The sequence below is a fragment of the Microcaecilia unicolor genome, chromosome 2, assembly GCF_901765095.1.
Source record: "Microcaecilia unicolor chromosome 2, aMicUni1.1, whole genome shotgun sequence".
Taxonomy (NCBI): Eukaryota; Metazoa; Chordata; class Amphibia; order Gymnophiona; family Siphonopidae; genus Microcaecilia; species Microcaecilia unicolor.
Window position 1 is genome coordinate 130,029,373 of NC_044032.1, and position 131,149 is coordinate 130,160,521.

At 43.2% G+C, this 131,149-nt stretch overlaps 2 protein-coding genes across 2 annotated transcripts in view; both read right to left on the reverse strand.

The window, feature by feature from the left end:
- LOC115463100 (baculoviral IAP repeat-containing protein 1-like) overlaps positions 1-11,124 on the reverse strand; it is a 141,990-nt gene extending 130,866 nt beyond the window's left edge. Inside the window, 1 exon segment of the mRNA XM_030193312.1 lies at positions 11,056-11,124. The gene's annotated coding sequence lies outside the window, so the exon portion shown is untranslated.
- A 15,954-nt stretch (positions 11,125-27,078) lies between these two features.
- LOC115463101 (baculoviral IAP repeat-containing protein 1-like) lies at positions 27,079-120,443 on the reverse strand. Its single transcript, XM_030193313.1, has 15 exons — positions 120,367-120,443; positions 109,610-110,193; positions 106,559-106,658; positions 94,793-94,874; positions 88,632-88,683; positions 83,138-83,257; positions 61,364-61,463; positions 60,319-60,400; positions 51,123-51,171; positions 46,427-48,580; positions 38,211-38,390; positions 35,523-35,684; positions 33,387-33,473; positions 28,115-28,279; positions 27,079-27,749 (listed from the first exon to the last, which is right to left on the reverse strand). Exons 2-15 carry the CDS (start codon positions 110,157-110,159, stop codon positions 27,385-27,387), a joined length of 4,248 nt encoding a protein of 1,415 aa, XP_030049173.1. The 5' UTR covers positions 110,160-110,193; positions 120,367-120,443; the 3' UTR covers positions 27,079-27,384.
- Between the last annotated feature and the right edge of the window lie 10,706 nt (positions 120,444-131,149).

Below are 131,149 nucleotides of genomic sequence, written 5' to 3' on the forward strand. Positions count from 1 at the left end.
TCAATTTCTAGAAGTTTTAGAGTATCAACTGTGCCATAATTACCATACCGTCTCGTTGTGTGCGGCCTCCTTAGTTGCTTAGCTTATCAGTATACAGCGTCTCATGAAGAGAGGGTACTTGTTGACTTGAATCATGCTGTCCAAGGAGAACACCAGCTACAGATAAGTCTTTTTTTTTTTTTTTAGGGCAAACAGGACTGCAAGTCCTCACAAGTGGAAGGCATCATCTATTTGTGAGGACTTCCACTGCTTATTCTTAGTGAACAATTCCTTTATTCATGTTTCCCTGTACTTTAGCTAAATTGCAATATAAAGGAGAAGCACAAAGCAGCATGTGGCAAATTGAGGAACACTAGAGTCTGATTTACAGCAAGGTTCTTCCTATATAGGCATACAACAATGAATAACATTGTATTATCTAGACTACTTGAATGTAGTTATGGCATTTTAGAACTTGGGCTACAAGGTATGATCCTAGAAACTGTGAACATCTATGGGGCTGTATTTAAACTTCACAGTTGGCATTTCTTTTAAATGATGGCCTCCATGTTTAAACTTATACCCAGTGCCAACTGATATCTGGATGTTGTATTAATCTCATTACAGGATCACCGCTTGCTGCAGTAATAGAGATCCAACTAGTCTTCAATGCAGATTCATGTCTTCCCATCACTCCATCTGTATAGGTGTACTTCGCATACCACGAAGATCAACAAATGTGAACTCCTACACACATATCCAGAATTGTCTTACAATATTTGCTTGTTACACTACTACCATGTTTTATCATTATCATGTTACCCAAGATCCTTTTGCAATACCAAATGTCAATCTTCAGGGTGCATGCAAGAAAATAAAATAAGTTTTGCCTTGTCACCCATTTCTTCTTCAGGTCATACTCAAATAGGAGTGACAATAGACAATGCAAAATCATTGTCACTATGAGCCAAATTGATGGTACAGTTGCCTGAAATGTCCATGAAAATGTCCTTAACACTGGAAACAGAACCAGTTAAGATTACAGACACTGTGGCTTTGGACTGAACTGATGGTACAATATATGTTGTAGAAAAAGTTAAGGTGGTCAGTTTGGGCTTTTCTGCTTAAAAGCCTCTTTTACATGCAGAAAAGGTTTTTTTTTCTAAAATTATAGATAGATAGATAGATAGACAGACACACACACACATACACATATAAGTACATTAATGCACAGACATACTTTTGCATTAGAGAAAAGAGTGTAATCCGCAAACCACAACCTGGAGAAGCGAAGTACACCTATACAGTAAAACATAACAAAATGCCCCACCCAAACTATGGGGCCCTTTTACTAAGCCGCGTAGGCACCTATGCACGTCAATTTTGAACTACTGCCTGGCTACTGTGTGGCCCGGGTGGTAATTTCATTTTTTATGCATACCCACTAAGCACGCCGGAAAAAATATTTTGTTTTCCAGCGTGTGGCGCTAACTGGGCGGTAATCGGTACTGTACGCACGTAGACCATTACCACCCTGTTAACGCATGAGAACTTACCACTAGGTCAATGGGCGGCAGTAAGGTCTCAGGCTCAAAAATGGACGCGACAATTTAAATTTTGCTGCATGTCCATTTTCGGTGAAAAAAAGGCCTTTTTTGCAGGTGTGCTGAAAAATGGACCTGCTTGCGTCCAATACATACGTCTACACCAGCACAGGCCACTTTTCGGCACACCTTAGTAAAAGGACCCTTATGTATCAGTGAAGTAATTAAATTATAAATGTAATGGAGGCACAAAAGACTTTAAAATGTAAATCGCTCAGGTGAAATATCAGCTCATGCTGAATCTTCTCACTGGTCAATAATATTTGCCCCTGTAATTGATTTTTTTTTGTTATTGTTGTTGGAAGGGCAATTTTATTTGCAAGTGTTGGGCACAGCTATGGGAGGTACCATGGCTTCCTTCCGCAGATAATTTATATTTCTCTTTCTTTGAAGCTTATATTTCTCTTTCTTTGAAGTTGAGTAGGTATATCAATCTCCTTTTTATGGGCTAATTAATTTATGGATTAGATTTATCAATAATGGTTTTTCTGTTATGGAAGGGTACAAAATACTAACTACATCAATTCTGATTTGGCTGAATTTTTGCCCTGAGTTTCAAGTTTCAGGTTTATATGATATAGCACCAATCAATCATAATCATCTAAGTGGTTACAATTCATAATGAATCAGTCATGGATTTCTTTTGTGGATGGTCATATCACTAAAGTGGATAACCATTTTGGGGGTAAAGTTCATTACATATTGACTGATAGAAATTATTTTTTGCATTATTCAAGTATCCACCCTTATAAATTAAAGGACAATTAACAATATCCTTAACTTTTGAGACATCAGTGAATCAGTTCTAAAACCAATAAATTTAAAGTTCAGTCCAAATTACCAAGGGCCCTGTTTACTAAGGTGCGTTACTGTTTTTAGCTCGCCTACACTTAGCGCGCTAACCATGAAAGTGCCTCTAGGGATATTGTAGGCATGTACATGGTTAATGCACGTTAAAAATGTTAACGCACCTATAACACTGCTTAGTAAACATGGCCCCATGTGAGAAGTTGGGGTCCAATATTTAGCTGGCAGTGGGCAGTACTTTTGCTGTCCACCTCCAGCATTAAACCCATATCTGGCCTCCAGCATTGCATATCCAGGGATTTTTTGGGCCACTGAAAAGTTAACCAATTAAGCACTGACTGGTTAAGTTGTTACCAGTTAAAGATAGGATTGCTATTTATGCGGCCAGATTTAAGCACTAAACTTATCCAGTTAGGGCTGAATATCCGCCCTTAACTGGATAAGTTGTGCAGCATAGCCAGTTTAGCAGTAGGTGCTAACTGCAAATATTCAGCGGGAGATAATCTCCCGCTGAATATTTGGGAACTGCAAAAACACTATTTAATCGGTCAGCGGTCATTTCTGATCTATTAAATAGCGCTGAATAAAGGGTGGTTAGTTCACAGAGGAAATCCCAGGGGAGCCATTAAGAGATCTTACAAGTGGGTACTTCATGCTAATTGAGATCTATTGTTAACAAATATTGACCTGCGGATGGATGAGTGATTGATCATTTTTACATGTGTTATGCTGCTTCTATTGAATCGATGAACTGAGCTCGGTACTTTTTCTGTAACTGGCACTTTCATTTTCCTCTATGGAGGTGGTGAACTCTGTCCCATGAGAGTGAATACCATTCTGCTATTTTTTAACTGAAAGTTTTAATACGTGCTGATTAGCATGCATTAAATAATAAGAAGCCCATTATATTCCTATGGGCATCTTATCATTTAGCACTCGCTAATTGTTAGTGCATGTTTAATCTGTTAGCACGACTTAGTAAAAAGACTCCTAAACTTTCTCCTTTTCTAACAAAAAGGTTTCCAGGTGCATGGGGTCAAGAAAAACAAAAGAGTTATTCTCGTTTGTTACCAGGCACTTGCATGGGAATTTTTAAAAAAGAAAGATGCCCTTACCACTAAAACCCTAGGCTTTAGTTGAAGAGGAGTGGCCTAGTGGTTAGAGTGGTGGACTTTGGTTCGATTCCCTCTGCAGGCACAGGCAGCTCCTTGTGACTCTGGGCAAGTCACTTAACCCTCCATTGCCCCAGGTACAAATAAGTACCTGTATATAATAAGTAAGCCGCATTGAACCTGCTATGAGTGGGAAAGCGCGGGGTACAAATGTAACAAACAAGAAAAGCTTTTTGCCTCAACCGCATGAGCCTGGCAACATCTGGGAATATCATAATAGTCTGCCCAAAGAAAGGAACATACTTTTTTGAAAAATAAGCGTTCATCATTGAATATTTATGTCCCTCTTTCTGAATAGATGACAGGGCTCTTTCAGTAATAGGTTCCTGAGAAGACTCAAGAAATCTAGACAAATCTAAACTCTCTGCAGATTGGATAGTGTCTGGAACTCCATCTTTATTTGACACCTTAGAGCTTCTAAGCAAATAATTCAGGTAACAAAATGAAACCATTTCAATTGGCAACTGTAAAACCTCCTTCAGATAAATTTTAAGAAGTTCTAAGGGAACCAAAAAACATGTAACAGGGAAATTTTAAAACCTCAATTTTTGGGTCCTAGAGATAGTCTCCAAAGACTCCATTTGTAAATGAATAGCCAGACAAATCCTTGGTAATTGCAGAAACAGCTGATTGAGTAGAAGTCGTCTGAGATTGTTTTGTCTTATCGCTGTTCAAATATTTTCAGTCTAGACTCTTGATCATTATATTTTGCAAGTTTCCTCTGTAAACTCTGCAAAGGAAAACAAGACAGCAGTCCAATCATGTGTCTCTAGATGATCAGACACACGATTGGACTTTCTGGATGTGCTGGTTTTTCTTTTATGAACATTGCAATTGTTCCTATCGGAAGCTTTCTATTTTAGCCCCTGATGCAGCCCTTTTTAGGCGAAGCAAGGCCTGTGTTGGGCACTTCTCTGGTATATAGTATCATTAATAAAATCTTTGGATGTTATATTGATCTGCTGTCTTGTTTTCCACGTTGGAATTTGCAGATCGTTTGCCTTGTTGTTTTTTGGAACTCTACAAAGGAAGAGACGTTTTCCCGCAGGGATTTCTCCATTCTATTAATCACCATCAGCAAATCTTTTAATGAAACTTCCTGCTGATTGGTCTCAACAGAAGAAATAGGAGTTGACGCTGAAAAAGAAACTGATGAAGGTACCTTAACCTGGGCAGATTGTCCAGTCCCCTTACCAGGAATTTAGAGAGAGGGGACTCCTTGCAGGGTCAAACCTGTAATTTCTGTAGTGTTGTGTCCTCTAAGAATGCCATCTGACTCTCGCAAACAGCAGATTGTGGGGCAGGGTTCAGCCCCCAGAAGAAAGGGAGACGTTGGAGGAGGAGGAAGGCAAACTCGCAGGCAAAGCCAGCATTGCAACTCAAGCATGCTGGTCCATAGGTCCCTTCGTAGCAGCAAGTTTGCCTTTCTCTCTTTTCCATTTCCCCATGGCGGGAAGCAGAGTGATACACTCCTCGCAGACTCTGAAGGGGATCCAAAGGGGCAGGACCCTTCAGGCACGTATTTGCTGAAATATACCCAAGATGCAGGACCCCACACTGGGTCAAGCTGGAGCAGGCATCCACCTCAGTGCCTGATGTCAGAAGGCAGTAGATAATGTGGTCTCACAGGTTCTCATCATTGTGCTATTTTAAAGCCACAATATGGGGATAAAAAAGACAATGCTGAAGGTGAAGATAGTGACTAACATGAGGAAAAAACCTCAGCAGTCCCAGACTTGTGAAATACTCACTGACATCTGGACTCATTTTTCTTTCATTTGTTTGAGATAATATGTTTTCATTGACTGTGTTGTGCAATATGGGAATACACGCCTGTTTCTTCCTGCTGCTATTAGTACTTTCATTTTTCCTCTCTGGGGCAAAATTAGTTTGAGAAATGAAACAGACCTGTAACATGAAGGTATAATCTTGCCCTACCGTGTTAGGTACCTGCCAAGAGTCCAACAGTCCTATTCAGGCTTATTTTCGAAAGAGATGGGCGCCCACCTTCCGACACAAATTGGGAGATGGGCGTCCTTCTCTAAGGGTCGCCCAAATTGGCATAATCGAAAGCCAATTTCGGGCACCCTCAACTGCTTTCCGTCGCGAGGATGACCAAAGTTCACGGGGGGGGGGGGGGGTGTCGGCAGCGTAGCGAAGGCGGGACTGGGGCGTGCTTAAAAGATGGGCATCCTTGGCCTATACTGGAAAAAAGAAGGACATCCCTGATGAGCATTTGGCCGACTTTACTTGGTCCATTTTTTCTTGCAACCAAGCCTCAAAAAGGTGCCCGAACTGACCAGATGACCACCGGCGGGAATCGGGGATGGCCTCCCCTTACTGACCCAGTGGTCACCAACCCCCTTCCCGCCCTAAAAAAAAAACTTTAACAATTTTTTTTGCCAGCCTCTATGCCAGCTTCAAATGTCATGCCCAGAACCATGACAGCAGTATGCAGGTCCCTGGAGCAGTTTTAGTGGGTGCAGTGCACTTCAGGCAGGCGAACTCAGGCCCACCCCCCCTACCTATTGAATGTATTTAAGATAATGTAATGACTGCATCATAACAACACTCTGTAAGCTACATTGAGCCTGCAAAAAGGTGGGATAATGTGGGGTACAAATGCAATAAATAATAATAATAATACCTGTTACACTTGTGGTAGTAAATGTGAGCCCTTCAAAACCCACCAGAAACCCACTGTACCGACATGTAGGTGCCCCCCTTCACCCCTTAGGGCTATGGTAGTGGTGTACAGGTGTGGGGAGTGGGGGTTTTTGGGGGGGTTGGGGGACTCAGCACACAAGGTAAGGGAGCTATGCACCTGGGAGCAATTTCTGAAGTCCACTGCAGTGCCCCCTAGGGTGCCCGGTTGGTGTCCTGGCATGTCAGAGGGACCAATGAACTACGAATGCTAGCTCCTTCCATGACCAAAGGGCTTGGAGTTGGTCGTTTCCGAGATGGGCGTCCTCGGTTTCCATTATCGCCGTAAGTAGAGGAGTGTGATAGCCGTGTTAGTCCACTCTTAAAGTTATCAATAGAAATCAAACAAAATAAAACATGGAAAAGAAAATAAGATGATACCTTTTTTATTGGACATAACTTAATACATTTCTTGATTAGCTTTCGAAGGTTGCCCTTCTTCCTCAGATCGGAAATAAGCAAATGTGCTAGCTGACAGTGTATATAAGTGAAAACATTCAAGCATTACTATGACAGTCTGACAGGGTGGGATGAGGGGGGTGGGTAGGAAGTATGCATGGGGACATCAAAGCATATCATTGATATTCTAACAGGATGGGTGTGGATAGGTGAAGGGAGGGTGGTCAACAGAGACATACAGCTTTATGGTTTATAATGGGCTAGGAACCCCAGATCCTTGTTAAGTCCTTTCTGTTGGGTGTTAAAATATTCAATCATTCTGACTTCAAAGGTCTTACGTTCTTGTATGGTTTTAAAGTTACCTTTCAGGATTCTCACTGTAAAGTCACTGGTACAGTGTCCTGGTCCTGTAAAATGTTGACCAACAGGCGTGGGAACCCTGCTGGCACCAGTATTGTTCATATAATGTCTATGTAAATTGAATCTTGTCTTAAGCATCTGGCCTGTTTCTCCAATATAGCATCCTTCGTTACATTTTTTACACTGAATGATATATACCACATTGGAAGATGAGCAAGTGAAAGATCCCTTTATTTTGAATATCTTTCCTTTGTGGATGACTTTGGGGTCCTATGAAATATTTTGGCATAGTTTGCAACTGGATAAATTACAGGGAAGTGTGCCCTTCTGTTCCTTTTCAGTCTGTGATGGAAGTTTACTTCTGATTAGCTTGTGTTTTAAATTGGGTGGCTGTCGGAAGGCCAGTACTGGTGGGGATGGGAATATCTCTTTCAGTAATTCATCCTCCTGGAGTATAGGTTGTAGATCTCTTATGATTTTCCTCAGTTTTTCCAGCTCTGGATTGTATGTCACTACAAGCGGGATTCTATCGCCGAAAACTGGGGACGACCATCTCTAAGGACCTAAGGACAACCATCTCTAAGGTTGACCTAAATGTTATTTGGGCGTCCCCAACCGTATTATCAAAATGAAAGATGGACGCCCATCTTGTTTCGATAATACAGGTTTCCCCACCCCTTCACGGAGCCGTCCTGCGAGGACGGCCCCAGGAATATTTGGGCGCCCCGTTCGATTATGCCCCTCAATGTCTTTCTATAAATGTCCAATTGAAATCAGTAGAGGTGGTCTCTATAACAGGGGCTCCTTAATAATATCAAGAAACTTCAAACAACCCAGAATACCACAGCCAGACTCATATTTGGCAAAGCAAAATATGAAAGCGCAAAACCCCTAAGAGAAAGACTTCACTGGCTCCCACTCAAAGAGCGTATCGCGTTCAAGATCTGCACGATTGTTCACAAAACCATCCACGGAGATATTCCGAGCTCCATGCTAGACCTCGTGGACCTGCCTCCCAGAAATGCTAAAAAATCAGCCCGCAAATTCCTTGATTTGCACTTTCCCCAACTGCAAAGGACTAAAGTACAAGCTAACTCATGCAACTAGCTTCTCCTACATGAGCACGCAGCTATGGAATGCACTACCAACCGACTTGAAAACGATTAATGAAATAACTAACTTTCGTAAATCACTGAAAACCTCTCTCTTCAACAAGGCCTACAATGAGAATCCATAGCTTATTATAACACCTTACCACTTCACCCTATTCTGATAGTCATCTTTCTATAACTTTGTTCAGCTCTTTTCTCCTCATCCATGATCTTGTTGTAACACCAATTGCACCTGTCACCTGGAATGGCGTTGCCATAACAGGTTTTTGTAAGCCACATTGATCCTGCAAATAGGTGGGGAAATGTGGGATACAAATGCAATAAATAAATAAATAAATATTCAGAAAAAAAGGCCCAGCGCTAGTATAAACATTTCTTCTTAAATATAAGAAGAAATGTTTCTATAAATTTCTGCATTATTAACTATAAGTCTTACTAAAGAGTAGTGTAGCTAATTTTCTCAAATTGATTTTGCCCCAAAGAGCAATCCCCAGCTACCAATCCCCAGCTATCACTATCTCTATTTGTGCTAAGTTAGCCACCATTGTTGTGAGATCTTGATAAAATTTCTATTCACTCTAGTAGGGCCGTACATATTAATCAAGGCCAATTCTTTCTTTCCCATCCTAAACTTCACAAGTTTCCATTTCCCAGATGGATCTGCCTTATGATCTACAATTTATAGGTTAGTTGTTTTAGCTTCAAGGATAGACACACTGCATTTCTTGCCTATTGATGGTGCATAATAGCATTCCTCAACTCATCCCCCTTGCAACGTTTTAGACTCTGACACTGAGAGATGAGTTACTTGTTGGAAACAGATCTCCACTTTTTTTTTTTTTTAATACATTAAGATTATTTTTCTTTTTATGGGGTGGTTTACTTCATTCACATTAAAACATTTTAAGGCTGCCTTATTAAGAACATAAATTAGAAATCAGTCCATAAGCATAACATTATCAAAATAAAAACTAGTAAACTATTACCACACTCAGTAAGCATGCTGTCATGCATGTTCTTTGTCACTACGGGATCTCCATTCATCCCACTCTTCTTCCCCTCCCCACCATCCATACACTGCATTCAAATATACTCACCCAGATCCACACATTTCACATACGCTCTCCCCCAAGAACCCTCACAATTATATATCCAGACATATTGACTACCACTCCTGAGACATGTCAACATATTAACTACACAATACCATAAACACAAACTGTTAATATTAGCATCAAAACAGAGATATATAAACCATTTGCTCAAGAGTAGAATTTGAGAATTCTACTCAGTGAGACATTTCAGCTCCAGAGGAAAGCGGACTTGTCTCTAAGGGGCCCTTTTACTAAGCCACGTAGGCACCCACGTGCACCCAACGCGCGTCAGTTTGGAATTACTGCCCAGCTACCATGTGGCCCGGCCGGTAATTTCATTTTTTATGCACACTGGAAAATAATTTGTATTTTCCGGTGCACGATGCTAACCGGGAAGTAAAAGGCGTTCTATGCGTGTAGACCATTACCGCCCAGTTAATGCGTGAGACCTTAACGCTAAGTCAATGGGTGGCGGTAAGGTCTCAGACCCAAAATGGACGTGCACCAATTTTCATTTTGCCACATGTCCATTTTCAGCCAAAATTTTAAAAAGGGATTTTTTTACAGGTGCACTGAAAAATGGATCTGCACACATCCAAAACATGCGCTTACACCAATGCAGGCCATTTTTCAGCGCACCTTAGTAAAATGACCCCTAAGTCTTATGTTTGGCCTTTGCTGACCTCCAATATGAATTTTTAGTGCTTTTGGATTTTCAAAATTGTGAGTTTAATTGTACGGTGTACCCTGGATAAAACATACCATATTGAGTCCTGAGCTGCCTACACTCCAGAAGCTGTTTTTTTTCTGTTACATAAGTACATAAGTAGTGCCATACTGGGAAAGACCAAAGGTCCATCTAGCCCAGCATCCTGTCACCGACAGTGGCCAATCCAGGTCAAGGGCACCTGGCACGCTCCCCAAACGTAAAAACATTCCAGACAAGTTATACCTAAAAATGCGGAATTTTTCCAAGTCCATTTAATAGCGGTCTATGGACTTGTCCTTTAGGAATCTATCTAACCCCTTTTTAAACTCCGTCAAGCTAACCGCCCGTACCACGTTCTCCGGCAACGAATTCCAGAGTCTAATTACACGTTGGGTGAAGAAAAATTTTCTCCGATTCGTTTTAAATTTACCACACTGTAGCTTCAACTCATGCCCTCTAGTCCTAGTATTTTTGGATAGCGTGAACAGTCGCTTCACATCCACCCGATCCATTCCACTCATTATTTTATACACTTCTATCATATCTCCAGCAGAATGGTGAGCTGGGCCCTCTTCCTGGTTAGATTTGGCAACTTTATAGCCTTCGAAATGATTTCCATTACCTGTGGGAGTTTGACCTGGGAGTTTGTTCCAACTCCTTTGCACTTGCATGTCAGCCAGAACTACCATATTGTATTTTGCATTTTGATCTCCTTATCTGTACACCTTGTCAAACCCAATAGAGGAAAAAGCAGTTAACAAGAAATATATTGATATTGAACCCTTAGCTGCTGCTATCCAGGAATTTTCCCTGATTTATTATTCTTAACTCTCTCATCAATCCCAGTTACTGTTGTGACAGTCCTCAGTAAGGAGCCACAGACAGTCTAGCCTCTGTGTTACCTTCCCCTCTGTGTTGCTTGTGAGTGTTGCCTTCCCCTGTAGGACCACCAGCTCTGTCTGGCTCAAGGAACAGAAACTGGGCTCAGAAATCAAACTCATATCTCCTGCATGGTAATGAACAACAGAGTACAGCACTTGTCTGGTCCAGAGTAATATATTATTAAATGGCAAAATAACATAATTTGGATAATAAGTAAATAACAAACCATCATACCTGGAACAGAAAATTTCTTCAGAAGTAAACTTTCCATGCACGCCGTCTCGTTCTCTTGCCTTCTCACAGTCTCTCTTGTTCACTCACTGTCTTTCTCTTTTGTTTGTAGCACTTCCTGCTTAGTATTTTCTCTCCAGTGAACTTACAACATGAATGTTGCAATAGATATGCAGAAACTCAGTTCACAGGGAAGAGTGAGGAATAAGCTCTGTATAATCTAACACCATGAAGGGCTGATGGGGGGAAAACTCCTCAGATGACTGTGGTACCCTTGCAGATGCCAAATACTGTAATGTCACGGCATCCAAACCACAGTTCACAGTTTCTATCATCAGTCATAAAACCCCCCAACCAAACCAATAAACAATTTTTAATGAAATAAGTTACTAATGATACAAAACAAATTTCATCAACAAAAATATATGGTGACAATTGTATAACCCAATTAAAAGGGAACTGAAAGTTGAACTTAGCTTGTGTGGCAGTCTAAGGCTGTCAAATCCTGATCCCAACGGGGTCCCGTTTCACTGTGAAGCTTCCTAAGTGGACTGAATACTGCAATGTGGTCTTTTATACAACTGCCTGCTCAACTACTCAACCGTGGCAGCGATTAATCCTGGCTGTCAATAGATATGTAGGCAAATAGAAACGTCAGATGTTTTTGTTAACTGTTACAGACTATAAGGATTTTAGGTGTCAGGAGAAAGGTGGGACTAATAATTACATATGCGTTCCCCATTTCAGAAGACGAATGCAGGTATATGTCTTCTGAGATCAATGTTGGAATTTACAGCTTGTTACAGAGATGTCTTAGGGGTCCTTTTACAAAGGCACACTAGAGTTTTTACTGTGCACTACAAATAAGTGTGTGCTAAATGTTAGAGCCGTCCATATATTTCTATGGACATCTCTAGTGCGTGCTAATTTTTATTACATTTGTACCCTGCGCTTTCCCACTCATGGCAGGCTCAATGCGGCAGGCAATGGAGGGTTAAGTGACTTGCCCATAGTCACAAGGAGCTGCCTGTACCAGGAATTGAACTCAGTTCCTCAGGACCAAAGTCCACCACCCTAACCACTAGGCCACTCCTCCACCAACTTGCGTACAGTTAGATGCGAGATTCATGCCTGAAATTTACATGCATTCCAAAAAAGAGGATGCGGAAATGGGAGGGTCATGGGTGTTTTGGTGCAGAACGGGAGTATGGCTTCAAGTTATGCACATAAATTACATGACCACACCTAAATTTATGCACAACTTTCTGCTTACAATCGCACCAAACTTTAGGCATGGCTTATAGAATACCGCTTAGGCATTTTTTGCGACAAATTTTTAGGCACCATTTATAGAATTTACCCCCATGTAAATAGCGCCCCCCCCCCCCCCCCCCCAGTACTCATCCAATCATATTTCTTAAACCACTAAAGTAAAGCATTCTCTGGGTCATACCAGACTTATTTGTACCTCTCAGTCTGTTCTGCCCCACAAAAATTACATTCGGTGCTCAAATGACACAGCATGATTCCCTTTTATTGCAGCTCAAACGTATTAAAATATTTGCCTTATATATTGAGTGGAAGAGTTTCCTAAGTACATGTAGATTTCTGAACAAAGACAAAATGACAGAAAGCTTCAGCACCATTTTGTATATTTTTAGTTCAAATAACTTTATTAAGAAAATTTTTAACTATAGTACAGATACAAATAATAGCAAGAAATACATATTACACATCATTTGAAATTTCTGAAACGAAGGCGGAAATTATTGAGGAGTATCATTAAGACATGTTATTTTACTGTTGACCCAGGTTATTATTAACTAGGCCTCACTGTATAACATGGGATCTGTGCTAAATAGTACAAGTTAGTGGTAAAATAACCCATTTTAATGGTTCCCATGTTGATAACTCTCCCCCCCCTCCAAGGTGAGTGTCCTGTGGTTGTATCTCTGTTGGGGGTTCTCTGCTTTCTACTTCTCTTCTTGGGTTCTGGGTTTAGGCAGCAAAATCTTGGTAGCCACAAGCACTAGAGGGCTTAACTTATAGACACACAGAAAAATGTAGGCAGATAAAAACCATATGGCCTATCTAGTCTGCCCATCCATGCCATCTACTTTTCCTATCATTCTACTACTACTACTATTTAGCATTTATATAATGCTACAAAGCATACGCAGCACTGCACAAACATAGAAGAAAGACAGTCCCTGCTCAAAGAGCTTACAATCTAATAGACAAAAAAATAAGCAAGCAAATCAATTAATGTGTAGAGGAAGAGGAGAGAAGGGTAGGTAGAAGCGAGAGGTTACAAGTGGTTACAAGTCAAAAGCAATGTTAAAGAGGTGGGCTTTCAATCTAGATTTAAAGATGGTTATGGATGGGGCAAGACGTAGGGGCTCAGGAAGTTTATTCCAGGCGTAGGGTGCAGCGAGACAGAAGGAGCAAAGTCTGGAGTTGGCAGTAGTGGAGAAGGGAACAGATAAGAAGGATTTATCCATGGATCGGAGTGCACGGGAAGGGGAGTAGGGAAGGACTAGTGTGGAGAGATACTGGGGAGCAGCAGAGTGAATACATTTATAGGTTAGTAGAAGTTTAAACAGGATGCGAAAATGGATAGGGAGCCAGTGAAGCGACCTGAGAGGGGTAGTATGAGTAAAGCGACCCTGGCGGAAGATGAGACGGGCAGCAGAGTTTTGAACCGACTGGAGAGGTGACTAAGTGGGAGGCCAGCAAGAAGCAGATTGCAGTAGTCTAAACGAGAGGTGACAAGGGTGTGGATGAGGGTTCTGGTAGAGTGTTCAGAAAGAAAGGGGCGGATTTTACGGATGTTGTAAAGAAAGAAACGACAGGTCTTAGCGATCTGCTGGATACGAGTAGAGAAGGAGAGAGAGGAGTCAAAGATGACCCCAAGGTTACGAGCTGAAGAGACAGGGAGAATGAGAGAGCCATCAACAGAAATAGAAAACGAGGGGAGCGGGGAGGTGGGTTTGGGGGGAAAAATGAGAAGCTCGGTTTTGGTCATGTTTAATTTCAGGTGGCGTTGAGACATCCAGACAGCAATGTCAGACAAGCATTCGCTTAGAGATCCTATGTACTTGTCCCAAGCTCTCTTAAATTCACATACTGTTTTTGTCTCCACCACTGCCACTGGGAGGCCATTCCATAAATTCATCACCCTTTCCATGAAGAAGTATTTTCTCAGGTTACTTCTGAGTCTATCCCCTTCCACCTTCATCCTATACCCCTTGTTCCAGAGCTTCTTTCAACTGAAAGAGACTTGTGTCCTGTACACTTATGCCGCCTAGATATTTAAATGTCTCTATCATATCACCCCTCTCCCGCCTTTCTTCCAAAATATATATATTGAGATCTTAAGTCTGTCCCCGGGCTACATGACCAGCCTAATAGACCTACCAATTCTTTCAATTGCTTCCTAAAAGTGATAGTATCCATCATTAGTCTAAGATGGAGTGGAATCTGATTCCAAGCTCTTGGACCAGAAATTGAAAATACACATCTGGTCTCTTCATAATAAATAATTCTAAGTGATGGAATGGATAGATACTGGGCAGACTCTGACTGTAATGATCTAGTTGACTTATACAATTCAAAATAGTAGAGAAATAATAATAAGAATTGTGATTCAATGCATTATGTATCAACACAAGAGTTTGTTACAACATCTCTATCAGGATACACTAGCTTCTCTGTATTGATTGTATCCTTCAAGGATACCTCACTCTGAACCATGCACTCCTGAGCGACTGTCAGCGTCCCCCCATTCTAATTTTAAAAACTGTTTTATCTCCTTTTTAAATGTTAGCATCAATAGCCTGGTTCCATCTCAGATAAGGTGGAGTTCACCCTTTTGGAATAGGCTTTCCCTTCCCCAGAATGTTGCCCTGTTCCAAACAAATCTAAATCACTCATCCCTTCACCATTGTCTCAACCAAGCATTGAAACTCCGGAGCTCTGCCTGCCTCTTGGTTCCCTGTGTGTGGAATGGGGAGCATTTCTGAAAATGCTACCCTGGCAGATCTAGATTTCAACTTTCTAAAAGCCTAAAGTTGGTTTCCAGAACTTCCCTCCCATATTTTCATACGTTATTGGTACCCACATGTACAAAGACAGCCAGATTCTCCCCAGCACTGTCTAAAATCGTAGGTGATGCATGAGATTGCCACCTTTTGCACCAGGCAAGCAAGTGACCAAGTGATCCTCATGTCCCATCAGCCGCCCAGCTATCTACATGCCTAATGATTGAATCACTAACTAAAATGGCTATTTTACCCCCTCCCCTCCCGGGGCAGAAGCCCCTGGAGACACATCATTGGTGCGAGAGGATATTGCATTCCCTGGAGGGTGGATCCTGGTTACCTCCTTCTTCAGGGTGATGCTCTCCTTTTTAGTGACCTTCCTCCTCCAAGGCAGCACAGAGGTTGCCAGAGTAAAGGTTGGATTTCTCTACTATGTTCCTGTAGGTTTCCTCTATATACCGCTCTGTCTGCTCAGCTCCTCCAAGTCTGCTATTCTAGCCTCAAGAGACTGGATTTGTTCTCTGAGAGCTAAGAGCACACATTTAACCTTTCGCTAACTGGAAGATAATCATACAAGTGACACTCAATGCAAAAGACTAGATAGTACCCCTCTCACTGCTGCTGTCTGCATCTTAGTATTGGTGAGTTGTTTATTTAAAACTTAAGACAGTAGGGATAATCGATTAATATAAAGGGTCTTAAGATTATATAGTTTAAACTTTTGCTTCTTAGCAAAGTGCAAATAAATCATTTGGTGATGAAAATACTCAGTAATGACAAACCTCCCTCTTGTTCTTTTAATAGGGATAATTAATTATAAAGAGATGTGCTGGGGCTGGTGGGTGAAACAGACGACTGAACTAGGCCCTGTTCATAAGTGATAGGAGGAAGTGTCAAAATGGCATTGTGAGGTTCAAAGGTTAAGGGAAGTAAAATGTAGAAGCTACTGCTCGTGTTCAAAACTTTACAATCTGGACAACCCCTCTATCTTTTCCATCACCTCATCCCTTATTGCCCATCAAGGACACTTAGATCTGCACAACTCAATCAATTAGTAATTCCCAGCTACTGTGATATTATCCATGAGCATACCAGACACGCTATTAATAGCATACAGGGGCCTCAACTTTGGAATAGTCTCCCTACTTCTCTCCATTTACAGACATCACTAAGTAAATTTAAAACTGACTGAATGACCCACCTTTTCATTGAGGCATTCCAATAATATACAAAGAGGCATATTTTCAAAGCACTTTGGGAGGCTAAGTTCCATAGGTTTCTATGGAACTTTGGGAGGCTAAGTGCTTTGAAAATGAGCCTGATAGTAACATAGTAGATGACGGCAGAAAAAGACCTACACAGTCCATCCAGTCTGCCCAACAAGATAAACTCATATGTGTATCCTTACTTTGATTTGTACCTGCCTTTTTCAGGGCATAGACCGTACAAGTCTGCCCAGCAGTATTTCCCGCCTCCCAACCACCAGTCCCGCCTCCCATCACCGGTTCTGGCACAGACTGTATAAGTCTGCCCTCCACTAACCTCACCTCCCAACCACCAACCCCTCTTCCCCCACCTGCTCCACCATATAATGGTTATATGCAGTTTGGACAGCCTCCTTGGGAGAACCTCAAAGACACTTGTAGCATCTCCTTTTGTTTTTCCCCCTCTTCTGTTCTATCAACCATTGTAGTTCTACCCCTTATCCTGGAAGTCATGTCCAAATTTAAATTTTTTTTCTTTCTCTCCCTCCTCCTCCCTTTTTTGTTTTTTAGATTGTAAGCCACCCAGAAGGCCTCCTATTGCACGGAATAGTAAATAACAATAAACTTGATAAAGATAAAGCTGAACTGCTTAACAATGATTTCTGTTCTGTGTTCACGGATCAAGGGCTGGGGCTAGGACCACAAAAAACAAATGCTAGTGGGAATGGAGGTGTGGTAGACCAGGACAGATTCTTAGAAAACTGTGTTCATGAGGAGCTAGCTAAACTAAAAATAGGCAAAATGATGGGGCCTGATGGGATACATCCGAGGGTACTCAAGGAAAATTCTGGCAGCTCCATAGTCTAACTTTTTCAATGCTTCCTTAGAGTGGTCCCAGAGGAATGGAGAAGGGCAGATGTGGTCCTTGTGCACAAGAGTGGAAGTAAGGAGGAGGTTGGGAATTACAAGGTGGTTAGTCTGACTTCAGTGGGGAGTAAGCTAATGAAAACACTTCTAAAGCAGAGGATTGTGAGGTTTCTAGAATGCAGGACCTGAGGCTGTAGGCACCAGTGCTGTGAGTGCCTGAGCACCCCCAATATTTTTTCCTTTTAAGTCTGTACTCCAAATATTTTTTCCTTTTAAGTCTGTAGATCAGGGGCAGCAAGCTCCATACTGCAGAGCTACAGGAAGGAAGTGCTTCTATATCCTAGCTACTGCTCCCACCTCTCCCTGCAGACTATTGGCAGTTTTTCTATGCAGTTCATCTAAATCTCAAGGGGGCGTGTTGGTTGTTCCATCCGTTCATGAAATTAGACATGAACAAACACGGAAAACAATCTTCTCCGTACAAGGTCCAGAACACTGGAATAAATTACCTCGATCACTCCGCCACCAAGCTTCCATCCAACAATTCTACAAATGCATTCAGTCTGCTGCCCCTCACTACCTCTCCTCCCTCATCTCCTCCTATGTTCCCGCCCGTAACCTCCGTTCACAGGACAAATCCCTCCTCTCTGTACCCTTCTCCAACACCGCAAACTCCAGGCTCCGCTCATTCTGCCTCGCCTCACCCTATGCTTGTAACAACCTTCCTGAGCCCTTACGCCAAGCCCCCTCCCTGCCTATCTTCAAGTCTTTGCTTAAAACCCACCTCTTCGATACTGCATTTGGCACCTAACTCTTACCGTTCACTAAATCCAGACTGCCCCATTTGACCGCCCCTATCGGACTATCCGTTCACTTGTCTCTTAGATTGTAAGCTCCTTGAGCAGGGACCGTCCCTCTATATTAAATTGTACAGCGCTGCGTAACCCTAGTAGCGCTTTAGAAATGTTAAATAGTAGTAGTAGTAGTAGTAATTCAATGCCAAACTTAAAACCTTTCTATTTTGGACACATTCTCCTAACTTTTAATGAGCTCCGAAGCCTTAATACATTAGCTTTGGAGAGACACCATCCACGACTACATGATATGTATTTTCCCACTCCCTTTTGCCCCCGCTCTTTCCTATATACTTTGTAGTTCTGTCCCCTTTTCTTTTATTTCGTGTACTGTCAGAGATTTGTTTGTTGAACCTTGAATGTAAACTATAGTATATAAACCGCCTAGACAACACTCCTGATAGGCAGGTTAACAAATTCCTAATAAAACTTGAACTTGAAAACTTGGAGGCATGCTTTGGGGGGGGGGGGGGAAATAGGATGGGCTTATGATTTGGACATCTTTCTACAATAATGGAACATTGTAAAAATATCCAGAGCAAAAAATAAGACAATTTTGGCTGGACCTGTTTCAATAGGTGAAAGTTATAGTACATCCCAGACTAAGGGGGTCTATTACAAAGGCACGTTAGCATTTTTAGTGCATGCTAAATGCTAGTGATGCCCATAGGAATATATGGGTGTCACTAGAGTTCAGCACACGCATATTTAACACATGCGCTAAAAATGCTAGTGCACCTTTTTAAAAGGGGCCCAAAATGACAGCCGTAGATATAATGACCATTCCTCTTACAGCAGCAAACAGGTTCCTGGAGCAGCCTAGTGGTCGGTGCAGTGGACTGTACAGAAGGGGACACAGGCCCATATCCCACTAACTGGTACATTTGACAGAAAGTAGGAGCACCCCAAAAATCACAAAAGGTGACCCCTGCAGGAATAAGGGCTATTCTAGTGGTGTACAGTTGGGCACAGTACATATTTTGCTATTCCTAGAGGGCTCATCATCCAATAGAATGGGGTTATGATGCCTACCTGGGATCTTTTATGTGAAGTTCACTGCGATGCCCCCTAGGCTGCCCTACTGCTCTGCTGGAATGTCTGTGTGACCAGTCTAGTAAGACTGCTGGCAACCAGACATCCCAAAGGCTTGCTTTTGTGTGTTTTTCCCTTGGACATTTTTTGAAAATAGCCCATAAAGAATCAATCTCAAAAAAGACATAGTGGAATTAGAAAAGGTACAGAGAATGGTAAAGGGGATGGGGCAACTTCCCTATGAGGAAAGGCTAAAGTGGCTAGGGCTCTTCAGATTGGAGAAAATATGGCTGAGGAGAGATATGATAGAAGTCTATAAAATAATGAGTGGAGTGGAACGGGTAGATGTGACTCGCTTGTTTACTGTTTCCCAAAAAACTAGGACTAGGGGGCACGCAATCAAGCTAGAAAGTAGTAAATTTAAAATGAATCTGAGAAAATATTTCTTCACTCACCGTGTAATTAAACTCTGGAATTCATTGCCAGAGAATGTAGTAAAAAGCAGTTAGCTTAGTGGGGTTTAAAAAAAGGTTTGGATGGCTTCCTAAAGGAAAAGTCTATAGACCATTATTAAAATGGACTTGGGGAAAATCCAGTGCTTATTTCTAGAATAAGCAGCATAAAATGTATTGTATTGTTTTGGGATCTTGCCAGGTACTTGTGACCTGGATTGGCCACTATTGGAAACAGGATGCTAGGCTTGATGGACCTTCAGTCTGTCCCAGTATGGCAATACTTATGTAAAGAAGCACTGGGCACAAAAATGTCTAAAATAGGATGATTTTGAACCAAAAAAATAGACATTTTTCTGGTTCAAAAATGGCCATGTTTGGCATTGGATTTTTTGGATATTTCTTGCAAAACATCCAAAATCAGATTTGGATATCATATCTATTTAGATTTTTACTCACACCTTTTTCAGTGGTAGCAGTCATTTATACCAACTAAAACCTGGTGTAAACGCCCACATCTTATTTAGGGGCGGATCAGGCATATTTCTGTAACAGTGCACGTAATTTTTAGGAACACCCACGACCCGCCCATGCCACTCCCATGGCCACACCCCCTTTTGTGATCCGCACATTAGAATTTACATGCACCACTTTACAGAATATGCTTAGAAAGTTGTGCGCGTAAATCATAACAAGTGCCAATTAGTGCTGATAATTACTTGCTAGCGGCTGTGAGGGGGTACACAGAACATTGCTCCTTACCCTTAAGGTTCCCTCAGATACTGCGAGCCACCTTAAAGCCCTTAACCCCACCCAGGGAGGAAGTGAGACAGGAGGGGTGGAGTCAGAACTAGGAAGTATAAAAGGCAGGGCCAGAGTGGAGTTAAGAAGGCCCAGGAAAAGAGGAAGTGGATTCCCAGCATATGCATTCACCTCCTCCTATGTCTAGCTACTAGGACCTAGCTGAGGTAAGCCAAACTTTCATTTGGATAATTTGTAAAACCTTGTTCAGGTCTGGCTGGGGCCAGACCAGGGTTGACAACCCTGAGAGAGAGAAAGAGGGGAAATATACAGACTGTGGTTTGGGCCCTGTCAGCCACAGGCCCATGTTACGACTTTTTCATTTGAACCTAAGAGACTTTCACCTTTGTTTTCCTGACCCTGTGAAGTAACAGACCTCAATTTTGGATTAATAAAGTGCTTATCTTAATTTTACAACCTTGTCCAGCTGTGTCATTTAAAGGCCCACCTTCAACCCTCGCTTAGTGTCACAGCGGCCAATTATCAGCACTGATTAGCTTGTTAAACAATTAAATTGCACACACAAATTGGCTATGTGTGCAGATTGCCATTTATAGACCCCGGGGGATTAGTGCGCACTAATGTGGGTGCGCTGTTTAGCACAGGCACGCCTACTCTACACCCCCTGATGCCCCCTCCAAAAGATAAATGCAAAGGGCACCATAATTCTCAATTCTAGTGCTTAAAACCTTAGTAAAAATGTTATAATACGCATTCAGTAAAGAGACTGGTCCATAATTAGCACAGTAAGTTGGATTTTTTCATTCCTTAGGAATAATTGAGATGGAGGCTTCATAAAAGGTAGCTGCAATATGCTGTACTACTGCAATCTTAATAAAAAGTTCAACTAATTTAGGGGCAACATATTCTTTGAGTTGTTTACATAATTTGGCTGAAAGAGAATTGGGTCCTTCTGCCTACTGAACAAACTTTTGGGGTATCTTATCAATACCACATAGCTATGAAGTGGTAAAACTGCCTGCCACCTCCCTCATGTTACACTAAATCAAAGACAAACCACAATTAATTTAGTTTCTTAAATCTACATTTATACAAGGTGGCTGAAGTCACAATAAACTAAAAAATGAAACAGAAGTAAACAGTTGGATAAACACATGTTTAAGTTCAACAGGGTGGCAGAATTTCTTTTGGGGGGGGCAGTGATGCTGCTCCCATATGGCAGGAGAAGAGCACCTTAAAGCTATTCTTAGCACTTCACTGTGGGCCTTTACTAAAGGCCCCACCCTGTGCTGAGTTTCAGCAGTCTCGGCCTGGGAAGAGTTTAGATTGTGGCAGTGGAAGCAGGCAAGGCAGGACTCTGGGAAGGGAAGAGGTAGATACTGGCAATCTAGTGGGAGCAAGGGAAGATCTTTGCCACTGGGGGTAGGGAGGGGAAGCAGAGATGCAGGATTAAGGAGTAAGGTTGAGGGGCAAGAGGGTTTTGAGTCACCCTGGGGAGAGGGGAGGGCCTTGAGCTGCTTGGGGTGGGGAGTAGGGTCTTCGGCCACTCTGGCAGGAGAGCACACAGCTGAAGGTTCACCATGGGCATCAGAGACCCTTGGGCCAGCCATACTACAGGCACATTTTGTAATGATCACTACTGAAACTGATTATCCTCCAATGAGAAAGTTCATCAAAATACCCATTGTAAATATTCCACTAGAGGAATAGCCTAGAAGTTAGTGCAGTGTGTTGAGAACCTGGGGAACTGAGTTTGATTCCCACTGCACCTCTTTGTGACTCTGGGCAAGTCATTTAACCCTCCATTGCCCCAGGTACAATACTTAGATTGTGAGCACACTAGAGACAGAAAATACCTGCATTATCATAAAATTGTAAACTGCTTTGATTGTACCACAGAAAGGCAGTACATCAAATCCCCTTACCCTTAAATGAATCACAGAAATTGCCTAATCTTTATTATTAACATCAATTCAATATAATCAAAATAAAACAACATTAAAGAAGACTGATCAAAGCTACTGTATTAATGCTTGTCTATTTCTTGTTGCATCCAGCAGCATTTGAGAGTTGGCTTTTTAAGATCATACATTGTGCAGGAGCAAACCTTAACAATAGGCAGTTCAGTAGGTTCTTCATGGTCTACTTTTGCCACAGGTCTCATTGAGGATCACTATTTTGTGTGTCAGCTTGGGTACAGGAGGCCCATTCCTCCTCTGCTCCTACAGGAAGCAGCTTAGTCACTCCAATAATCTTGCTAACCTTAGTGCCAAGATCTCCAAATTGTGCTTGCTCATTTCACAGACTACCACTTGCGGTTTGTTTTATTTATTTAGATTTTGCTCACACCTTTTTCAGGAGTAGCTCAAGGTGAATTACATTCAGGTACTCTGGATATTTCTCTGTCCCAGGAGGGCTCACAGTCAAAGTTTGTATCTGAGGCAATGGAGGGTTAAGTGAGTAGCCCAAGATCACAAGGAGCAGCAGTGGGATTTGAACTGGCCACCTCTGGAGTGCTCTAACCACTAGGCCACTCCTCCACTGTTGTGGTGTTAATTGTTCTGTTGCCATGAGGAAGTTCCCGTGTGACTTCAGACCTGATTTTCCCATTGTGTAATTCTATAGAATATGTCTTCAGTCTTTTGTTTGTGGTTTGCTCTCTGGTTAAGCACAACTTCTTGCTACTATAGCAAGAGATTAGCTGGTTTGCAGCAGCCTGTGATGACTTGGCAGCTGTAATTATTCCTATATTAGAAAACAGGATTTAGCACTAAAGCAACATCAGACAGAGGTTTTAACTCTGTTCTCAATTACTCCATAGCCAGTTAGATTTTCAGGATACCCATAACAAACATTGTTATGTCACACAGGGAAATGGTGCAGTCTGGGTCACCTGGTCTAGTTGCTCTTGCACTCCACATTGAAGAAACCCCCCCCCCACAAATCCAGATCCTACTCTCCAGTTTGGTACTCGCAAAGCTACCAAGTCCCAAAACATGAAGGCTTTTAATGAAAAAAAAAATCAAGTTTCAATAATCCAAGTGCACAGAGTTCTTGGGAAATCATCAAGCCCCATCTCCATGGCACCTTCCCTTGCCCAAGAACCAAGTGCAGTTTTGCAGCACTTACTCATGAGTCCCAAAACACAGCTCAACTCCTTACATCAGGTTGGCTCGGGGGTCAAAAGAACCCCCCCCCCCCAAAGTTCATAACAACAAGTTCAATATTAAGCACAGCACTCACTGCTTTCACTAGGCTTTGCCACCAAAAAGATTCACTCAAACACAAGGGTTTAAAATTCCTTCCAGCAATAAACTTTCAGTTCAAGGTCAGAACAGTGCATACATTTTCTCTAGTTTGAGAATGACTGTTTTAAATACACAGATGAGAGCTGTGTCTTTAGCCCTCCTCCTACTAACCAGGTATTCTAACTAACCTGACCCCACCTTCCGGGCTATGAGTGTCAGGAACAGTCTCTGCAAATCCACATGGCTGAAATAAAGTTTTGGGTTATTCAACAGAAATTCCCATATTTTCCTCCTTTAGAAACCGTTCTCCATCCTCAACAAACTCTATTTGTTCAGGCAGTTGCTCCTCTAACCCCCTTCAAGCAAGATACTCTCTTTCTCGTGACAGTCTTTTTCCGGTGAGGACTGGGCCACAGTTCCCCCTTTCCAGCCTCGCTTTACTTATTTATTTAGTACCTTTATAACCCGCCTATCCAACCATCTAGGCGAGATACAATAAAACACTCATAAAATGAACAAACAGTACAAAAAACACATATGCAGCAAAGACCCAGAAAAACTCAAAACCCACCCATCGCCAAATGCCTTACAAAACAACCAAGTTTTTAACTACTTCTTGAACTGGGATATAGATACGAGCTGGTACATGGCCAAAGGTAAAGAATTCCATCAACAAGGGCCAGCAACGAGAAAAACCCAGCTACAAATTTCTTCCAAACGCACCTGATGAAATGAAGAAACAACCAGCAAATTCAGGTCTTGAGACCGCAACACCCTAGGAGGACAGTAGGACTGCAAACAGTGCACTAGAGCCAAGGGAACAATACCCTGACACCAATAACAGAAGTTTAAACTCAATACTCTGCATGCATTTAATGGGCACATGATCAGTTACCAGGGTAAACTCTTTCCCTGTCAAATAGTATTTGAGGTTTCATAGTGGCAATCAGGTATGGAAAAGACAACAGGGACACCAGGAGGGTGTCCTATACACCACAATATACATGGGATGTAAATCTGCATAAAGTGGAGTTAGTGCATGCAAATCTATCTCATGCATATTCATTATGGATATCCTGAAAATTATATTGATTAGGGCATACTGGGTAAAGTTTCTACTTTGAATCTGCAAGTTTATGGATAATGTTACAGGATTTGCCCTTATTTTTACAGTTACAGTTTTCTTATAGTCCGCTAATACCATTTATATAGTTTTTCTATGTGGATCTAGAAGGAAACTGTTCAGTCTAGAATCACTCCAGTATGCAATGGATTTATGCAATGATATAGGTTTACACCATTTCAGTTGATGCTTTGTTCTTTATTTGAATGATGACTGTGCAGACAGAAAAGGCTTATCTGTGTCTTATTATATTTGGTTCAAGTAGATTAATGCACCTAATCCATCTACAAAGTACATTCAATTTGGATGGTCTCCTACTTTGATCACCATTGTTAGGTTGTTAATGGAAGCTACATGTGCCTGGATGGTTGGCTGGTTGTCATTTATTGAGATATTACAGAGGAATGATGCCGCTAGACTTCCTTCGGGTATGCCATTCCATTGTGAGTTCCAGTGGCTGCGTTGGAATGAAGGGTCATAGGATGAAAGTGAAAGGGGACAGACTCAGAAGTAACCTGAGGAAATACTTCTTGACGGAAAGGGTGGTGAATTCGTGGAACAGCCTCCCAGTGGAGGTGCTGGAGATGAAAACTTTATCTGAATTTAAGACAGCTAGGGACAAGTACACAGGATCTCTAAGGGAGTAAAAGAGAGCAGGGCCGTGCTAACCCGGTAAGCGAGGTAAGCATGGCAGGGGGGCGCTTCCCTCTGAGGGGCGCCGCCGCACCATGCTCATCTCGCTCGCCCTCCCCCAACATCCCTTTTCTTTTTTTTTCTTTTTAAATTTACCTCCGTGGCGGCGGTTCCGGCAGCGCAGCGTCAGGGAAGGAGGCGGCGCTCCCGACGTCTCTAGCCTTCCCTTCGCTGTGTTCTGCCTTCTTCTGACGTCAATGATGACGTCAGAAGAAGGCGGAACACAGCGAAGGGAAGGCTAGACGTCGGGAGCGCCGCCTCCTTCCCTGACGCTGCGCTGCCGGAACCACCGCCACGGAGGTAAATTTAAAAAGAAAAGGAATGTTGGGGGAAGAGAAGAGGGTGGGCAGTTGAACAATGGGAGCGGGAGGGCAGGGGAGAAACGACAGCAAGGATGCGAAGGGGGGGGGCATGGATGCGAAGTGGGGGGGGGGGAGAAGAGGGCGGGCCAGGCTGGGACATGGGAGAGAGAGGAGCATGGATGCGAGGGGGGTCATGGAAGGGAGAGAGGGGAATTGCTGGAAAAGGATGAATGGAGGGGGCAGGGGACAGAGGAGCATGGATGGGCATGGACTGGGAGGGCAGGGAGAGGGGAATTGCTGGATAGGGATGAATGGAGGGGACAGATGGGCATGGATGGATATGGATTGCAGGGCAGGGCTCAGGGAGAGAGGGGAATTGCTGGATAAGGATGAATGGAGGGGGCAGGTGACAGAGGAGCATGGATGGGCATGGATTGGGAGGGCAGGGCTCAGGGAAAGAGGGGAATTGCTGGAAAGGGATGAATGGAGGGGGCAGGGGACAGAGGAGCATGGATGGGCATGGATTGGGATGGCAGGGCTCAGGGAGAGAGGGGAATTGCTGGAAATGGAAGAATGGAGGGGGCAGGGGACAAAGGAGCATGGATTGGGAGGGCAGGGCTCAGGGAGAGAGGGGAATTGCTGGAAAAGGATGTATGGAGGGGGCAGGGGACAGAGGAGCATGGATGGGCATGGATTGGGAGGGCAGGGCTCAGGGAGAGAGGGGAATTGCTGGATAGGGATGAATGGAGGGGGCAGGGGACAGAGGAGCATGGATGGGCATGGATTGGGAGGGCAGGGCTCAGGGACAGAGGGGAATTGCTGGAAAAGGATGAATGGAGGGGGCAGGGGACAGAGGAGCATGGATGGGCATGGATTGGGAGGGCAGGGCTCAGGGAGAGAGGAGAAATTGCTGGACATAGAGGGGAGGGAAGAGAGATGAAGGAGATGAAATGAGGGAAAAGGAAGAGAGGAGAAAAACTGCACATGGATGAAGAAAATAGGCAGAAGCTGAGGACCAGAAATGAAGAAGAAAGGAGGAAAGGAAAGAAATAAATGGAAAGGAAGCCCTGGAAACAGAGTTAAGAGGACAGATAGCAGCAGAATCAGATACTGGGCCAGCATGATCAGAAAAAGAAAGTCACCAGACAACAAAGGTAGAAAAAAAATCATTTTATTTTCATTTTAGTGTTTGGAATATGTCCACTTTGAGAATTTACATCTGCTATCTTATTTTGCAATGTATAGCAATTTCTAAGAATATTGCTGACAATTCCTGTCAGTGTGGCAAGTGGTGAGTGATCATTTTCACGGGGGGGGGGGGGGGGAGCGCTGCCGCCGCCGCCAACTGATAGTCTGCAGGGGGGGGCGCCAACTGATAGGCTGCAGGGGGGCGCCAGAGACCCTAGGCACGGCCCTGAAAGGGAGAGTAGATGGCATGGATGGGCAAACTGGATAGGTCATACGATCTTTTTCTGCCTTCATTTTTCTCTGATTCTATGTTTTCCAAGTTTGACATGACTTGAAAATGGGGGTTTCTGCTAAGTATTTGGATTGTAGAGATTAATTAGTAATCTTACGTTATATCACAGATCTTCTCAAACAGCATTAGATGATGCAGTGTTACAAGGCAGTGTTAAAGGTATCTACGGTAACAGTGATTGGGATGGACAGTTCTCATTAGGTCTAGAGAACTAGAAATTGCAAAAGCAAAGGAAAAATAGTTCATTTTCCTTGGGAATGTTTTGCTACTCCATCTATTGAAGTAATATAGGTGCAAATGGCAAACGCCACTGCCAGAAAATTGTTAAGCGCTTTGACTGTGGATGCTGTTCTTTCATGGCATTAAACATTTTGATATCATCTTCATCAAACAGCCAACCATGCATGCCAACACTCACAAGGCTGGGCAGCCTGGAAATGCACCGGACAAAGGTTGCCACCGTTGTTGCATGGCATTTGATTTGATGAGTGTAGATTTTACCGATTTCCAGCTCTGCCAGGTTTGGCAAGTTGTCCAGAGAGTCAAAGAAGTTTATCCACCCAGGTTCCGTGACATCATTATTTAACGTGAGACTCAGGCTTTGAAGATTTTGAAAATACCCTTTTTTGGCTGTTCTGGCTTGAATAGAAAAAATAGTATCTCTCATTAATTTTCCACAGACTAATTGAACAATTTATATCATCATCTTCATCTGTTGCTGGTTAGAAAACAGTGTGTTCTGGCTTCATTAAAAATTACAGTCAGGCCCCAAATTGGGTGTTGTTCTAATGGATGGTAAACTAGTCATATGATAATGTTTAAACTGCGCACAAGCTTAAGGCATGTGGCTATTTGCCCACAGCCTTTAGGTCAATGTAACATTTATATCTTTTTAATTAACCAAAGTCTGTAAGTATTTATACACAGAATGAATGATGAATTCTCTTATGTGGGTGAGATGTACTTATTATTAATTTCATAACTGTTACTGTTGAGTAACTCACCTAACTCCAGTACAGTGTCATCATTTAAAGATTTGGAGAATGTCAATATTTTGAGGCATGAAAGATACTGGAATTGCTCTATAATCTGATGTGCTGCGTGGCATATTCCTTTCCCTAGCGGAAGTCTCAGTTCTTCCAGATGGACAAGAGAGCCCAAAGCAAGTGCTGAATAAATAGAAAAATACAAAAGTGTTTGGTCAGGTGACTACAAGGTATAGCCAGAGCCGAAATCCAATTTCATGGAAATGAACTTTGTTAAAATACAAAAACAATGACTTAGGAGGAACACAAAGACATAAGACAAACCATGCTGAGCCAGTCCTAGGTCCATTGAGCTCAGCTTCTCGTCCCTATAATGGCCAGTCTGAGTCATAAGTACCTGGCAGAGCCCAAAATGCAGATGTTTAGCATAGCTGATTTCCAGGGATACGCAACAGTTTTCCAAAGGAAACTAAACTGTTTGTTGAAAGTTTATTTAATGTTGGTAAGTCTAAGAGCTGAAGATTTAGGGTGTCTCTTACTAAGATGCACTTGCGCTAAAAATTAGTGTGAGCTAAACGCTAAGATGCTCATAGGAATATAGGGGGATTTTATATACAGCGTCTAAAAAATCTGCATGGAAAACATTTCCACCTAAGCGTATTCTATAATACAGAATATGCTTAATTGATACCCCGGTGCATCCAATTACACCAACGAAAACATGGTGTAAATCCCTGTGCATAGATTTAGGTGCAGACAGCCATATTCTATAACTATGCGTGCAAATTTCAGAACACCCATGAAATGCCCATTTCCCAGCCCATAACCATGCCCCTTTTTGTCTGCGCGTGTTAGAAGTTAGACACGGTGCATTACAGAATATGCCCAGCGAATTGTGTGCGTCAATTCTAATTATTGCCAATTAGTGCCTATTATTGCTTGTTAAGTGCTGTTATCAATGCTAAATATCTTGTTAAGCCAATTAAGTTACACGCGTTGCTATAGAATCCGCCTGGATTTTGGCGCGGATCTTTATGCATGCTATATAGAATCTAGGGATAATGAGCATCTTAGAGTTTAGAACATGTGAATTTTTACTAGGAGCTAAAAACGCTAGTAAAAGTCCCCTTAAATAGAGAGAATTAAATATAGAAGAAAAACTTTTCTTGTGGAAGGTTTTTATGCCGATGAGGTTACCCCATGTGAAGTCTGTGAGGATATTCTGGGTCCTGGACTTGGGTTTGAGGCTTTTCCTTCCACTTTTCAAGTTTTGTAAGTATTTATTAAAAAGAACATAATTTAATATTATATTTATGTTGTTACGTGGTTCATGTACAGTGGTTGTTTTGTTTTTTTTGTATTTCTATATGGAATGGCTTTCCCAAGTCTACCTAAACCAGTGGTTCCCAAACTTGGTCCTGGAGGCACCCCAGCCAGTCAGGTTTTCAGGATATCCAAAATGAATATTCATGAGAGATATTTGCATGCACTGCCTCCACCGCATACAAACCTCTCTCATGAATATTCATTGCGGATATCCTGAAATCCTGACTGGCATGGGTGCCTCTAGGACGAGGTTTAGGAACCACTGCCCTAAACAACATTTTTTATGGACTTTCTCCAATAACTTGTCCAAACCTCTTTTGAACCCCGCTATGTTAATCTCCTTGACCACTTCCTCTAGTAACAGATTCTACAGCTTAACTATGTGTTGCCATAAAACAAAAACTTTATATGATACGTTTTCAATCTGTGGGTTATTGGTTTCATGGAGCGTTATCTTGTTTTGGTTGTTTGAAAGATTAAATAGCATCCCATATTTATCTGTTCTACCCCTTTCATGATTTTATAAACTTCAGGTGCAATATTCAGCCTGCCTATGTCTGTAAGTGCTCATTGCCAAAGGCTAAATTAAACCCAGATATTCAGTGCTGGCACCTGATCATCAGCACTAACCCCCGATATTTAAAACCATTTAACTGGCCAGGAATGGTTTTCAAATACCTCACTCCATTATACTAGTTTTCATCCTCATAGTTTGAAGGCAGGTTTACTTATAAGTCAGTTCCTCAGGATTAAACGCAATTGTTCTCTTTCAACTGATTTTCAAAGTCATACTGAACAACTATGGAAACGTCTGTTTCAAAGAGGGTACCCTAAAAAAAGTAATTAAGAAAACTGAGCTGAGAGGCCCTTTAACTAAGCTGTGGTAAAAAGTGGCCTGCAGAAGTCTGGATGTGTGAATTCGGCACACACAGGGCCATTTTATTTACTGTGGTTGGGGAAAAGGGCTCTTTTTAGTGGGGCGGTAAATGGCCGTGCGCTAAAATTAAAAGTAGCACACAGCTATTCACTGCCTGAGCACTTACCGCCATCCATTGACCAAGTGGTAAGGGCTCACGCGCTACTTGTGTGGTAATCGGGTAGCACACACTAATGTGGCCGCTCTGCCGATTACTGCTGGGAACGCCCCCTACAGTAGAAAATAGAAAAATATTTTCTACCATGGCAAACAGTGCATGCACCAACTTCGAAATTACTGCCAGTCATGCAGTAGTGTCAATTTGGCATGTGCTACCCACGCGTTAGTAAAAGGGCCCCTAAATTTGCAAATCGAGATCTTTTACTTCAATATAAAGTAAAAAAATCAAGAAGATGGATTAGTAGCAGTTCTTTCTTACTGCATAGGCAGTGCCATAGTAGATGACGGCAGAGAAAGACCTGTACGGTCCATCCAGCCTGCCCAACAAGATAAACTCATATGTGCTACTTTATGTGTATACCTCACCTTGATTTGTATCTGCCATTTTCAGGACACAGACCGTAGAAGTCTGCCCAGCACTAGCCCCGCCTCCCACCACCGGCTCTGCCACCCAGTCTCATCCCACTGTAGCATATAGACGAGGTAGGACGTTAGCAGAAGCACTTTCTTATAAGAAATTGGATTATAACAAACCTATGGGGGAGATTATTAGACACCTAGCGTATAGCCATTGCCAATGGTGCACTCTTACTATTGAAGGGCTTCACTGGAGAGTACCTAAATCAGGACAGCTTATAAGTGGCAGAGCAGATACAACCTGTGACAGTGCAAATGTGGTGTACGCGATTAGTTGTCCTTGTGACATGATATACATTGGCAGGTCATCCAGTCTTATTAAGTTCAGACTGAATGAAAATCTAGTGTTCTTACAGCACTGCTGGTACTTCATTGGGTAGAACAGAAACATGCTTTGACTGACTTGCATTGGAGAGTAATTGATAAAATAGAGTTGGGGTGGGAGGGAGGTAAAGGTGGAACTTTTTAACTATAAGGAACAGCGATGGATTTACACTTTGAAAACTTTGTCCCCGATGGGTTTAAATCAAGAATTAAATTGGCCATCTCTAATGTAAATTGCTGCTGTTTAGTTTAATAAAGAATTTAGATCTATTTATTGGGCTTTAATTGGCCTCTGAATTTGGAGTCAGCTGGTGATTGGCTGCAGGGTGATGTGATGTTTCTGGTATAAAAGCGTCCCAGCCATCGCCACCATTTTGAATACAAGGAAGACTAGTTATGGATGTAGGACTTTGGCATTATGTAAGCATATTAAAATGTAGGAACGGTATTTTGTTTAAGATTGTATTACAGATTTTTGTTCTAAAGTTCTGGGTGTTTTTATTTTAGTGGACCGTACCCTGACGCAGCACTTCGGTGAAAGATGCTGCATGATGGTGATTGGTCCTACAACCAGCCTTAAGCTAAGTAGCACTTTATGCACGATTTTAAGAAATTTTGAAAAATATTTTCCAAAAAAGAATTATGTTATTCTTGCATTAAAATCTGTAAAGTTACTTGACCGATGAAGAGGCAGGCAAGGTCTTTGATATAACTGAGTTTGTTGCTTGCTTAAAATTTCAAAAGAGATACTAGTCCTGGGTATTTATATTATGACTTGACATTGTAAATCCCACCCATTATAAATCATTGACCTAATGATTGGATTTACTTCAGTGGTGGCTTCCTTCTTGCCACCACACCATTCAGGCCATGCTTATAGAGTAATGTTAAAATTGCTGAACAGTCAATGTTTTCCCCAGTCTGAACCAGAGACATCTGTAGTTGTTTTGAAATAATCTTGTGTATCTTGCTGGTGCCAAATTGTTTCCATATTATTATGATGGACCTCATAGCACCCCACGGGATATTCAAACATATTACAATTTTCCTATAGCCTTCCCCAAATCTGTGCTTTTGAATAATTATCTTGAAGTGAAGCAGCTCTTTGTATGCTATATATTATTTAAGACCTTTGCTTCAAATTCACTTCATACCACAGACACAGATTGATTCTTCATCCAAAAGTATTGAAAACCGATCAATTACTGTAACTGGACATAAGTTGGCTCTATTTAACATATTTGTTATCGCAAATTTTGAAAATAGAAAAGTTGGGCTTGCAATGACAAAGGGTGTGAAGACTTTTGCAAGCAAGACGTTTTGGTTTATTGTTAATTACTATGACTGTTTCTATAATTGGCTTTTTCACATTGAAAGTGTAGAGTACTTGTGTAATTAGTGAAAAATATTCCTTTAATTAATTTTGAATTGCATTTTTTATACAGTAGAATGTGAATACTTTTACTATGTGATAGAAATCCTCAAAATTGGGAGATTCAATAAGTAAAATAAGGGAACAGAATTACGTAATTCATAATTGAAATAGTAACTAATATATTAGTCCTCCCACATGTGATATTGAGCAGAACCAGACTTCAACATGTCAGCAAATGTTTCTTATACAGAGGACATAGGAGTAATCTTACAGGATTTAACACAGCTGCTTTTAAGTTAATTTCTTTACTGATAGCATAAAAATGGCCTACATCAGAACATAAGAATAGCCATACTGGGTCAGACCAATGGTCCATCTAGCCCAGTATCCTGTTTTCGAAACAGTGGCCAAGACAGGTCATAAGTACCTGACAGAAACCCAAATTGTGGCAACACTCCATAATACAAATCCCAGGGCAAGTAGTTGCTCCCATGTCTGTCTCAATAGCAGACTATGGACTTTTCCTCCAGGAATTTTTCCAAACCTTTTTTAAACCCAGATACACTAACCACTGTTATCACCTCCTCCGGCAAAGAGTTCCAGAGCTTAACTGTCTAACCCAAGGCAACCAGAAGAAAGTTAACTAATTCGACTGCGCATCGAACATATAAATTCATTTGTTTTTTTATGCAAGAAAAATCTGGCATATTAAACTGTTTAAGTAGAAATAAAAGTTAACAGTCAAACCATACCAAAAGCTTCTGAACATTCAATTTCATCAACATGCTGTTTTTCAAGATCCAAAACTTTGAGAGATGGAAAATGTGCAAATGCTGAAACTAGAAAGAAAATTGTGAGAATTTTACTGAACACTTCACAGTACAGTATAGAAAGGAAGTACAGTTCTGGTAGATGTATTAATAAATATTAGTACTGGGGCAGTTGTAATACCTTTTAAAATACCAACCAAAATCATGTTGTAGTAATTGATTTTGAAAGACAACACACAGTAGCTATGCTATTTCTGATGTGAAAATGGTCTTGCTACATGTTTATTAAAATCAACAGATACAACTATATAAAGAGTTTGTAGAAAGAACACTTGTGTTCAAATCTATTGAATTAAAATGAGGGCCACAGAAGTGAATAATATTTCCATTGCATTCTTTGATTCGGTGAAAATATGCTTGCAACTAGCTTTCCTAATCAAATTGCATGCATACATCTCCTCTTAAGAACATAAGTCATTTTATATTACATCTGAATTAAGTATGGGTGAATCTACTATGAACCCGCTCTTGATCCAGCTAAAGACGTAACAAATCTTTGCACCATCCAATATTCTGTCCTCTCTGTACATAAGATTCTGCAAAAAGTAAACTCTTGTTCAACTTCATACACAAAGAAAAGTTTATTCATACTCCAAAAACATTTATTGAAGAATACAACATGGGCAAAAAAATTTTCTAAGGGATAAACTGGAGATATGGATAAACTGGAACAAAGTATCAGAACTGTGTCACAAGTGGATTAAGTCCTTCTTTGAACACTCAACTGAACCAACTGAATGCTTTGTGTGACTGTAAGAGGACCAGGAACCAGGAGATACTGACTTAACTGAAAGCTGTTTTCTAAAATGCAAGGTGCGTATACTGTAAAAATAGATATCTCAAAATGCAGTAAATTTAATTATGCAAGGAATACAAAATTGTGTGCTAACAGATATGCAAATTAAACTTTTAAATGCTGAAATCATGGAAATATATTTTTGAGTTGTATTCAAGTTTTGTTTTTTACACTGTATGTTATTTGGGATTTTTTTGTAAACTTTAAGATTTGTTGCGATCATATACAGTATATCAAGTATAGTAACGATAATACTAGAGATGCCTGCCTCTACAGTAGTAGCTCTTATCATCAGTACTGAGAATATATCTCAAAGGAGGTATTTTCCACCACTGGAGCCAGAAACATCAGACAGCCTTAGCAGTGGCGTAGCTAGGGGGGCTGCCACCCGGGGCAGGGTGGTTCACCGTTGCACCCCCCCCCCCCCCCCGGGTGCAGCCCAATGACATACCCCCCCTCGGCGCATCGACACCCCCCCCGACCCAGTGCCCACCGTCTTCCATCCAACCAGCTCCCTACCTTTAAAAAAATATCGGAATCCGAAGCGAGGCGCAACGCCTCGCACCTGCATGTAAAAGAAATGTGCACCGTCTCATCGGGCCTTCTCTCGCTCTGTCTGTCCCGCCCTTGCGGAAATAGGACGTTGCATCAGCGGAGGGCGGGACAGACAGAGCGAGAGAAGGCCCGATGAGATGGTGCACATTTCTTTTACGTGCAGGCGCGAGGTGCTGCTCCTCGCTTCGGATTCCGATATTTTTTTAAAGGTAGGGAGCTGGTTGGACGGAGGAGGGTGGGCACTGGGGAGGGGGGGTGTCGATGCACCGAGGGGGGGGGAGCTGGCAGGGAGCAGCCCTCCCCCGAGCTGACACCCGGGGCGGACCGCCCCTCCCACTCCCCCCTTGCTATGCCAAAGATTGTAAAGAGCATAATAAACATTTTTTGATTATGATGCAAAGTTGCAGGGGGTAGAATCAGAAATAAGGCACTTATTTTGTCACAGAAGGACTACTGGATGCATGGCATAGCCTCAAAAGTGAATTGATGGAAGCATGTATGGATTTGGAATTTTTAGAAGGGGCTGTAAAGGCAGGGGTAAAAGTGCAAATCAATGTGGGTTGTCTGTATTGCAATAAGTAATGAAAATGGCTAGAACTGGAGGGTCCTGACTGTCTTTGCTGTGAGTTTCTGTATTTGTATTACTACATCATTCACAACTTTATTACATCCACACTTTTCCAAAAGAATTTCTCTAATTTACTTACCAAGGAAGGAAAGTTCTTTGTATCTGAAAAATGATTCAAGTCGGATTTCCCTCAGTTGCTGGCATGATAAGGTCATGGCAGCCATAAGAGGTTCAAAATCACAAAATACATCACACCTCAGATGAAATACAGTGAGATTCTTGAAGTTTCTAATACATTCAACTGTAAAATATAAATAGAATGATGTGAAATGTGAAAACATAAGATTAAAATATAGGCTTTTAGTCCACAGTAAACTGTGTTTTCTTTCACAGCACAGTTTTAGATTTATAAAGCAGGTGAATGGGTTTTAATATACCAAAAAAGGATGAAGAGAAAAGGAAAAGGGAAAGGAAGCAGGGACAGAGAAATCAGAGTGCACAGACAATGATGGAGAAAGGGGATAGAGAGACCATGGCAGAGAGAGAAAAGGGCACAGACGGAGAGAGAAAACATGGACAGAAACCGAGAAGAAAGAGGATCAGGATAAAGACAGAAACAAAGAGAGTAAAAGCATGAATGAGACAGTGAGGACTGCATACGCATAAAAACTGAATGGCTGGAGAGAAGGAGCACCACAGCATTGAAAGATATGAAGAGGAAGGAAGAAGAAATGCATAAAAGGCAATTCCATAATCTAGGTTCCCTCATTTACATGTCTAGAATACTAGCACTCATGTGTATATGTATGCATGTACCCGCAAAGTGCCGGCAGAAGGCCTAAGCACTAGTCTGATCATAGGCGTAGACTGGGGGGGGCGAGGGGGGGCAGTGCCCCCCCAAACGACGCGAGGCGCTGCCGCGCCATTAGTTAAAAAAAAAAAAAAAGTTTAAAAAAAAAAAAAAACACATGCAGGCACGCGCTCCTCTCCGTCCGATTGGCTTCCCTGCCCTCTCTATCTGCGTCCCGCCTTCCTCTGACGTCATTTCCTTTCGGGCGGGACGCAGACAGAGAGGGCAGGGAAGCCAAGCGGACGGAGAGGAGCGTCTCCGTCTACTCCTCTCTCTTCCTCCCTCCCTCCTCCGGCGCAGGCAGCAGTCTTTTCCAGCGTTCCTGGCAGCGGTAGCGTTGTACACGCTGCCTTTGGCTCTGCCCCGAAGCCTTCTCTTCAAGTTCCTGTTCCCGCATAGGTGGGAACAGGAACTTGAAGAGAAGGCTTCCGGGGCAGACCGAAGGCAGCGTGTATATCGCTACAGCTGCCAGGAACGCTGGAAAAGACTGCTGCCTGCGCCGGAGGGAGGGAGGAAGAGAGGGGGTAAACGGAGTCACCATCTTGGATCTCGCGCGGGGGGGGGGGGAGGGGTGGGGAGCAGAGGGAAGATGGATAGTACTGGGAGGGGTGGGGAGCAGAGGGAAGGAGCAGGAGATGGATGGGACTGGGAGGGTGGGAAGCAGTGGGAAGGAGCAGGAGATGGATGGGACTGGGAGGGTGGGAAGGAGCAGGAGATGGATGAGACTGGGAGGGTGGGAAGCAGTGGGAAGGAGCAGGAGATGGATGGGACTGGGAGGGGTGGGAAGGAGCAAGAGATGGATGGGACTGGGAGGGGTGGGTGGGGAGCAGAGGGAAGGACCAGGAATTGGATTGGACTGGGAAAGGAGGTGAGCAGAGGGAAGGAGCAGGAGATGGATGGGACTGGGAGGGGTGGGGAGCAGAGGGAAGGAGCAAGAGATGGATGGGACTGCGAGGGGTGGGGAGCAGAGGGATGGACCAGGAGATGGATGGGATTTGGAGAGGTCAGGCACAGCAGAGGGAAGGAGCAAGAGATGGATGGGACGGAGGGATGGTGAACAGAGGGAAGGAACAGAAGATGGATGGGACTGGGAGGGGTGGGGAGCAGAGGGAAGGAGCAAGAGATGGATGGGACTGGGAGGGTGGGGAGCAGAGGGAAGCCTACTGGAAAGAAGACACTGCATAAAACAGAAGACACTGGGATCAAAGCGAATAGAAAAACTACATGATCAGACAACAAAGGTAAATAAAAGTTTATTTTATTCATAATTTATTAATTGAAATGTCAGCTTTTTGAAATGTGCATCTGTGATATTTTGCCTGTAAATTTCATTTCCTTCCTCCATATTAGCATATTCATTTGCATATGTATATATGCAAATGATATGCTAATATGCTCCGCCCATTTTTTGCCCCCCCAAATGAAACAGTCAAACTACGCCTATGAGTCTGATATCATACTCCCAATACCCCAGGCTTAGGAGGTTCATTCCTGTCATGGTATGCGGCAGAAAGGAGGATTTTCAGGGGGGTTTTCAGTTATACCCAGGAAACCCATATTCTGCACCAGGAGTGTTTTATCAGGCTTTTCCATTTATAATCAAAAATCAGAAACTTTAAACATATTCTAGGGAATGTACAAATGTATCATGTTTTCATACATACTGTTAAGTAGTCAGTGAAACTTCTTGGAAGAGTTTAATTGACCCTGGCCTCTTCTTCCTTCAGGACAGGACTTCCCAAACCTTTCCTAGTGACCCCACAGCCTGTTGGATTTTCAGGATATCTATAATGAATAGACATGACATAAATATGCATGAATTGCAGACCTAGTATATGCTAATTTATCTCATGCATATCCATTGTGAATATCCTGAACAGCCAATGGGCTGGGGACACTAAGAAAGGTTTAGGATGTCCTGCATTCAAAACGGTGAATTTTAAATGAAAACAAGGCAGAAAGATGAACTGAGCATACCTAGTCTGGAAGAGCCATTTCGATAATCATATACACTTAGTGAAAGTTTCTCCATGGTACTGATATCTTTAAATCCATCAGGTAATAATAAATCACCTATTTTTTGGTTTTTGTTTCCAGAGAGATTCAGTGTCAGTTCTTTCAAATGTGTGAATTTGTTCAAATTTGACAGCAGGCCTTCTAAAAGCAAAGAAGCACAGAACAAATACATTTACAGAAATTTCTTATACTACTAAGAAATGAAGTAAAATAAATTAAAACATTTATAATAATGATTTCTCTTGACACTGATGCAGTTTCTTATTTACAATTTGTTAGTGTTAACCCATCCTCAAGAGGGATTGCCATGAGTCGAGTCAAAAGGAGCTAACATCTTGCATTAGGCAGAAGGAAAGGCAGAGTGTACATTTTCTCTATCTGAAATATTGGAGGAGTTCCAAAGCAGTCTAAAAGGCTCCAACGTGGTCTGTAAATTATTTAATCTAAGTCTCTCTGGAGACATTGGATAGCAACAAGGTATTTTTAAGTACATAAGTAATGCCACACTGGGAAAAGACCAAGGGTCCATCGAGCCCAGCATCCTGTCTACGACAGCGGCCAATCCAGGCCTAGGGCACCTGGCAAGCTTCCCAAACGTAGAAACATTTTATACATGTTATTCCTGGAATTGTGGATTTTTCTCAAGTCCATTTAGTAGTGGTTTATGGACTTGTCCTTTAGGAAACCGTCTAACCCCTTTTTAAACTCTGCTAAGCTAACCGCCTTCACCACATTCTCCGGCAATGAATTCCAGAGTTTAATTACACGTTGGGTGAAGAAAAATTTTCTCCGATTTGTTTTAAATTTACTACACTGAAGTTTCATCGCATGCCCCCTAGTCCTAGTATTTTTGGAAAGCGTGAACAGACGCTCCACTCATTATTTTATATACCTCTATCATGTCTCCCCTCAGCCGTCTCTTCTCCAAGCTGAAAAGCCCTAGCCTCCTTAGACTTTCTTCATAGGGAAGTCGTCCCATCCACGCTATCATTTTAGTCGCCCTTCGCTGCACCTTTTCCCAATTCTGCTATATCTTTCTTGAGATGCGGCGACCAGAATTGAACACAATACTCCAGGGGAGATCCGGGAAATTATAAGCCAGTGAGTCTGACGTCGGTGCCAGGGAAAATGGTAGAAGCTATTATTAAAAACAAAATTACAGAGTGCATCCGAGGACATGGATTACTGAGACCAAGTCAGCACGGCTTTTGTGTGGGGAAATCTTGCCTGACCAATTTACTTCAATTCTTTGAAGGAGTAAACAAACATGTGGACAAAGGGGAGCCGGTTGATATTGTGTATCTGGATTTTCAAAAGGCGTTTGACAAGGTACCTCATGAAAGGCTACAGAGGAAATTGGAGGGTCATGGGATAGGAGGAAATGTCCTGTTGTGGATTAAAAACTGGCTGAAGGACAGGAAACAGAGAGTGGGGTTAAATGGGCAGTATTCACAATGGAGAAGGGTAGTTAGTGGGGTTCCTCAGGGGTCTGTGCTAGGACCGCTGCTTTTTAATTTATTTATAAATGATTTAGAGATGAATTCTCTTTGTAGGAGAGGATTCCAGAGGTTCCAGGAACGGCTATAGGGAGAGACAGGAACTCCCAGATTTCCTGCAGTTGCTCTCAAATGGCATGAGGAGTGACAATGTAAGGACTTTCTCTAACTGGGCACTTGAACTATATGGTTTTGATTAGGCTTGGACTGGATTTCTTATACCACTTTCTCTGAGTTTTGAACTTTAGTAAAGTGTATTTTTGGTTTGGAATAATACTCCATGGGGCTCATTTTCAAAGCCCTTAGACTTACAAAATTCCATAGGTTTCTATGAGGGGCATTTTCGATACGACATCTAAATTGGACTTCGGACGTTTTGAGCTAAACCTCCCAAATCTGAAAAGGAAATATGGCCATTTTTGAAACAGTAAAACATCTCTCTCTTTTTTTCGAAAATGGCCACATGCAAGATGTTTTTGTGCTCTGTGCGTTCATTTTTTTTGGGGGGGTGAAAAAAGGTCCAAGTAAAAAATACACAAATGAAGTCATTGGGATGTAGGAGGAGCCAGCATTCTTAGTAGACTGGCCACACAGACATCCCAGGAGAGCAATGGGACACCCTAGGGGACACTGCAGTGGACTTCACATAAAAGGTCTCAGGTACACATCTCACCATTGCCCCCTTATATTGTACGGTAAGCCCTCCAAAACCCACCAAAAACTTAGTATGGCCCACTGTACACCACAATGATAGCCCTTACAGCTGAAGGGGTCACCTATATTTAGGTACAGTAGGTGTTTGGTGAGTGTGGGGGGGGGGGCTCACATTTTCCACCACAAGACTGAGTCCTTTCTACAGTGCACTAAACTACTCCAGGGACCTGCTTGCTGCTCTAATAGAACTGGCTATAACATCTGAAGCTGTCATAAAGGCTGGTATATACTGTTTTCATTCACATCTTTGGATAGTGGGAGGGGGGACGATGACCACTGGGGGGAGTAAGGAAAGGTCACCCCTGACTCCTTCCAGTGGCCATTTAGGGCACCTTTTTGTGCCTTATTTGTTCTAAAAACAGGTCTAGATCAGAATGTTGAAGTTGTAGCCCTAGGTGTAGCCCTAAACCAACCTCTCCTCTTCCCCCATTCTCTATTTCTGTGGATAACACTCTCATCCTTCCTGTCTCATCAGCTCGTTACCTTGGGGTCTGACTCCTCCCTCTCCTTCTCTGCACATATTCAGCAGACTGCTAAAACCTGTCGTTTCTTTCTCTATAATATCACCAAAATTCGCCCTTTCCTTTCTGAGCACACTACCAGAACCCTCATCCACACTCTTATCACCTCTCGCTTAGACTATTGCAACTTGCTTCTCACAGGTCTCCCACTTAGCCATCTCTCTCCTCTTCAATCTGTTCAAAATTCTGCTGCACGACTAATATTCCGCCAGTGTCGCTATGCTCATATTAGCCCTCTCAAGTCACTTCACTGGCTCCCTATCCATTTCCGCATACAGATCAAACTCCTCTTATTGACTTATAAGTGCATTCACTCTGCAGCTCCTCAGTACCTCTCCACTCTCATCTCTCCCTACACTCCTCCTCGCGAACTCTGTTCACTGGGTAAATCTCTCTTATCTGCACCTTTCTCCTCCACCGCTAACTCCAGACTCTGTTCCTTTTATCTTGCTGCACCATATGCCTGGAATAGACTTCCTGAGCCAGCACGTCAAGCTCCATCTCTGGCCGTCTTCAAATCTAAGCTAAAAGCCCACCTTTTTGATGCTGCTCTACAGATCTCACCATGACCTCTCTAACCTCATCTCTATTCCTCTACTCCCCTCCTCTTCTCTGCCCTTCTCTTGCGCCCTATGGAATGCCCGCTCTATCTGTAACAAACTCCTCTATATCCAGGACCTCTTTATCTCACGTCACCTCCATCTGCTCGCCATAACAGAAACCTGGCTCTGCCCTGATGACTCTGCTTCAGTCGCAGCCCTGTGCCATGGCGGTTATCTATTTTCACATACGCCTCGCCCTGCTGGCCGTGGCGGCGGTGTTGGACTACTTCTCTCTCCCTCCTCCAGATTTCAACCCCTTCTTCCACCTCAATCTCACTGTTTTTCCTCCTTTGAAGTCCACTCTATCCGCCTTTTCTCTCCTCTGCCTCTTCGAATAGCGGTCATTTATCGTCCCCCTCATAAGTCCCTTTCATCCTTTCTCAGTGACTTTGACGCCTGGCTTGCCTTCTTCCATGATCCTTCCTCCCCCTCTCTCATCCTTGGTGACTTTAATATTCCTGCTAATGATCCTTCCAACTCTTATATTTCCAAGTTACTCGCTTTAACGTCCTCCTTTAATCTCCAACTATGCTCCACCTCCCCCACTCATCAAAATGGTCACTGTCTTGATCTCATCTTCTCCTCCAACTGTTCACCTTCTAGTTTCTTTGTCTCTGATCTTCCCTCCTCTGATCACCATCTTATAACTTTCACACTTAAATCTCCTCCCTCCCAGTCCCGTCCTATCTTATCTAATTTATCTAGGAATCTTCACGATATTGACCCTTCATCTCTATCCTCCCATGTTTCAAACCTCCTCTCTACTGTGGCACCATCCACGTCTGTCAACGAGGCTGTTTCTTCTTACAACAATACTCTATCCTCTGCCTTAGACACTCTTGCACCTTTGATGACCCGCCCTGTAAGGCGTACAAAACCCCAACCTTGGCTGACTTCTAATATCCGCTACCTACGTTCCTGTACCCGCTCCGCCGAACGCCTCTGGCGGAAATCTCGGGCCCTTGCTGATTTCTTACACTTTAAGTTCATGCTGACCTCCTTCCAATCTGCTCTTTTACGTGCCAAACAGGATTATTATATCCAACTGACCAACTCTCTTGGCTCTAATCCTCGACTTCTCTTCACCACATTGAACTCTCTCCTCAAGGTGCCCCCTCCCCCAACTCCCCCTTCATTATCTCCTCAGACCCTTGCTGAATTCTTTCACAACAAGGTTCAAAAGATAAACCTTGCTTTCTCTACCTCACCACCTCTCCCTCCACTAGTCCGTTCCCCTCTCTCTCCTTCCCCTCATTCCCTTTCCTCCTTTCCTGAAGTTACTATTGAGGAAACTACACTTCTCCTTTCTTCCTCAAAATGTACCACCTGTTCCTCTGATCCCATTCCCACCCACCTTCTTAATGCCATCTCTCCTGCTCTTATTCCTTTTATCTGTCACATTCTCAACCTCTCACTTTCCACTGTGATTGTCCCTGCTGCCTTTAAACATGCTGTGGTCACACCTCTCCTTAAGAAGCCTTCACTCAACCCTACTTGTCCCTCTAATTACCGACCCATCTCCCTCCTTCCTTTTCTCTCCAAATTACTTGAGCGTGCTGTTCACCGCCGCTGCCTTGATTTTCTTTCCTCACATGCTATTCTTGACCCACTACAATCTGGTTTTCGCCCTCTCCACTCAACCGAAACTGCGCTTACTAAAGTCTCCAATGACCTATTACTGGCTCAATCCAGAGGTCAATATTCCATCCTCATTCTTCTTGATCTTTCCGCTGCTTTTGACACTGTCGATCACAGCATACTTCTCGATACCCTGTCCTCACTTGGATTCCAGGGCTCTGTCCTTTCCTGGTTCTCTTCCTACCTCTCCCTCCGCACCTTTAGTGTTCACTCTGGTGGATCCTCTTCTACTTCTATCCCTCTGCCTGTCGGCGTACCTCAGGGTTCTGTTCTTGGTCCCCTCCTCTTTTCTATCTATACTTCTTCCCTTGGTTCATTAATCTCATCCCATGGCTTTTCCTACCATCTCTATGCTGATGACTCCCAAATCTACCTTTCTACCCCTGATATCTCACCTTGCATCCAAACCAAAGTTTCAGCGTGCTTGTCTGACATTGCTGTCTGGATGTCTCAACGCCACCTGAAATTAAATATGACCAAAACCGAGCTTCTCATTTTCCCCCCCAAACCCACCTCCCCGCTCCCCCCGTTTTCTATTTCTGTTGATGGCTCTCTCATTCTCCCTGTCTCCTCAGCTCGAAACCTTGGGGTCATCTTTGACTCTTCTCTCTCCTTCTCTGCTCATATCCAGCAGATTGCCAAGACCTGTCGTTTCTTTCTTTACAACATCCGTAAAATCCGCCCCTTTCTTTCCGAGCACTCTACCAAAACCCTCATCCACACCCTTGTCACCTCTCGTTTAGACTACTGCAATCTGCTTCTTGCTGGCCTCCCACTTAGTCACCTCTCCCCTCTCCAGTCGGTTCAAAACTCTGCTGCCCGTCTCATCTTCCGCCAGGGTCGCTTTACTCATACTACCCCTCTCCTCAAGACCCTTCACTGGCTCCCTATCCGTTTTCGCATCCTGTTCAAACTTCTCCTACTAACCTATAAATGTACTCACTCTGCTGCTCCCCAGTATCTCTCCACACTCGTCCATCCCTACACCCCTTCCCGTGCACTCCGCTCCATGGATAAATCCTTCTTATCTGTTCCCTTCTCCACTACTGCCAACTCCAGACTTCGCGCCTTTTGTCTCGCTGCACCCTACGCCTGGAATAAACTTCCTGAGCCCCTACGTCTTGCCCCATCCTTGGCCACCTTTAAATCTAGACTGAAAGCCCACCTCTTTAACATTGCTTTTGACTCATAACCACTCGCCTCCACCTACCCTCCTCTCTTCCTTCCCGTTCACATTAATTGATTTGATTTGCTTACTTTATTTATTTTTTGTCTATTAGATTGTAAGCTCTTTGAGCAGGGACTGTCTTTCTTCTATGTTTGTGCAGCGCTGCGTATGCTTTGTAGCGCTATAGAAATGCTAAATAGTAGTAGTAGTAGTAGCTGCTTTTAATTCCTAACCCTTATTCACTTGTTCAGAACCCTTATTTTATCATCCTCACTTTTAATAACCAATGAAATCAATGATGGCCTGAACATCATGGACTCTTGGACAAACTCATTCCAACTGAAACTGAACACTGAAAAAACACACTGCCTTATCCTCTCATCTCAACATAACAACTACAAACCCGCAACCATAAACATCCCAGGACACACTCTCCCTTATTTCAGACAGCCTAAAAATACTCTGAGTCACAATCGACCTCAACCTCACTCTCGAGAGCCAAGTAAAAACCGTAATAAAGAAAATGTTCTACTCAATGTGGAAACTCAAACAAATAAAACCTTTCTTCCTGAGGGATACCTTTCATAAACTAATACAATCAATGGTCCTAAGCCATGCAGATTACTGCAATGGAATCTATGCGGGATGTAAAGAACAACTCACAAAAAAACTCCAGACTGCCCAGAACACAGCAGCCAGACTGATATATGGTAAAACACAATTCGAAAGCGCTAAACCCCTTCGAGAAAAGCTGCACTGGCTCCCAGTCAAAGAACGGATCATCTTCAAAATCTGCACTTTGGTCCTCAAAATCATCTACGGCGTAGTCCCAGGATACATGACAAACCTCATAGATCTACCAACTAGAAACAGACTTGGATCAGCACGATCATACCTAAACCTACATTACCCAAACTGTAAAGGGCTAAAATACAAAACAACTTATGCATCTAGCTTCTCCTACATAAGCGCACAACTATGGAATGGACTCCCATATGCAATGAAAGCAATACATGCCCACCTAAACTTCAGGAAATTATTAAAAACCCACCTCTTCAAAAAAGCTTATCCCACCGATCCAACATAAATCCTCACACCCAGCAACACAACATAATCAATGTTTGTACTAGACAATTTACTTTCCTCTTTCCCCTCGACCCCATAACGCCCGATTCACTTCTACCTCATCTGACCTCAACACAATCTTGTATTTTCTATCAACCGAAATGGCAAACCCCTTTACGGTACTTTGTAAGCCACATTGAGCCTGCAAAAAGGTGGGAAAATGTAACAAATAAATAAATATTCCCTTATCTCTTACTTGTCCTATTTTTCTGTCCTAATTAGATTGTAAGCTCTGTCTTTTCATGTTCAAGTGTACAGCGCTGCGTACATCTAGTAGCGCTATAGAAATGATAAGTAGTAGTAGTAGTAGTAGGTGTTGTTGTTTTATTCTAGTATGGCTGTAAAACATCCAATTGTTAGGAACGCCCTAAGCCCATCCTAATCCTGCTCCCAACACACTCTCTTGTGATTTGGACATACTGCAGATGAATTGCCTAGATAAACGCCTGCACAACAGGTTTCAAAAATACCGAGTTGGACGTTTTGAGAAGAAATTCGTCCAAACGCTGCTTTATTACACTTTTTGGCCCTTTTTCTCTTTTGAAAATGAACCTATGTAACTTTGTAAGTCTAGGTGCTTTGAAAATGCACCTCTCATGTGTGATTTGCTTTGAGCAGCTATATGAGTGATCCCCTGGGGCCTTATAACTGTATCTATCCCCATCCCAGAATCCCATCCCAGAATCCACGTTCCAAATACCACGATTACTTTTCTTCACTCTGCAGCTTCTGAAGGTGGACCTTGCCTTTTCAGGGTGTACCATGTAAAAGGAATTAAACACTTTTTTAACTCCAAACTTCCCAAATAATTTAAGCATGACAGACAACAACAGCTGACAGAGGATATAAAGAATACTAAAAAGATATATTTTTTTTATCTGACTAGAAGTAAATAAGCACCATGTTAGCCCACCTGGCAGTGCCATTTCCTTCAGACTGTTGATCTCCAGGGATTCCACTGAGAACATGGACAGGAGCAGCTCTTGCTCTGCCACACTTAACACTGTATCACGTAGGTTACACCTTCTGAAGGAATCCCTGTACTGCTCAACTGCGGGCCTGACACTTTCCACAAATCCAGGGCTCTCAATCAACTGCAGCTCGATATGGTCACAGACTGAGAGCAGAGCCATCAGCTGCCTGCAGTCATTAACAGACATTACAGATGTAGCATCGGATGCTTTGATTATCAGAAGCGGCACCTTCTGATTCTGAGTAGCCAACAGGAATGAGTGAACAAAGGAAGACATACGTCCAGAAGGTTTTTGGAAAAGTGAAAATAGCTTGCGCTTTTGTTCTGTTACATTTTCTATATTTTGTGCAAAGTCAGCAAGAGAGAGGAATGCTGAACAATAGTCCTGATCTACTACTGGGGGCCCCGAGCTATTGAAGCTATTTCCAAAGGCAGAAACATCAAAGCTAGGGACATTTTCTTTTCCATGTAGATGTATCTCAATGCCACTCAGTAGTAACAGGATTTCTGGGTATTGTCTCAGAAACCAGAGAATCTTTTGATCACTGCTCTTTGCTTCTGCTGGATTAAAATGGAGAGTTTTCCCTCTAAGAAACTGCTTGATTATGGGAGCACAGGCATGAACAGACCCACTGTCTTCGGTTACTTTCAAGACAAAGTTCAGCAGAATCTCTGTCACCTTTGGAAGGACATGATCCTGCAATTCACTTACGCTCAAAAGCAAAAGGAGAACATTTTCCATAACTGTCACCTCTGGATACTCCTGCAAATGTTTACTGTATCCTGATTGGCATTCAAATGATTCCTGTTTATCCATCAAGCTAAACAAATATGAGATTATTTTAGGTGCTGCCTTGAAAGAAATGCAGGAGTAAGTTAAAAAATAGTGATACTGCCCTACAACTTTCAGAAAAGTGTTAATCTTTCGTAGGTAATGAAATCCCTGCTCTTGCTCTTCTTGAAGGTCAGATCCAAGGAGCTCACCCATCCTCTTCCCTGCGAGGAATTCCTGGAATGAGGGGTGAAAGAACCTATAGACTGGATGAAATCTTTGGGTGGTGAATTTGCTCAGCAGTCCCAGCCTGAGAGCGTTATTTTCATTGACAGCAGCTTCAGTGAGGTGCTCCTCAATGAAATCAAAGCGTGATGCAAAGAGACCTCTTAATGCAAGCTCTCCACACGAGGACAGTGTGGCTTCTACCATTTCTGTTTCTTCAGGAAATCTAAATGTGTTGTAGAACAAATATGCTTTTAAAACTGCTATATCGTTGAACATATTATCCTTTGGGTGTTGTACCCAATATGCAAAAAAGGCAAGTGTCATAAGTGGATTGTTCAGAGCAGCCTGAAAAGTTTTAGATTTTACTAATGCAACAAAAAAATGCTCCATTGAGGGAATATTGTGTGAAAAGAGCTTCTTTAACATGTATACCGTGCTGTACAATGGGAACTCCTTAAGGCCTATGACTGTCTTTGCATACTGACGCACTTGGCCACTCTTATCAGTGTGTACTGCAACAGCCAGACACAGTCTGTTTAAGTGATTCTTTCGCATCAGCTCTTCTATGGCACTGGGGACTGAATCCATTCCACTGAAGTCATCCAAAAGGAACAACACCCGATTCTTTAATTGCTGGATTATGTTCTTCAGGGTCAGGTCAGTTAATGGTAGTGAAGACCCTGCCAGCTGTTTACAGATGATGTCGGCCAGACTCTGCTCACGTTCTGTGGACTTAAGGGAGAGATAAAACACAAGGCTGAACCTGCTCAGTATGGGACAACGTCCTGAGGCCCAAAGAATCGCAATCTTCCTGAGCAGCGCTGTCTTTCCGCTTCCTGCTTCCCCTTCTATCATAGTGATGGAGCTCAGGTTTGCAAGAACCTCAGGCAGTGTGAGCTGCTGTACAGGCTGGTTTCTGGTGTCCTTAGAGACAATGGAAATGTCTGCATAGAGGGTGTTCAGATCAATGGCAACATGTGAAGATTCACCAAAGGAAGATATTTTCCTGAACTTAATATCATTGTAAGTCCTCGTCATCTCTCTATTTAAATTCTTTGCATCTTCAAGCCACTGAGGTTCACTAAGAACCACACCTGCAAACAGAAGGAAGCAAGTTAGAAGATCTCCTGGAATAGAATGAAATGTTGACAAAGTAAATAGTAGAACATTACATGTTTATGATTTATTTTGTTCTATATCACTGCATGTGTTATTTTGTTGTGTTGTATGCTAATGTTGTTACATCATTCTCCACTTTGAGCAGCATTTTTGTTTTTTGGAAAACTGCAATAGAAGAAGCCAAAAATAAACAAACATCAAATATATTAGCAGCTACATAAAGTAAAAATCAAGCTGTTGCACATTTGTATTTACTACTACTACTACTATTTAGCATTTCTATAGCGCTACAAGGCTTACGCAGCGCTGCACAAACATCTTTAGACGTTTTGGACCCGATATTCAAAGTGATTTAAGTAGACAGGAGAGGTTCCTGTCTACTTAAATCACGCTCAGTGAACTCTCTGCTGATATTCAGAGGCATTTAATTGACTCTGAATATCGACTCTGACCGGCCATTTCAAAAATGGGCAGGAGAAGGGTGTTCTGCAGGCAGAGTCAGGGAGAAGCTAGGTGGGTGTCCACATAGCTAAGTGACAAAATAGAATCTCATAAAAGCAGGCCTAACTTTGGTTCCAGCACACAAATAGTCATCTGCATGGACTCCCGAGCAATGTCCTCTGAGGTGCTCTTCACAAGCCAATCGTCGAGATATGGGAACACATGGACTCCCAGTCTGCGTAGTATGCTGAGACTACCACTAAACACTTGGTGAAAACCCTGAGAGCTGACGCGAGGCCAAAAGGCAACACGTGGTACTGAAAATTATGTGTTCCCAGTCGAAATCGAAGATACTTCTGGTGGGCAGAAGTATCGGGATATGAGTATATGCATCCTTTAAGTCCAGAGAGCATTGCCAATCATTTTTCTGAATTATTGGGAGAAGGGTGCCCAGGGAAACCACCCTGAACTTTTCTTGGACTAGAAATTTGTTCAGGGCCCTTAGGTCTAGGATGGGACGCATCCCCCGTCTTCTTCTGCACAAACAAGTACCTGGAATAGCATCCCCGCCCTTCTTCCCCTGGTGGAATGGGTTCAACCGCATGGACCTACAGAAGGGCGGAGACTTCCTCTGCATATATCTGCTTGTGCTGAGAGCTGAATGAATGAGCTCTTGGAGGGCAATTTGGGGGTTTGGAATACCAACTGAGGGTGTATCCAAGATGGACTATTTGAAGAACCCACCAGTTGGAGGTTATGAGAGGTCACCTTTGGTGAAAAAATTTTAACCTTTCCCCTCACCAGCAAGTTGTCTGGAACAGACACTTTTACTGTGGCTATGCTCTGCTGCAGCCAGTCAAAAACTCATCCCTTGCTTTGACTGGGGAGCAGTAGGGACCTTAGCCGCATGCTGTTGACTAGAACAAGCGTGTTGGGGCTGAACCTGAGCAGGCCGATGAGCCAAAGGAGTGTACCTACGTATAGTGTAGTAGTTGGGGGCACTCCTTGACTTGCCCAAAAAACTCCTAGATGAGGAGGTGGATGCAGAAGGCGTCCGGCGGGAGAGAGAATAGATAGTACCAGTGTGCTTCTTGTCTGTGACCTCAACCCTCTCTCCGAAAAGATTATCCTCCTGGCAAGGGGCATCCTCTTAGTTTCATTTACTTTCCTGTGCTGCACTGGACATGTTTCATTTTCAATTAGCCCTGAGGATCACCGGCGGAGAGAGATCCAGGGGGGGGCAGGGCTTGTGCCAACTCCGCGATCAGGGCGAGTGACCACCAAATAAATCGGAGAAGAGAGGAGGGTGGTCAGGCAGGGGGAAAAAAAAAAAGAAATAGGACACAGTACGGACACCTCTCTCTCCCAGGTGTCCGTACTGCGTCCTATTTTCTTCTTTTTTTTTTTTCTCTGCCTGACCACCCTCCTCTCTTCTCCGATTTATTTGGTGGTCACTCGCCCTGATCGCGGAGTTGGCCCTCTCTCTGCCGGCAATCCTCAGGGCTAATTGAAAATGAAACATGTCCTGTGCAGCACAGGAAAGTAAATGAAACTAAGAGGAAAGAGACAAGTTCAGGTTTCCAAAATACAAGATTTGTCTTAATTTGAGTGAACCTTTGGAAGAATATCTATATATGCCAATCCATAGACCCCTGAAGAAGGCCTCTTTGGCCGAAACACGGACCGTGTAGGGTCTTAATAAAGGAATTTGGCTTTTTTACACCTGTGATTTTAGTTTGGTCTTTCTGTACATCTTCCGTTCTTGTTGTTTTTTGGTGTTTTTTACGGGAGATTTGGACGCTCTTTGTCGTCACCTAAAATAATAATCAATTTCATGTGTATTTTTCACTGTAGAGGAGACTCCCATATACCCCGAGGGCTGCACATACAAAGAAAATGTGCCAAGGATTATACATCCTCTCTACTCTGAGTTGGTAGGGTCCTGGATGCAAGAACATACAGGGCTCATGAGGATCCTGCAAGGATACTTACATTTGCAAATGCTTCATGTTTAAAGCTTCATGGACAAAGATTAACTCTACAAGAATTTCTTCAGCAATCAAAGTAATCACTCACCAGGAGCAAGAGAATCTGAGTCTTCTTCCACTAATTTACAGGTTGTCTTCTACAAAAAGATTTGCATTTCTTAATGTCATTCATCTTCAAAATTGTTTTCCATTATTTCCCAATAAATAGTACATTAAATTCTTCTAAGCAGATGATGCACTGAAAATCTTCTCTACAAAATTTGTACATGAAAATGACCTAAACTATGAAGTGTTTCTTCCTTTGCCATAGATATATAGACATAGATACACACATGCACAAAAGGGGGCTAACTTTTCAGCACAGTGAAATGTAGCAGTTAGAAAACAGGGCACGGTAGTTTAAAAGGTGGAATTCCCTACTCTTCCAAACCCTTTAATTGCCTCTACACTCCAAAACTACCCCTCTGTAACTGATCCACCCCGTCAAAATAACTCCACAGCCCAAACACTACACATTTGCAACTGCCCTACCACATTGCATACAGCCTCCTACACAAAAGTTACCCTCCACAACTGCTACCTACCACCCCACAAACTGCCACATTCCAAAAAATCACCACATCACCCTGCAAACTGTTCCATTCCCAAAAAATACTTCCCTTAAAATTGCCCTATCCCCCAAAATTCCCACCCACCATTGTCACACTACCCTACATACTGCCCTATACCCAAAAACCACACTCTGCAACTGCACAACCACCCTGTGCACTGCTGTAGCCCCTAAAACTAATCCCCTATAAACTGCCTTATGGGCCAGTATATTGAATCATAAAAGCTACTGTACTTCAAAATTATCCACATAGAGGCATGCCAATTTGGGGCCATCATGAACCCCATAGCAGTGTCCTAGATTTATTGGTACAATTAAAGACCGACTGAATTTCAGTTTTGTTTTCAGTTATGGTAACAAAACTGGCCCAAAATCCTTTTTCTGCCTGGTTTTGGTTTCAGCTGAAAGACTATGGCCATGGTTTTGGTTTTGGCCAAAACTGACCATGTGTTTTCGATGGAAGCCGAAAATTTGTGTTTTGTCCTGTTTGTCTCCCTCCCTTCCTCCCCCCTCTGAACAGGAGTTGCCTCTTTCCCTGCCCACCTGCTGGGCCCATCTTATAATTCATGGTGGTTTAGGGGTGTAGTCAGGGCAGGAGTGATCCCTAGTCACTCCTGTTCATGCTGGCTTTGCTCTCAAAATAGCTGCAATGACCTCTAGTGGTAATCTTGTAAGACTGCCGCAAGAGGTCACAGCAGCCATTTTGAGGGGAGAGCTAACATGGGCAAGAGCGATTGGGGAGTGCATGTTAGTGTGCGTCTGTACAATAGATTTATGAGTTTTTGGTATCAAAACAGAGTATGTGGATATTCTACTTTTAAAAATCTGCCTCCTGGGTTGTACAAGATGATTTCTTGTCTTGTACTAATTGCTGAATCTGACCCTGAACAGTAGAAATAGTATCCAAAAATCTATTTTAAAAAATGTCTCCAACAATTGACTTTCAGCTTTATCAAGACAGTTCTGTGATGACCATAAAACCAGACACTACCCTTATCAGCAAGATTAATTATTACTAGAGAGTCTGATTGTAAAGACTAAATAGCTGACCCATGGTCTCTGGTGCGGTTGTTACAACTAGAATTATATACCTCATCATTTTTCAAAACCAACAAGTTAAATGTCTCTACCAAGAGGTCCACGTTATCAGAATATAACTAATGTGAAGGACATATTATAGTTGAGCCATTACTACTGGAGAGATATAAAATAAAATGTAACCTGAATCTTACTGTCTGAATAGATTGGTATAAACGCACTCACAAAGGGATCATACACCAGAATAGGAACAAAAGACAACCCGTATTCCAGTATATGTGATTCTTCTTTGGTAAGGCTTCTATGTGCTGCGACAAATTCCTCTGTCACTATCTGGATAGTGCTGGGATGGAGTTAGGGTGAAATGTGGGCGTTCTGTCCAATTATATATAATATATATATATAAAGAATCAGATTCAGTAAATGTCACCCAGCGCTATTCTATAGTGGGTACTCCAGGTTGAGAGTCCTTTATAGAATAGCGCATAGTACTAATTCCGGAGCCCAAATTTGGTCATCACAACTTCTGTCTGCTGAAATCAGGTGTAATTCCTGGTGCCCAATTTGGGCACGTACCCAGAGTACTCTAACACTGCATGCAAATTTCTGGAATGTCCTGACCTGCCTATGTCCCACATGGCCATGCCCCCTTTTGGGTTGCAAGCCATGGGAATTGGGTGTGCAGTTTTATAGAAAAGTGCATAGCAAGAGGTGTGCACAATACTGCTCTCACACCAGATGGCAAACCTCCTCCATTTAAAAGAGTAATACCTCTTAGTGGAATCTTTCTGACTGGATAATGGCAGATCATCTTGACTTCCTTCTCATCAATGAAACCTGGATTCATGATTCTAAAGACCCAATAATCCTAGAGCTTTGTCCACCAGGGTACAAAATCACCCATTGGACAAGAGAAGGAAAGCAAGGCGGAGGTATAGCTATAATTTATAAATCCCAATTCACAGTTACAACAACAGCTGAATCGATCCTCCCCCAACTCGAAATAGCCTCAGTCAGAATCACCCACCCTAACCTGCATCATCAACTAAACATAATCCTATTTTACAGACCCCCGGCTAACTGGCAAGATGCTCAGATACACTTTACGGACTTCATATCATATACTTGTCTGTCGTCCCAGAATATTCTCATAGCAGGAGACATCAACCTTCATCTTGAAGATACTAATACAAATAATGTACACGAATGCAAGGAATTCCTCCAACTATGGGAGATCCACTGGCCTAACATGCAACCCACCCACAATAAAGGACACACACTAGACATCAAAACTCACAAATTTTCATCAGAAGTGAACCTCACAATCAGAGACACAAAATGGACAGCCACACCATGGTCAGACCACTACAAGGCAAACACTTCCCTCCTCTGGAAAACAAAAGAGATACAACAAAAACAAGAAAAAAGAACCTATACTACAAGAGGCAAAATAGACCCTCAAACATTCTGGCAACAAATATATACCGACGAATGGACAACAACTACAGAATCACCCCAATTTCTACAAGAGTGGGACAACAGATGCAGAACAGTTCTAGACAAGATAACACCGCTCCAAACTAGAACCTCACATAGGAAAAGCTCAATCCCATGGTTTAACGAAGAACTGAAAGAACTAAAAACACAGGTCAGAAGACTAGAAAGAGCATGGAGCAAAAAAAAAAAAAAAAAAACTAACACACACTCAAAGAGTGGAAACAGCTACAAAGAAAATACAAATACAATATCAGACAAACCAAAAGAACGTACTACAAAACTATAATAGGACCAAATTACAAGGACACGCACAAACTCTTTTCACTTGTAAACAATCTCCTAAACACCACATGGGTCACCTCGAATAGCATACAGTGGTGGAAATAAGTATTTGATCCCTTGCTGATTTTGTAAGTTTGCCCACTGACAAAGACATGAGCAGCCCGTAATTGAAGGGTAGGTTATTGGTAACAGTGAGAGATAGCACATCACAAATTAAATCCGGAAAATCACATTGTGGAAAGTATATGAATTTATTTGCATTCTGCAGAGGGAAATAAGTATTTGATCCCCCACCAACCAGTAAGAGATCTGGCCCCTACAGACCAGGTAGATGCTCCAAATCAACTCGTTACCTGCATGACAGACAGCTGTCGGCAATGGTCACCTGTATGAAAGACACCTGTCCACAGACTCAGTGAATCAGTCAGACTCTAACCTCTACAAAATGGCCAAGAGCAAGGAGCTGTCTAAGGATGTCAGGGACAAGATCATACACCTGCACAAGGCTGGAATGGGCTACAAAACCATCAGTAAGACGCTGGGCGAGAAGGAGACAACTGTTGGTGCCATAGTAAGAAAATGGAAGAAGTACAAAATGACTGTCAATCGACAAAGATCTGGGGCTCCACGCAAAATCTCACCTCGTGGGGTATCCTTGATCATGAGGAAGGTTAGAAATCAGCCTACAACTACAAGGGGGGAACTTGTCAATGATCTCAAGGCAGCTGGGACCACTGTCACCACGAAAACCATTGGTAACACATTACGACATAACGGATTGCAATCCTGCAGTGCCCGCAAGGTCCCCCTGCTCCGGAAGGCACATGTGATGGCCCGTCTGAAGTTTGCCAGTGAACACCTGGATGATGCCGAGAGTGATTGGGAGAAGGTGCTGTGGTCAGATGAGACAAAAATTGAGCTCTTTGGCATGAACTCAACTCGCCGTGTTTGGAGGAAGAGAAATGCTGCCTATGACCCAAAGAACACCGTCCCCACTGTCAAGCATGGAGGTGGAAATGTTATGTTTTGGGGGTGTTTCTCTGCTAAGGGCACAGGACTACTTCACCGCATCAATGGGAGAATGGATGGGGCCATGTACCGTACAATTCTGAGTGACAACCTCCTTCCCTCCGCCAGGGCCTTAAAAATGGGTAGTGGCTGGGTCTTCCAGCACGACAATGACCCAAAACATACAGCCAAGGCAACAAAGGAGTGGCTCAGGAAGAAGCACATTAGGGTCATGGAGTGGCCTAGCCAGTCACCAGACCTTAATCCCATTGAAAACTTATGGAGGGAGCTGAAGCTGCGAGTTGCCAAGCGACAGCCCAGAACTCTTAATGATTTAGAGATGATCTGCAAAGAGGAGTGGACCAAAATTCCTCCTGACATGTGTGCAAACCTCATCATCAACTACAGAAGACGTCTGACCGCTGTGCTTGCCAACAAGGGTTTTGCCACCAAGTATTAGGTCTTGTTTGCCAGAGGGATTAAATACTTATTTCCCTCTGCAGAATGCAAATAAATTCATATACTTTCCACAATGTGATTTTCCGGATTTAATTTGTGATGTGCTATCTCTCACTGTTACCAATAACCTACCCTTCAATTATGGGCTGCTCATGTCTTTGTCAGTGGGCAAACTTACAAAATCAGCAAGGGATCAAATACTTATTTCCACCACTGTAGATATCCCATCGGCAACCAACCTAGCGAACTATTTCAATGAAAAAAATCATAAAGCTCCCACGCATGATACCAAGCAACACTATTGAGTACACAAGCATCCTTGAATGCTTAGACCCAAAACCTGGGGAATACCCAGCCGATCGATCATGGACCAATTTTGACTTGATTTCAGTAGATGAACTCACACACTGGCTCAGAAAATATGCCAAATCTCAATGCAAACTTGACATTTGCCCTACCAGCCTAATAAGAGCCACACCCAAACAATTAAAAAAAAGACCTCACGAACCAAGTAAACCATAGACTCCTAAATGGTCTCTTCCCCACGGAAAATGGAAATATCCTACTCACTCCGCTGCCAAAAGATGCTAAGAAAAGCACAATGGACCTAACCAACTACCGACCAGTTGCTTCCATCCCGCTCACAACAAAATTGATGGAAGGCATAGTGACGAAACAACTCACGGAATACCTAACCAAACACTCAATTCTACATGAGTCTCAATCAGGATTCCGATCAAATCATAGCACTGAAACTGTACTAGTGTCTGTAATGAATTCATTCAAAAAAACAATTGCAACCGGCAAGAACATACTCATACTACAATTCGACATGTCTAGTGCTTTCGACATGGTGGATCATGGAATATTACTACACCTATTAGAATACTTCGGTATCGGAGGCCCAGTTCTCAAATTGTTCGAAGGATTCCTCACCACCAGATCCTACCAAGTAACAACGAATACTGACAGATCACCACCTTGGATACCAGAATGTGGAGTTCCTCAAGGATCCCCCCTTTCACCAACTATTTTCAACCTAATGATGATACCATTAGCCAAACTCCTAGCCAATCAAAACCTTAACCCCTACATTTATGCTGACGACGTCACTATCTATATTCCGTTCAAAAGGGATTTAAACGAAATAACCAACGAGATCAACCAAAGCTTCCAAATCATGCACTCTTGGGCGGACTCATTCCAGTTAAAACTTAACGCAGAAAAAAACTCAATGTATAGTTCTCACTTCCCAATATAACACAAACAACTACCCCACTATAACCACACCATACTGCACACTTCCTATCTCAGAAAATCTGAAACTTCTTGGAGTCACTATTGATCGAAACCTCACACTCGATACCCACGTGAAGAACACAACGAAAAAAATGTTCTACTCGATGTGGAAACTCAAAAGAATAAAACCTTTCTTCCCAAGAAACATCTTCCGCACCCTAGTACAGTCATTAGTGATAAGTCACTTGGACTACTGTAACGCTCTGTACGCAGGCTGTAAAGAACAGACCATTAAAAAACTCCAAACAGCCCAGAACACCGCAGCCAGACTCATTTTTGGAAAACCTAAATACAAATGTGCGAGGCCTCTGAGAGAGAAACTGCACTGGCTCCCGCTCAAGGAACGAATTGAGTTCAAGATCTGCACGACCGTACACAAAATCATTCACGCAGATGCCCCACTCTATATGTTAAACCTAGTGGACTTACCGCCCAGAAACGCCAAAAGATCGGCCTGCAAATTCCTCAATCTGAACTTCCCCAGCTGTAAAGGAATTAAATACAAACAGGCTTATGCTACTACCTTTGCGTACAAAAGCACACAGTTATGGAACGCATTACCCATGGCCCTGAAAACCATGAACAATCTAACCAGTTTTTGCAAATCTTTGAAGACACATCTCTTCAACAAAGCCTACAAAAGACATCCTTAATGAAACAAATCATTCCTTAAACCACCCAAGCGTATCAAAAAACACCTCTCACACGACCTTACCTAACACCTTTCCATTTAAATCCCCATCTACCTTCAGCTTATTATCGATTGTATTTAAGATCATGTAACGACTAGATCATAACAACACTCTGTAAGCCACATTGAGCCTGCAAAAAGGTGGGAAAATGTGGGGTACAAATGCAATAAATAAATAAATAATAAATTTCCTGGAAGCCAGCAAGACCCAGGAGACACCCTCCGAAAGACCCAAGGAAGCGAATTCTAAGCTCTCAACATCCAAGCTGTGAGAGCCACAGATGTTCCACTCCATGTGGAAACTTAAAAGAGTAAAACCTTTCTTCCCGAGATATATCGTCCATACAGTCAATGGTAATAAGTCATCTGGACTACTGTAACGCATTGTATGCTGGCTGCAAAGAACAGACTATCAAAAAAGTCCAAACAGCCCAGAATACCACCGCCAGACTCATATTTGGAAAAACTAAATACGAAAGTGCTAAATCCCTTAGAGAGAAACTTCACTGGCTCCCACTCAAGGAACGCATTGCGTTCAAGGTCTGCACGATTGTACACAAAATCATTCACGCAGACGCACCAATCTACATGCTAAACCTTGTGGACTTACCTCCCAGAAACACCAAAAGGTCATCCCACAAATTTCTCAATTTGCACTTCCCTAGCTGTAAAGGACTGAAATACAAGCTGATACACGCCACCACCTTTTCTTACATGAGCACGCAGTTGTGGAATGTATTACCTACAGCCTTGAAAGCGATTGATGAAATAACTAACTTCCGCAAATCTTTGAAGACAAATCTCTTCAACGAGGCCTACAAAGAGAACCCATAACCTTACACAACTACCTCACCAATCCACCCAATCATTAAAGTCCACCTTCTATCCTGCCTAACACCTTCCCTCTCTCTTCCCTTACTCAATCTTTGTACATCACCAATTGTATCTGATATCATGGAATGATTATGTCATAACCAAATTCTGTAAGCCACATTGAGCCTGCAAATAGGTGGGAAAATGTGGGATACAAATGTAATAAATAAATAAATAAAACTGAGGGACCTTGTGATTGATCCGAGTGGCAAAAAGATCCACCAAGGGGGTGCCCCACACTCGGAAGATCTTAAAGGCTATGCCTTTGTGAAGAGACCACTTGTGCAGTTGTATTATCCTGCTCAATCTGTCGGCCAGGGCGTTGTTTGCGTCCGCAAGATAAGTGGCTTGGAGAAATGTGTCGTGAAGGCAAGTCCAATGCCACATCCGGACAGCCTCCTGACACAGAGGGTGTGATCCGCTGCCCCCCTGCTTGTTGATGTAATACATTGCAACCTGATTGTCCGTTTGAATTAAAATGATTTGATGGGACAGCCTCTCTCTGAAAGTCTTTAGAGCGTTCCAGACCGGTCAAAATTCCAGGAGGTTAATCTGAAGGTTTGTTTCCTAGGGGGACCAAGTTCCTTGAGTGTGAAGCCCATCTACATGAGCTCCCCAACCGAGAGATGCATCCATCGTCAGCACCTTTTGAAGCTGAGGAATTTGGAATGGAAGTCTCAGAGTCAAATTGGATCAAATTGTCCACCACTGAAGAGAGCAAACAAGCTCTGGGGACACTTGGATGAAATCTTCTAGAGTGCCTGTGGCTTGATACCACTGAGAAGCCAGGGTCCATTGAGCTGGTCTCATGTGAAGACATGTCATGGATGTAACATACACTGTGGAAGACATGTGCCCAGCAATCTCAACATCTGCTGAGCTGTGACCTGCCGAGAGGCTCGAACCTTAGAGGCTAGGAAGACAAGGCTGTCTGCTCTGGCTTCTGGGAGGAAGGCTCGAACCTTCTGAAGGAGTGTACCTATGCCTAGAGTAGTATTTGGGGGCATGCCTTGACTTGCGAAAAAACCTCCTAGATGAGGAGGTGGATGCAGAAGGCGTCCGGCGGGAAAGAGAAGAGATAGTATCAACGTCTCTTCTACAAACTGAACAGCCCTAGCTTATTTAGACTTTCTTCATAGAGGAATCATTCCACCTCTTATCATTTTGGTTACCCTTTCTACTCCTGGAGGGGCACTAGTCAGTCAGACTCTCAGGGTATTTACTTTTATTTATTTTTATTACATTTGTACCCCGCACTTTCCCACTCATAGCAGGCTCAATGCGGCTTACATATTATATACAGGTACTTATTTGTTCCTGGGGCAATGGAGGGTTAAGTGACTTGCCCAGAGTCACAGGGAGCTGCCTGTGCCTGCAGTGGGAATCGAACCCAGTTCCCCAGGACCAAAGTCCACCACTCTAACCACTAGGCCACTCCTCTATGATGAGATACATTTGCATGCACTAGGGGCTGGTGTTTCCCCAGAACAGGTTTGTGAACTACCAATGTGAAATATATCATGGTACCTTTGTAAGTACTGAAGTTGGTTCATTATATGGGGAGACTTCATGTTTTTCCACTGGCGTACTTCTAGTGATATAACAGCACCTAAAACAAAATAGCAGAGAAGAAAATGTTGAAAATGTTTCTTTAACACAAATGAGGCAATTTCATTGGCTACAGTTCCCCTGGGAGTCCCACAGAACTCACAAGATTGCTGCACCACCCCCGACAGTAAGAACACTGGCAGCAGACTTCCACAAACTGCAGAGGGAATATTGATGTTGACCTCACTATTAATGTAGATGCTCTATTTGAAAGGCAGACCCCTATCAGTAGTACTGCAAGAAACTACCACTAGGGGTCATCTCTGCCATTTTTGGACCCAGAGCTGATGAGATTGAAGCAAAAAGGAACTGCTCCTGTCATGTCCCACCAGAACACCAGGGATCATCTCTGGGTAAGTGCTGGACATAGCAGGGGGTTCCAGGAGGGTGGGGGAGGGAGACACGGCCAGCCCTTGGATATGGTAGAGGGTGGAATTAGAATCAGATGGATCAGAACTGGGGGTGGTAGCTGAAGCAGAGGAGAAGGGAGGAAGTGGAATCGCATGGGGTGAATCAGCAGATCAGAGAGGAGAACCTAGAGAGGAGACAAACTGGAGGGGGGGGGGGGTTGGGGGATCGGAAAGGACCATAGTCAAGTGGTCAGGTTTGGGATGCATTTTGTGCAGTTCTATCTGGCTGCTTAGCTATGCAGACAAAGGCACTGAATATGGCCCGTGACCACATAAATGCCAGCTCCTCCCCAATTCCGCCCATTATGCCTGGGTAGTTAGAGCTTATTTTCAGCAACACCACCCAGTTACGTGCCACTGAGTAGCAGCAGCTGGCCCACTCAGGGTGATTTAAGCAAGCAGAAGTCTCTCCTGCCAGCTTAAAACATGCCGAATATCGACCCATTGATGTGATTTAGTAAAAAGGCTCTTTAATTGCAAACCTAATAAAGTTATAAATAATTGGCTCACCTTGCACTTTATAATTGTGATATATAAATAATAATTATTATTACTTTGAATTGTATTTCATGTGTTCAGTCAATGGATCATCTCCTGGCTCAAAGTTGCATAGTGAGAGACCACAGCAGAAGCATATCACAGTGTCAGTTATACCTAGAGAATAATAAGAGGTATTAATTGTATTTTTAAATTAAGCATCGGAATAAAATAGAATCTATACATTTATATCCTTCCAAACCACCCCCAGGGTCCAAAGTAGAAAAATATAACTGGAATAGATTTCAGGAAGTACAAATTTTTCAATAAAAAAAGTTCTTCGGTCTTGAAAAAAACCCCCAATATAGTTAAGGTAGAAATTTACAAAATAAAAGCATTTTTAAATGGCAGCAAAATAAGCAGAGAGAAAATTAGCAGGCTCATTTTCAAAACAAAAAAACGTCTAAAAAGTGGCATAAAGCAGCATTTGGACATTTTTCTCACAAAAACGTCCAAATCAGTATCTTTGAAACCTATTTTTCGACATTGTTCTATGAAGTCCATCAGAGGTACGTCCAAATCTCAAGGGGGCATGTCAAGGGCATGTTCAGGGTGGGACTTGGGCATTTTTCAGCCATAATGAAACAAAACAAAAATGTCCAGGACTAAAACTAAGATATTTTGAGCTAGACCTGTTTTTATAACAAATAAGGCACAAAAAGGTGCCCTAAATAACCACTGGAGGGAATCAGGGGTGACCTCCCCTTATTCTCCCAGTGGTCACTAACCCCCTCCCTACCCTCCAAAATGTGATGAAAAACATTACTTGCCAACCTCTATATCAAACTCAGATGTTATACTTAGGTCCATCAGAATAGCATGCAGGTCCCTGGAGTAATCTAGTAGTGCAGTGCACTGCAGACAGGTGGACCCAGGCTCCTACCTCCCGCTACCTGTTACCCCATTACCTCTCCGCTCTCATCTCTCCCTACATTCCTCCCCGTGAACTCCGCTCACTGGACAAATCTCTCTTGTCGTCCTCCTTCTCCTCCACTGCTAACTCCAGGCTTCGCTCATTTTCTCTCGCGGCACCTTATGCCTGGAATAGACTTCCTGGACCTATACGTCTTGGTCCATCTCTACCTGTTTTCAAATCTGTGCTGAAAACCCACCTTTTCACTGATGCTTTTGGCTCCTAGCCACAATTGCCCGCCCCTTGTCCCTTCCTCCCTTCTTACCCATTACTTCCTTCACCCGTAACTGTCTTGTCTGTCTGTATTATTTAGATTGTAAGCTCTTTTGAGCGGGGACTGTCTCTTTGTATCGGGTGTTCAGTGCTGTGTGCGTCTGGTAGCGCTATACAAATGCTAATAATAATAATACATTTGTGGAGGAAACTGTGAGCCCTCCAAAACTCACCAGAAACCCACTGTACCCACATATAGGTGCCCCCTTCACCCGTAAGGGCTAGGGTAGTGGTGTACAGTTGGGGTTAGTGGGTTTTGGGGGGCTCAGAAGACAAGATGAGGGAGCAATGGTGAGATGTGTACCTGGGAGCTTTTTATGAAGTCCACTGCAGTGCCCCCTAGGGTGCCCTACTGCTGTCTTTGGATGTCAGGGGGACCAATCTACTAAATATGCTGGCTCCTCCCACATCCCAATGGCTTGATTTTTCTGTGTTTTTTCAAGAGAAAAAAAAAAGAGAGACGTTTTTCTTTTTCGAAAATGACCTTCTTTCCTATTTAGATTTTGGACATTCTTTGCAAAACGTCCAAAGTCGGACTTGGACATCATATCGAAAATGCCCCTCCACGTAAATTATTCCAGATAACAGATGTTTGATATGGAAAAGAACTATCCACCACTTTCTTATAATGTAAGCTTTTAACTGGTGTGAAAAGTGAATGACCCCCCCCCCCCCCCCCTTTTGGGGAGGGTTTTATTGAGCATAAAGAGAGATAACAAATCTTGATAAAGTGCTTTTAAAACAGAAACAAATTTATTCTTTCTAAGGTGAACTGTCAGTTTAGCTTGCTTTTGTAGGAGCTGCACAGGAATGTAGATGTTTGAACATTTTGATCGCTGAGTTTGGCAGTATGATGGAAGTTCTTGACTTTGGTTTGGAACACTATGATCAATTCCCCTGATATAGCCATATGCGAAACAGGGCCTTTGTCAGGAACCTGAGATGGTCTTCTGAAAGTGTGTAAAGATTAACGCTGCGTGTACAGAAACTGTCAATGCTTTCTTTTGAAGAAGAGAGAAATCTACAGTTGAATACTCCCTTGCAGCTTTTTGATACAAGCTAAGTACAATTGTTTTTATCATTATATAAAAAAAAAGTTTTAAAATTGAAAAAAAAAGTCTTTTAAAATATACTGTAATTTTTTGGAATAAAAGGGAGGACTTTTGTTTGGAGTTTTTATGATGTATTCCCTAGGCAAGCTTGTCAAGTCAGCTTTGCTTTGGAGTGGAGGAGTAGCCTAGTGATTAGTGCAACAGACCTTGATCCTGGGGAACTAGGTTCAATTCCTACTGTAGCTCATTGTGACTGTGGACAAGTCACTTAACTCTCCAATGCCCCAGGTACAAATAAGTACCTGTATATACTATGTAAACCTCTTTGAATGTAGTTGCAAAAACCACAGAAAGACATTATATCAAGTCCCATTCCCTTTCCCCCTTCCCTTCCCTTTTAGAGGTCTTTTCTGCAAAGTTTTGGAAAATTCTCTCTTCTTATTTATATTGTTGTAATGTGATATCTGCTATTTTTGATGATTGAATATTGTTACATCTGCAGGAGAGGAATGGCCCCAAAGTTCTGCTTGCATGCAAATGGAACAGCCAGGCTGCTGGGAACACTTTGAGGGGGTTAATTTGATGAAGGGAATACATTTTGTGGGATAAATGATACACATACACTGAATGGAGAGAGCTGGATCAGAATAAGGGAATTGGAAAATCTGCTCCCTATGAGTTTAAGGGAGGAAGAGAGTGGTGGCATGGTTGGGAATTCACTGAGGAAAAACCACTTTGAGTGAAAAGTTTGTCTCATGATAAACCGTCTCTGATGGTTCTGGCTGAGATGAGAAACAGTCCACTAGCAGGGAAACTTTGTTACTGGCAGTTGTAAAACCTTGTTAAGGGCTGTACTCTTAAATGCTTTCTTGAAAGCATGAAAAGAAGCATCCATTGGGAGCATTGCTCAATGGCCTGTAAAGGCACTATCAGTGCCTAGGGCTGAGAAAAGCAGAGAAAGTTCTCTAGTGGGGAACCCTGGTACAGATGGGTGCAGAGCCCTGTTAAGGATTGGTAAGCTTGAACCCCAGCAGGGAGAAACCCCAGAGACTCCTCTTAAAGGAAGGACCAGCAAGGGACAAGGCCTCTGCAGTGTGATTGGCCCTCCTCCTCGCAGTAGACCAGCTGATAGGAGTCCCCCTGGTGCCCCTGAACCCCCCCCCCCAATCCACTCCCAGGGCTCTAGGGTGTGGACAAGGGAGTACTTCAGGCACTGGCCCAGGAAATGGCTTCCTTGAGCTCTAGCAGTAGTCCAGCGAGATAACCGCTAAGGGTCAAGCTTTGAAGTAAGGGGAGATGCCTGTATGTTGGGGGATGGGATCTGATAGCAGAGGTGATTAGGAGCTACACGTGTAGGTTTGCAAAATGGCTGCCGTATACATGTTTGTACTGCCACTTTACAAACTATATGTGTAAGTGGCAGCACACACACATTTAAACCCTAATGGTGTCCTCATCTATTTCTTAGGCATTTACCCCCGGATTCTATATATGACCCCAAAAATTGGGTGCCGATCCAAGATGTGTGCCCAACTAAATTAGCTAACAAGCCAATTAGTGCCAATAATTGAGTGCTAATTGGCATAAGTTGGCACCAATTTGGATTTACACGCACATCTTGCTACATGCTATTCTATAACAATGTGCGGCTGTCACGGTCTCAGGCTCTCGGACACTGGAACAACGTGAGCCCTTGGGCTACTGTAGAGGAGTGGCAGCAGCAGACAAAATCCCCCAACCAGGACTGGAGAAACAAGCAAGGATGGAGCTGGAATCTGGAACGGGCTTGGCTGGACCCAAATGCTGGAACGGACTAGACTGGAATAACAGGACTGGAGCAACCGGACTTCACCTGCGCTGACCACCGTTCCCCAGAGGTTGAGCCCCTGGGTGCGGGCGGCCTGCAGGACTTACAGGACAGAGCTGGTAGACAAGAAATGCTGGACCAGACTGACTGGAACAACAGGATTCTCACACCGGATACTAAACAAGCTTGACTAAAACAGGATTCAGGACTCAGGATTCTCACACAGGGTATAAGGATACTGAAACAAGCTTGACTGAACAGGGACTGAAGGTCAGAGGGGAAAAGAACAAACAAGGCAGGCTAGGCAGGACTGGAACAGGATTCAGGATTCTCAATAAGGATTCAGGATTTACAACAAGTTTGGCAGAAACAGGATTCAGGAAACTCAGGCAGGATACTCAAGCGAGAGTCAGGATTTACAAACAAGCTTGGCAGACACAGGATTCAGGATACTCAGGAAGGGTGGGGACTGAAGCTAGAGACAAGCAGGGTCAGAACCAAAGCTGAAGGCTTGCAAGACAGAGACAAGTAGGAAGGGGGCTGAAGCTAGAGACAAGCAGGGTCAGAACCAAAGCTGAAGGCTTGCAAGACAGAGACAAGTAGGAAGGGAACCGAAGCTAGAGACAAGCAGGGTCAGAACCAAAGCTGAAGGCTTGCAAGACAGAGACAAGTAGGAAAGGAACCGAAACTAGGGATAAGCAAGCAGGATATAAAGCAACAAACACAGACAAACAATAAAGCAATGGCAGAAGGCTGACAAGCAGCCACAAAAGGATAAAAGCAGAAGAGCTAAAGAGCTTAACTGCATACAGACCAAACAAGAACAAGGCAAACAGGCAAGAAACAAATTAAGGCAGAAGTGCTATTAACAGCACACCAACTAACCTAAGAACCCTTGGAGTTGCAAAGGCCCAGCTGAAAGGGCCAGGTGCATAATAAAGGCAATTACAACTGAGGTCACAGGTAAGGGTGCTGCTTAGCTCCAAACAACCTAAGCAAGTTTGACAAGCAGGACGATCCGAACTGGACCAGAATGACTTCTGAAACATGCTTGGGAAACAGCAAGAAAACAGTCTAAAGCAGCCACCGGTTCTGGCCACCAGAGGGCGAGGTGAGCACAGACATGGAAAACAGTGGCAATCGTAACAGCGGCCAAATCCCACAGTGAGCAACCCAAAAGGGGGTGTGGCCATGGAGGTACATGGTCAGGTCAGGGGTGTTCCTAAATTTGCACACAGTGTTATAGAATTGGGTTCCAGGAATTATTCCTGGTTTCAGAAAGTGCAAAGTCCTGTTGCCCAATTTGGTCACCAAAATCAGCACTCAATGCTATTCTATAATGGGGGTTCATTTTTGAGTGCCCATTATGTAGAACCAGGGGTGTAGCCAGACTTAGGCGGGAGGGGGGTCCAGAGCCCGAGGTGAGGGGCACATTTTAGCCTCCCCCCCCCGGCACCACCGACACCCCCCCCCCCCCCCGGCACCAACAACTTTGACCCCCCCCCCCCCCGCCGCCGACCCTCTCGACTCTCCTCACGCTGATAACCCTCCCCCGCTGTCGCCTACCTTTCATGGCGAGGGACCCCAACCCCCGCCAGCCGAGGTCCTCTTCTTCTGGCGCAAGGATTTGTTCTGTTTCTGTGAGTCTGACATCCTGCACGTTGTAAGTGCAGGACGTCAGACTCACAGAAACACGGCCGTTGGCTGATCTGCAAGGCTTCGTTCTGTTTCTGTGAGTCTGGTGCAGGACGGCAGACTCACAGAAACAGAATGAAGCCTTGCACCGGAAGAAGAGGACCTCGGCTGGAAGGGGTTGGGGTCCCCCGCCAGCAAAGGTAGCGGACGGCGGGGGAGGGGGCCGAGAGAGTCATCGGCAGGGGGGTCCAGGACCAAATCTACATGGGCCCAGGCCCCTGTGGCTCCATGTAGCTACGCCAGTGTATAGAACTGCATTGAGTGCCAGTTTCAGTGGCAGGGATCTATCAATTTTAGATGGGAGCTAATAATACAGACTTTCTCTTGTAAAACATATGTAATATTTACTGCATGTTTTCACTTCTATGTTGATATTCACCATACATGATCTAAAATAGTGTTCCATATTCCTACAACAGTGAAAGTTTAAATCTTAAACATTTTCTGACGATACCCTCAAAATATGGAACACAAGTCACCAAACACATGAAAGAACAATAAAATACATATATGAGAAGAAATTATTTACCTTTGTAGAAAAATCCAACTTTGACAAGATCAGCAGGATTCACAGGTGTGTCTTGTGGCCAGTTTTTAAAAGAATTCAATCGAATACCTTCATCTTTATAAATATTAGATACCACAGATCCTTATAAACACAGACATTTCTCATAAGCTACAAGTGCTGAAATGCTGTGAATTAATACAACAATTTCAAAAATTGCTACTGGACTCACTAAAACTCCCATAGTTATACAAGTTGCTTACTAATTTTCATGCCAGCGGTACATGGGCTTTATTGCTCAGTAAGCCATACTAATGGGATTTGTTCTATTTTTCTTTTCTGAGATTTATAACTTGCTTTACTAGTAAAAATACTCAGAAAAAGGTACCACAAATATTTTAACAAATATAGTTTAGGACTGTTCTTATGTGTAAATAGTGGCATGACGTGTGCATCAGATGCATGTACAAAAATTGATTTTAGAAAGTCACTATTTACATGTGGGGATTTCAAAGAGGTATGGTTTTGGCCAGTTGCATAACTACTACTGAGTGAAAAGCCAGGGGCTACTTGATGGTAGGGGCCACCTCCTCTGCCCACACCAGCAAGAACAAGAACCTGAGGTGGGATATACTGTCAATACCTATTTGTAGGTAGGACTGTAATATTTAATGTGCAGGGACCATTAATACATCTTGTAACTTTAATTATTATTGCAGGCAACTGTATTCTTATATGCTATGCAAGAACAACTGTAAATATATCTGCTAATTCATTCATATTTATTTTATTTTTATTACATTTGTACCCCGCACTTTCCCACTCATGGCAGGCTCAATGCGGGTTACATGGGGCAATGGAGGGTTAAGTGACTTGCCCAGAGTCACAAGGAGCTGCCTGTGCCTGAAGTGGAAATCGAACTCAGTTCCTCAGTTCCCCAGGACCAAAGTCCACCACCCTAACCACTAGGCCACTCCTCCACTCCTGATATCAATTTCAGCAAATCTGTAAACAATTTTTTAACAGGATCTTCATAGATCACGGCATCAATGTTGCTTAAACTGAACTAAGTCAGAGCAGCAATGTGCAGTTTAAGCAACATTGATGCTGTGAACTCTGAAGATCCTGTTAAAAAATTGTTTACAGATTTGCTGAAATTCATATCTATTTATATGCATAAGGGCTGCATTGCCTAACTGAGGCCTATGAACCAAACTTTGACTAGGCCAGAAACTATCTTTTTAGGATAATATATCATAGCTGTTACACAGGGGTGTGCTGGTAAATTTTTTTAACAACGGGCTCTCTCTCCAGGCATATCCAGCCCTGCAATTTGGAGAGCCAGGGGTGGACTGGGGGGGGGGGGAATGCATGCCACTCTTCCCCCCCCCTCGTGCGGGCACGGTAGGCATACCTTTGATGGCAGGGATGCTGAGCCCCACCAACTAATAAATTGACTGCCACCAGTCTCTGCTGCTTGTTTCTGGTTCTGAGCAGTATGCAGGAGAAGTCCCAGCCTGCTGCTCAGAGCTGGAAACAAGGAGCGGGGAGCAGCAGCAGTCAATTTACTTGGGGCTCAGCACCTCTGCCCGCAAAGTAAAAGAGAATTCAGGAGGGGGCCCGAGCCCACGTTTTGGGAGCCAGTTGTTAAAGTAGCCACAGGGGGCCTACTTTAACAACCAGCTCTCAAAATTCTTAAAAATGTAACAAATGGGGAGTCACGTGATGCGGTGGAAGCAGTAACAGCGTTTTTGTGCTGCTCCGAGTGCCCTGCTCGCCCCCGACCTAAACCGCCGTAGAAAAACTCAAAGAAACCGATCGGACTCTGTAAAAGAACGGAGGAAGGTTCATGGAACAATATCTCGTTCCTACGCCGCTCGGAAGCACAAGGAAAAGCTCGAAAAGCGAAAAAGAAAAGCTGCTCGCGGCAAACAGCGATTCCAAGATGGCGACCGCATCCCCGCGAGGCGAGGCTGAATTTACCGCCCGACAGCTGGCGCAATTGGTAACAGCGGTAGGAACCGCACTGGAACCCCGTTTCACTGCATTAGAGGGCCGATTGGGGAAAATAGATGGCACATTGGCGGAAATAACAAGCAGAACGGCAGAGGTCGAAAAACGAGTATCAGACCTGGAAGACACATGGCAGCAACGCGAGCCGGATATATCTAACTTAAAGCAACAGCTAACAATCCAAGCAGAGAAGTTAGATGAACTAGAGAACAGAACTAGGCGATGCAACCGCAGACTGGTGGGCCTGCCTGAAACTATACCAGACAAAAACCTGGGCACAGTGCTGGAAACATGGCTCTCTAAGGAATTTGCCATATCAGACAGCAGAGGCCATCTCTGCATTGAACGGGCCCACAGACTGGGGAGACCGGGTCAACCGGGGTCTAGACCCAGAGTGGTCATAATAAAAGTTCTCAACTATCTCCATAAAGAAGAGATTTTACAGGGGTACCGACAGAAAAGAGATACTTTAAGATACGCGGACAGCCAAATAAGAATATTCCAGGATTATTCAGCTAGTGTACAGGAGAGGAGACGAAAATTCCATCCGATTTGCTCCTCACTTATTGATAAAAATACTCGGTTTATGCTCCTGTACCCAGCGACGTTGAAAATCATGAAAGATGGAAAATGGATAGCCTTCACCTCAGAACAATCAGCGACACAATTTATTAATCAGGAGCTACACGCACCTGCAACACCAACGTGAACTTGCTTCAAAAGAACTGTGGTGAGCAGACTCTGTACTTGATAAGACCATTTTGCCAGGTCTGATGACATTTTTTGAGAACTCAAATTGCCAAAGGTTAAAGGTAATAATGATATGTCTGGGGGGGGGGGGAGTGGGGCACTCAGCACATTGTGACTAGGCCTTGATGGGGAATGCCCTTTCAAGGCATTTCTTGGGAGAAGGGGAGTGGAAAGAATGGGTAGACCTGAGGATAAGGGGAGGGATAGGGGTGGGGGAGGATACACTAAAGGGAGTAATTGAGAAGATAATTAGTGGGGTAAAGGGGGAGGATATTACTGGTACCTATGATCACATGAGAGCTAAATTGAACCTTGGTCTCCAAATACAGCATGCATGCTCCTGGGGAGAGGCTGGGCCCCCGGGGGTAAACCAGGAAATATTACTGATAGTATCCCCAAGACTGGAGAGTCATTAGCCACTCTGGAGTAAAGATCTTGTCGTGGAATGTTTCAGGCATCACATCGCCAGTGAAGAGATATAAGATCCTATCTCAGATACGGCGACACAATATAGATTTTGCATGTTTGCAAGAAACAAAATTATCAGATATTGAACATGGAAAACTTTGTCAACAGTGGGTGGGTGAGAGCCACTTCTCCTCCTCGGGCAATAGGAAGAGTGGAGTTGTAATACTAGTACGTAAGGGGTTACCTTGCACCACCGCCCTAATATACAAAGATTCAGAGGGACGTATAGTGTTAATTCGTGTTAACTATCAAGGTCAGAGCTTTTATTTGTGTGCGATATATGCTCCAAATTCCTAAGACCCAGGTTTCTTTCAGTCTTTAATAGCATTAGGGCTGCAGTACACTGATGCTCCCTGGGTGTGGGCGGGAGATTTCAACCAGGTGCAGGACCCGTCCTTGGATAGATCATCACCCGTGGCTGTTCCAGGGGTGAGCAAGGGGAGGGGGATATCTGCACTCTGTAAACATTTGCATTTAACTGACCCGTGGCGCTCTCTCCACCCTACTACAAAAGACTATACCCATCAGTCAAAGGCCCACCAATCTTGGTCTAGAATCGACTATATCCTCATATCACAATCTTGGTTCTTTAAAGTCCAGCAGGCAGTTATTGGTCCTATGGAAATTTCAGACCATAGTATGATATGGGTAGAACTTGACCTAAGGGGGGGAGGGAGAACAACTAACCACTGGAGATTCCCTGCTTATCTCTACAGAGACAAACAACTTGTAGACCACCTATTGGGAAAATGGAAACTGTATGAGGACACGAATTATTCTTCATGTGACTCACCTATATTATTCTGGGAAGTATCCAAAGCGGTTATGAGAGGGGAAGTAATAGCGTTTCAAAGTGCTAGGAAAAAACGATTAGCGGCGGGCATTTTGCGCCTAGAAGCAGACTATAGGAAAGCAAACAGGAAATATATAACACACCCCACTCCAGATAACAGAGATTCCATGTCAGCAACCCTGGTAGCACTCAACTCTCTTATTCATGAGCAAGCCACGAAGCAATTAATGGCTCAACGGCTGAACTTCCAACGCTTTGGGAATAAATCAGGAAAACTACTAGCTAGAGTGGCTAAAACACAAACCTCCCAAAGATTTATCCCAGTGATAACGAATTCCAAGGGGGACAAGCTAACTAAATTACAAGACATAGTTAACACATTCCAGGAATACTTTAAGGAAACGTATAGCGCCAAAGATAGGGTTCGTGGTCCCCTGACCCGAGACTACCTAGAAGATGCAAAAATGCCCCAATTAACAGAAATAGCCCGCCAAGCACTGCTAGCCCCACTTGAAGCACAAGAGGTTTTTAAAGTATTAAAGACCCTACAACCAGGCTCAGCCCCAGGTCTCGATGGTTTCTCTAATGAGTACTATAGGATGCTGGCCCCTCAATTTTGTGGAGCCTTGGTAGATTACTTTGAGGCAGTAGTGACTAGGGGATCCTTTTCATCAAGGGAGAATGAGGCCTTAATAACATTAATCCCCAAGCCGGGTAAACCAAAAGATCAAGTGGAATCCTATAGACCCATTTCCCTCATCAATGTAGATGTTAAGATCTTATCCAGAGTGCTAGCAAACAGACTGATGGCTCACATTCCATACCTAATAGGAGAACACCAAGTGGGATTTGTCAAAGGCCGACAGGCGGTAAGACAAGTTCGGAAAGCACTACTCACAGTAGCTTATGGACAAGTTACGGGTGACCCCTTATTACTAGTTAGCCTAGATGCGGCTAAAGCTTTTGATAAAGTTAATGGAGAATACCTGTTTCAAGTACTCGAGTATATTGGGCTGAGTGGCTGGTTTCTGAAAGCAATTCAGACACTCTATAATAACACCACTGCACAAATACTGATTAATGGTACTAGATCTATGCCCTTCCGGGTAGAACGGGGCACAAGGCAGGGATGTCCATTATCCCCCATACTGTTCCTTCTCTACCTAGAGCCACTTCTACGAACGATTCTGCTAGACCAAGACATACGGGGAGTAACACTTCATGGGCAACTGATAAAAGTGCTAGCTTTTGCAGACGATATGTTTCTTACACTTACACAACCGAAAACCTCAGTTTCACGATTACTTGAAGTCATAGATGAATTTGGGTTCTATTCAGGTTTACAATTAAACCTACATAAATCATTAGCCCTCCCGATTCAGGAGGAGGTGAAGGAGGGGTGGGAAGACTCATTCCCCTTTCAGTGGGCCGAAGGTAACCTTAAGTATTTGGGGGTCTTTATTCCAAAAGATTTAGCGAACTTGTATAAAGAGAACATAGGCCCATTGAAAAATAGAACAAAGGAAATACTACATGGTTGGCAGGATCTGCCCTTATCCCTGAAAGGGAGAATCGCAATGTATAACATGTTCATCTTCCCGAGGTGGACGTACACCTTCCAGATGATCCCTGCCATACTGGGATATAAAGAGGAGAGGTGGCTCAATAAAACCCTCACTGTATTCTTGTGGTAGGGTAAACGGGCACGCACAGGTTTGAAAAATCTTATGAAGCCCTGTTCGGGAGGGGGATTAGGACTGCTCGATTTAAAACTTATAACGATAGCATGTGGCCTGCGGCACCTATCAGATTGGTTTCGAGCAAAAGAGTTCTTCTCTTGCACAAGTGTGGAAACCACATTGATAGCCCCAATGGACTTTGCTTATTGGCTCCATGCTCCAGCAAGGGAACTCCTACCACTGGGACAGTACGGGTACATTTTAAATCCCCTGCGTAAAACATGGAAATGGCTGGGTAGGATGTACAAATGGAATAAAGCAGTAACTCCACTGCTCCCTATTAAAGGTAATTTAGCATTCCCAGAGGGGGGAGGATCCGCTTTGTTTAAAAAATGGGAAATTTGTGGCATTAAATATTTGTTTCAGGTGGTGTCTGAGACGGGGAATATTAAACCCTTTAGAGTCCTGTGTGAAGAATTTGGACTGGGACAGAAAGACCACTTTCAATATCTACAGCTTAAACACTATGTTAGGTCATTACCTGCAACAGACCTTACACAGAAAATATGAGACTCCATGAATGATCTACTAGGCCTAGAGGCCCAATTAAAAGTACCACTCCGTTATTTCCATCGCCACCTTCGAGACCTGCAGGGGACTTCAGATTACACAAGTGTATCACAACAGTGGCACCAAGAACTGAGATGGAAACCCAACTCTGAGCAAATAAAACTGTGTCTGACAGGTGTATACCAGACGACAGAGAACGTGGCATGGCAGGAAATGCAATACAAATTTATTTTACGGCTCTATATTTCACCACATAGAACCTTTAAAGCGACCATCAGAGCTACAGATGACTGCCCAAAGTGCGGACATGTGGGAGCCTCCTTGGGACATATGTTTTGGTTCTGCACAATGGTATTTCAATTCTGGATAACGCTGGGACATCATGTGTCTCAGATGTGGAAAGTACAATGGCACCCATCACCAGGCCAACTCTTTGAGGTTTACAACATCCGAGGAAAGTCACCCGAGGGACTAAAAGCTTTTTTGAAAAGGGCGACCTTGATGGGCAAACGAACAATCACACAATTATGGTTACAACCAGAGCCACCTGGAGTCCCGCAATGGAGAGGAGCTATGATGCAATGTTGCATGCTGGAAAAGAAAAGAGTGGGAGACTTGGCTTCAAAAAGGGGAGACCAATTTTGTAAAACATGATCCCCGTTTTGGGACACCCTCACATCAGTTGGGAGAAGCAGGATTTTGAACTGTTAATAGGTCCAGTAGGGGAGGGTAGAGGGAGGGAGGATAAGGGGGGGAGTGGGAATATAAAGGAAAATGCATATGTTCACTGTATGATATTTAACATGAAGAGTTTACTATGTATGGTTATAAGTTGACCACTGTAATGGGGTCCCCTTTCTTCTGTGTCACCAATAAAATTGTTATAATTGAAACATTGGGAAAGACTAGACACCATGAAGTAAGAAGATTAATGTGATGATGCTAACGGGGGGGGGGGGGGGGGGGGGGAGAAAAAGGGTGTTAGAAAATATTGATGATGCAGTTACAATGTATACATGCAATTGTGACCTGTTCTTATGTTTACGAAGTGTTTGAATATATGGATTATGTTCACAATGTTTATTATCATCAATAAAAATTGTTGATATAAACAAAAAAAATGTAACAAATGGCTCTCAGGAGCCTGTGAGAGCCCACTCCAGCACATCACTGTTGTTACAAAACTTCCTGCAGCACTGGATATTTGACATTCCAAGGAACATAAGCATAACCACTTCAATCTCTATGTTGAATATGGTCTCTCCATAGTCGATGACCTAAAGAATGATACATACAACCCAATTTTGTACTCAGGAACGTTTATTCTTCCAATTTCTTACTCAGGAACTTTCATGTATTACCATAATTTATTCTTCCTTAACATATATATGCACATGATATATATCTGTACCATGATCTGTTCATGTATGTTCTGTTAAAAGTATGTTACCATGTATGTATACAACTTAACACATACCATTTGTAATTATATTACCCGGAAATGGCAACCGCCATTACGGCAAATGTAAGCCACATTGATCCTGCAAATTGTTGGGAAAATGTGGGATACAAATGCTACAAATAAAATAAATAAATAAAATTGTCTCTCTCTGGTGTGAAACCTACAGAGTGAGATTTACATTGACACTGGTATGTGATAATCTTTGCTGACCATCTCTTGTAAGGCACCAGCAGTGCCAGCTCTGATAAGGAGAGCCATCTGCAAGGCCAGAGGCCTCATTATATCATCTACAGGCAGGGCCACCGAGAGGGGGGAGGCAGGGGGGCAAAATTCCCCAGGCCCGAGCCTCCAAGGGGGGCCCGGCGCTGCAGTCCCCGGTCTCACCTGCCTGCCTCCTCGGCTCCGGACCCCCTTCATTCAAAGCAGCAGTCGCAGATCGCGTCTCTTCTGGCCTTCCCTCCCTGTGTCCCACCCTCGCGGAAACCGGAAGTTACATCAGACGAGGGTGGAACACAGGGAGGGAAGGTCAAAGAGATGCAATCTGCGACTGCCGCTTTGAATGAAGGGGACCTGGAGCTGTGTAGGCAGGCAGGTGAGACCGCGGACTGCAGCGGTGGGGGGAGCGACGGGGGGCGGAGGCGGGGCGGCAAGCCCCGGGCCCGGCCTAGTCTCTCGGCGGCCCTATCTACAGGACAAGCATTCCTGTGCCAAGCTAATGACAATCACCATCTACTGTCCACAGGCACACTTCATGCCAGCAGTCTTTGTCTGCCCAGTTCATCTAATCAAAGAACTGTGAAATAATGGCTTCTATATCATGCACTCATGCTGGACAAATGAGGGGCACTTGACAATTAACCTGAGAGCAGTTAAGAGTTGACCTGAGAGACAGAAACACCCTCCTCTAATGCCTGTCACTTTACCAACCAAGATGTAGTTCCTCCAAGAGGCTTAAGGAACTGAACTATAAATATGTGCTGTACTGAGTAAGAACCAGTACTGGGTAGCATCTTAGCTTCAACTAAGATGGTTCCGGAGAAGAGCTGTGTGCATTCCAGCTTCATTGCTGGTAGCCTTCCACAACAAACACAGACTGAAGTACAGTGGAGCAGGCAGACTATCTACATGGCCTTGTCCAGGAGTTGGCTGGGAAACTTTAGCTTGGAGTCTGAGAGGGAAAGGAGAGACCTGCCACACAGAGGGATCTAGGCAGCCTACAGGGTGAGGTCACTTATCCTTCCTATTATCCAGGTGCGAGATAGAAAGAATTGCCAGATTCCAAGTTTGAGTCCGGAACTTTTGGAATGTGGTTCTTAGGTTAGCACTGCTAGTTATGTCTCAGGAATAATTACTAATTGCACTCACCTTGTATCTCACTTTTCTACTATGTACTGATAAGTCTTAGTGCTAAATTTTATTTATTGCTTTGCCATACTAATATATCTATCCTTCCCTATGATAGATAGATAGATAGATAGATAGATAGATAGATAGATAGATAGATAGATATAAATAATATATATATTTCCAGAATGTGGTCCTTATCTGCCCTTATTACCAGAGTTACAAAGACTCTGAGGGACACTTAGGTGCAAATCATCCTCTAGACAAGACAGTTAGCCTATAACAAATAATTTGGGTAATTACATGACCCAAAGGTGCCTACAACCCCCCCCCCCCCCCCTACACACACCACCACCACCACCAGAATGGGGCAGATATAGCAGCAAGAAAATAGCAGTGTGTGGCTTTGTAGACCATGTGCAAGCTTGGCATCTGCCAGTCCCGCCTCCTGTAACATAAGATGTTGCATCAGAGGGCGTGAGACCTAAATAATTTCCCATTTCATTTCTTTTGATTTTGAAAATAAAACAAAAGGAAAAGGTAAAATTGTGTTTGTTTTTCATTTTGTTACATTTAAAACACAAAGCTTTACGCAGAGGGCCCCCACTTGATGGGACTTTTTCTCTGAAAGGCTTTACTCATAGCACAATGCTGTATACTTTTGCAATGGATTTTTCCAGAATCCTCGACCTTGGCACAATGGAGATGTCATATGCATGAACTATTGCGCATGGAAAGACTGGTCAGTCAACTCAAAAGGGTGATCGGCCAAACAGCGGTTTCTTAAACTCTGGACGCCATTTTTGGACACCTTGACTGAGTACACTCCACCATCTTAAATGACTTGGAGTTGTAATTATGCCATTACTATATATATTTATGTTCCTAATATGGGATTGGGGGGGAGGTTGTTGTGTGCTTTTGCTGCATAGTTCACGTATTGCTTCATTTCTTTTGTGTAAGTGTGGTTTTGGATGATAATAAAGATATTCAAACATATAACACAAAGCTTTAGCCAGCCCCAGGAGCTCCCAGAATTTGTTTTTAGGGTGCAGGAAAAGGTAGGCCAGACTTGATTTTCTTTCATTTCTTTTTGTTTTTCATTCCTTTTTAAAATTTTGTTTGCTGTTTGTTTCTGCAATTTTCTTGTAATGGTGCAGTGGCAATGCTGTAAGGGGCATGAGGGGAGATGCTAGACTTGGGGGGGGGGGGTAGAAGGGAAGGCTGGGGAAGGAACAAGAGAAGAGGTGCTGGAAACAGAGATGCCTGATATGGATGGAGGGAAAGGGAAGAGAGAGGCGAGATGCCTTACGTCGGTAGGGGAGAGAAAGAAAGCTATAGATAGAAGCAGTAAAAAGAGGGAGCTTGAAAACTGGATAGTGAGAAAGAGGGCTAAAATTGGTGAGGACTGATTGGCAGAAAAATAAATGGAAGAAAGCTGAATATGGAAAATCAATGTTGAAGATGACTGTAGGGGAGGAAGTAAAGAAGACAAGAAGAGAAAAGAAACAGCAAATGGACAGGAAGCCCTGAATAGCATGCAAAAAGGATAGAGCAAAGAACCACCAGAGACTAGGACCAATATGAAAAGAAAAAAATACATCACCAGACAACAAAGGTAGAAAAAATAATTTCCATTTAGTGACTGGAATGTATCTGTTTTGGGAATTTGCATCTGCTATCTTTATTTTGCACAGTACAGGAGCAAATGCCTCTCTGTTTCTCTGGTGATGTGCTACATGCAGTCTGGCTTCTTGAGGTTTCAGGTTAAATATTTGTTTATATATTTGTACATTTAGTTTGTGGTCACTTATCTTTTATATGGAGACTGTCTATCTGTGTTCTACATATGTAACCAAGGCTAGGTATTCTATTAGTATTGAGTATCTGTAAAGATCTATAGCTATCCAGCTTGTTCAATTTTCCCAACAGAAGTATTGATGTTCTGGGGCTCACTGCAATATTTACAATGCTGTCTTTTACTAGGAAAGTCCTTGTTAGTGCTGTTATCTTGTTTACTACTTTAATCTGGTCATTTCTATTCCACTTTACCTAAAAGGCTCAAGGCGGATCCCAAGAAAAAAGTAAGTGGACAGATCCACTGAAATACAATGAATCAATCAGACAGATTGAACTATGGAATGGTAGATTTGTTCTATAGGTCCTAAGTGGGTTTTGTACTGACTCATAATATGCCTGCTACTGGAGAGGGATTACGTTGCCTTTATTGATATGAAACCAGTACCAGATTTGTTTTTTATTTAAATGTGGAAATACCCTATTTCTGCTCTGCAAAGTTTATGCTTGTATTCAACACTGTGACAGTGCATGGCCAGGAACTCAGTATTTTCTTTTTGTATAAGAGTTCCAGGCTAAATAATTTAACTGAAACCATTTTTGTTGAGTATAACCGATGTGGACAAAATTTTCATTTTTTTTCTAGTGTATAGCCTGGGAATACAAGTTGCATTCTTTTTTTCTTGGAACAACTGCCTGACCAGTTATCATAGGGATCCTTTTACTAAGGCACGCTAGTGTTTTTAGTGCACGCTAAATGCTAGAGATGCCCATAGGAAGATATGATCCACTCATTAAAGGCAGTTAACGTGTGATTCTCTTACTGGGGACCATACATACAAACTCACATCAAATTTAACAGTCCCAGTTCGTATTTTTCTCCCGCCACATTGTATAACTTATTATTTCATATTGCAGTTTTCACAAACTATCTAGTCTTGCCTCAGTAGTGCTTAATTGTCCAATAATTATTTTTTGGCAATTCAAACAGCACCAAGTTCTTCATCGGCTTCTATACATTCATATTGATACATTAAATGCACTTATCTTAAGTATATTCGGACTGGGGGCTCAAGGCTGTCCATCATGCATGTTTCGCCTACTAGGCTGTGTCAAGGACTTCCCCCTTATGCCGTTCTAGCGCCAGCTCAACTAGATTATTTACGGAATTACTCCTGTCAAGATATGGGCATCTCCAGTGTTTAGCGCATGCATATTTAACGCATGTGCTAAAAACGCTAGTGCACCTTTGTAAAAGGGGCCCTAAGTGAGGAAAAACCTTCACCCTCTTCCCTGACCACAGATTTAGCTAAGCAACTCCAACTTGTAGTGCCCATGTCGGAAGAATCACAGAGGCTTAAAGGAAAACAAAACTACCTAGCCTGTCTGGCTCTAATTAAACTTTCTAGCTTGTACTCGAATGAAGCAGGTCTAAACCCTTTAGCCCTACAAAAATAATATAGTGAGGCCCAGAGCTCCTCAGCCAGTGCGAGTGGCTTGAGTTTTGGACCAGCGGTGAAGCCCCTTTTGTTACAAAAGGCCAGTGCAGTGCAGTGCAGGTTCAGAACAAAAGAAAGTCTTTATTTAAAAGAAACAGAATTCACAAAACAGTATGGCGTTTGTTCATACATACACAGTGTGAGAATACTTCCTGGGCCTTCATCCACCTAGTGTGGGCCTGGATATTTAAGTTCCTGAGCTCCCCCCACACACACACCCAACCTCCACTTTTAAAAGTAGGTTAGGATGTTGGGATTGTGCCTATTCATCCCTTCATATTGGAGAATTGGAGAGCTATATTTAAAATTAAATTTACATTTCCAACACTAGTAACAAGATTCTCTTCTTTGTTAGGGAATGTTCTACTGGATTAATGTGCCATTGCAACACAATCCTCCCACAAAATTCATTTCACACATAAAGACAGAAAGCGGCAGCGGCGTAGCAAGGGCGGGGCGGTCCTACCCGGGTGCACGCTGCTGGAGGGTGCAGAGAGCAGCCCCGGAACAGGTTACTTCCTGTTCCAGGGCAGAGGGAGCAGGGAACCAGTGGAGCCGACAGACGCGCGGCTGCTCTCTGCACCCTCCAACAGCCAAGAATGTACCCGGGGGTGGGGGGGGCTTGATGCGCCGGGAAGGGGGGTATCATTGTGCCAGGGGGGTGTCGTGCTGCACCCTGGGGGGAAGGACGCCGCTGCTGCACCCCCCCCCCCCCCCCGGGGTGGCAGCCAACCTAGGATCGCCACTGGAAAGTGGAGTTAACTCATGCAATCAATTTAGCTATCATAGGCTCCCCGTATAAGAGGTTTGGGGAGGCTTACAACTGTGACTTTCCCTGCCTGCCTCCTCCTCGAATTCGGCCCCAGGGCAGCCAGAAACAAACTTGTATTTTCCGCCGGTGCTCACCCCCATCTGAGCCTGCTCACCGGCTGCCTGCTCGCTATCTCCCTGGTGCTCACCCCCGTCTGAGCCTGCTCACCGGCTGCCTGCTCGCTATCTCCCTGGTGCTCACCCCCGTCTGAGCCTGCTCACCGGCTGCCTGCTCGCTATCTCCCTGGCGCTCACCCCCGTCTGAGCCTGCTCACTGGCTGCCTGCTCGCTATCTCCCTAAGGCAGCTCCTTCCCCAGTGGTTCTGGCTCTGCTGGATCCTCCCCCTGTGACACACTTCCTGCACCGTCCATTCCAGCAGCACAGCCTGGGGCTGTGACTGTGAGCCTGACTGTTGCAGCACGCAGCTCTTTTCAGTCAGTCACCAATCGAGCCAGGGAGGGAGGTAGCGGATCGATAAAGTGGGTAAGTGTTGGGGTGGGGAGCGAGAGGAGTATTTGGGTCTCTTATTGCTTTGCTGAACAAGAGAGGGTGGTTGTAAATGAGAGTCATAGGAGGAGATTTAGCAATACATTAAAGTATGGTACTGCCTGGTCACCCGATTATGAAAATATATAGATGCTTCATTCAGCAATTCTTAAGACTTTTTTTTAGTGAAAAGAAAATGAACAGAATTTGGATGGTGACTGGTGAGGGAGGAGAGACAGAGGGGTGAGATGCAGTGGATGATGAAGGGAGGAGAGATAGATGGGGCGACATGTTGGATGGTGGTGGGGAGCAAGACAGTGGGGCAATGTTGGTTTGAGCAGAGAGAGAGAGAGAGAGAGAGGTTTTATAAGTCAAAATAAAAATAAATATTTTGTTTCATGCAGATCTCTCTTGTTTATACATAACTAAATGGGCTATAAGCCCCTAATGCAGTCCATTGGTTTTCTTATATTTTGTTCTTATGATGACTTATACTGTTCCAAAATTGAAAACTCTTATCTCTATCTGGTTGTTAAGATCATTGTGAACACTAGCACCCTAAAAGGTTGTTTTGTGGCTGTACATGAGGAATTGTGATATTATGATCCCTTGTTTCATATTGTTGATGGTCTGTATTTTCTGTATGAGTGGTATATTGGTGTATTAGGGTCTGCCCAGTGTAATATTTACAGTGCTGCCTTTTCATGCATAATATTCTTGCTCTTTGAGTTCTTGGAGTTAGTGCTGTTACGGTACAGTAAGGTTCTGAGTGTGTTTTTGCGCAAGTTTGTGCATAATGTTTGTGGTTGAGGGATTGTGTGTTGGCCTTACTAAGGTGACATCAACACTTTAATTTAATTTTAGTTTGTCATAACATCAGACACGGTTATAGAATATTTTGGAGGATCTGATGTTGAATTGTTCCACAGATGTGTATGCGGTTTAGTGTTGGTAAGTGCTTGAAATGGATGGAAATAGCAGTGTTTAATAATTGATAACATGTTCAAAATTCTGCTGCACGACTAATATTCCGCCAGGGTCGTTATCCTCATATTAGCCCTCTCCTCAAGTCACTTCACTGGCTTCCTATCCGTTTCCGCATACAGTTCAAACTCCTCCTATTGACCTATAAGTGCATTCACTCTGCAGCTCCTCAATACCTCTCCACTCTCATCTCTCCCTACATTCCTCCCTGGGAACTCCGTTCACTGGGTAAATCTCTCTTATCTGCACCCTTCTCCTCCACCGCTAACTCCAGACTCCGTTCCTTTTATCCTGCTGCACCATATGCCTGGAATAGACTTCCTGAGCCGGTACGTCAAGCTCCATCTCTGGCTGTCTTCAAATCTAAGCTAAAAGCCCACCTTTTTGATGCTGCTTTTAACTCCTAACCCTTATTCACTTGTTCAGAACCCTTATTTTATCTTCCTCACCTTAATATTCCCTTATCTCTTGTTTGTCCTGTTTGTCTGCCCTAATTAGATTGTAAGCTCTGTCAAGCAGGGACTGTCTCTTCATGTTCAATTGTACAGCGCTGCGTACGTCTAGTAGCGCTATAGAAATAAGCAGTAGTAGTAGTAATAGTATACATTGGTTAATATATGCTTTGAGCAACCACTTTATTCTTTGACATATGATACTTATCTAATATCTAAATGTAATAAAAGGTATTAATTGTGACTATTTTCCTTTTACTTATTTTTTTTTCTGTGTGTTGTCAGACAATTATGAATGTAAGCCCCACCCCTGACACCACCCCTATTCTCCACCCCCTTTAGCCTCCCCAAACAGTTGGGCCACCGACCGCCTATGTTAGCTATGAAAGCATATTAAATGTCCTGAGTAAGAATGCTAGCACAAGAGAAGTTACTAACCTGTGTAGAAAAACCCTGCTAAGGCCAGGGCTTCAATATTGATACCAGTTCCTACTGACCACGTGTTAAAAGATTCCAACCGAACCGCTTCATCCTCAAAGATGTTGCAAACAGGGTCATCTTTCAGAAATAAACAGAGACATGAAATAAGTAGTGCAAGTTTTCATATCTGTTCTACTCCCCACTAGTCCTAATGAATAGAACAATCCAAAATCTCTCTTTTGTCAAAGGAAAACACACTAGTAAACTATTAATAAAACGCTGACAAGTCCAAGACACTTATATTTGAATGTATCTAGTCGCTGGGCATAACAAACATAAATGAGGGCTCACTTTACCCAAATTATTTTTTTGATGTCTGGCGCACTCAGAGCCAAATCCTAAATAGCGTTTGCTGTAAAAGCAGATATGCAGGTAAATATTTATTTACTTCATTTATTGGGATTTATTAACTGCCTTTATGAAGAGATTCACTGAAGGCAGTGTACAGCAGGTACAGGTTAACATAAAACTTACAATTTTGTAACAGCACAACATTATTAAAATGACCATGTATAAACAAATACAATAAATGAGGTAAACTTGAAAACGACAAATTGAAACCTAATAGTAGGACTACCATGAAACAATATCAAAAATATACATGTTTAACAGCACTGAAATATAATATCTAATAAGCACACATTAGAACATTCAAATAACATAGCTATGATACTAAAGCTTTTCTACAATACAGCTTCAAAAGAAAGGAATAGTGAAGGTACACAATACACTGCATGTCTATCAGGTATTTGCGTCTTTAAAGACGATTATCCTGACCCTTAAAATTTTACCAGTGATTTCATATTAAGACCCCTGACCATAACTGCCGAGATGGGGGTGGCAGGGGGGACAAAATTCCTTGGGCCCAGGCCTCCAAGGGGGGCCCGGCGCCGCAGTCCCACCCGCCCTCCGTCGTTGACCATCTGCCACCGGGCCGGGCCCCCTGCATTGAAATCACAGCGCCTCTCACCTCCGTGTGAAAGCGCTGCAGGGCAGCAGATCGCCTCCCTTCGGGCCTCCTTCCCTCCCTATGTCCCGCCCACATCTGACATAACTTCCGCAAGGGCGGGACACAAGGAGGGAAGGAGGGCCAAAGGGAGGCGATCTGCTGCCTGCAGCGCTTTCACAGGGAGGTGAGAGGCGTTGTGATTTCAATGCAGGGGCCTGGCCCGGTGGTGGACGGAGGGGGGTGGGTGGAGGGGGGAGCAGTGGCGGCTGCGACCTCGGGAGGGGGTGGAGGGGGGAGCGGCGGCAGAAACCTCAGGGTAGAGTGAAGTGGGAGGAGCGGCGGGGCGAACTCGAGGGGGGGTGGAGTGGAGTGGGGGGGGAGTGGTGTGGCGACCTTGTGGGAGGTGGAGTGGAGGGGGGAGCGGCGGCGACCTCGGGGGGGGGCGGCGTGGGCAGGGCCCCAGAGGCGGCCTTGCCCCGGGCCCAGCCCAGTCTCTCTGTGGCCCTGCCCCTGACGCAGGCACTTTGCCGAAACACAGTACTGTCAGGTTTTTGAAGAGTTATCAGTTTTTGAAGAATAAAGACTTTGATATTTAAATCTTTTGGCTCCTCGTTCTCTGTAGAAGAGCCCTGCTACCTTCACTACCCCTTTCGTTTGGTGCTTCCCTCCAAGTAGTGACATACGGTCCTTCGCTCCTGCAGGTGTCCTACAATACAGCTTACCAAGTAGCCTAGGGGCCAAGTGCAGATATATAGACGGGGATAAGATGGGTTGTACAGAGTCAGTTGGGATAAATGTTGGGACCTATGTTTATAGAATTGCTCCCTAGATTTCTATCATATAGATAACCAGGATTAGCACTTTTTATAGTTTTTAAGATCTTGTTGTTAACCTTTAAAACTATGAAAAGTGCTCCTGGTTATCTACAGTACTGGGAGCCAAAGAAGTTCCTTCAAGATTTATTTATTTAGATTGTTTACACCTTTTTAGTAGTAGCTCAAGGTGAGTTATATTCAGGTACACTGGGTATTTCCCTTTCCCTGGAGGGCTCCCAATCTAAGTTTGTACCTGAGGCAATGGAGAGTTAAGTGACTAGCTCAAGATCACAAGGAGCAGCAGTGGGATTTGAACTAACCATCTCCGAATATCAAGGCCAGTGCTCTATCCACTAGGCCTCTCACACCTCTAGAGGCTGACCAAAACTACTTTTTTCAGTTTCAGCCAAAACCAAAACTGCCACCAAAACTGTCTGAAAGCTTTCGGCCAAAACTGAAATTGAAGCCAAAAATCATCATCTGGTTTCAGCCAAAAGCTGAAACCGAAAACCACTGGGGGAATGTCAGCGCTTGCAGTCTGCATCCCTCTGTTAAAACCCACAGTATCCAATTCAGAATATAATTTATATAATGAGACTATTTTGTCTCCAAGCACAATAGCCTCCACATACATGGATCGCAGCTAATAAAAACAAACTAAAAACCATGGGGTTTTTACAGTGGCTGATTTTGCACTATACTCAGAGTGACAGTTGATGTCTTAACTCCACAGAGAGGCTATTCCCTAAGGAACATATCATCCCAAATTTACAGACTTATATTCCTGCTAAAAATTTGTATCAAAAGCATTTACTTGAAACACTCTACCATATAAATTATTGTGCAAGATCATAAGTGCAATACAAAAGAAGAATACAAGGAGTAAACCAGCCCCCCACCAGGACTACCTTACAATCCTTTGTGGTCTCATGGTGTAGTTATGGCAGAAGTGATGTCCAGTTGCAACAGCCATTTTGAAGGCTGAGCCAGAATGGGCAGAAGTAATTGGGCACTGCTCCTGCCCCAACTATAACCCTAGACCACCAGGGATTTCAAGTTAGGCCTGGAGAGCCTACAGGTGGAAGGGGAAGGCTCTTGGAGGAGGGGCAACTCCTGTTCAGGGGGGGAGGGGGGAAGGGGGGAGACAAACGGGACAAAGCATAATTTTTTGGCTTTCACTGAAAACACATAGTCATTTTTCAGCCCAAACCGAAAACATGACCAAAAATTAAAATAACCTTTCAGCAAAAACCAGGCAAAAAAAGGATTTTGGCCCAGTTTTGGCACTGGAACTGAAATTCGGTCGGACTTTAACTTCGTCTACACAACAGAAACCATACCATGCAGCTGCATTATGTACTAGCTGGATCTGTCAAACCCACATCTTTGGAAGCCCTAACAATTCTGCATTTCAGTAGTCTTATGTCGATAAAACAGTATAAACAACCACACTCACTATAGCCAGCTATGACAAATAAGGTTTCTACTCCCTAATGGTTTAGGCTTATTGACACCTGATATACTGCAAATCATAAACCAGTCTAAGTGGTTTACAAACAACATTAAAAGAAAGAAAAAGAACTCCAGTATTGACAGGACAGACCTTTCACACACATCCAGAGCATCATTAGCTCACCACAATAATATTCCCACCCCAACCTCCCACCATCTGAAAACAATTACTTTCTCTGTCTATTTCACATTCTGAAACAAAACTATGGTATCTAATCCTGAAATAGCCAACTCAAAAGCCTTTGAGAAATATAATTTTTCCATAAAGTTTTAAAATCGCAACCACAACATCCCATAAGATGTTTTCGCCATTTGCTAATCATGTGTAGCAAGAATATTCATGTGGATGACCCAAACCCCTCCCTATTCAGCTCCTTTTTAACAGTTATAACCTCCCTTGGATTACAGCACATAGTAACTACTTATAACTGGCCACATAATAAATTTGTTTACTTTGCTATTGTACGCTGGTTGAGAGTAGTGGCTGACCAAATTTCAGTTTTGGCACCGAAACCAGCCCAAAAGCCATGTTCAGTCGTGCTTCAGATTTGGCAGAAAATGTGAGTGGTCAGTGCATTTTTGGCTGAAACCAACCCCCCCCCCCCCCCCCCACACACACACACCATGGCGAGCCCTCCTGGGCCAGTCACCCCCCCCCCCCCCCAATCCTTCCATCACTCGAAGGCCCTCCACAGGCATACCTTTAACTGCCCTGGTGGTCTACTGGCCCTCTTCTTCAATCAAAATGGCTGCCGGAACCTCCTGCAGCAGTCTCTCAAGACTGCTACAGAGGGTCCTGGCAGCCATTTTCACTAAGGAACTGGTGGGGGAAGGAATGACTGGGGATACTCCTATCTGGAAGGGGCCACTACGAATCCTGGCCCCTCCCATGACCCAATGCCTTGGATTTGTTCGTTTTTGAGGTGGGCGCCTTCGGTTTCCATTATCGCTGAAAAACGATACTGCCCAGCTCAAATCCGCACGGCACAAACCGTATTATCGAAAAAAAAGATGGACGCCCATTTTTTTTTTTCGAAAATACAGTCTGTCCCACCCCTTCACCTACCCGTTCTCAGACATAGACACCCATGGAGATGGGCGTTCGCATTCGATTATGCCCCTCCAGGTATCCAAGAGTGCAGATAGCAACTCTTGAAAATCAGAGAAAAAGAGCAATGTAATGCAGAGCAGCAGCTTCTCACCTCACTGATATAGCCTGTTTTGCTAAACGTGGCCACATCAGGTCTATTTCAATAAAGGTTTCTCTGGACTCCAGTTGTGCTCTGGTTTCTGTTGTGTGTTGCAGACTTGAAGAGCACCCTACAACCAGGACACCCCTTTTATATATGAAAGGTCATTTACATTCTTACTGACAAAAATGCCAGCATATGTATGCATTTCTAGTACCTAAAACTAGGTGACTCCTTATAAAATTATCCTCTGTATGTCTTTTATTCTTATTTCTCAGCTTTTATACATTTTATTCACCTGGGGAGTACTAAGCATTTTTATATAAACTCTTGCCAGTTTCTACTGTTGTATTTCCAGCTGTTTATGCTTGTCCAGAGAATTAGAACCCAATTGCCAGGGACCCTTATCTTTGTTCTGTACACATGAGAAGAGAATGGTGGAAGAGGCTAAGTGCCTGACCACAGACAAGCAATAGTTTTGTAGCCACTGCAGGGGTCACCCTCAAGCCCACTAACTGGACTGCATACATTTGCATCATGCCAAAGAAAGCTTCCATCCGGAGTTCACAGGATGTAATATGGATAGGCAACTTATCAAGACGTGAGGATCTTGAGTCTCTCCACCTGATATAGAGTAATCCCATTGCCAATGCCATTCTTGGGTTCTTTCCTTGACAGTGGTATCTAGTTTTCTTGCATCAGACTTTTATCAATTAGAATGAGAATATCCCAGGTGATCTTAAAGGCTGTGAGTGGTGTTAGAGGAAAGCTTGTAAAATGTGAGGAACATGAAATGCACAGGAATGTTTTCAGGCTTCTCTACAACAACCTAATACATGCATTACAGGCTGCAGAACATTGAAAATCTGATAAAGTAAAAAAAACTATTCAATTAATGAAAGAAGACATTGTTTAGTGAACTGCATGTGCAAATTGTTTATAATTGAGTGCCTGTTTTGTTTCTCTGGTATAGCTTTATTTTTTACCTGTTTCTGCCTGGGATGTGTTCCGAATCAGCTGAGTTGTTAAATGTTTCCCCTGTGACATACATGCAAATAGTTATTAGAATCCATAAGTACTGCTCTTCCAGTTTCATTTTTATCAGTTTTCAACAAATACAAAGACAGTTGTATTAAAATTCACATTGCACTAGATGTACGTTAAGAATCTATAGTATGTACCACCTATGGGAGCCGCCATCAAGTCCCTTCTGCTGCACATTCACCCCCTACTTGGTGATGGAAACTAATTCTCCACTATATATATTTGACCCACCAACAGCAATTTTTTAAGTACATGTAGTACTTGCAGGACTGTGGTTATATTGTATCCATGGGTCTACAAACACACTGTCAAAGCTAAACCCCACACAGGGTTTCCCTCTGAAATGTTTTGATATGGGTAAAAAAAAACATTTGCCCACAAAAGGAGAGGGGCACAATTTTCAGGAGGCTTTACCCATGAGAAAACAGCTATTTTAAAAACTACCCATAAAATCTGTTGGCTCTGACATTCAAAGAGATTATCCAGACACTGGCTGCTGTTATCTAAATAATTCCCCTACCTACAACTATCTGTTGATTTTCAATGGCAGAATATGGCTAGATATGCTTCAAATCATCACTGTGGCATTATCCAGACAGTGCCAGGGTGGAGCAAGGGAGGAGCATGGGTGTTCCATTCACGTATCCCGATAGCAGCAATCTGGTTTGCAAACTGAGTATCACTGATATCTGGATAGTGGTGCTGAATATCCATGAATAATTTTTTTTTTAATTTGTACCCCGCGCTTTCCCACTCATGGCAGGCTCAATGCGACTTAGGTACTTATTTGTACCTGAGGCAATGGAGGGTTAAGTGACTTGCCCAGAGTCACAAGGAGCTGCCTGTGCCTGCAGTGGGAATCGAACCAAAGTCCACCACTCTAACCACTAGGCCACTCCTCCACTCCTATTTAAAACAAATACCAACCCCAGCGTTTAAATATTAGGCTGATTCAGATTAGGTCATTCCTGTGCACTTCTTCTAGTTCACTCTACAAAGATCATCTGCTCTTACAAAAGAGATCAGCACTGCCAGCTTGCAAGTTTTGAAAATCATCTTGGCATCTTCCAATTTCCTCAAGGAAAGGGGGAAGGAGGGGGTTCGAGGGATGGGACAAGACCCACATAGCTGACCTGATTGTTCCAGAACCTAATTAAAACAGTCAACAGGTTGTGTAATATACTGTGAACATTAGCCCCCCTCCCCCCTCCCCCACTAAGTCATCAAGAAATCATTACTGTCAAGGAACAGGAAAGGATCCTGCTAATGTTCAGTCTGTTTTGTTTTTTTTTAATTATTAAATTTTCCAAATTATCAACAGAAATCTATGAACAATCAAGTACAAGAGAAGTTACACAAATATTCCCATACATCAATATACCATGGCACACAGAAGAGATTACTTAAACCTACTAAGAAGCAATAACATTAATAAATAGAACACTTTCTTCCTCATAAAAAAGGACAAAAGAAAGAATTCAAACGAATCCCATTCTCAAACCTTATGAAGTAAAAAGGCTTTCAAATTAGGTGGTTCAGAATAAATGTACTTAACACCCTGGTATGTAATCAAACATCGACATGGAAAGCATAGGAAAAAAAGTAGCTCCAACTGGAAGAACATGGGGTTTGAGTTGAAACAAATGTTTCCTTCTTTGTTGTGTAACCCGAGCCATGTCTGAAAAAAATGGTTCTGGTCAATATTCAGCCAAAGGCAGTCAGAAGTTGTTGGGTTTTTTTTAATGCTGACAACTGCAGGCAGAATTATCCCCAGATATTCAATACCAGACCTTGTCCAGGCAGAGGAACTGAATATCTGGGTATAATTCAAAATAAGCTGGCCACCAGAGCTTATGCGGGTCATCGGCCAGGATTTACCAAACACACTTATACAGGTCCCGGCTGAATATCAGCCAGGACCCACATAACAGGAAATAGGTGCCTCAGTCCCTCCTCACAATCCTGACCCCCCCCCCCAAAAAATAAAAAAAAAACAATTGGCCCAGCTCGAGCCCCCCACTTTTCCCAATCCCTTAGGGCCCCCAGGCCTACCTGGAATCCCTTGCTGGTCTAGGGGGTCCTATGGGCAGGAGCAATGTCCACTTGCTCCCGTCACAGGTCTGGCCTCCAAATGGACGCTGCAACCCCTATTGGCAGTCTCGTGGTACTCAAGGTTTTGCAGCCCCATGCGCCTAAGATGGTAACATAATGCTGCTTGCGAGGTTAATCGCAAGCAGTGTTATTCTTGTACTGCTGGAGTGACTAATTTGCAGTACTGAGCTACTGCAAGTTAATCACTGCCATGGTAACTTAAGGTTGTACAAGTAACACCTGCCCACATTGTTTGTGTGTTTAACCTAGATTTTAGGCTTATGAACCAAACTATGACTGCATCACACTCACCCTGCCATGGATTCCTAATACACTGCATCATGGAATTTGCCAAGGCCATGTTGTTTCTACAAAGACATTGAATAGGCCTTTGTTCCTTGTGTTCTCATGAGGCCTAGGACTTTATATAAAATATTTTGGGGGCCTATGTCCTTGGTCAGCAATATTATATGCACACTAGTCTAGACTAATCTGATACCATAAATCCATCCTGGTGTGTCTTTTCCATCAGCATCTCAGCCATTGCTCATAACCTTTTCACATGTACACCTCTACCTGATTGATCCTGAGGGAATGTGTGTGACCAGTTCATCACATTATCCAGAGAACTATTTTACAAGTGGTATGATGCTTAACATATAATCATAGATTTGTACTCTGAGAATAGTCTTTGGGATATGCATACATGTGCTCATTCTCTATTAGCTTTAACTGAGAGACTTTAGAGCTGAGAGCTTTTGGGTTTTCTAGATGCCTTTCTCTGATGGGTATTATCTTACGATCTAAGATGCGGTATATTGAAATACTTCTGAAGGCATGAGCACTGGGTGCTCAGAGATGAATCTCACGAGAACTACAAGCATGTGCTGTACTGAGTAACAACCATTACTCTATAGCATTTCAATTTCAATTAACATTAGTTCCTGAGAGAGGACTGTGTGCATCCAGCATTCTAGCTTCATCATCTGAGCCAACCTTCTACCTGAGATGACAGACATGCTGCAGGGCAGAGGTATCTTATCTACAAGACCTTGTGCAGTCAGCTATGGTTGATCCAGAAGCCAGCTGTGAAACATTGGCTTGGAGTCCAGAAGCGATAGGCAAAATCTTAGCTGTCACCCTGACATCGTTTATCTGGTGACACATCTGGTTCTGTTATTCCAGACGTGAGCCCTTGAGCCTAGGCTAAGGCCCAGTATAGGATTTAGGCCAAGACCTAGGGTGGACTGAACAGGTCCTACGCACTACCCCAGCCACCAAACCCCGCACACTCACAACAGCCAACAGGCGCCACCAGAAAGGAGAAGATAGAGCATTCAGGTGGGCCTCACAGCCAATCAGGAACCCACTCACGCAGAGACCAAGCAAGCGGGCCTCACGGCCGACTGGGAACCGATTCACACTCTAGGATGGGAGAAAGAATAAAGGGTTCCACACGGAACTGGGCCACAAGCAGCGCCCACAGTGCATAGTAGAGTCACAAAGGGAAGAGTGAGAGGCAGAAGCCTCTAGAGGAATACAAGGCTGTGCCACATGCGAACAAGAATACAGGAAGCCCCAGAGGAAACACTAGGCTTATATTACACAGCACTCAAGGAAAAAGGAAACCAATTATAGGAATACACTCTGGGCTGAACCATTCAGCACACAAGGGAACTAGGCTGTACCTACAGCATACAACAATACAGGGAGTCCCCACAAGGGAATGGACTGACTATACAGCATACAAAAGGGAGAACTACCCAAGGAATACACACTAGGCTGAACCTTTCAAAACACAAGGGAACTAGGCTGTACCTACAGCATACAATGTTACAGGGAACACACTAGTCTGAATATACAGCATACAAAGGGAAAGGGAGAACTACCTAAGGAATATACAAAGTTGGCCCCACAACCCCCAAGGGAAAAAGGAACTTCTAAAGGGAAAAAACAGGGCAGAGAACTCAGTAGACAAAGATAGAGGAAGCTGCCTTGACACACAGAGACCAGAGAAGGAACGCTGCAGACAGCTACAGCAAACAAAGAGAACTAAATCAAACAAACAAGAGCAAAATACAAGGACAGGGGGAGGTAGAACCACAAGGGGTAGAGCAGAAGCTCAGCACAACAAAGGGAACACCAAGGGAGAGAAAGTTAAACAAACAAACAACTCAAGGCAAGGCTTACCCCAGACAGCACTACGTTAGAGAAGGAGAAAGCAAACCAGGTGTGGGGGAGTGAGGCAATCAGGCTCATGCTGGGAGAACCCAGCACACACACACACACACACGAATAATGCAGCTTGTGAGGCTGATCACAAGTTGTGTTATTCATTTTCCAAGGGAGTCACTTACGGGCTCATTTTCGAAAGAGGACATCCATCTTTCAACATAAATCGGAAGATGGACGTCCTTCTCCCAAAGACGCCTATATCGGTATAATCGAATCCTGATTTAGGATGTCTCCAACTGCACTCTGTCACAAGGATGGCCAAAGTTCAAGGGGGCGTGTTGGAGGCATAGCGAATGCGGGACTTTGGCATGCCTAACACTTGGATGTCCTTGACTCATAATCGAAAAAAACAAGGACGTCCCTGACGAACACTTGGACGTTTTTACCCGGACCTGTTTTTATTAGGACTAAGGAACAAAAAGGTGACCAAAATGACCAGATGACCACCGGAGAGAATCAGGGATGACTTCCCGTTACTCCCCCAGTGGTCACTAACCCCCTCCCACCCTCAAAAAACATCTTTAAAAATATGTCGTGCCAGCCTCAGATGTCATACTCAGGTCCATGACAGCGCATGCAGGTCCCAGGAGCAGTTTTAGTGGGTACTGCAGTGCACTTCAGACAGGCAGACCCAGGCCCATACCTGTTACATTTGTGGAGGAAACAGTGAACCCTCCAAAACCCACCAGAAACCCACATCTAGGTGCCCCCCTTCACCCGTAAGGGCTATGGTAGTGGTGTACAGTTGGGGGTTGGGGGGGGGCTCAGCACACAAGGTAAGGGAGCTATGTTCCTGGGAGCATTTTATGAAGTCCACTGCAGTGCCCCCTAGGGTGCCGAGTTGCTGTCCTGGCATGTCAGGGGGACCAGTGCACTACAAATGTTGGCTCCTCCTACGCCCAAATGGCTTGCATTAGGATGTTTTTGACATGGACGTCTTTGGTTTTGAAAATCGCCGAAAGTCAGAAACATCTAAATCTAGGGACGTCCAAATTTAAGGATTTGGACGTCCCTGATGATATTTTCAAAACAAAATATGGGCGCCCATCTTGTTTTCAAAAATACGGGTTTCCCCGCCCCTGGATTTCATCATTTTGCAAGGACATCCAAATCGCAACTTGGACGTCCTTTTCGAAAATGCCCCTCCATGTCATGCTCAAATACCATATTTTACCACAGCTTTGTAACTTCCCCCCTAACTGTAATAAGGAAACTAGGGGTTCACTTATTATGCTACAAACTGAAGTGACCACAACTAAAAAAGGAAGCATAGATTCTAAGAAATAGCTGCACTGTGTAGAAAATAAACTTTTCTGCAATCCAAGATCTGAGGGCACATAATGCATATTACTTGTATATCATTTATGTGTCTAAAACTTACATAATGGGGTTGTGTATATAGTATTTCCAGTTCTGGCTATCAGGAAAGGTCCACAGCTAAGAAAGTTTAATTTCTCTCCAGGTGAGGTAACCTTGCTGGTAAAAGAGGTCACTAAACATGAAAAAACACCTTTTTGACCAGCCCTAACTAATGTTAAGGCCCATCACAAATAGAAATTGTGGCAGGGCATACTCTTAGCTGTATCTCAAAGAAGTACAGGTACTTTTTTATGACGGTGTCTGCATGTACATACATAGCACATGCAGCAGGCGTGCCTTGTTTGAATCTTATCAATAATGGCTGTTGACAGGTATGAAACACATTAGTGCATTTCAGTATGTTGGCTTCTCAATTACATGCGCCAATTCTTTCACAATAAATTACTCAGTAAATTACCGTTACTCCAGCAAATCCAGAATAATCTTGAAAATATTTTGTAATTTCACTTTGGGATTTCCTGCAGTGAAGAAATTCACACCTAGAAATCAAATGGAGAGTCTGAAGATTATAACTAGCACAAAAACAATTTAAATTTACAGTTAAAAAAAGACATTGGAAATTAGTTAAGTGATACAGATTTTTGTATTTCTTTTTTGTTTCAGCTTTGTGTTAGCATAGCTCTGTCTTCATGAAGTCAATTTTATATTAAAACAAAATGAGATACACCATCACTTTGTAAAAGGTAAATCCAAAGGAAAAAATGATGGAACTTGAGAAGTAGTATAGGATGGCCACTTTCCCACCACATTACCTGTTCTATTTAAAATGCTACAAAACAGGATTTCAGCAGAAAGCTGTCTATTTTCAGATCTGCAGGATATTTAAAAAATATATTCAGCAAGGACTAATACTCATCCTCTCTGAATTAAATATTTTGCTACTTGTTCATTCATGTTGAATTTGTGCACACCTGTTTAAAGTCTCTCTCTAGTGGTCTTTGTGCTCAAAACAGTATTACAAATCACCTTGCACTGAATAGGATCTGACTGAATATGCTTTAAGAGTTAAACAAGCAGAGAGCTTAACTCATTTCCCGTTGTCCAGACTTAATGAAATGGGGATCCTTCCACTCATTCATGTCTTTCCCCATGTCTACTGAGATAGGGAAAGCCACTGCTTGTCCCTGGGATCAGTAGAATGAATCTTCCTACTATTTGGGGTTCTGACAGGTACTTGTGACCTGAATTGGCCACTGCTGGAAGAAGAATACTGGGCTAGATGGACTACTAATCTGACCCAGTATGGCTATTCTTATATTCTCATGAATCAAAAAGTATGAAATTTAAAGAACTGACAATTTTTTAAAGTGGCATTGGTGTTTTTCCAGCACCTGCCCCCCCCCCCCCCCCCCAAAAAAAAAATTTACGTTGTTCACCCAAGGACCTGATTTATGGTTTTGTTTCCGTTCTTTACCTGTTTGTACAAAGTTTGAAAAATCAGGACCCAACTAAAGAGTCACAGAAAAATGTAGTGTAAGAAGCGAAGAGCAGGAACTAGTTAGTGTCAGGCTTTATAGAAGAGGAAGGTTAACTGGAGGATGTCACCCCCTCCTCAGCATCTATATGTGAACTGAACAGTAATAACCAACAGTAGCGGTTGTATTATAATCATTATGTCACTGCTATTGTAGGCTAAGCCTGAACCACCTCTACTGGTAGGATCCTTCAAACAGATATGTACAAAAAGTTAACCAACCAATCAGTGTTTCTGTTTAATGTTTTGACTTGACTTTATAATGTACTCAAGTGGAGGAAACTTATTTTTATATTTTAACAGAGATCTTTTATTGGTAAAATTGCAAGTTACAAAGAAATAGAACCAAGGCCAACATAGTGGAGGAGTGGCCTAGTGGTTAGGGTGGTGGACTTTGGTCCTGAGGAACTGAGTTCAATTCCCACTTCAGGCACAGGCAGCTCCTTGTGATTCTGGGCAAGTCACTTAACCCTCCATTGCCCCATGTAAGCCGCATTGAGCCTGCCATGAGTGGGAAAGCACAGGGTACAAATGTAACAAAAATAAATAGTATACTGGTTATATTAAAGCCACAATTCAAGACTAGACCATTCTACTCTCTAGGATTTTTCCATTTTGCATAAAAATAGCACACACCTCCCCCACCAAACAACTTCAATATAAAAAAAACAAAACATAAAAGATGAAAAGCAGGATCATATTATATTTGGTACACAGTCGAGGGGATGAAGCTCAATGAGATTAGTCAGGCAAGAACACTAAGTTCACATATGACCTACCTTCTTAAACATACCCCACACCTTCTCCCATTGTTAACTAGTATTTTGTCTCATTCGATAGATATAGTGAAATTTAATTTGCCATCTGAGCAGTGAAGGGACTCCTCATTTTTTCCAGGCTGCCACCAGAGTTAGTTTTGCAGCACTAAGCAAATATCTAATTAAAGTAATCTGTGACTGATGGAAACCTGGAATACCCCTATTGGAGGGAACCCTTACTTTTAACTCACAAAAGGAACCTCAGACAAATTTAGGGAACATGAGCAGTAACAAACCGTGCCGCTACTCACATCACCAGCTCCAAACTCACAGTTTTTAAACATATTTCTTCTTTATGCAGTTAATATGTTCATGTTCCAAGAAATAAATGCAATATTCCCCTGACTGTGATGACCACCTGTTCAACATAGCTCCATGTTTCATGGGCCAGGGTACAATACCATTCACCTCTTTCATGCCTTGCTCTCCCCGGCTCCTGAAGCAGTAGAACATGAATCATGGAGCTATGTCAAGCAGACAGTCAACACAATCGGGGGGTGGGGGAAGAGGAATGCTATTGTATTTACCTTATTCTACATGGTATAACACTACCTTAGAAGGGATTCTAATAAGGCCCTAAATCCATAAAGCGCTTCACACTGGTATCCCACCTTATCTGGCATCGCTCATAACCCTATCCTGCCCCTCACATAATCTTCAATCTTCTACCAAACTTCTCTTCTCTATCTATTCATCTTTATGTGTAGGTTTAAATTCAACTAGGTAGTCAAACTTTCTTTTTGGCCCCAACATTGTGGAACTTATTACCATTTGAATTACAAGCCAAACTTTCATTCATAAAATTTAAAAGGTTGGTTTTAAAACTCATTTATTTACTCCAACTTGGGAAGGATTGGTGGTCCATGGTGGTCTTGCCCAGGCCAAGTCACTTACCTAAATGTCTTCTAGTTATGGACCTTTGCTGAGAGCTTCTATATCCATATCTATTCTGATGCATCTCCTTAACTTTCCTATTGTATAATGGTGTTCCTTTCTTATTTCAGATTAGCCTGTGAACTGCTTTACTGTGGCAAAAGTAAAGGCGGAATAATAAGTCCTTTCTAAACAATGTGTGTCACCTGTGCCATATGGTGCATCTCAATGTATGAACTCCTTGTTGCAAGCCCTAATGGCAATGCAATGTTGTGCTCTTCAATTTTTACCTTTGACACCTCCAGATTGGATCAAGTATGGTGCCTTTTTTTAATCTAAAAACAACACACACTAATCCTATATAATAAAACGCACCTCCAACATTCTGAAGCTGACTGCATGGATGAGGCATTCCTGCTCTCTGTATCCATCTCCTGAATTGATATCACGTACTTCTGGGTTCGTCACAAGCAGAAGTGACCAACCACATGAGGTTTCTCGGCTTTAGAATGTTGGAGGTGCATTCTATTAAATAGGATTGGTCAGTTCCTTGAAGCACAGCCAGAGCTCAGCGTCCTGCACAGTAACGCTCAGACACCAGAGAGAGGGGGGGGCCTGACACCAGAGAGAGGGAGGGGGGGCCTGACACCAGAAAGGGAAGGGAGGTATCTCTCTCTCACACACACACACTCTCTCTCTCTCTCACAGTCAATGTCTTTCTCTCTCTCTCACGCTCACTCTCACACACTGTCTCACACACTCTATGTCTCACACTGTATCACATTCACTCTCTATGTGTCACACAGTCACTCACACACTCTCTTGGTCTCATACACTCAGTCTCACAGAGAGTCTGTGTCTCACACACACTGTATCTGTGTCAAACACACTCTCTCTCAGACTGTGTCTCACATACGCACTTGCACACACTCTCATTCTCACACACACACTCTCTCACAGACACACTCGCACCCAGACTCACTCTCTCTCTCACACACACACACTCTCACATTCACTCTCTCTCTCACACACAGTCACTCTCACATACACTCTCTCAAACATACACACTCTGAGGAAAACCTTGCTAGCGCCCGTTTCATTTGTGTCAGAAACGGGTCTTTTTTACTAGTTTCTAATAAATGACATAAAAGGAGATTATGGCTAGCATCTTGAAAGGCTAAATATTAAACAAGAAAGACCTCAAATCTCCAAGGGTGCTAAAAGGAAAATAAGACAACCCCTAATAGGAGTCCACTATCATCACTGGTCTCAACAGATGCATTGAAACAAAAAAGAGAAGAGAAAAAAAAACTCTAAACAGAAAAAATTAACTGCTCAAAACAAAATCAATACACTACAAATGCCAAAAACAAAACAAAAAAAACCCTCTTACAGAACCAGCCACAATGTCCAGCAATACAAAATCAAAATATTCCCACCAAAACACTGTGCACAGAAATTTTAAAAACAAACTTCTCTTCAGGCTTGTAAAAGTTCACAGTTCTATGTTCAACATTCAAATCTCCAAAGTTCACCAGCACACTAATCCAAACAACTCAACAAGGGCTACTTGTTTCACAAAAGAGTTGTGTCAGGAGGTAGGAACTATGTACACTCTTTCAATCAACTAACAGGCAACAAGATGGCTTCCAGACTTTAGAATGCTGAAACTACCAATAGCCAATCAGTTGTGTTCAGGATTTTAAAGAAAGACAAGTTTTTGTAGATACTCACACCACAAACACTGCATGTCGCAACATTAAAAAAAAATGCTTGCCATTCAAGGGGGCCGTTTAAGCCTGCTGCAGGTTTAGTTGTCCGAAGACAGAAGATCCATTGTTGTTCTAATTGATGCAATAGCTTAGAGATATCGTCCTTCTAAGAGCTGGTACAATTTGATTGATTGCCATACAACACAAACTGGTAAACTGATGCTTAAAGTGTATGCAGCGACGAACCAGAGGGGCTTCCAATCTGCCAGATGAAATACACAACTTATGTTCAATCAATCTTGTTTTAAGCATACATGAAGTTTGTCCTGTATACAGGAGACCACAGAGACACTTAATTCACCACATATGAAGCAACATTGGATGTAGAACTGTGAATTGAAATCATCTGTTGACCTTGGTCTCACCAGAATTCATGTCCTTCTTCCATTACTTCACAAACAGAATATTTCCCACAAGCCTTATGCCCCTTTTCGTCTATACATCAGAACCACATAAATCACTTAGGCTAGAGCTCCACAAATAGGCAATCATACAGCGCATCTGATGAAACACCCCATGAACCAAAAATACTGGCCAGAACTTCTAATCGCCTTTGCCACTTTAGGAGATAGATCAGTGTATTTTAATACACAAATCAATACTGGGTCCAATGAGGGGTCTTTCTTAGATTGAAGTAAAAGATCCTATTGTTGTAAAGGGCACATTTATAAGCAGTTTTCACAATCTTTTTAGGGTAACCTATAGTTACAAATTTGAATTCTAATTCCTCAGTTATTGCAAGTTTAATAAAGACACTACTGCTTTTGATTGCATAAGGATAATATGCACCATATCGTTCCTCACAGATGTGTTGGACCCCTGATGCAGGCCATTAGGCCAAAACATGGCCGGTGTCCAGTCCTTTATAATTTTAATAAAGTATAAACACTCCACAGTTTTCCTTGTGCCTTAAGATTTTTCTGGAGTTTGTCTTCCTTTTTCACTGTTGAGTGCAATGCTGTGAACATACTCTAAAAAGAGTGTGTTCATTGAATATTCAATGAGAATGAAGCTAAAGTTGGTGTGAGACATGGTGAGAAAGCAGCTACCTACATGGTGCTGAAACAGAGTCTTCTAGAAGAGCTAGCAGTAATGGGGAAGCCAGTCTTGCAATGAAGTTCTGACCTCCTGTAAGCAGTCTGACCTGTAAGGGCGTTTGACAGTCAGATGCTGGTACAGTGAGTAAAAGGGAATCTCCCACTACCAATACATGCAGTGAAATACTGTGTAACAAATAGTCAAAAGGTCTTTTCCTGGGTAAGCTGAGTAGAAGCCACTCAATTTATACTCCTGTATTTTTAAGCTGAGTAGATGAATCAATGATTTCACTATTGAATTGACAACCATGCTATGAGCCAAAACCATAAGGAGGAAGAAGTTTGTTCTGGAGAATAAACTATAAGATGTGCTATCTCAGGGAGATCAGGTAAAGCTCACCCTTTGATACGCTTTAGTTTTCCATAAGAACCTTATCTAGAAAAGGAACGATGCAAAATATTTGATCTTTGCATTGGACCTTTAGAATTGTCCCATTTGCTCAGAACAGGAAAATCAAGAATCATGTGCACAGAGCCCTGCTTTGCCATGACTCCTGCACTCTCTGCCACCACAATCCCAGTGCTTCTAATTTATTCTTGCAACAACATGAGGTTCAATGAAGTGTTTGAAACACTGTAGCATTTAATGAGCATGCACTACAGCGACATCTCTAGACAGAAATATCTGGGATGGCAACAGAGGGACAAGATAGTTATTGAAGGGGGCAAGCCAAAGCAACATTTCTGCATATCATGCCCACCCCCATTTTTAAATTAGAAATAGAAGATACCAGGTATTTCTATAGATAAAGAAACCCTCCCCATCTGGATTCTCTACAGGATTGGAGAGAACAGGGAAGGGCAACCTTTATACACAGAGTGCTGCATGAATGTCAATATATTTCTAGCGGGTCACAAATGAACAGATAAAAGTAAAAACGACCACCAGTGACATTAAGTAATGTCGAAACTGGAAATGCAAAGGGCTCCATAGACCTTCTGTGATAAACAAACAAATAAATATTTAACAAAGAATGATAAAAACAAACTGCTAGAGTGCCTATGCCACTATACAGTACTGAAAATCACGAAAACTCTTAATGGGACAGAAGCAGCATAGACTGAGCCAAGGGAAGTCTTTACTCGCCAATTTGCTTCATTTCTTTGAAGGCATGAATAAACATGCCGATAAAGGTGAGCCAGTTGATGTAGTGCAGTGTTTCCCAAGTCCAGTCCTGGAGTACCCCTCACCAGTCAGGTTTGCAGGATATCCATAATGAATATACGTGAGCTTGATTTGCATACACTGCCTCCATTATATGCAAATCTCTTTCACTCATATTCATTGAGGATATCCTGAAAACCTGACTGGCAGGAGTACTCCAGACCAGACTTGGGAAAAACTGATGTAGTGTATCTATATTTTCAGAAAGCTTTTGACAAAGTTCATCATGAAAGACTCCTGAGAAAATTAAAGAGTCAAGTGATAGAGGCAATGTTCTGTTGTGAATTAGGAATTGGTTATTGGACAGTAAACAGAGGGTAGAGTTAAATCGCCATTTTTCTCAATGGAGGAGGGTGAATAGTGGAGTGCCACAGGGATCTGTACTAGGACCGGTGCTATTTAATATATTTATAAATATCTGGAAACTGGAACAAGTGAGGTGATTAAATTTGCAGATAACACAAAACTATTCAAAGTTGTTAAAATGCATGTGGACTGTGAGAAACTGCAGGAAAGAAACTGGAAGACTGGGTATCCACATGGCAGATTAAATTTAATGTGGACAAATGCAAAGTGATGCAAATTGGGAGAATGCAAATCATAGTTACCCGATGCTAGGATCCACCTTGGGAGTGAGCACCCAAGAAAAAAAAAAGCTAAACGTCATTGTAGACAATACGCTGAAATCTTCTGCTCAGTGTGTGGTGGTGGCCAAAAATGGTAACAGGATTCTAGGAATTATTAGGGAAGGGATGGAAAATAAGATGAAGAATACTATAACGCCTCTGTATCGCTCCATGGTGCAACCTCACCTCGAGTACTGCGTTCAATTCTGGTTGCTGTATCTCAAAAAAGATATAGAAGAATTAGAAAAGGTTCAATGAAGAGTGACCAAAATGATAAAGGGGATTGAACTCCTTTCATATGAAGGCAGGCTAAAGAAGTTAGGGCTCTTCAGCTTGGAAAAGAGAGTCAGCTGAGGGGAGATATGATTGAGGACTACAAAATTCTGAGTGGTATAGAGCAGGTGAAAATGAATCGATTTTTGGTATGAGATGTTATAATGGGAGTTTGGTTTACGTAATGGGAAGCTTGGGGGGGGGGGGGGGGTATGTGGATGGGGGAGGACAAATAGGACTTCTTTAGGCTTAAAGTTGTATATCTCTGTTTATGAACAGTTTGCTGTTTTTTTTCCAAATGTCAAAAGTCAATAAAAATGTATTGTTTAAAAAAAAAAGAAAATGAATCGATTTTTTACTCAGAGAAAGTACAAAGACTAAGGGACACTCAATGAAGTTACATGGAAATACTTTTAAAACAAATAGGAGAAAATATTTTTTCATTCAACAAATGGTGAAGCTCTGGAACTCACTGCCAGAGGATGTGATAACAGAGGTTAGAATATTTGGGTTTAAAAAAAGAAGTTTAGACAAATTCCTAAAAGAAAAGTCCATAGTATGCTACTAAGATAAGACATGGGGAAACCACTGCTTGCCCTGGGATTGGCAGCATGGAATATTGCTACTATTTGGGTTTCTGCCAGAATATATTGCACTAAATGAAAAGATAGATAAAGGCATCTCTGTGACCTGGCGGAGGAAGATAACCAGCAGGACACTGTCATACCAGGGTACAAATTATATCACAGTGGATTGAATTGGTGGAGGAGTAGCACTATATGTTAAGGAGGGCCTTGAACCAAACAGACTAATAATTCTGCAGTACGAAACACATCTTAGAATCCCTATGGATAGAAACAGGGCCGCCGAGAGCCAGAGCCGGGCCCGGGACAAGGCCGCCCCCGGCCCCCCCACCCGCTATCGGGCCCTGAACTAACCTTAAACGCCTCCTTCCTTTCCTTTCACCACCTTCGCGGCAAGCAGCAGCAGGGCAGACCTCTCCTTCCTTCCGTGCTCCGCTCTCATGGACGTTACGTCAGGCGAGGGCGGGACACGGAAGGAAGGAGTGGCCTGCCCTGCTGCTGCTTGCCGCAAAGGTGGTGAAAGGAAAAGAAGGAGGCATTTAAGGTTAGTTAGTTCGGGAGCGATGGCGGGCGGGCCTGACTGCGGTGGCGCCGGGCCCCCTCCGGAGGCCCGGGGACTTTTGTCCCCCCTGTCCCCCCCTCTCGGCAGCCCTGGATAGAAATTCCATATGTAAAGGGGAAAAGGATAGTGATAGGAGTATACTACCGTCCACCTGGCCAAGATGAAAAGACTGATGTAGAAATGTTACCAGAAATTCGTAATGAATAATGGACAATTTCAATTACCCTGATATTGACTGGGTAAATGTAACATCACTGCATGCTAGGGAGAAAAATTCATTGATGAAATCAACAACTGCTTTATGGAGCAACTGATTCAGGAACCAACAAGAGGGGGGAAAATTGTGCAGGAGGTAATGGTGCTGGGGCTGCTTGATAACAATGATCATAATATGATCACATTTGGTATCAGCTCTAGATTAAGTACACACAGGAAATCTAATATGTTAGCCTTTACATTTCAGAAAGCAGACTATGCAAATGAGAAGAACAGTCACACACACACACACAAAAAAAACCTTAGAGGAGCAGCTGCAAAGGTCAAAAATTTACATCAGAAATGGATGCTGTTCAAAAATACCATCCTGGAAGCCCAGGCCAGAAACATTCCATGTATTAAAAAAAGGAGTAAAGAAGGACAAATGACAGCTGGCATGGTTAAACAGTGAGGTGAAGGAAGCTATCAGAGTTAAAAGAAAATCCTTCAGGAAATGGAAGAAGGATCTGACAAAGTAATAGGAAACAGCATAAGGAATGTCAAGTCAAATGCAAAGCACTGATAAGTGACTTTGAAAAGAAGATTGCATTGGAGGCAAAAACACAGAACTTTTTTAAAGTATATTAGAAGCAAGAAGCTGGCAAAATAATCAGTTGAACCGCTAGATGACCAAGGGATATAAAAGCGGCAATCAGGGAAGACAAAAGATTAAATGAATTCTTTGCTTCAGTCTTCACAGAGGAAGATGTGGGAGATATACCGCTCCAGTAAACAAACCCTGCAAAAAATAAAAAGCAAACAAACACATTCCAGACCTATATAGAAAAACATATTCTGAATCTGGCAGTTAACACAGGAACTAGCACATGGCTGTTAGACTGGGTCCATACTAACACTGTGCAATAATTCCCAGGGTAAATGCTTAGGTCCCTTAGGGCGTCTTTTACTAAGGCGCGCTCATGTTTTTAGCGCACACTAAAATTGTGGGAGCGCTAAATGTTGGAGACGCCCATAGGAATGCATTGGCGTCTCTAAAGTTTAGCACGCCCACAATTTTAGCACACGCTAAAAATGTGAGCGTGCCTTAAAGACCCTCTTAATGAGCCAAAGTTAAAGCATCAATCATAGAGGGGCTTGACTTGACATTATCAAGAGCAATTCCTATATGACCAAGGAACATATGAACTCACCCTAAAATCACAGGTCAGGAATCTTGGGATACTGCTGGATTCATCACTTACTTTGATCCCACAAATTCAAACAACTTTAAAAAATTGTTTCTCTCACCCATGGCATCTATGAAATCTCTCTCCATATATTGATAAGTCTCACCACAGGGGTTCATGCCATGACAACATCACGACTGGACTAATGTAATGCCCTGTACACTGGCCAAACCAAAAAGAGTTTGTACCAGCTCCAACTAATTCAGAATGCTGCAAAAAACTATTTTGGCTACCAGTACCTTACACGGCTAAATTTATACTTTTCCTTCAGTACTCATCTATGGGGCTCTTTTACTAAAGGGCTGTCATGTGGCGACCCAGAACTACCGCCAGCCCAATGCAGCCGCCGGTGGTAGTTCCGCCTCTAGCACACGCCATTTCTAGCGCTGCTGGATTAAAAGAAGTCTATACCTCTGGGGTTCTCCGGCGGTAATCGGGCAGTGCCATGCACTACCCGGTGACCGCCAGGGTAGAGTGGAAGCCCTTACAGTCACCTCAACGGGTGATAAGTGCTCCCCCCCCCCACCCACCCAGTAAATGCAAGCTTACTGCATGACTATGTGTTTTTTCAGGCTTTTTATCCGCTCCAGTAAAAAAGGCCCTGGCGCATGGCAAAAAACAGCCGCCGCCACAGGGCCCTTTTTACTGCAGTTTGGTAAAAGGATCCCTCTAAATCTAAACTGCACTTGCCCCTTGGCTATATAGTAAGATGTTTCATTGGTATTGTGCCGACATTGTGATGATCATATCTATGTTATTTGAATGTTCTTCCATGCTGTTTATTATGGCATCATCAGTATTATACTGACATTTATCATACTTTTGTTATATGATTGTTCTATAGTATTGTTAAATTTATATATATTTATGATACTGTATCATGTTACACCTATTACTAGGTTTTAATTTGCCATTCCAAGTACTGTATTTATACTTGGTCATTTTACTATTGTTATACTGTTAACAAAATTGTAAGTTCAACTGATGTATAGTGTCTTGAATAAACCCCAATAAATAAATAAACAACAATTTAGTTAGCTTCTACATTTTCAGTTTCTCTAAAGATTTATTTTTATTTTGTTTATTTTTATTACATTTGGACCCTGCGCTTTCCCACTCATGGCAGGCTCAATGCGGCTTACATGGGGCAATGGAGGGTTAAGTGACTTGCCCGAAGTCACAAGGAGCTGCCTGTGCCTGAAGTGGGAATCAAACTCAGTTCCACAGTTCCCCAGGACCAAAGTCCACCACCCTAACCACTAGGCCACTCCTCCACATGTTGCTATTCCACTAGCAACATTCCATGTAGAAGGCTGCGCAGACTTCTGTTTCTGTGAGTCTGACGTCCTGCACGTATGCAGAAGCCTGCGCGGCCACATTGGTGATCTGCAAGGGCCGACTTCTAGTGGAATAGCAGCATTCCATGTAGAATCTCAGATATTATTTCAGGTACTACTGTTCACTAGTTTTCACTTACTCTGGGAACCACTTGGCATGTTCTTTCCAGGGATCATCCTCTTCCTCCCAGTTCCCCAAACACCCTCTGCAAGAGAAGCACTGCACTGTATCCTTCACACCTGTATGTGGGATAAGGCATTTTAAATCTCATGGCAAGATCAACATATTCTATATAAGTGTATATTTCCCAGTAAAAAAAAAAAAACACAATGGAGAGACTCAATCAACACAAGACTCAAAATAGTTAAATATAAAAATCATGTAGGTGAAGGTGCTCAGAATCAAAGTTGTCTTAGACAACTAGCTTGGTTAGCTTGAATGGCTGATGGATTAAAATTCAATCATTGCACCTACAGCCATTCAAGCTAACCAAACTATTCGGCTGAGACAACTTTACGATTCTGAGCACCTTCACTTACATGAAAAAAAAAGGACCAAGTAAAGTCGGCCAAATGGGACACCCTTCTTTTTTTCCATTATCGGCCAAGGACGCCCATCTGTTAACCATGCCCCTGTCCCACCTTCGGTACACTGCTGACACGCCCCCTTGAACTTTGGTCGTCCCCGCAACAGAAAGCAGTTGAGGATGCCCAAAATCAGCTTTCGATTATGCCGATTTGGGCGACCTTAGGAGAAGGACGCCCATCTCCCGATTTGTGTCAGAAGATGGGCGCCCTTCTCCTTTGAAAATAAGCAGGATAGTCACTTAAATAACCAAACCAAATGGAAAAGTTTGATTCTGCAGCATTTTATTATGCATAATAATTTTATGAACCTCAGCCATTAAGGGACCTGCTTACTCAAGGGGTTCTCTCTTCTTGTGTCTATGGGGAAAGTGCTAAGTAAATGCTAAGGATATGATTAAATGGAACATGTAACCATTCTACAAAATCACAATGCGACAAGGCAGTGGCCACAGCCAGAGGGACGCTGAGCTGCATAGAGCGGGGTATAACCAACAGAAGAAAGGAGGTGTGATGCCCTGCACAAGTAATTGGAAGTGTCGCTGGGAGACACAGCCAGACCCGGGGCAAGACCGCTCCCCCCCCCACCTGGGCTGCAGTGGCACTGCCCCCCCCCCCCCACACACACACACTCGCGCCACCCACTCCCTTAACTTCTGTGGGTGACTGCTCCTGTGTGCCAGGACCCAGATGATTGCATTAACGCTGGGTCATCGCATTAATGCAATCATCTGGGTTACGGCCGGCACACAGGAGCAAGAGAGACAGACAGACCCAGAAAAGCTTGCTGGAGCCGGGTCCCCCCTTGGAGGCCCAGCCCGGGGAATTTTGCCCCCCTGCCACTGGTCATTTGTGGGGCCCTACTAGGATTATCGTGTTGAGTTTTGGAGGCCATATCTTGCTAAGGACATAAAAACACTAAGTGGTTTGGAGAGGGGCAACAACGGTATACGGTTTGCACAACAGGACGTATGGGGCGAGACTTGATGACCCAAGGATGGAGGAGAGGAGGGGAGAGACGGGGGTGATATGATATAGACAGACATTCGTATATTTGAAAGGTATTAATATACAAACAAAACTTTTCCAAAGACAGGAAGGTGACAGACCTGGAGGACATGAATTTAGGTTGCAGGAACAACATCAGGAGGTACTTTGGAGTGCCTTTGTGGGGAGGGGAGGAGAGTAGAAATGAAAACAGTAACAGAATGCATGGGGTAAACACAAAAGAATCCTGTATGGAAGGAATGGAACCAACAAACAGTGGTATTTACATGGCATCTCCAGTAACTGGGAAGCAAAGCCAGTGCTGGGAAGACTTCAACAGTCTATGCCCTGGTCATGGCTGGACAGATTTGGATGGGCTACAGTGGGGCTTCAATGCCAGCTTCACTAGTTAGAGAACAAGGCCAGTGCTGTGCAGACTTCTACAGTCTGTACCCTGAAAATGGCAAGGACAAATCGAGATCAAGCATGCATATGTAGTACAGCATCATACCTTATACCAAGTTTATCTAGTTGGACAGACTGGATGGACTGTGCAGGTCTTTATCTACCATCCTTTACTACACATTTACATGCATATGTTATACAATGCTATAACATACGAGTGTTCTTTAACAACTCTATGGCTAGGTGCCTACTTTTCTTTATAGAATAGTCTCCAAATAGACACATTCTTGACATCTAAAAATAAGTGTCCTTTTATGAATTACTTTCCACACAGGTGACCTTTTGGACATTTCACATAGGTGTCCTGTGTAGAAATCACCCACTTTGTGTTTCTGCTGATAAAGGGTGAAACAGCATTAGTCACATTAGACCTAAATACCCCTCCAAACATGTATGGTAGGAGGATTTGTCAGCAGCTGCCCGTCCAGTAGTAGGGGTCACAGAGGAGGTACACCCTCAAAAAATAATCACCTCACCTTAGATCAGGGGTTCTCAACCCATTCCTCAGGACACACCCAGCCAGTCAGGATTTCAGGAAACCCACAATGAATGGTGGTGAAGTGCCAACGTGGTAATTTTTTTAAATGGCTACACACTAATGGTATCATTAGCGCTTGGCCATAAATGAAATTAATGGAAAAAAGTTGTTTGTTGACCATGGTAAAAGTGGCCTTAGTGGAGGAAAGACCAGTGTAAGGGCACACTGAAGCCAGTTCTTACTGCAGCTGAATTAAAGGACCCTTTTAAGAGTTATGCTTATAAATTGGCCTCTGAAAATTTACTAGGGCCAAGTACATATATTTTTACTCAAAACTGTACTCAATTCTTAAATTTAGGTGCATAGAAAGCAGGTAGCAACAGGGGTGGATTTAGGGTAGGGAAAAGAAATTAGGAGCTTAGCACCGATTTTCACTACTAGGCTCATAAATCTAGACCTAAATTTATGAACGTTAAAAAACTCCTAAATTAAGATGAATTTTCAACTGAAAAGTTATCCATCTAAGTTTAGATAAAAATAGGGCACAAATTTCACCGGCTAACTTAGGACCACAAATTTAGGAGCTCAGCATTTTTTAAATATTGGGCCCAATAAGAATAAGACCATGGGCTACTATTTTTAACTCACATTTCTTTGAAAAAAAAATAGCACTCACCTGTAAAGAAAAAGCCTGCAGCTGCCAGCAACATGGGACGTGTCCTGGCATAGAAGGGCCAGCTGTTATAGGACTTCAGTCTGTCCTCCTCAGCCTTGTACTTTCCAGGATCCTCTGCTGGATCTTCCTCTGGATTCTGAACCCGCACATCATACTTCAGAATATTTCCTACATCTTTTCCTCGGAGGAAGTCACAGTCAGGCTGGAATTTCTGATGATTTGCAAGTGGAGTAACAGCGATACTTTGTGTGCACAAAACTAACCCACAGCAGAAGCACTGGATACTGTCCTTCACACCAGTCCTATAAAATCCTGCACTGGCCATCTCCTGTGGGGACCATGTTGAACAGGGATCAAATGAAAAGAAGGATTTTAATCTATTTGATTCACTTCTCATGTGATATTTATAATCCTTCTGCAGTTGCTCTCGGATTTTGACATGCTCTTTCCCTGCTTCTTGGATAAAACTGACGTCAAGATTTAACAATGACAAAGATTTCTGCAGGGAAATACTTGCTGGGTCTAGTTCCAAGATTTTAGTGGCATCCATATCTTCACAGAGTCACACTTTGGGAAACCAGTATCTGAAACACACAGAATTTCCTTTAATTCATGTTTCCCTTTACATTATATGAATGAAAAGTGCAAAACAATATGGGGATTTATAGCAATGCTATTCCTACATAGGTGCAAAATTGGAGACAACCTTTTGTTAACCAGTCTACTGGAATCTACTTCACAATATTTCAATATTCATTTCTCTATTGTACTCTATGCTTTTTTGGCCTTCAATTTTAGTAAAACTTGAAGAAAACTGTAACCATCCAGCAAACCAGAACAAAATGAAGCATCAGGTCCACTGGTACAATTTTTACTTTGGCATGGCTTGAACAGGAGGGACATTATTTCCCCATCTATCACCAGCCTTTTCACTGGGACCAAGCAGGATAACAAATTGGTCTGGTGTGGGGAAAGAAATTGCTGAGGGCCAGACAGGGTTCACCTTTTCACATTGGGATTTGGGTGAGGGGGCACCACAGAAGCGGACCATGAGGGGATGGTGTTTTGTTTGTAAATCTTTAAAATCTAAGGACATTTAAATTTAAGATTAGGAGCCTGGGATAAGAGAGGATGATTTGGAAGATCAAAAAACATTGCACTGTCTCAAAGGATGGTGTAAAACTTTATATGGACACTATTTGAAACTAGGCAGCCAGCTAAAGGAGGTATTTTTAAAGGAGTTATTTGACATAAATGTTTTTACTCCAGATGTATATTCACTCCTTTAGGGCTCAAAAGATGGGTCTTCCCTCAGATGGAACCCGTCTTAAATATGGAGCATCAAATGTGTCATATAAATATTGTTTTTGGTTTTGTCTGCCTAGTAATCATTTCTGGAATGCAGTTTGGTCATATTTGAGTAATCTATATAATGCTTGTTGGGCTGTCACTCCTGAGCATTGTTTGCTAGACTCGCAGGGTAATAGAGCAAAAAAGATCTCTTCGGTTGTTGCCCTACCCCTGCGCATCCACTCTGTGATTCTGAATACTTTAGATTTGTGAAAGTTTACAGTTATGCTTTCTTGTAATTGCTGGTTCCAATATTCTCCTTCTCTATTTGCTCTTTAAGTCACCGGAAGGGGGGGGGAGGGGAGGGAAGTTGAGTCATTTTTGGAATTGCATTTTCATGTGTGTCATGCTGAGTTAGTAATAAGATCATATAACCACAAAACAAAACAATTTGACATAAAGGAGTTACATGCCAATTGCACATATATAAAGCCTATTTACAGGTGGAAATTGGCACTACTTATACATATATGGCACAGCACGGAGAAATTAAAAGGAAGCATATTCCGAGTGTAATCTAAGTGGTCTTTCAACATATCTATGCATTCTGTACAGAATAGATCATATGGAGGGTAATTCTATAAAGGAAAGTACAAGCCTACTTTCCTTTATCAAATACTAATGTAACCAGGTTTGTTTATTTAATTTATTTATTTGCTGCATTTGTATCCCACATTTTCCCACTATTTGCAGGCTCAACGTGGCTTACAATATGTTACAACGACACTCACATTAATGGAATAAGAATTTCAGAGTATACATACAGATAAGGTGCATAAGAATATCATATAGGGTTAAAAGTGGATAAATAGGTAAAACATAGCATAATGATATCATGACAAGATACTATTCAATAACTAGTAAAAATGGCCCGTTTCTGGCGCCGATGAAACGGGCGCTAGCGGGCACGGGACTCCCTTCCCCTCCCCTTACGGTACCTGTTCCGTCGGCCCAGGAAAGAAAGAGCCCCCTCTTTCCTCCCGTAGCGGTGGCTTCCTTGCTGCATTATGTGGGAGTCCGGCTCTCGGCGTTTCAAAATGGCCGCCAAGAGTTGAAGTCTCGCGAGGCAGGTTGAATTGTCGGCGGCCACCAGCGAGACACGCGTAAGGGGAGGGGAGGTGACAGGGGGGGAGGGAGGTTGGTGAGGTTAAGCATGTGCTACCGTGGGCGGGGCAGTAAGTTGTAAGGGGCGGGGCTATGTGGCGAAAGGTGCCGGGTTCATGTGCACATCGGTGGCGGCTGGGATTTGTTGGAAGGGGAGGAGTACTGCTCCCCGTGCATTAATTTGTTTTCGTGTTCCGCCCTCGACGTCATCACGTGTGACGCGAGGGTGGGGCATGAAGATGTTGTGGCTTCACCACCATGAAACCACGAACCGGTGTGTGAGTGACTTCAGTGACTCAGTGTCCTCAGAACGTTGAGGCTGCGTTTTATTATAGTAGATGAGGATGTAATTAAAATAAGCAAATTAGAAGAGTTCCATAATAGTTGTATCTGGTGTAATTTAGGAGTCAGATCGTTATGGGGATCCTTTTTGTACGTCTTTTTGAACAAGTCTGCAGTAATTTTCGGAAGGTTGTCAAGTTGTGTGCTGTTTTTATGGTGATCGGTAATTCATTCCATAGTTGTATGCAGATGTATGAGAAGCTAGATGTATGTATGTATAGATTTATGTATTTAAGACCTCTGCAGTTGGGATAGTGGAGGTTTAATAAAGTACATGATGAACTTTTGTTATTTCTCTCTGGTAAGTCTATTAGGTCTGACGTAAGATGGGGCATCTCCATAAATAATTTTATGAACCAAGGTACAAATTTTGAATGCAACTCGATCCTTCAATGGGAGCCAATGCAATTTCTCTCTAAGGGGTCCGGCACTTTCATATTTCGCCTTTCCGAAAATCAATCTAGCTGCGGTGTTCTGGGCAGTCTGGAGTTTCTTGATGGTTTGTGCCTCGCATCCCACAACATGTGTATTTAGGCACTTACTCCGGCCATAGAGCTGGTGTAAATGCTTGTGCCTGGATTTCAGACATATGTATATAAAACTTAGACACGTAACTTATAGACTACTATAAGTGTACACCCCACCCATGCTTCTTTCAGACTCCGCCCATGTGAAAAGAAGAGCAAACGACAGCCAGCATGGCTAAAGGGAGAAGTGAAAGAGGCTATTAGAGCCAAGAGAACATCTTTCAGAATATGGAAAAAAGATCTGAATGAAGAAAACAAGAATCAACAAGAACTGGCAAGTTAGGGAAATGGGACTTGATATACCGCCTTTCTGAGGTTTTTGCAACTACATTCAAAGCGGTTTACATATATTCAGGTACTTATTTTGTATCAGGGGCAATGGAGGGTTAAGTGATTTGCCCAGAGTCATAAGGAGCTGTAGTGGGAATCGAACTCAGTTCCCCAGGATCAAGGTCCACTGCACTAACCACTAGGCTAGTTAGGTGAAAAACACTAATAAAGGCCAAAAGAGAATTTGAACAGAAACTGGCCTCGGAAGCAAAAACTCATAGCAATAACCTTTTCAGGTATATCAGAAGCAGAAAGCCTAGGAGGGAATCCGTGGGATGTTAGACCATCAAGGAGTAAAAGGGGCGCTCAGGGAAGACAGGGCCATAGCAGAAAGATTGAATTAATTATTTTCCTCAGTCTTTACTGAAGATGATGTAAGATCTACCAGTACCAGAGATGTTTTTAAGGGTGACAATGCAGAGGTACTGAAAGAAAGATCGGTGAACTTGGAAGACGTACTGAGCCAAATCAACAAATTAAACTGTAGTAAAATCACCTGAACCGGAAGGTATACACCCCAGGGTACTGAAAGAACTCAAATATGAAATTGCAGATCTGATTTTAGTAATCTATAACCTGTCATTAAAATCATCCATAGTACCTGAAGATTGGAGGGTGACCAATATAATGTCTATTTTTAAAAAGGGAACTAGGGATGATCTGAGAAATTACAGATCGGTAAACCTAACGTCGGTGTTGGGCAAAATAGTAGAAACTATTATAAAGAATAAGTACATAAGTATTGCCACACTGGGACAGACCAAAGGTCCATCAAGCCCAGCATTCTGTTTATAACAGGGCCAATCCAGGTCACAAATACCCGGCAAGATCCCAAAAAAGTACAAAACATTTTATGCTGCTTATCCCAGAAATAAGCAGTGGACTTTCCACAAGTCAATTTAACAACGGTCTATAGACTTTTCTTTTAGGAAGCCGTCCAGACCTTTTTTAAACCCCGTTAAGCTAACTGCCATTACCACATTCTGTGGCAACGAATTCCAGAGTTTAATTGAGTGAAGAAAGATTTTCTCCGATTTGTATTAGATTTACTACTTTGTAGCTTCATCGCATGCCCCCTAGTCCTGGTTTTTTTTGAAACAGTAAACAAATAATTCACATCTACCCGTTCCACTCCTCTCATTATTTTATAGACCTCTATCATATCTCCCCTCAGCCGTCTTTTCTACAAGCTAAAAAGCCCTAGCCGCTTCAGCCTTTCCTCATAGGGAAGTCGTCCCATTTCCTTTATCATTTTTGTCGCCCTTCTCTGTACCTTTTCTAATTCCACTATATCCTTTTTGAGATGCAGTGACCAGAATTGAACACAATATTCGAAGTGCAGTCGCACCATGGATTGATACAAGGGCATTATAACGTCCTCACTTTTGTTTTCCATTCCTTTCCTAATAATACCTAACATCCTATTTGCTTTCCTAGCCACCGCAGCACACTGAGCAGTATCGTCAACGGTGCCGAGATCCCTTTCTTGGTTGGTGACTCCTAACGTGGAACCTTGCATTACGTAGTTATAGTTCGGGTTCCTCTTTCCCACATGCATCACTTTGCACTTGCTCACATTCAACGTTATCTGCCATTTAGATGCCCAGTCTCGTAAGGTCCTCTTGTAATTTTTCACAATCCTCTTGCGATTTAACAACTTTGAATAACTTTGTGTCATCAGCAAATTTAATTACCTCTCTAGTTATTCCCATCTCTAGATCATTTATAAATATGTTAAAAAGCAGTGGTCCGAGCACAGACCCCTGGGGAACCCCACTAACTACCCTTCTCCATTGCGAATACTGACCATTTAACCCTACTCTCTGTTTTCTATCTTTAACCAGTTTTTAATCCACAATAAAGCACTACTTCCTATCCCATGACGCTCCAATTTCCTCTGGAGTCTTTCATGAGGTACTTTGTCAAACGCCTTCTGAAAATCCAGATACACAATATCAACTGGCTCACCTTTATCCACGTTTGTTCACCCCTTCAAAGAAATGTAATAGATTGGTAAGGCAAGATTGCCCGTCACTAAATCCATGTTGGCTTTGTCTCATTAATCCATGCTTTTGAATATGCTCTGTAATTTTGTTCTTTATAATAGTCTCTACCATTTTGCCCGGCACTTCAGAAAATGCTACCTTAGAGGTTCTGGATTTGAGCTTTCTACCTAATAGCCTAAATTTGGCTTCCAGAACCTCTCTCATACAATTTCCTATGCGGTTGGTACCCACACGTAAGACAGCCGGCTCCTCCCCAGCACTATCTAAAATCCTATCTAGATGACGCATGAGGTCCACCAGGCAAGCAAGTGACCAGGCAATCCTCACGTCCACCAGCCACCCAGCTATCTACTTGCCTTATAATCAAATTACCAACTACAATAGCCATCCTAACCCTTCCCTCCTGGGCAGTAGCTCCTGGAGACACATCCTCAATGCGAGAGAATATTGCATCCCCTGGTGTGCTGGTCCTGGATACCAGATTACTTTCAGCTGCACCAGGGTGATACTCTCCTTTTAGAAGACCTCCCCCCAAGGCAACACAGGGGCTACCAGATTGGAAGTGGGACTTCTCTACAACGTTCCCTGCATGCCTCCTCTATGTACCTCTCTGTCTCCCTCAGCTCCTCCAAGTCTGCTACTCTAGCCTCAAGAGAACGACTTGTTCTCTGAGAGCTAGGAGCTCTTTGCATCGAGCACATACATATGACCTCTCACCAACTGGGAGATAATCATACATGCAACACTCAATGCAAAAGACTGGAAAGCATGTCTCTCATTACTGGACTACTGTCTTCATCTTAGTATTATAGAGTTGTTTTAATTACAACTTCTTAAGGTACTAGGGATATCAGATAAATATAAAGAGCCTTAAGATTGATGTAATTTGTAATTTATTTACTGTTTCTCAGAAACTAAATGTAATTAAAACTAATTAAAACTCTCCTCTTGTTGTCCTAATTAGAATAATTGACTATCAACGAAGAGTTGAGCTAGGGGTGGGAGGGAATGAGGATCAAACTAGGCCCTACTGTGTCTTCTAGAGACTTAATGCTGTGGCAGAAAAATGTAAGTTTTAAAACTATGGGGAAAAGGGTATGGAGACTAGCTAAGTTTGTTTTTTTGGCGGGGAGGGGGGTTGATTTTTTGTTGTTGTTTTTTAAATTATGTTTATAAATATACTACAATTCGTCTTTTAAACCCAATCTTTAATTTACCAAGCACAGAATAAAATAATGTCACTTACCCACAGAAATGTCCTCTTCTCTCAGAGCTTCTCAGCTCAGGGCAGAAGAATAGAGCCTGTGGGGGCACTATTGGTGTCTAGGGAATAGAATTCCCTACCAACTACTGTATCGACCGAATCAAACTACATGGGGTTGCGAAAGAAAGTGAAAACTCTGCTTTTTGATAAGATCTAAATTGTTCTCACGTCCCTTGTAGAACTCATCTCTATGCAACCACTTCCCTGTCTCTCTATACATTGGTCCTGTCCACTTATCCGCCTTTGTGCAGTTCATTGATTTGTAAACTGCCTCGAACCTCCTGCTGGGATGCAAATGATATATAAGCAGCAGATTAGATTAGGGACCAGAAGAGCAGAGGTAGGAGGTAGCTGGGGACTGGTGGTTCCACAGCCCTGTTGAGGGCTGGTAGAGAGGCTCCTCTTGGAGAGAAGGACAGCGAGGGTGAAGGCCTCCAGGGTGCAATCAGTACTAGGGAACCAACAGGGCGAAGGCCTCAGGAGTACGATCGGCACTAGGGACCCAAGGGCGAAGGCCTCTGGGGTGCAATCAGCACTAGAGGCCCAGAGAGGAAGGACAATGGGTCCTCACAGCCCTGGAGGTTCAAGAAAGCAGCAGCAACAGGGACAGGCACAACAGACTTGGAAGCCCAGTCTAAAAGCCATCAGCCCAAGAAGCCTTCAGCAGAACAGGTGAGAGTCGAGGGGACTGGGTGAGGGTAGACTTACAAGGAAAGGAGAGGAGGGACCTAGGCCACACAGCCATGCCCATACACTGATTTGACTACGCAGCAGGGAAGAGCTTACAGCTACTACCTTGGCAAGCAAGACTGACAGGGTCTGAGTAGTATGTGAAGCACTAAGTCACTGTTTCTGAATACCTGAGTCAAAGACTTAATACTAGAGTATTTTTGGTTTAAGAAGTTAAGTGCCAATACCACTGGTGTTTGCTTGTATTTGCTTTAAGAAGTTAGGGATAAATATAAAACTCTGATCTTCAAGGCCCTTAAAGGAAATGACCCCAAGTACTTGAAGAATAGGATGATCCTCTACACACCTCCAAGGACACTAAGGTCCTCTCAAGGACTATCACTAACCACACCCTCTCCAAAAGACATTACATGATGTGATACCTGCAAGCAAGCTTCTCCAGAGTAGCCCCCCACACTCTGGAAAGCACTCCCTTAAAAGCTCCACTTAACACAAGACTATCTCTACTTCAGGAAGCAGGTGAAAACTTGGCTCTTCAACCAGGGCCTTTAATGGAAGAAGTTAACTAAATTGTAAGTCTCACTCACACACACATAGGCTGCACATGTTTATCCACTCCTACCCTGAGATAATATTTAACCATCTCTCTAACCTCATGTGCACCTGTCAGGCTAATGGGTCCTTGTGCCAAGTAGAATGCAAACGTGTCCGGAGATGGAGGAGGACCCTGGTTCTGGCTCGGTAGTCGGGCAACCCTGAGGCTTCACCCTGGTTCTGGCTTGGCAGTCAGGCAACCCTGAGGCTTCACCTATGTTGACCGCCGTTCCCCAGAGGTTGAGCCTCTAGGTGCGGCCGGCCGGCAAGACTTACGTGAACAGGGGCCAAGCAGAAAAGATGTCGAGCAGAGAGGGGGTAGACCCTAGAATGGTCTGGGTCTAGACCCAGTAGGTACCAGCAGAAGCGCAGTCCAGGTCTGAGATAGGGTCCGTCAGGCAGGCAGAGGAGAATCCAGAAACACACTGAGGTCATTAGACAGGCAGCAGGCAGAGGAGAATCCAGGTCCAGATAGAGATCAGGAAAACAGGCAAGCAGAGAGGAACACACCGACGCGCAAGAAACAGGAACTACTGAAGTAGAAGCCGAAGTAACAAGAGAGAAAGGAAGATCAGCTGTTATAGTGCTGGCGTCTGGCAGGAGCCAGCCGAGAGAGAGAGCAGCCATAGGGCAGGGAGGAGGATGAGGGAATAACAGGCTGCCCGATAGGAGCGAGCAGGAGAGCAATAGGAAAGGAGGCAGCCAATAGGCTAGGAGACAACAAGAGAGGAGGAGCCAAGGAAACTGGCCGCGGGGACACCCAATCCCAGCAGGACAGGGAGGCGGGACGGAGCATCCGGGGGTCAAATCAAGCGCCCCGTGGACACGAAGAGAAGCGCAACGTGGGAGCACTGGAAAAATTTTTAAATGGCAGCGCTGCCCAAGGAAACCCGCCATGCAGCACCGTGCCGCCCAAGGAAACCGCCTGCGCCAAGGTAGGAGTCATGACAGCACCTCTCTTTAAATTAGTCACCTTATTTTCTAACTCCTTTTACTCTCTTACCTATCTATATGTTAACCATCTCTTTGACCTCATGTGCAACTTTCTTTAAATTAGTTACCTTATTTTCTGATTCATATTCTCTCTTAACTGTCTATGAGGCATATTTTCAAAGCACTTAGCCTTCCAAAGTTCCATAGAAACCTATGGAACTTTGGAAGGCTAAGTGCTTTGAAAATATGCTTCTATGTGTTCCATCTTTGCTTACACCCTGCACTGTCAATTAAAATGTTCTATTACATTGTAAGTAGTATACTGTGCCATACTTTTTATTATTTGAATATTTTACTGCTGTAATTGTTATTGCTCATGATTGATTTATTCTTACTGTACACCGCCTTGAGTGAATTCCTTCAAAAAGGTGGTAAATAAATCCTAATAATAAATAAATGTCAAAACTATTGATGTTTGTGTATAATAGCTGAATATATATATATATATATATATATATATATATATATAGACAGAGAGTGCAGATCCCTGTAAATAGTTAAATAAAACCTGTTTAATGTATTAGCCAGCCCTTTTTCACAGCAGTTCTCATTTTTTTTGGATTTTTCTTGGGGGGGGGGGGAGAGAAGAGGGTAATCTCACCTACTAACACTTTTTTCCTCAGGTGAAAGCACAGAGCGCCAAGCAGCAAAGGGTCCAACGGAGACTGCCCTAGGCAGGCTCCAGCCAGGTCAGACCCCAAACCCAGAAAGCGCCATTACATTAATAATCAAATCTTGCCCAGAAATAACTAATTCTAGCCTTAACTAGGATAAATCAAGGCTCTGTATTACTTACAGAACTGGTAGTTGGGAGGCGGGGCTAGTGTGGGCAGACATATACGGTCTGTGCTGGGGCTGGTGGTTGGTAGGCGGGACTGGTCCTGGGCAGACTTATACAGTCTGTGCCGGGGCTGGTGGTTGGGCGGCGGGGATAGTGCTGGGCAGACTTATACGGTCTGTGCACTGAAGAGGACAGTACAAATAAAAAAAGTAGCACATATGAATTTATCTTCTTGGGCAGACTGGATGGACCGTGCAGGTCTTTTTCAGCCGTCATCTACTATGTTACTATGTAAAAAGCTCCACAGCCTTTCCACAGTGATCAAAGCAAAAGGGGTGGGGGAGGCCACACAGTCACAACTCCGTTTAAAACACACAACATTCTTTTTCTCTCAAATACACCTTCCCCAGCTATTTTAAAGCTGTTTTTGTAGCTAAAGTTTACCCCTCTCAGCAATCAACAGCTGGTCTCCCACTGACAGAATGACACTCCGAGTCTCTGACTCATCCGTGTCACCGCTCCCTCATGCCCGCAACGTGTGACCCACCTGTGCCACAATTCAAATAAAGCAGCCTTAAATATAATCATTTAAAAGCAAAGTGCTCACAAGTTTAAAATCAATCCTCTGTTCCTCGCAGCTCGCACACCCCATTCACACAATAAAAGTTGCTTTATAACATTGCACTAGTTCAGCCGCGTATCTGGCTCCCTGTGTGTACAGCTTCACGTGCCAGAATAACACTGCATCTGCATTCCATCTTTCCCGGTTACCTTACCAGGATCTTCATTTGCACACTTGTCTTGTTGCCACTTTCTGCGACTTGTCGCAGGCGCAGCTGTTAGCCGATAGAAGGAAGTAAGATTGAAAATACCCGTGCAAGTGGGCGGCTACTGCATCCTACTACAGCTTCTCGCGCATGCGCCAATGCAGGCCCGACCCAAAGAGGTTTAATAGACTCCTTGGCCTGCCCCACAGCAGCACCCACCCAGCGCAGATGAGCGGAATGCAACTGCGAGCGCCGCTGGGTTTGTTTCCTGCAGACAGTCCCGTCTCTCTGCCATAGCTCTACAGCTTGACCTACTTCTCTTTACTCACCCGGGCCGGGACCCTCATAACCCTCAGCAGCAGCAGTTCCGGAGTGAGCAAGTTTAAACTCTTCATTTACTTGCTTACATATGCTTATTGATTTCGTTAGTCTTAGTCCTGAGTTTGACATTCGCCCATATATTTTTTTTTCGTTTTGTTTTGTCTTTTCCGTCTTCTTTCCTATATGACCATTTATAGTTCTTTTTCTTTTCTATGATTTTGATTATGGGCACTGCCTTGTTTTGTTAAAAAGGCGATTCAATAAAGCATACCCAGGAAGACTTTTTTTTTGTAAAATTGTGTCTGATAATAAAAATAATTGTGATTCTATGTCTGGTTCCTTTCCTTGTGATTCTGCACCTGTCTGTTAAAGCATGGAAACAATGGATAAAAACTCCAGTTGTGAAGGGAAGGGGTATACGGGTAGGACTGTACTACCGTCCACCATGACAGAACAAACAGATAAACATATGTTTACAGAAACTAGGAAAGCTGGCAAACTGGGCAACATCAGTTTCACTTGAACGTGCAGGATGTCAGGACTCAAGAAAGCACAGATCTGCCAGAGACCGGCGCTGAAGAAGACTTCGGCTGGAGGGGATTGGGGACCCCCTCCCCCCAGCAAAGGTACCTTGCGGCGGTGGCAACAGCAGGGGGGGGTCGGAAGTTGCGGGGGAGGGGCGGTGGGTGGGGGAGGTGGGCTAAAATATGCCCCCCCCCCACACACACACACACACACTTTGGGCTCTGGACCCCCCTTCCACCGAGGTCTGGCTACGCCACTGCTTGGAGGAACCAACAAGAGGAGGATCGATTTTGGATCAAATCCTTACTGGAATGCGGGGCACAGCACAAGAGGTAACGGTGTTGGATCTGCAGGGAAACAGTGATCAAAACATGATCAAATTTGAGCTGATATCTGGAGTGAAGTCACCAAAGAAATCTACTATAGCAGCTTTTAATTTTCAAAAGGACAACTGACAAAATGGTTAAAAAGGAAGGCTAAAAGAGAATATGAAGAGAACTTGCTGTGGAGACAAAAATGCATAGTAATACTTTTTTTCAGGTATATCAGAAGCAGGAAGCATCTGTGGGACTATTAGATCAGGAAGGAGCAAAAGGAGCACTCAGAGAGGGCAAGTATCATGGATTCAGGTAAGGTGAGCCCTTGGACCAAAGCTGGAGCTTTGGCAGACAAGTCACCTGGCCTGGCACAAGCAGGATTCAGAACAGACTGGACTGAAGACAAAATCAAGAACAGGCAAGACAGGACTAGAATAAACCAGGAGACTCAACAAGGCAGGACAAAGGTAACAAGGCACAATGGACAAGACAAGAACCGGATCCAGGCAAGACAAGGAAAACAAGGCAAAGGGGCAGAACTCGAACCCGGACAGGCAGACTCGGAACTGGATTAAGACTGGGACCCAGACAATACAAGGCAAGGCAGAATAAGGCAAGACATGGAACTAGATTAAAACTGGGTCCAGAAAAGGGCAAGACCAGGACAAGGCAAGGACTGGATCCGGACAGGACGAGACTGAATGCAACAAGTCAAGGCACAACAAGACAGGCAAAGCAGGGCAGGAGCGAGGCAACAAGAACAAACAGAAGCAAGACTATAAACAAGGCAGGAACAGGATTCAGGAATGGACTTGGCTTGGCAGCTGGAACAGGATTCAGGAGCAGACTTGGCTTGGCAGCCTTAGCTTTAGCAGAAAGCAGGAACAGAGCTAGGCTTTAGCAGAAAGTAGAAACAGGGTTTAACTGTAGCAACAGTTCAGAGCAGGGCTAGACTGAAAGCAGGAGCCAAGAGTACTGTCAAACTGTAACAGACAGCAAGAGCAGGGTGTGGCTCTAGAGCCAGGCTTTCAGGAACAAGATTCAAAAGCAAGTCACACAGAAACAAAGCATTCAAGTACAAGACTCAGAGAAACACAGAACAGACCTTCAAGGACAGGACTCACAGGAACAAAGCCAGGGCTTGGATCTAAACAGGGAACACAAAGACAAGGTAAAGAGACCTCTTGCAAAGGCAAAGGCATGAGAGTTCCAAGGTGCTTATAAAAGACTTTACTAATGATGTCACAGCTTAGAATGAGGCTTGACTAGACTGGAATGAGGCTTAGATTGCAGGAACACCAGAGTGAGGCTTGGATTGCAGGCACAACAGGCAGCAGATGCATCAATGCAGGGACAAGGCAGTCCAGAGAGGCCATAGAGCCAGATCACTGGAAAAAGGTGAGTCTGGACACAGGAGCACGGCCACAACCGTGGCAGCAAGGCCATAGTGGGGAGATTGAATTCTTTGCTCAATCTCTCTGCTATGGCCTTGCTGCCACGGTACTGGCTGCGTACTTCTTACAAAAGAAGAAGTAAAATCTATCTGTACTGGAAATGGTTTTCAGGGGTGATGAAGCAGAGGAACTGAAAGAAATCTCGGTGAACTTGGAAGACGTACAGAGCCAAACTGACAAGTTAAAGAGTGGACTGGATGGTATACACCCCAGGGTACTGAAAGAACTCAAACATGAAATTGCTGATCTGTTGCTAGTGCTCTGTAATCTGTCATTAAAATCGTCCGTAGTACCTGAAGACTGGAGGGTGGCAATGTGATGCTGATTTTTAAAAATGATTGTGGGGTGATCTGGGAAATTACAGCAGGTAAGCCTGACTTCAGGGCCAGGCAAAATAGTGGAAACTATTATAAAGAATAAAATTACAGAACACGCAGACAAACAAAGTTTAATGGGACAGAGTCAGCATGAATTCAGCCAAGGGAGGTCTTGCTTCATTTCTTTGAAGGCGTGAATAACCATATCAATAAAGGTGAGCTGGTTGATGTAGTGTATCTAGATTTTGAGAACGCTTTTGACAAAGTACATCATGCGAGACTCCTGAGAAAATTAAAGAGTCATGTGATAGGAGGCAATGGCCTTCTGTGAATTAAAAGAATTGTTATTGGACAGAAAACAGAGGGTAGAGTTAAATGGCCACTTTTCTCAATGGAGGACGGTGAATAGTGGAGTGCTGCAGGAATCTGTACTGGGACTGCTGCTATTTCACATATAAATGGACTGGAAATTGGTATGACGAGTGAGATGATGTACACAAAGCTATTCAAAGTTTTCAAAATGCATGTGAATTGTGAAAAATTGCAGGAAGACCTTAGGAAACTAGAAGACTGGGTATCCAAATGGCAGGTAAAATTTAATGTAGACAAATGCAAGTTATGCACATTGGAAAGAATGAATCATAGTTATCTGATACTAGGGTCTACTTTAGGAGTCAGCAATATTTAGGTGTCGTTGTAGACAAAATGTTGAAATCTTCTGCCCAGTGTGTAGCGGCAACCAAAAAAGCAAACAGGGTGCTAGGAATTTTTTAGTCTGGTTGTGAGCCCTTGGGCCCCGGTCGAGGCCTAGTATAGGGGTTAGACCAAGGCTGAGGGTGGGCCGAGCAGGCACTACACACTACCCCAGCTACCAAGCCCTGTACACACACGCAGCTGTCGCAGCAACCAACTTGCACCTCCAGAAAAGGGAACATAGGGCAATCAGGCGGGCCTCACGGCCTATCAGGAACCGATTCACTCAGAATTCAAGCATGTGGGCCTCACGGCCTAACTGGAACCGACTCATACTTAGGGAGGGGAGAAAGAGACTAAACCAGGGGTCCCTCACGGGGACCGGAACACCAGCAACACCCTCGGTGCTGGTAATCAAGGAGAAAGGGAAGTATACACAGAAACGTCAAGCTGTAGCCTACCACACACAAAGAAGGTGAGGGACTGTAATATAAGATACTGTAGGCAGAGACCCTCAGCAGACAGGGGAGGGAAAAGTCTGCAAATTGGAGTGCGGAGCCTAACACACACACCCAGCACAGAAAGGGACAGTGCTCTGTAATACAGGAGGTAGTACAGCAAAGAAAGGACTGAAACAGTCACAAAGGGAAGACTGCAGTAAACAGACAACTGCCAGAAGCAGAGAAGCTCTGCAGACAAAGAGTTAAACCAAGCTCAGCATACACACAGCAACCAGAGGCAGGGAACACTTCAGACAACGGGTTAATCGGGAGTACAATGAAAGAGCAAACAACCCCCCACGGGTCCCGAGTCTGCTACAAGGGCAGGACCTGCCAAGCAGAAAACAAACACGGCACAAAGGGAACTCCGAAGGAAGGGGAAGCAAAACAAACTGGAGAGGTAGGAACTCACCACACAGCACCACAGCCAAACAGAGAAACCCAGGTGTAGTGAGAGAGGTAATTAGACACGCAGGCAGCAGCCTGCAGACAGAGACAGAGCAACAGAAATTGCAAGCAAGAAAAGAAGTAAAAACTTCACGCAAGCACAGAGCTAATAGCTCAGACAGAGCAAAGGTCAAGCTTCAGCAGAATTGAAGTAACGCCAAAGCAGAGGTTGTAGGGACAGGTGAGCTTAAGTAGATCAGATTGGCATCAGCTCAGCCTTTGACGGACCAATCAGGAGCAGTTCCAAGCATTCCCCTGTCTGACTAGCAGAATTCTAACAGAATCATAACAGAATTATTAGGAGAGGTATGCAAAATAAGACCAAAAATATTAGAATGCCTCTGTATCACTCCATGGTAAGACCTCACCTTGGGTATTGTGTGTCAATTCTGGTAGCCACATCTCAAAAAAGATAGAGTGGAATTAGAAAAGGTTCAAAGAAGAGCGACCAGAATGATAGGATGGAACTGCTCTCATGTCAGGAAAGGCTAGAGCTTTTCAGCTTGGAAAAGAGACAGCTGAGGGGGGATATGATTGAGGTCTATAAAATCCTGAGTGTTGTGGAGCAGGTGGAGGTGAATCAATTTTTTCACTCATTCAAAAAGTACAAAAGCCAGAGGACACTCCAAATTGTGTGGAAATACTTTTAAAACAGATAGGAGGAACAATTTACTCCATGTTAAACGGCTAGGGCAGTTACCTGTTAGACTTAGAGTAAGCATGTAGCTGGGGCCATTGAGGAAGGTGTGGCGGGAGCTACTGCAAAGGTGGGGACAGGACCCGGGTTCCAGTGTATTCCTTTCACTGGCTGGGAATGATGATTTCACCCCAGGCAGGGAAAATGCTGTGTTTCGTAGATTGCAGGAACAGGGTGTAGAGCTACTAGAGAGTTTTCTTCAAGAGGATGGAACCTTAATTACATTGGCTGACTTCCAACAAAGATGTTCGGGGGGATTGGCGGTGCTCTTTGCCTATCAACAATTAGCACATTATGTGCATAGCCTGGGGAAGGAGGGGTTGTCCCTTAGCTTTGGGAGACAACTCAGGGAATTTATGGAAGGGGATGCATTGGGGCAGGTTTCAGTCACCTGGTTCCGCAAAGAATTAGAGAAAGGGCAACCAGAAAAGCAGGTATCAGAGGTGGCAACGAGGTGGAGTGCGGAAGTGCAACAACAAATTTCTGAGCATCATATAAAGCAAGCACTGATGGGTATACCGAAGGTGGTTTATAGTGCAGAACTGCAAGAGTGTCAGTTTAGAATTTTACACAGAGCGTACTTTTCCCCTAGAAGGGCTTTCCATGCTAAAGTAGTGTCTTCAGACAGCTGCCCGAAATGTAAACAGAACAGTGCAACACTGGTGCATTGCCTATGGCAGTGTAGAGCTCTCAAAGCCTTCTGGGGGAAATTGGGCAGATACATGGGAGAGGTGCTGGGGTACCCAATTGCTCTCACCTTTGCGAAAATGATATTGGGTATCCCTGGGCAGTGGGGGGTTGGGACCCAAGGGGAGCGGCTGTTTCTGAGGAAGGCATGCATAGTGGGGAAAAAGTGCATTCTCAACCACTGGGTGGTGGACGTGCCTCCCTCTCATTGGTATTGGAGAAACAAACTACATCAACTGATGCTTTGGGAGGCTAGAGGGGCACGCTGGACACCAAAGAGAAGGACACAGTTTCTCAGCATCTGGGGGAAATACATAAACAAGATATCGCCCCGAGTGCGTAGTCAAGTGCTCAACGGGCTGCCCTGAGGATTGGAGGATAATGGATGAGCACAGGTACAAGAGACACATACAGGAAGGGGGGAGGGGGAGGGACATAGGGGGGTGAAGAACACTTAGGAATGAGCATGGGGGTTAGGGAAGCGGGAGGGAAAGGTGGGGAAGGAATCTAGAAAATAAAGGAAAAGCAAATCATATGGGACATGTAACTGTTTTGGATAGATGTTATAAACATTGATTGTAACATAGCAAGCTGGGATCAACAAACAGAAAATTGTGTATGTTGTACATGTTTTTAGTGTAATTGCAGTTTCAATAAAAAATGATTTAAACATAAAACAGATAGGAGGAATTATTTTTTACTCAAAGAATAGTTAAGCTCTGGAACTCGTCAGAGGACGAGGTAACAGCGGTTACCGTATCTGGGTTTAAAAAAGGTTTGGACAAGCTCCTGGAGGAAAAGTCCACAGTCCACTGCTTTCCCTGGGATTGGTAGCATGGAATGGTGCTAGTAATTGGGTTTCTGGCAGATACTGGCCACTGCCGAAAGCAGGATACTGTGCTAGATGTACCATTTGTCTGATCCAGTATGGCTATTCTTATTTTCTCATGTTCTTTCTACTTACAAATCTCTTCCTTTTCCTCTTCAAAATCCATTTGTAGATATGCTCATTCATTTCCATCCATTGTCTTCTGACCTCAATTAATTTCCATCCGTTGTCTTCTGCCCTCAGTCATACATGAAATATATATCTATACACAAATACTTTTTAGACACATTGTGCCACAAGCAATAATACCTGGTATTGAGGGATGGTCTGTCTGTCTGTCTTATAGGAGCCGACACTGTGGGTGCTTGAACACCCTCAATATTGAGAAAATTCCTTGTCTGTATCCAGGGAGGGGTTATTTCCACTAGGCTTAGCACCCCCAATAATTTTAAAAAGACTTTTAAAATCCTTGTTCCTGGATAGCTTATTAAGCAACACTTTGGCATTTCTCCTTTAATGTGCACCAGTTCCTTTTAACACTTCCTCAGGGTCAGGTGGGCCATCCTTATTTAGCGATGCCTCCGTCTGCTTAGGACTTTATTCGTGGAGATACAGGTTTATTTTTTCTCTTTCTCTTTTGCCCTGTCTGGCAAACAACAGGTGTCGCTGTAACACGGAAGAATAATGTTTGGCCTTTTCATAGTCATTTAGTCCAGTACTTTGGAGAATACCACTCATTTCTTCATTGAGTCTTTGAATGGCATCCGTTCGAATATTTTCATGGGTTCCCGTAGGACCTCTTAAATGATCGAGTTGGTGTGGTGACTAGGGACCAAGTACATCTTTTCAGCAAAGGTCTGATAAAACCCCCAGACTGCATCACTAGTTTCTTCTTTGCTTTAAGAGGTATCTTTGTGTCCCCGGGATGCTTTATTTCATGCCTTTGTCTTTTCAGGATGTCGATTTGATCCTGTGATAACGGTATATTACCTTTCAGAGTATTCAGGAATATCTCTACTACAGCTGCTATTAAAGCAACAGGAAGAAGGAAGAAAACCTCCATGAATGGAGCAAACCAAAATCCAAATGAAGGAAGTGGAGTCAATCAATAAAAATTGGGACCATATGATTCTTTATTGTGTTCAACGGTTGAAAAGAAGGGAGAACCCAACACAGCTAATTTTGGCGCAACATGCACCTGCTTCAGGGGTAAATACTTCTAAAAATGAAACATAAGAAAATAAATAAATGAAACCAACTAAATAATTAAATATAATACATGAGTGATAAAATAAAGACTACATATAAAATCAACTTATAAAAACACCAAAGATAAAACTACAAGGGGCTTATTGACTGCACCATCCATTTAGTGAAGTAACAAGTCTAAGAATAATGGCTGAGTATAGGAATACACTTTAACAATAAATTATCCTATATAAAAACTTAATACGCAATCTCCAAATACAGATAAAAAAAATGAGAGGAATGTGTGACATGCATGAATATTAAAAAAAGGGGATCTGTTCTTTTTTTATTATTTTGGTGTCTCAATAAATATAGGACAGTGTATTGTTATTCATTTATTTATTCTTTCAGTGCATTTCACTCGTTGAGGATTGTTTTAGCTTCTGACAAGCAACCATTCAATACAGAACCAGTATTGTATTTTTATTTTTCACATCGGTTTGTCCCCAAACAAGGTATGCTATATTTGCTGAACAGATCCCCTTTTTTTGAATATTTAGGATTTTTTATACATGACTTCATAGGGCGGTGCACGTTTCAACACTAGCACTGTAGGGTGGGGAGAGCCATATAAGGGGATTGAATAGGGGGCGTACAATTAACCATACATTGCATTCCTCTGTGGACAGTGGCCTAACACTTCTGGGAGGGGAGGAAAAAATTACCTGTGTATAATATGTAAACCGCTTTGATTGTAACCACAGAAAGACAATATATCAAATTCCATCCCCTTTCCCTTGTTTGTTGTTGCACAGAACAGAGGCAATCAAACCAAGAAGTACATTGTGATCTTAAAAAGCAAAAACAGGTGTTACAATTTCTTGAAAAAGCAGGGAGGTCACTGTAAGTTTGCTTATCTGTAATGCAAAGCACCCCCTTTATAAAAGCATTTTTCTGACTGCAGCCGAATGGGCTGCTGATCTCTTGAAAACAGAACTGTGTGAGGAGGCACTGTACAGCACGCTAGTTCTTCCTATGGTTCTTAAAAGCAGACAGGCTTAACTCGATCCAACTGAGAATAAACAAAATGTATCCTTTTAAAAGAAAAAAATGGCGAGTCTGGATTTACAAATGCCTATTTTCTTTCCTATGTGAAAAAAGTTAAGCTGCATATAGTCCTCCAAGGCTGTGAGGGCAGTAATGGGATTTTTTTTTTTTTTTTTTACATGAGAGGCTGGTGCCCGCCATGTAACTCCATCCAAGATGGCGGCTAGTAGTAGAAACCAAGGAGGTTGAAGAAAACAGGAGATGGGGGTGATCCTGTCTAGTCCATTATATGAGCTGAAGCCAGTAGGCAGAGCTTACTGCTATTTTAGTGCACTCAAAAAATACCAGATACCATTGAAAACAATAACAAAATATTAGAAATAAGCGACTGCCTATGCCTGGTCCATCTGTAAAAAGTCTAACGCTGTTCCATTTGGATAGACAGTGCCTTTAAAGGTGGATGACAGAGGATTTTTTTAAACTTATTTGACAATTTTTTAATTTACTTGAAAGTTTCCCATATCTAGATATAAATATCATGAAATAAAAATTGAATATCACTAAAACAGCTTCAAAAATTATTGTAGCTTGTAGAACCAGCACTTATAAACTGTATTTTGTTCTTATTTTTCTACACTGTTCTATACAATACAGATGGCCAAATTTCAGTGAGGATATCCTGTTTCCTGATGGGTTCATCTTAACCGTTATTGTAATCTACCTTGGGAAGCCTGCCAGCTTATAATCGAACGAGAAAAACGCCCAAGTTCCGACCTAAATCGGGAGATGGACGTTTATCTCACAAAAACGAATAAAGCGGTATAATCGAAAGCCGATTTTTGGGCGTTTTCAACTGCACTCCGTCGCGGATGCGGACAAAGTTTATGGGGGCGTGTCAGAGGTGTGGCGAAGGCGGAACTGGGGCGTGGTTATCTGCCGAACAAAGATGGGCGCATTTCAGCGATAATGGGAAGAAAGTATGTGTTTTTAGCTAGAATTTAGGACACTTTTCCTGGACCCTGTTTTTTCACGAATAAGGCCCCAAAAAGTGCCCTAAATGACCAGATGACCACTGGAGGGAATCGGGGATGACCTCCCCTGACTCCCCCAGTGGTACCTAACCCCCTCCCACCACAAAAAAATGATGTTTCACACATTTTTATTTTCACCCTCAAATGTCATACCCAGCTCCCTGGCAGCAGTATGCAGGTCACTGGAGGAGTTGTTAGGGGGTGCAGTGGACTTCAGGCAGGTGGACCCAGGCCCATCCCCCCCTACCTGTTACAATTGTGCTGCTTAATGCTTATTAGTCGTCCAACCCCCCCAAACCCACTGTACCCACATGTAGGTGCCCCCCTTCACCCCTTAGGGCTATAGTAATGGTGTAGACTTGTGGGCAGTGGGTTTTGAGGGGGATTTGGGGGGCTCAACACACAAGGGAAGGGTGCTATGCACCTGGGAGCTCTTTGACCTTTTTTTTTGTTTTTGTAAAAGTGCCCCCTAGGGTGCCCGGTTGATGTCCTGGCATGTGAGGGGGACCAGTGCACTACGAATCCTGGCCCCTCCCACGAATAAATGTCTTGGATTTATTCGTTTTTGAGCTGGGCGCTTTCATTTTCTATTATCGCTGAAAAACAAAAACGCCCAGCTCACACATTGTTGAATAAAACATGGGCGTCTATTTTTTTCGAACATACGGTTCGGTCCGCCCCTTCACTGACCCGTTCTCGGAGATAAACGCCCATGGAGATAGGCGTTTTCGTTCAATTA

Coding starts and splice junctions, on each gene's coding strand:
- LOC115463101 (XM_030193313.1), bottom strand. CDS start 110,159: ATGGATGCCACTAAAATCTTGGAACTAGACCCAGCAAGTATTTCCCTG. Junction 48,581..51,122: donor CTCAGATTCTCTTGCTCCTG/GTGAGTGATTAC, acceptor TTCTGTTTGCAG/GTGTGGTTCTTAGTGAACCT. Junction 28,280..33,386: donor TGAATGTTCAGAAGCTTTTG/GTATGGTTTGAC, acceptor CTATTTATTCAG/CACTTGCTTTGGGCTCTCTT.